The sequence below is a fragment of the Lepidochelys kempii genome, chromosome 9 (genome assembly GCF_965140265.1).
Source record: "Lepidochelys kempii isolate rLepKem1 chromosome 9, rLepKem1.hap2, whole genome shotgun sequence".
NCBI classification, from domain to species: domain Eukaryota; kingdom Metazoa; phylum Chordata; order Testudines; family Cheloniidae; genus Lepidochelys; species Lepidochelys kempii.
Window position 1 is genome coordinate 10,816,024 of NC_133264.1, and position 144,179 is coordinate 10,960,202.

Sequence of the window (144,179 nt, forward strand, 5' to 3'; positions counted from 1 at the left end):
TGTGGCTACGGGGCCACAGCAGGGAGTGAGAGCTCCTCTAGCCCCGGGGCCGTGGAGGGGGGAGATTTTTCTGGGGGCCCCAAATCCGCATTGCCCATCCCCTCAGCCTCCATTATGCACTGCCTATGCACAGCTCATTGTGACCTCTTTGGCCTCAGAGTCCTTCAAGTGTGCTGGTCTTCAAACCAGTCTCCCACTTCTTGGCTGTGTTATTGCTGTTGGAGGAGGATTTGCTTCCACTCTGTTGCTGCCTTCATTCTCTTAACGGCATCCTGATGGCCCCCTGTGTTGCTCATATATCTAGTTTCTTCTGACTCTCCTACATCAGGCCAGCTGACACTCTTTCTAACTCCTCCTGGTCCTGACCTTAGCCCCATCAGTCCAACTGTGATGGCTGTCTGCCACTACTCTGCAGTTGTCTTCAGTTTCATCTCCACTGCTGTCCTGAGTCTGTAGCTACCTCATATAACCTGGGTCCCACTGCAGCTGTGACTGTGGCCTTTTGCCATTGTTTTGTGTGGTTATTTGATGGTTGGACCCAGACCTGCTCACCTATATGTAGTGAGTTTAAGTCTTTAGCTCCTTTCTTGTACCAGGCGGCCTGCTCAGCGTAGTGTTTTCTTAACTACTTCTGTTTTGTCTATCAATCCTCCCCTGGACTGCAGCAAACTATTCCTCATGGGAAGCAGAGTTCCTGGGCTGGGCTACAGATTAGTCCTTGGGATATGTTGCAATGGTCCAACATTGCCAGGCAGGGATCCCTCCTGTCTGTTTTGACTTTGCCATCAGTTTCTTGGATGTCCTTACCTCCAACTCTGCCTTCCCCAGTGAGTACCCAGGGGAAAGTGTATTGTGCTCAAATTCCCATTGCCTGTTATATTGTTTGAATTCTGCTACAGTGTACTGTGGTCCATTTTTTGACCAGCGCATGGCCAGTATGCCATACCTTGCAGAATGCACCTTCAGTTTCCTGATCACAGTTCTTTCCTGAGTGTCCTCCAGATAGTCCATTTCCCATAAACTGGAAAAGTAATTTACTGCAACCATGAAGTTCCTATCACTACAAGTAAGCAGGTCTTGTTCCAACCTTTTCCCAGGGTTGGGTTGGGATTTCAATAGGCTGTAGAGTCTCCTTCTGTTGTCAGCTACTATACTCTCTGCCAACCTTGCGTGTATGTTTTCAATGGGGCATTCATGCCTGGCCATTAGATACACTCCCTGACTTATCTCAGGTGTGCCTGTATCCTCAGATGTGAAGCGTGTATCCATTTCAAGATGTCAATTCTGAAATCTGCTAGGATTATTGCTCACAAGGGAGGAGGGTCCCAGAGACCACACTCCAGCCCAAGCCCAAACATCTAAACTGCAATTTTATAGCCCCACAGACCAGGCTCCAGGAGCCTGAGTCGCTGACATCGGCCAGTCACAGGTGTTTTGTTGCAGTGTAGATGTACCCTAAGTCCCCATCTCCTTGAAGTATGTCTTTATACTCTATTATAATGCTGGAGGTGACCCGTGTTGACTGCCCTTCTCTCACACTAAGAACATCTGATGTTGTGCTGCAATTAAATACACCGCTTGCACTGCCCTGCTACAGCTGGTACTCCTGTGTGTTGACTACTATAAACACTAAGCAATAACATCTTTTGTTTTGTGGGTTTCTTATCAACAGTCTGCATTTGCCCATTGGCCTCAGAATTCTTTTAATGTACATTACCAGCTCTTGGTTAAATTTCTCCAGTCTAGCATTGCTGCTTAGCAGCATTGCTAGGATTACATTGCAGCTGGCTTTGTATTCCAGCTGGAGTTGAACTGGTCATTTGTCTAATAGCATAGTTTCACATGTGGCAGACGAATGGCTGGGAGCCTTCTTCTGCACTGTGTATGTATTGAGAGTCTTTGTATTTTGCTACAGCATAAATCATGGTTTTTTTCTTCCTGGAGTAGCCACAGCATTGAGACATAAAGTGGTTCTGTTTCTCACACTCTTTGCACCATTGGTCATAGGTTGGTCATTTTTCTTTCTGCTTTTTGTGATGCTTTCCACAGTACATACCGTGGACCATGATGCCTGCATTTTTGATCTGTCTTTGTACAGCCTCCTGGGTTCCTTTAGATTGTGTCTGTGTACTTGTTTTGCACAAGTGGCTGTTAGTGTTCTGATCCTTTCCCTGGACAGCTTAGCTGCCCTTGCTATTTGGAGGCATTTCTCTAGGGTTAGTTCTGTTCTCTCAACATAAACTGGAATCATATGTCCCATAAAAAATCCTATCTTTAATTAGGCCATCTTTAATGTCTCCAAAGTTACATGTAGATGCCATGATTTTCATCTGTGTAACATAAGCATCTATCCCCTCTTTTGTGTCTTGGTTTCAGGTACAACCCCTCCCCCCCGGCACACACACTTCTCCGTACTGTCTCATTCTGTCTGAAGTCACAGTGTTCACCAAACACTTTATCAGCTATTCCAGTGTTTTGGACATTATTCCTGCAACAGTGTTTCACTCACTTTTTGCCCTTTTTTCCTCAATTAGATAGGAAGAAAACTTTACCTTCACTTTCTCATCTTCATCCCCCATGGTCAGCTCTTGTAAACAGACTCAATTTTTGCTTCCATGCTTGTGAAAGTTTTGTTGGTCTGGAAATCCAGCATTTCTGGTGGTCTGAGTCCCACTGTGATACCGTTTTTTCTGTTTTTACGTGTTGTTTTGTTTTGTTTGCCTGTTAATCACATTCTCTTCCAAGCTCTGTGTCTTATTGACCCACAAGGTTTCATATACAATGAGCAAAGTAATAATATAAGAGGACTTCATGTTTCAGACAAGCTTTTCATTAAGACAACACTTTACAGAGGTTCTGTAAATGCAGCTACCACTCTAGCCATGTGTACACAGACTGATTTCCTGGTGCTCATCCAAACTCTTCCCTCCTGCAACCTGTGCTTCTCCTTCCAAGCTGCACATAGACTACAGACCACAATTTTAACTCTGCCTCTCTCTCTTATAGCCTTCCAGAACCTCCTTTACCAAACTATCCCCTCCACACACCAGACTACCCCAACCTTCCCTTCTGCACACCCCCTTACACATACTACCCCCTGCCAACACTATTGTGGTGTTTGGTATGGTAGATTACTGTTTAGAGGTCCCTTGCCCCCTGTAGCTTTTAGGGGTTGAAACTTGGGAGAAAAGTGGGCAAGGAGAGAGGGAACCTTGTCTATTCTGATTTTTAAGCCTTTTGGATGAAGCCATCCATCAATTTGTGTATCTTCATTTCATCTCAAAATGTAGCCTTAAATTCACTAACAAAAATATGAGTCTCCCCATCTGCGGCTTGGAGGAGGACTTCACTTATCATTACCTAACCCTGAGGAGAGATAGGGAGAGGAGTTGCCTTTTCAACCTTCTCCTAACCCATAGTTACCCCTGTGATGATCCTGCCTCCTCCTTTCTCCTCCCCCTTCCACCCAGTTTTCTGCCCCACTCACACTTTCCTTCCTGGCTAACAATATTGACACTCAAATTGTCATCCTGTCATCTTTAGGGGCAGATACCATAGCAAATCTGAAGCTACAGCATACACAGGACACTGCACCTACCTGTTGGAAAACTGATTTAGGACTCAGTCCTGCAATAATCTACATGAAGGAGGACCTTAAGGATTAAGACCTTAGTTTGAAGAACCATTGCTCACTACAATATATTGTCACTTCAAATAAAGGTCTGATTCTTTCAAATTTCTTTGAAAACACTGGCACAAACTTGTTTTCCTAATTGTTAAGCACATTTCACAATACAATCAGAAAAATGAAGCCATAGGAGTAATCACAGTCAAGATGAAATCTTTCAGAGGAACAGCCGTGTTAGTCTGTATTCGCAAAAAGAAAAGGAGTACTTGTGGCACCTTAGAGACTAACCAATTTATTTGAGCATGAGCTTTCGTGAGCTACAGCTCACTTCATCAGATGTTTACCGTGGAAACTGCAGCAGACTTTATATACACACAGAAATCATGAAACAATACCTCCTCCCACCCCACTGTCCTGCTGGTAATAGCTTATCTAAAGTGATCAACAGGTGGGCCATTTCCAGCACAAATCCAGGTTTTCTCACCCTCCACCCCCCCCCCACAAATTTACTCTCCTGCTGGTGCTAGCCCATCCAAAGTGACAACTCTTTACATAATCAAGTCGGGCTATTTCCTGCATAGATCAAGGTTTTCTCACATCCCCCCCACCCCCATACACACACAAACTCACTCTCCTGCTGGTAATAGCTCATCTAAACTGACCATTCTCCAGGTTTAAATCCAAGTTAAACCAGAACATCTGGGGGGGGGGGTAGGAAAAAACAAGAGGAAACAGGCTACCTTGCATAATGACTTAGCCACTCCCAGTCTCTATTTAAGCCTAAATTAATAGTATCCAATTTGCAAATGAATTCCAATTCAGCAGTTTCTCGCTGGAGTCTGGATTTGAAGTTTTTTTGTTTTAAGATAGCGACCTTCATGTCTGTGATTGCGTGACCAGAGAGATTGAAGTGTTCTCCGACTGGTTTATGAATGTTATAATTCTTGACATCTGATTTGTGTCCATTTATTCTTTTACGTAGAGACTGTCCAGTTTGACCAATGTACATGGCAGAGGGGCATTGCTGGCACATGATGGCATAGATCACATTGGTGATGTCAGATTGGTGAAATCTGATATTACATAATACTAATAGCCATGGTATAACAGAAGTCACTGTTATTTTCATAAGCTTTTGTGAGCTACAGCTCTCTTCAAGTGAGCTGTAGCTCATGAAAGCTTATGCTCTAAAAAATTTGTTAGTCTCTAAGGTGCCACAAGTACTCCTCCTTTCTTTGTTGTTCTATCACTGTAGTCCCCATTTCCCTATTGTTTGTCTGTATAATCTCTGTCTGGTTCTGTGATTGTTTCTGTCTGCTGTATAATTAATTTTGCTGGGTGTAAACTAATTAAGGTGGTGGGATATAATTGGTTAAATAACCATGTTACAATATGTTAGGATTGGTTAGTTAAATTTCAGTAAAATGATAGTTAAGGTATAGCTAAGCAGAACTCAAGTTTTACTATATAGTCTGCAGTCAATCAGGAAGTAAGGGCGGGAATGGGAACAGGGAATGGGGGTGGGGAAATTGGAATCATGTTTTGCTAAGGGGGGGAATGGGAACAGGGACACAGGTAAGGCTCTGTAGTGTCAGAGCTGGGAAGGGGGACACTAAGGAAGAAAACTGGAATCATGCTTGCTGGAAGTTCACCCCAATAAACACCGAATTGTTTGCACCTTTTGGACTTTGGGTATTGTTGCTCTCTGTTCATGCGAGAAGGACCGGGGAAGTAAGTGGGTGAAGCACCCTAACGCTATTCATCATAATGTCAGCTAACCATGAAGGTTTTAATTATGATTAACCAACATGATACTGAGCAAGATTTGCCCTCATCTTTTCTGACCAGAAAATCACTGTCAGCTAACTTGTTTTTCCACATGTTCAAAAAGGGTAATATTTTGTAGTGAAGATAAACTTTTTATCACTCTCTTTCTACCTGTGTGTAAATATAGTGCCTCTCTAGACAATACAATATAGGGCCTGATTCCCATTGATGTCAATATCAAAACTTGCCATGACTTCAGTAGTCACACAATAGGGCCAATATATTGTAATTTCTGTAGGTTTAACAGTACATACACCTATTTCCAGAGGCTTGTAATTCTGTTGTAAAAATTCCTAAAGCCTGACCCAGATGGGAGCTTTTACACATATTTGGGCCCTGAATGGGACTATTCAACATGTGTGAAGTTTAAGCACTTGGGTGTTTGTAGAATATGGGTCTCATCTTGAAATTATTTTTTTTTTGGGAGGAGGGTAAGGGGGGAAACTTCAGCCTACTTTAGATGAAGGTTTAAACAAATGTATTTGCCTGCCTTCACTAAATATTCTTTTAATAAACAAATATGATTCAAAACCAACTTCTCTTGACATGTAAATTCAGGGCATTAATTTCTAATACAGATTAATTGTTTTATATATTTCTGGAAAGCAATTTTCTTTAAAATAACAAAGACACTTATTTAAAACACGTATTTTTCTCAAAAAATGAGGGAAGGGAGATGGAAAGGAGCAGCCCAGAGAGCACCAAGGGAGAAAGGGTGAGCTTCCTGCTCCCCAACCTCACTAGTCAGGGGCACTGCCTCATCCAGTGCTACCCCTCCTCAGTCTGTACCCTCTCTGACCAGCATTACTGTGACTCCCCTCTGCAGATTGGCTCCTTACCTCCAGCATGAGCCCCCCTAGTGTGTGGCCCCCATCTCTAGCCTACTTCCACAGTCTGTGCCCTCCTTCCCCACCTGTCAACCCCTAGTCTCAGTACCACCCCCATCTCCAGCCTGGCACCACCCAGTCTGTACTCCCTTTCCCCCCCGCCCCTAACTCCAGCCTGGGGGCCCCTGTCTACATTCCTTTGCCCCCACTCGCATCTCCTGCCTGGTGCCCACAAGTCTACGTCCCCTTCCCTCCGACCCCGTCTCCAGCCTGGCACCCCCCAGTCTGTGTCCCCTTCCCCATCTCCAGCCTGGTGCCCTCCAGTCTGTGTCCCCTTCCCCCGCCCCCATCTCCAGCCTGGCACCCCCCAGTCTGCATCCCCTTCCGCTCCCCCCCGCGCTCTCCAGCCTGGCACCCCCTAGTCTGCACCCCCCAGCTCCAGCCTGGCACGCCCCCTAGTCTGCATCCCCCCCCATCTTCAGCCTGGTGCCCCCCAGTCTGCATCCCCTTCCGCTCCCCCCCGCTCTCCAGCCTGGCGCCCCCTAGTCTGCATCCCCCCCAGTCTGCACCGCCCCATCTCCAGCCTGGCACCCCCTCATCTGCATCCCCCCCATCTTCATCTTGGTGCCCCCCAGTCTGCATCCCCTTCCACTCCCCCCCACCAGCTCCAGCCTGGCACGTCCCCTAGGCTGCATTCCCCCCTCCATCCAGCTTGGCACGCCCCTTAGGCTGCATCCCCCCCTCCAGCTCCAGCCTGGCATGCCCCCCAACCTTCATTCCCCCCCCAGCTCCAGCCTGGCACGCCCCCCAGTCTGCATTCCCCCCCCATCCAGCTTGGCACGCCCCTTAGGCTGCATCCCCCCCTCCAGCTCCAGCTTGGCACGCCCCTTAGGCTGCATCCCCCCCTCCAGCTCCAGCCTGGCATGCCCCCCAACCTTCATTCCCCGCCCCCAGCTCCAGCTTGGCACGTCCCCTAGGCTGCATTCCCCCCCCCCCCCCATCCAGCTTGGCACGCCCCTTAGGCTGCATTCCCCCCTCCATCCAGCTTGGCACGCCCCTTAGGCTGCATCCCCCCCTCCAGCTCCAGCCTGGCATGCCCCCCAACCTTCATTCCCCGCCCCCAGCTCCAGCTTGGCACGCCCCCCAGTCTGCATTCCCCCCCCCATCCAGCCTGGCACGCCCCTTAGGCTGCATCCCCCCCTCCAGCTCCAGCCTGGCATGCCCCCCAACCTTCATTCCCCCCCCAGCTCCAGCCTGGCACGCCCCCCAACCTTCATTCCCCGCCCCCAGCTCCAGCTTGGCACGCCCCCCAGTCTGCATTCCCCCCCCCCAGCTCCAGCCTGGCACGCCCCCCAGTCTGCATCCCCCCCCCCAGCTCCAGCCTGGCACGCCCCCCAACCTTCATTCCCCGCCCCCAGCTCCAGCTTGGCACGCCCCCCAGTCTGCATTCCCCCCCCCCAGCTCCAGCCTGGCACGCCCCCCAGTCTGCATCCCCTTCCCCTCCGGGATCAGTGCCAGGAAGCTCCAGGCTAGGGTGACCAGACAGCAAGTGTGAAAAATCGGGACGAGGGGCCGGGGTAATATAGGAGCCTATATAAGAAAAAGACCCCAAAATCGGGACATCTGGTCACCCTGCTCCAAGCCCCCACCCGCCGGGGAAGACACTCTGCGTTTCCTCCCTCCCTCCGCAGCGCTTTACGACAGGCCCTCAGGCCCTTCGCGCGCTTTACGACAGAGCTCTGGTGCCGTACGGCGAGTCGGGGACGGCGCGGCCCCGAGCCGTGTCCGGTCCGGCCGCTTCCCGCCCGCAGCAGCGGGGCTCCGCCGGGTCAGTCATGGTGAGGGCGGCTCCGGATCCCTCCGTCCAGGCAGGCGGGGGCGAGCAGGTCCCCGAGGGGACGCGGCCCCGGGCGGGGGAGGCCGGGACGGCCGTTAGTCCCGCTCTGGGGCGGCCTCACCCCCGAAGCGCGGGCGCCCTGGAGGAGTTTGGCCTTGCCCTTACTCCCGCCAGTGGAGTAAACTCTCCAGGTGCGACCGCAGCCGCCCGAAGGGTTGTTGGAAGAGGGTAGCCAGGCTGGTGAAAAGTCACCCCGCCCCCAGCAGCACGGGCATAGCCGTGCCAAATCTGCCTGCCGACCAGGCTGAAAGATGTGCAGGCCTTCTTGGTCTTTAATTGTCCCATTGCCCTCAGGGGCCTTACTTGTCAGTTTAAAATTAAGCAGGGGAGCAAAGCAACGGCATGCTACAAACTTCTTCCAGCACAGCTGGGTCATGTAGGCTTGATTTAGGACAGACCTAGCTGTGCTGGCTGAAAAGCCTGTGCTGTAGATGCAGTTATACCAACAAAACCATGCTTTTGCTGGTGTAGCTTGTTTGGCTCCTGGGTGTGGGTGTGTGTGTGGAATAAGCTATTCCAGTAAAAGCACAGCTTGGAGCACTTTGCCAGTGTAATATACTGGTATACCTTATGTACACGGCTGTGCAGATAATACAGTTTGCCAACTGTTACACGATAATCACTTATCCAAAATAGCGTCCGCATATCTGTTGATTTTCAATAATTGACCAACGTAATTATAATTTTGAGCATTCAGACGTATTGGATGTCCTGAATGATGTTTGGATAATTGAAACGAAACTGTAATATTTGATATGGCTGAAGCATTTTTTTAATCTGTGGAACTCAAAGCATTTTATAAATGCCAGTTAAGCCAAAAAATGCACTTGTGATTAGTGGAACATAAGTTTCAGTAAATATATCCATATAGGACTAGTGAAGCTTTTCTATTCCCAAGAGTCACTGTCAACAGGTCCACCTGTAGTTTTGAAATACGGTAAGTAAGGCTTTAAAAGCTGCCAGCCAATGTGTGCAAGTTAACTGTATCTATCAATTATATTACAATTTACTGTTTTCTTGTCATATTTGAAGCCATTTTAGTTTTAATGTATATATGTAATTAACTTGGCTAAAGATTATTTTCATTTTTGTTAATTAATGTTACTTTTTCTCCCCCACACCCAGGCTAGTACTCTGATAGCGGTTGGTCTGACAATAGCTGCTGCTGGATTTGCAGGTTTGTATCTGGTGTGAGGAATCTCACACTGGATTCTACTTTTCATTACCGGTTTTAGTAATGGTGCAGTGTAAAATATACTATCAGTTCAGCACAATGCAGTACATTATCTTTTAAGGGACACATACAGAGGAGTGGACTGGCTGGTCTGATTGCAGCCAAAGAAAATATCTAAATTTTTTCTCTCTTCTTAATCAGGTCAAAAACATTTTTTTCCTGCATACTAATATGAAAGAAAATTATTATACTGAATTTCTAAATCATCATGAAATTATGCCTTTAGTTCTGTTAATGTTAGTCATTTTCTTTAAGGTCGTTATGCGTTACAAGCTATGAAGCAAATGGAACCACAAGTAAAACAAGCCCTTCAGAGTCTGCCAAAATCTGTAAGTTTTGTTTTATCCATAGTACTTTTTTCAATTGATGTTAAATATTTTTTTCTGTACATAAATAGCTTCACTCAGTGCCAGGCGAAAGGTTAAAGATGCTCGAATATAAATAGAGACAGACCAAACTGTCATCACAGCAGTAGTGTATTACTGATTGGTGCTATTAAATTCGGACAGAAGATCTCCAGATTGAGTGTATAAAACACTTTCACTCATCTCAACAATTCTGCTGTAGGTCAGTTCCAAATTATAGTGGTTGATTTGGCAACTCCACCAAACAGTTGAGTAAATAATGAAATTCAACTTTGATTGAATTTCATGATAACGGTTCATAAGACGCATCCTTGTACTCTTATAGGAATGCTCTGCAGCTACTAAAGAAGAAATGGTGGTCTCTTCTTCACCTCCAATATTGTTTAATTCATATTATTTTGCCTGTCAGTTTTCTTACTAATGCATCTTCCATTTCAGGCCTTCAGTGGTTATTACAGAGGTGGATTTGATCCCAAAATGACCAAACGAGAAGCAGCTTTAATATTAGGAGTGAGGTAAAAAATCATTTTAATTTAAAAATGTAGGATGCAGGAGAGAATACAGCACTAATGAGTTTAAGATCGGGGTCTGATTTTTTTCAGAGGTACTGAATCCTCAAAGCTCTCATTGACTTCAGCATCTGAAATTCAGTGCCAAGTTAAATTAAAAGGGATTATCATAATGCAGAGACTGCTTTTACTCAGCTCAGTTCGCAAGACTGGCTACCAGGTCTTTCTAAGGTTGCATATATTAGATTGTTGATTACAGTATGTTGTACAAAGAAACATTACTTTTTAAAAGCCATTTCCACTTGGGGATTCAGTATTCAACCACGGTGTGTGTTTTTGTTTTTTTTTTGTATTACATTTTTAATTTGCTTTAACACCCAACCTAACTTTTCTGGCAATAAAAAAATGTCACTGTGCCTTTATATCAAAGCATGGACTATGGTCTATTTAGTAGTTCAGTACAAAAAGAATTTTTGTTTTCAGTCACACATACTAATAAAGTTAATGACTGGTGGTTGTCTTCACCAAATTTTGGGAAGACTGACTTTGGTTTTGGCTGCAAAAGTTCCACAAGCTTTCTTAGCTTAGCAACTATGAAGGCACAGCCTTATTCGGAAAATTCTTTCATTTGAAATGTATTTGGATTTTAGGAACCCTTGCCCAGACTTCTGCAAAGCCTTAAGTTGTAGCTATCCTCATTCCTATATTTGGGAAATGGCTACTGTGATGACTTCAGTTGGCAGACTCTGACTGCATTATTAGCTAATGTACTTGGTGGCCCTCTCTTAAGCTGACTGCCATCTATTCTGTAACTGACTGACCATGGAGAGGCTGATAACTGCAATCATCACAGACATTTTAAAACAGTGACCCCCAAATTGTGGGGTGTGCCCCCCTAGGGGGTGTGGAGGAATGTTCGGGGGGGGGGGGGTGATGGGGCTGGGCCACCCCCCATGGGGGCAGGGAGGGAGACCCACTCAGCCCTGCTCTGCCCCCAGCTCCACCCCTGGCCTTGACCATGACTCCACTCCCAGCCTTGACCCCTGGCTCCTAGCCATGGCCCAGCTCTACTTCGGCTCTGGGCCGTGCCTCTGGGGAAAGGGGGGTGGGCAAATTACACTGGGCGGGGGGGTGACTTAAAAAGTTTGGGAGCCACTGCTTTAAGAAATGCCTCAGTGTGGTGATCAGAACTACTTGTATGAGATAAATTTGAGGTAAGATTTTCAAAAGTGCCAATGTCCCATTTTCAAAAATAACTTGGGCTCGTAAAAGCACAAATCCCATTGACTTTGTGAGATTTAGGTGCCCAAGTCAATGGGAGTTGGACTCCTACATACCTTTGAGAATCTGGACATAAGGTGCTTTTGAAAATTTTGCCCGTAGCCCTTATTCATTCTTTCACTGCTCCAGATTTGCATCTCATTGAGCTTCCCAGTAGCATAAGTCTGTGACATTATGCCTGATAAGAATACCTATTATTTGTATTGTGGTAGTATCTAGAGGCCCCATCAGGCAGTGGGGCTCCATTTGAAAAGACCCTCTCTCCCCCAAATTGCTTAAGTCTAAGTAAAAATACTAAGAATAAAAGTTTTAGTAAAGAAAAATCACACAAGCAGGCAGCCATAACTAACAGGTTAGGGATTCAAATAATTAAATAGTTACGTCTTAAATGGCTTGCTCTCAAGGACTGTACACATACACCCACAAATGTTTACAGGACTTTTTACAGTCCAGGGAAGGTATGTGTTTTCTCTTTCAAATATGACTGAATTTTCAAGAAATAAAAGACCATGAAAAGTAATGTCAAGCTCCTTTTGACAATTCTGCAGTAGAAACTGGTCAACATCTGTCAATGAAGCTGTAAACTACACACTAACTTTGGCATAATGGACTGAAGATGTTGAACAAAGCAGCAACAGAAAAAATATTCAGGGGGGAAAATGTCTTTTCAAATTTAACTTGTTGTGAACAATTTGAGTATGAGACAAATTATGCTTAGTAATTGCTAATTTTTTTCTAATTTTTCAGGTCTTCTAATTGTATAATATTTTTAATTCCTTTAAGTCAGGTTACCTAACTCTCTCTTCTTTTAAACTAGTCCTACAGCCAATAAAGGTAAAATTAGGGAAGCTCACAGACGGATCATGCTTTTGAATCACCCAGATAAAGGTATGTAAAATCAGTAGGGATAAGTCCCATTTGAAATAAATCAATTATTACTGTCAACCCAGTATATTTTTGGCCCAAATTAATGGAACCAAGATCATGAGATGTATAGGGCATATAGGTACATCATTCATACATTAACAAAAGAAAATAAAAAACCTGCCTGGGAGGAAATACATCTTAAGATGCTTGAATCCTTGTATATTCAGAGGTCCCCTGCCCAGACATTTGAACACTATTAAAACTAAGGTTTCAGAGTAGCAGCCGTGTTAGTCTGTATCCGCAAAAAGAAAAGGAGGACTTGTGGCACCTTAGAGGCTAACAGATTTATTTGAGCATAAGCTTTCGTGAGCTACAGCATCCGATGAGATGCATCCAATTAAATGAGCTGTAGCTCGCAAAAGCTTATGCTCAAATAAACGTTAGTCTCGAAGATGCCACAAGTTCTCCTTTTTTATTAAAACTAATAGATTCAACAAATTAGCTCCTCTCTCAGTACCCGATACATCATCTCTGCATTGACTTATCATATAAAGATGAAAAAAAAGGTCCTTTTCGGTGAAAGCCTACAGTGTGATCGTACAGCTGCTCCAACGTGTGGAACTCCTGTTTGGTTAGAATTGGGCCGTGAGTCTTCAGAAACAGCAACAAACTCAATATGTAGTATTGCTGCTTATGTGATGCTAATGCTGAGATTCAGTTAAGTACTTCAGCACATGCCTAACTTTAACCATATGAGTACTCCCATCTCTATTCATCATAGCACTTAAACCCCATTGACTTCAATTAATCTAAATCATGTCATTAAAAACGGCCATACTGGGTCAGACCAAAGGTCCATTTCGCCCAGTATCCTGTCTTCCAACAGTGGCCAATGCCGGGTGCCCCAGAGGGAATGCATAGAACAGGTAATCACCAAGTGATCCGTCGCCCATTCCCAGCTTCTGGCAAACAGAGGCAAGGGGCACCATTCCTCTCCAGCCTGGCTAATAGCCATTGATGGACCTATCCTCCATGAACTTATATAGTTCTTTTTTTTGAATCGTTAGACTTGGCCTTCACAACATCCTCTGGCAAGGAGTTCCACAGGTTGTCTGCATTGTGTGAATAAATACTTCCTTTTGTTTGTTTTAAACTTTTGTCTTTTGGTACCTGGCAAATTGGGACCTTTAATCTTGATTTAAAAGGTAAAATGGCCTCCTTGAAGTGACCACGAAACTTCCTATCTACTACTTTGCCTCTTTCCTCCTCCTCAAATAAATGGTCATCAGGACCTGCCTTCTTCAGAAATCTTCCAGCAGAGGCAACATCAAGTGAATTCTTAGGCATATACAGAGTTTACTAACATGGGAGTCTCATAATATTGCCAGTTTTTACCAGGAACTAAAGCAAAGAATACTGATGTTAGGAGACACTGCCCTTTGTACTCTAAAAGGGTCTGTGCATCTTTTGGTAGGTGATCAAATCTAATTTTGGTGCATTTACAGTATATCAGACTGGAGGGATTACTAACATTTAATCTGTTAATCACCTGTATTTTACATTTCACTCAAATTATTCCACTAGTACAGTAGCTTGGGTCAGGCCCTGCTGAATTAGAGACACTGGTTAATCTGTGGACTCATTAGCTTTATATAAAATATGCAGGGAACATCCAAAACACTTGGAAAATAGTTCTGCATACCCCTCTAAATCCTTGGTGACCCTATCATGAAATTCACCAAGTGACACAGGACTAGACTAGAGACCTAATAGAATTTAGGGTTTGTCTGCACATGAAATTATTCCAGAATAGCTGTTCTGGAATCACTATTCCTGAAATCTGAGTGGAGACATATTCCAGAATCAGTTTTCTTCCTGTCAAACTTAATCCACTTTGTTGGACTAGAAGCTATTCCTGAACTCCATGTTTAGACAAATCCTAAATATTCTGCAACTTGTCAGATGTCATTTGTCTATTAACTTATGAAATAGAGGCACTCATGTATTTCTTTGAACAGATGTGCTCACTTTTTCTCCCTACTGGTACCATTAAGCCAGAATTGGGCAATAATGTAATGAAATAGAAAAGATTGTCTCTTTTTGTGACAAGACTTTTTTTCTTCTAGGTGGTTCTCCCTATGTGGCAGCCAAAATCAATGAAGCTAAAGATTTACTGGAAGGCCAAGCTAAGAAGTGAATGTGGATATTTAGTTGTAAATTAATGGTTTAGTTTATGTATATTAATATCAGTTTTGATAACTGACCCAAGGGAAGTTGATACCAATCTTTTTGACTCGATCAATGATTAAACTAATGCAGGGAACCCTCCCCCCCCCCCATCTTGGTTGGATCATGTGTATCTTGTTTTGGGGAGTGTGGGGGCTTATAAATAGTGGCTTAGAATAATTTTTGAAGAAGTACTGTTTCTAGTAGTGGTACAGTTTACCTCTAATTCAAAGTATTTTTCCTAGGATGACATGGAAAATATTGTGATTTGGTCTGGCTAATGTATAGTCACACAAACAGCCTGAGTCTTGAGCACTCTGAAAATGCTGAATTTCTGTTTAACCAGGTACATCTGTTTGAAATTCATGCTGCTGTGGCTTAATATCCCAAAGTTAGCAAGATGATACTAATAAGAGAAAAGGCTGGGTTGAAACAACTTAAGGAAAATCATGGGGATTTATTTGCACAATAGGAATAAAGCATTTAGAAATTGTTACATTAATGCAACGTGGAAAATGGAGAAAGTGGAATGTACTGAATTCTCTTGTAAGATAACGTGTATTAACTTTCAAAAACAAGTTGGCCATAGTCAGTGCTATTGATTTGTCTCCATGTATTTACTTATTTCTACACTGATTTTCATTATTTTTACTGATTCCACAGCATTTAAATAAAATGACACTTATACTTGTATTAATAAGTAGTAAAATTTCATAATATACTAAAGCCTTACAGCATATGATGATTATCTTAAAAGAATAAGGTGTAAGTACTCTTAGGATAACACTGAAGTTTCTAGTAAGAGATGGAAAGTGGAAATTTTACTTGCATGAGCCTTTAAGATAGAGGCTTAAATTCAAAGTTACAAGGAGGACTTTTTTCTTTGTTTTGAATGAGAAATTGTAAAGGAGTTTTCCCTCCAAACTATCCATTCTCCCTTGATAGAGAACATTGCTTTACAGCATAGAAATTATATTATTTATACATGGACCAGAGTTCACACAACTTTTAGCTTTTCTAAATCTAATATGCTTGTATTGTGACCATACTGAGGTCTCTGCAACCTCTCCCTGGGTCACTCTGATCCCAGTATGCAAAAATGTATGTCTGTGTTTCACTATGTATGAGTGAATCACCACTGAAATTCTGTGCATTAAGAAATGAGCAAGACTAAATCAAAGATGAAAAACCAGAACTACTAAATTGTTTTTAAAGGAGTATAACAAAAAATATAGAAAAGGAGGAGCATGAAGATCTATATAATGATTCTGATTGTCCAGGCATTTCCCAAACTAAAAACACACAGATCTGTAGGTCCAGCTGTGATATATCTCAGGGTATTAAAAAATAAAAATTTTGTTAATGGCTCTCAAATCTACCTCTACACTTAATTCTTCTCCCCTATGTCCAGGATCACATTTTTCCAGGTGTCGTACACCAGACCCTCTCTAGAATGCGGGATCTGGGATCCATGCCAACTACTGCATTATAACGAGGACCGTGTTAAAATGAAATTACTGTATACAGTAAGTGTCACATCCATAAAGTATAGAAAACCTTAGAAAATAAACTACTTGAAGGAAACAAACGAGAAAAAAAGTGTTGCTTTATTAGAGATTTAAAGTACATTACAATAAACTAGTCTAGTTTTTCTTTAAAAAGTTGGTGAGTTGGTTTTGCTTCTTGCTGCTGTGCTGCTTCTGCTTAGCGAACTGCAAAAGACTGTGTAGCTGCATAATTTTTATAGGCTCAACATCTTGCGTCTCAAACCATCTCAAAGCAGTCTCTAAGCTGGCTATGGTCGCAGTTGACGTTGGAACGACATCCACTTCTTCTTCTACGGCGAAGGCCAATTCTTCAGCTTCTGGAATGTTTGGTCATACTGCCTGAAGAATTTGGTCAGCCGTTAGACTTTCAGCAATGGGACAATTCTTCTGCTTCATTGTCGCCTCTTATCCAGAACCCCGAGCCTGGACAGTTGCTGGCACAGCTCCTGCATCCACTCCATGTCTGTTCTTTCAACCTCCTCCTCTGTAAATTCCTCAAATTCCTCATCAGACTGCGATCTGCTTTCTTCATTTTCTTCCAGGAGCAGGTGGCCAAACAACTCTCTCAGTCCCATCATCCAACAGCGGTTTATTGTTTCAGTTTGTAATAAATTCCAGGAATCGCAGCCAATGTAAAAAGTCTTTTATAGTCAACTTCTTCAGAAAATCTGTGACAGACAACTTGCTTTCTATCATGTGTCATACCATGTTCCGTCGATTAGTGCTGCTTAAAAATGGCGATAACACCTTGATCAAGTGGCTGGATTTTGGAAGTCGTGTTTTTAGGTAAGTATTCAACTCGTATTTTACCATGATGGGTTCCAAGTCTTTCGGCCGGAGGATGCACTGGACAGTTGTTTAGCAAAAGAACGGCCTTTTTTTCTAAGCGTTTTTTCCGCAAATCCTTTCACACAGAAGGGACAAATTCGGTGAAGAACCACTGTTCAAAAATCTCTCTTGCCATCCAGGAATTTTTGGAGTTCTTGTATGAAAATGGTAAGCAATTCACATTTACGTGATGAAAGCACCGAGGCATGCGAGACTTTCCAATGCACAATGGTTTTAATTTATGCTTGCCTGTTGCATTCACACAAAACAATAAAGTAAGGCAATCTTTTGCCTGTTATATCCTTTTTTCTTATGTTCATCTGTTCTGACAGCCATGGTTTTATCAGGCAACATTTTATAATTCCTGTTTCATCTGCATTGTAAACCTGTTCCTCCGAGTAACCCTCTGCCTGTAAAATTTCCCTCCAATTCGCAGTGTACGGTTGCGCAGCAGCATTGTCAGCAGAGCGTTTTTCTCCCGAAACTGCAATCTGCGAGATTGTGTCTTTTCTGAAATCGCCATAGTCAACCTGAACTCACCTTAAAATTGCTGAATTCGCCATTAAGTTCCCGGTCGAATTTTTCCCCTTGCATGGCTATAAGCAGACCAGAGATTGGAATGTCTTTCTGCTGTTCTTGCACAAACCACATGTACATTGCAGAATCAAGATCGGCATCATTCACTAAACGGGCTCGTTTTCTTTGAAGGCCATGCTCTTCGTCCAGTTTATGAATGTAAGTTCCGAGCTTGTCAGCATTCTTTAGCCATCCAAGAAAGGTGGACTCGTTAACACCCATATTGCGGCTAATCTTTGCCTGGGTTTCGCCATTTCAAAGTCATTCGATAGTGTCCAATTTCTCCTGCACAGAGTAAGCTTTCTTTTTGCCCGATATTTTTGACATCTTTCTAAAGATAAATACTTTAGATAAAGATAAATACCTGTCCATTTTTATTACATTACATTTGTATGGCGTTCTAGGCCTCCAGCAATAGTCTTAGGTCTTGTCTACACTACCATGTGGGGTCGATCTAAGATATGCAGCTTCAGCTACGTGAATAGCTGATGCTCGACTGCGCTTGCGCTCCTCATTCTGGTCGAGTACTAGATTTGACAGGAGAGCGCTCAGCGGTTGATTTATCGCATCTATACTCAAATTGTACTGTACAGTACTTAAATTTGGGATCCATGGCCATGACCACGTTATACCTGAATTTGCGTTATACAGACACACGTTCTAGCGAGGGTCTGGTGTACCACATTCTTAAACACACATCAGATGAGCTCATCTTTTTCTTTTCAATAGTGCCATCGTGACCACCACCACCTTCACAATTACTCCAGTTGTTTACTTTAGAATTATTTTGACTGCATACTTTCTTCCCCAGACAACTATACTGTCATCAAATTCTGACACTTTTTTTCTCTAAAACATACTGAAAACAATCCATCCCTTCAGCTGAAATGCATACCTATGTCTTGGTTATCTCTTGCCTTGACTGCTGCAGCCTCTCCTTGTTTCCCATCTCAGCTCCTCTGGCTATATAAAATGCAGCAGTTAAAATAATGTCACCCACTGCTCAGAGCATGTCATTTCTCAAATCTTTCGCCTGGCTTGCATTCACGGAATCAGGTTTAAGACTGTCTTCTCTTTCAAGGCTTTGCACAACCCCACCCACACCTGCTGTGGTATCTTTCTGCATCCCTCTGGTCCAAATCACAAAATAAGTGACCTTGTTGCTTTGCATTTTCTAGTCCATATCAATATTACTTCCATGCCTGGAATGGCCTCTCCTATTCTTACTGTGCCAGGCTTTCATCCTCTAAGTCCGTCCCTCTTTAAAAGCCTGCAAATGTCAACATGTGTGAATGTGCCACTACCAGTACCCCCATCTATATATAAATTATCACCTCCTCTAAATCCCTTCTAGAGGAGAGGATAAAAAAGGTATTTTTGAAGTGTCTTAACTAATGTTTATAAACTCCTGTGTAGAGCGGTTAAGCTTAATGTGTTATCTAGGTCTTCCCTAGGAGAGAAGCTAGGGTTTATCTCAACCAGTTAATAAGTAAAGAGGTTAGTACTAAATTACAATGTCAGTCTGAAATATCTTGAGTTACTTTAATTAAGTCATCTTTCTGATTAAAGGACACTAAGTAACCAATGGAAGATCAAAGTTTATTTTTTTCTACCAGCATACAAAAACATATTGCACATCAAACAACCAAAATAAAAATACTCTACTAAGGACTAACATATGTAGTTTATACAGAATAAACTTTCTGGAAATTGATCTTTTCAGTAGTTCAGGTTATGTCTTAATGGACATGACTAATTCAGCTTAGTGTTTTAACTAAAGCTATGTTTGATTTTTAAATACTGTACAGTTTAATAAATAAACCAAACAAAGCCTCAAAGTAGAACAGTCACTGCCAATGCCACCCAATATCCCTGCAGATTATGAGAATTTAATAAATGTATTCCAGTGGTCTGCAGTTTTTTTCCTCTACATACAGCATTTAAAAAACATGTATTAAAACAGACCAGTTTCCAGACTAAACTAATGGAGAAATTACAATTCAGTGCAAAATATTTTAGACTGCATTTCTTTCTAGTTTTCCTCAGGTGAAGAAGTGGTTGCATATTATTAAAAATGTAACAAAAGCAGCTAATGCTTTCATAAAGAATATTACATTAGGGATTCCCCCCACATCTTTGCCATATTTTGAAAACAAAATAACATTTCCTATAGCCAGCAAGTTTTTGTTTATTTAAATGTTACATATACTATCTCAAGGCACATCTGATGATATATTTATAACACAGTAGGTGTCATAAGTATGTTTAACATATGATTTCTTCAGGATCCCTCCCCTTTCTGAATTCCAAAATGGAGGAACTGAAAGTGCGCTGTCAAGACTGGCGATCCATATTCTATCTTTGGCAAGCTTATACAAGCACTATTGTAAAATGTAATGTAAAAGAACTGTAAACTAGGAACTTCAGTTTATGAAACACCATTCAGCACTGCTTCTTCCTGATTATTTTCTTCTTCTTGTATAGTACTTGACTTCTCTTCTTCAGGACTATGCTGTGGCTTAGAAGGTTCATCCCCAGAAGCATTAGCAGGGCCATTTATTGCTTTTTCTGAAGGGCCATGTTCTTCAATCACATCTTTTGCCTTTAAAAGAAAAAAGATTTAAAAAAACTTACTAGATACAACATGGGAAAACCCAATCACGAGAGAGGGGGGCATAGTCCAGTTGTTTTAAACATCAGAAGGGGAGCCAAGGTCACTTGAGTTCTAATCTTGGCTCTGACACAAACTCCCTCACAGGAACTGCCATAGGGGATCAGTCCAGTGGTCCATCTGTTCCAGTATCCTGTCACCAACAGCGGCAACACCCTGCTTCAGAGAAAGGTGCAAGAAACCCTGCAGTAGGCAGTTATGGAATAGTCTATCCCCCAAGAAAGTTTCCTCCTAACCCCCCAGTAATGAGAGTCTGATTTAAATCGGATTAGGTTTTATCTTTTTCAAATCTCCCCTACTCATTTTTAGTATTTACTAGTATAATTGGCTGTTCTTGTTATCCAATAAATGAATAATACCTTTTCAAATCCTGCTAAGCTTGTCCTCTCAATAAATGGCAATATTCTGTGTGTGGGTGGAAACGTTTTTGCCCCCTTTAATGTTACTGAATGCTCCCTTGTTCTGATATTACGAGATGGGTAAATAGGTTCCCAGTTTACCACCTCCACACCATTCATTCTAGCCTCTGTAGCCTTATGCAAGTCACTGACTATCTCTGCCTTAGTTTCCCCTATTTGTAAAATATAAAAAATAATACCCATCACACAGGAGTCATGAGGATTAATATTTATAAAGTGCTTTCAAGATTAAAAGCTTTATAGGTGGCAAGTATCTAAGGAATTGGTGTAAGAACTTCTAATTTTAGAGTACTATGTTAGATGCAGTAAATTCAACTGAGAAAGTCTGCATTATAATTCAGCAAGAGATGAACATCAACTGCTGTGTACGCAGTCACTTTCTCTTGTGATGTTACAGTCATCTCAATCAGTTGCCTCTTTCCAAAAGATAAAGTGGTTTTAAAACACCAGAATCTTCAGAAAGGCCACCTGATTTCATAAATATTCTGCAAAATTAACTATTTCATAATTTGGCTTGAAGATGGAAACAAAGTACTTTTGAGACCTATTTCAAATATACATTCACAGGGTAAAAGTATATCTGCCTTGCTAGTTAGCATCAACTATATCATCAATAGGGTTTTTCATTCCCAAACTGTGAAAGACTATGAGCATTCCATCACTAAAGAAGAGAGAAAAAGCAGCATACATTTTTTAAAAATTTAGAGTTTTCTTCCTTTTTTCTTACCATTTCGTTCTTGTTTTTAGCCAATGTTTCCCTTGGGAGGTTTCTTTGTCTACTCTGAGATTCAGCTCGTGATATGTAATCAGCTACTGTGACTGTGTGAGGGAAGAAAAATTAAAGATGCTGAACCGTTACAAAATATTTTTCAGATTTCATGTTTAACAGTGAGCTAATTTGCTATTGTGCCATTGTTTAGGATTTTCTGCACTTTATGCATAAAATATAGATTTTATAGCCAATAAATAAATCTTATTTGTGAGTCACCTAGCAACTCTTTGGGTGATTAAAAATTATAATTAACTCAACATTTAATTTATAATAATTTCATAGTAAAGATCAAATTTTGTCCTTGGATAACCATGCAGGGCTTCCACTGAAAGCAGCACACATCTGCTTCTGCAGGCAGAATTTGGTTGTAAATTAGGGTAAAAAATAATTCTAGTTTGAGGTAGGTGTAGGTTAAGCAATCTGAAAGGAAGGACCATCACTGAGCTCTCATCATGACATAAAACACTTTAGATTAGAAGCACTTTGAGAAAGGGAATTTATTTATACTGGTACATTTTATTGACTGGAAAGTGAAGTGGACAGCTATGGTACCATATAAAAAGTAAGGAAATTTCACTCTAAGGTATCCCATAAATAGATTGAAGGGAGATTAGAAACATGGGAGGAATAGCTGGAATTAGGGGAAAACAAATTTTTAAAGTAAATAGTATTAATATATTTCTTTCTTGAAAAGTTCTTCATGAACTAAGCACACCCTCCTGCTATTTCCTGTCCACTCCTGCAATTCAAAAGGCAACTCTGTACTTCTAGAACACACACCTGTGATATACATTTTGAAGGGATAAACGAAGAGGTGATGAACCGAAAGAAATTACATAGTTTGTCAAATAATCTATTGTATAACAATTGATAATTATATTTAGCATTTGACAAACTCCAGCTAGCTATTTTTCTGGGTTTAATGGTGATAAAATGATAAGACCTATATCAGGGTCCAAAGCAAAATATATTAATTTGGTTTCTTTTCCATTACTATTAGACACTTCATAACTGGGTGCAACTGCTCAAGAGTTATCTAGTTTTGAGAACAATTCAGTTCTCACTATCAGGGAAGGTGCTCATTTAAAATACTACTTTACACCCAGATTCTGTAATGACTTACATACATGCAATAGAACTACTCACATGAATAGTTAGGCATGTACTTAAGTCTTGTGTGCACAAATATTCATCCAAACTGTGCAACAGTAAGAAACATTACAACTAAATGTCTCAAATGAAAACTAGTTTTGTATATTGATTTTTAAACATTTGATTATTCAGTGAGCTTTTCTCATGTTCTCATATTTAAACTAATGGAATTTAAAAAAATCACATTACAAAAGGAAAAAAAAAAGACTCAGTACCATCACTGCCGTAACAGTATCATTATAATCTCCTTCCATTTATTCCTATTATATATTTATAAAAACATTTAGCAGGAGAGCATTATCCATGAGGACATTATAAAACTACATATCTTTCACTATTACTCTCACAACCTAACATGCTATTGCTCTTTTATTTTATTTACGAATATTTACTAATATAATCAAAGTTTATGCTGAACAACAGTGGCAACAGAAAAGCACAGCCTTCATTCCACTTCTGAAATATGGGGAGAAACTAAATTGATTGAAAGCAAAATTGAGGGATAGTTTGGGGTTTTTTGGGGGGTGGGGTGGGTGTCTGAGTTTTTAATAAAGCATGTTTCACTTGAAGGGAAATGCTGTCATGGCATTTCAAATGCTGACTAATATCTTATATTTCTCATTTACAATAACCCCTTGTAAGGCTGAAGCTGATTTTCTTACCAATCTATTTCCTTCTTTGTAAGTACACATCTATTTATTATAGGACTGAAGAATGTTCATACGTACCGGACTGTTTGTATTTATTTTTTTTAAAAGAGCACTGAAGTTTCAGGAAAAACCTACACACATGAACGATTACATGTCCCTCAGCAAACAGATGCAAGTAAAACAGTCAAATTTCGAGCATAGCTGGCTGGAAAACATCTCTTTAAATGTACCAAAATGTCTTATGAATTTACAGTCACACATTTTCTAGAACAGGTAACACTTAAAATCAGAGAATTCACCTTTAAGATTTGAAGTGTTAGTACACAAAAGAAATGCCTCAAACCACAGTACCAAAAAACCAGAAACATGCAATTTCATTTAAAATGTCTTTTTTCAATTTATGGATGATTTACTACATCCATAAAAGTGAGGGACTGATAGAACTAGCTTAATAGACGCACAGGGCAGGCAGATGTCATGTAAATGCCCTCACATTGTTCTGTCAGTGCACCTCAGTACTAAGCTATGCCACCACTGCTGTTCCAAGCCATCTTCCTCTCACATGAAAAAAGCCAATAGTGAAAATTTTAAAAATATTTGGTCATGTCACTTTCAGGGGGTTGCACAGGTTTAAGTGCAGAACGTGTCCCAGTATTCTTACAGAGCTTGATTCTGAACCACTGAAATCAACGGGAGTTTAGCCATTGACTTCAATGGGAGCACAGCATCAGAAGCATAAACTGTATTTACAAATGAAAAATTAAATTTTAAAGGATAAAAAAAGTTAGTTTCATTAGACAGGTTATGAATTAAATATGTTCTGTTGTGAGAATTGTTTTTTTGTCTTGTACACAGTAGTCTTATTAGTTATTAAGTAATTTTTATTTACAGTAGTGCAGCTATATATATATATTTATAGATATACATAAACAGCAGACACGACATTCCTTCATGCTTGTGATCTGAGGTTACCCACAGTTCCACTCGAGTTACCTGGCTGTCTATCTTCTGCCTGACCCCTGAAGCGACGCCTGCGGCTACGATTGCGTCGCTGGGGTTTTTTGTCACTATCATCTGCAATTGCAAAGTTTACCATGAACTATTCTGACGATAAAGCTGTTTTTCTTCAGTAGTTTAAGGATGGGCACAGATTGCTTTTATTAACATGGAAGACAAAATAAGATACACTGAAAGAAAATGGAATTTTGAATTGGAAACATTCAAAATTGATTAGAAACTTGGATCTTTCACAGTTTGGTCCAGATTCAGTAAAACACTCAAGCACATGCTTCACTTTAAGCATACACTTAAGTTTACTTTGCTGAATCAATGCCTGCATGTGGTTTCTGAACAAATAATAAATCAAATATAAACTTGCTACTAGACTACTAACAAGCTGATCATCAGCCCCACATCACTGGAAAGTTAAGTTTTCCTTACGTTTGCAGTAAGATTTGTCTGACCTCAATGTCACCACAAAACAGATGATTCTTTTCAGTGGGCATCTTTATACTTTTGATATGTGGGAGACAATTATATTCTGGATACTAGCCCCATGTTCCTCAAGGCCCCCAGATCCAGGAAAGCACCCCATTCAGGAAAGCACTTATGCAAATACTGAAGTGAATGGGGCTTATTCAGGGAAAGCACTTAAGCATAGGCTGAATGGGGTCAGACAAACAGGTGTTTAAGTGGTTTCTTAAATTGAGGTTCAAGTTGCCAAGGGTTAAGGAAGTAGAATTCTGGCCCAAGGAGAACCAAAAGTGCCTTGTTTCTCTAATCAGCCTCAGAAAGCACTAACTTAAACAGCAATACTGACAGGAACCAAAGCAGACCCACGAAGGCTCTGTTAGCCAGAAGTATTATGGACATGGTATAGGATAGCAGTAGAGACCAGTAAGAGAAGGAAACCTCATGGTACTTCCATGGATGTGGAAGACTTTTCACCGAAAGAGAAAAAGTTAGATAATACATTAATAATTATTTTTTAATCAAAAATAGATTTTCCACTTTTCAGAACAATCTTTTGTGAGTTCACTCACTCTGTGGTTCTGTTTCCCAATTGATAACATACCTAAGCCATTCTCATTAACAGAAGCAGTGTCAGATTCTGTCATTCCATCCATCAGAACAGCATCTTCATCAGTCCTTCGCCTGCGTGACCGCCTACGACGGTTAGTACTGTGATGAGATTCACTGGCATCAGTGTCCACAGTCTGGTCTGACTCTGTGTTATCAAGTAAGCTGTAAGGGTTGCTGTCCGGATCTTTAAGCACTAAATATCATACGGAAAAGGTCCATCTAAGACAAACTTCAGTTACAAATAGTGGGTCATCCTGACGTCATTATACATTTTAAAATACAAAAATGTATAAAATCATGCAGCACATTGCCATACAAAACAGTTACGGTTTTATGCTAGTTACTTTGGGCTTTTTCACTAGTTCTGATAATCCAACAGGGTGTATTCTAGGGCACCATAGCACAGTAGAACATGTCAGCATATTATCAAGAGACCCTGAATGTAATATTTAAAAAACTTTTAGAACATTAGTTTTTAATCCATTTATTTGCTGAATGGCCCTCTACACCTAGTTAGCAGATACATACATGTGGGGCTTCCAATGTCACAGCCCTGCTCACTCGCTCACCAGACAGGAGAGTGGGAGCCACCAAGGGCAGGAACTGTTCAGCAGTGCCCTGCAGTCGGGGGCTTGTCCTATTTGCAGTCCTGGCAGGGGGTCTCTGCTCTACTGGGCCAGGACTGCAACCTCCCCTACACATTGTGCCCTGGTGTCTTGGGCCCTCTGGCCATGCAGGAAGCCCCCTGTAGGTCTGGTGTCAGTGCTGGGAGCCCCCTGCAGCCACACTGTCAGCACTGACCTTACCCTACCCCTATACCTACCCTCCTTAATTTCTAGCAACTGTAAAAATAAATACATAGTTAAATATAAAAATCAGTAACAGTCAAATTCTTCCACGTCTAATTATCTGTGTGGGTTGGTGAAGGGGTGAGGACTAGGAGTAAAGGTTTAGTGAGAGACGGGATGAAAAGCAAAGCCCTTAAACTTTCCACAACATGGTGCATAAAACAAGCAAATCCTGACATGACTGTACATGACTTACATGATCCAACTGTAAATATGTCAATTTTGATAGTTAGCTTGCAATATACAGCCTGCTATTTTTTTTAAAAGTTGCAATATTTCAAAAAAATATATACATACTTTAAAATAGTGATTTACTTAATTTAAGAAGAGAAAATACAGCCAGTTGTCTGCAATAAAAATTAAACCCAAAATATATTTCAACACACTACCAGAGCTAATGGATGACTTCCCACCACGTGGTCCACCACGTCCACGACCCCCAGAAACACTACGCCCTCTTCCTCCAGGACGTCTTCTGCTGTCCCGCTGATGTCGGCTCTCCCGGTCATCTTCTCCTGCCAGTGACCAATCGCTCAATTCATCTTTTCTCTCAGATTCAGTTTCAGAGGGATTTGACAGCTCAGAGTTTGTACCTTTAACAGTATAAAAAAGAAAAAGAGATAGACATGAAATTTGTGGTCACTTTCTGGCTTCAGATGCACATAGGAATCCCACTGACCACAGGGATCCATGTGTATCTGATATAAAAATAAGTTTCTTAGGTTTTAACTGATATTTAGCTACTCTCTAAAAAACTCTTAGTTTTGTTTTGGAATAACAAGAGAAACGTGCGGTCAGCGATTTATTATGCAATTTTAGTGATTGACAAGTGCAATTCATGCATAACATACATTATTTTGTCTTTCCATACATGGACACAAGCACTGAGAGATTAATTCCATCTATATGTACACATGTGGGCTATAGAATCCAGTTTCTAGGCAACTTCTCTGAAAATTCTCAGAGTTACCACCTTATAGAGTTGCTAAGCAACTACTCAATCATGCAACTACTGTAATGCTGGTTTGAACAACTTTACTACTATGTTAAATTATATCCATAAATCTCAATCTGATACCTCTGGGTAACAAACTCTCCGTAATTTTCTACTGGATTAAAAACACAGCTCCTGCCTTTTTAAGCACTCAGACACTGAAGTAATCAGGGATAAAAATATTTTGGCCACTTGTGATTATCTCATGAAGGTACACCTTGAAAACTGAACTCCCTGAGATAAAAGAGTTTGTTATGTAGTACATCAAGATACTGGCAACTGAACAGCACCCATTCCAGTTTAGTACACAATTCACCAAGAGTACAAAATAGTTTAACCTCTGGCACATGGAAGCAATATTTTTTGGTGTGGACAGTAGGCACAAATCATCAGTGCTTAGCACAGGGAACTCTGGACTTACTGGCATCAGGATTAAACAAAGATCATGCTAATTGCTGGTTCAATATTCCAAAAAGTAGTTGAAAAATTCTAAAATGACAACCTTAATCATAAGATTAAAATCATAGAATTGTAGGACTGGAAGGTTTTCTAATCCAGTCTCTTGCACTCAAGGCAGGACTAAGTATTATCTAGAGCATTCCTGGCAGGTGTTTGTCTAACCTGATTTTAAATATCTCCAATGACACAGATTCCACAACCTCCCGAAGCAATTTGTTCCAGTGCTTAACTACCCTGAGAGGAAGTTTTTCCTAATGTCCAACCTAAATCTCCCTTGCTGCAATTTAAGCCCATTGCTTCTTGGCCTATCCTCAGAGGTTAAGATAACAATTTTTCTCCCTCCTCCTTGTAACAACCTTCTATGTACTTGAAAACTGTTACTATGTCCCCCGTCAGTCTTCCTTCTCAGACTAAACAAACCCAATTTTTTCATTCTTCCCTCATAGGTCATGTTTTGTAGACCTTTAATCATTTTTGTTGGTCTTCTATGGAATCTCTCCAATTCGTCCACATCTTTCCCGAAATGTGGCATCCAGAACTGGACACAATACTCCAGCTGAGGCCTAATCAGCACAGAGTAGAACGGAAAAATTACTTCTCGTGTCTTGCTTACAATACTCCTGCTAATACATCCCAGAATGATGGTTGCTTTTTTTGCAACAGTGTTACACTGTTCACTTATATTTAGCTTGCAATCCACTAAGATCCCCAGACCCCTTTCCACAGTACTCCTTCCTAGGCAGTCATTTCCAATTTTGTATGTGCACAACTGATTGTTCCTTCCTAAGTGGAGTACTTTGAATTTCTCCTCATTGAATTTCATCCTATTTACTTCAGACCATTTCTCCAGTTTGTCCAGATCATTTTGAATTCTAATCCTATCCTCCGAAGTACTTGCAACCCCTCCCGGTTTGGTATTGTCCGCAAACTTTATAAATGTACTCTCTATGCCATTATCTAAATAATTGATGAAGATATTGAACAGAATGGGAGCCAGAATTGATCCCTGAGGGCCCCCATTTGATATGCCCTTCCAACTTGACTGAACCACTGATGAGTTCAGGATCCTGACACAGGGAAGAAAGGTAAGCAGCAGGATACGGACCCTGGACTTCAGGAAAGCAGACTTCGACTCCCTCAGGGAATGGATGGGTAGGATCCCCTGGGGGACTAACATGAAGGGGAAAGGAGTCCAGGAGAGCTGGCTGTATTTCAAGGAATCCCTGGTGAGGTTACAGGGACAAACCATCCCGATGTGTCGAAAGAATAGTAAATATGGCAGGCGACCAGCTTGGCTTAACGGTGAAATCCTAGCGGATCTTAAGCATAAAAAAGAAGCTTACAAGAAGTGGAAGGTTGAACATGTGACCAGGGAAGAGTATAAAAATATTGCTCGGGCATGTAGGAATGAAATTAGGAGGGCCAAATCGCACCTGGAGCTGCAGCTAGCGAGAGATGTTAAGAGTAACAAGAAGGGTTTCTTCAGGTATGTTGGCAACAAGAAGAAAGCCAAGGAAAGTGTGGGCCCCTTAATGAATGAGGGAGGCAACCTAGTGACAGAGGATGTGGAAAAAGCTAATGTACTCAATGCTTTTTTTGCCTCTGTCTTCACTAACAAGATCAGCTCCCAGACTGCTGCGCTGGGCATCACAACATGGGGAATAGATGGCCAGCCCTCTGTGGAGAAAGAGGTGGTTAGGGACTATTTAGAAAAGCTGGACGTGCACAAGTCCATGGGCCGGACGAGTTGCATCCGAGAGTGCTAAAGGAACTGGTGGCTGTGATTGCAGAGCCATTGGCCATTATCTTTGAAAACTTGTGGCGAACGGGGGAAGTCCCGGATGACTGGAAAAAGGCTAATGTAGTGCCAATCTTTAAAAAAGGGAAGAAGGAGGATCCTGGGAACTACAGGCCAGTGAGCCTCACTTCAGTCCCCGGAAAAATCATGGAGCAGGTCCTCAAAGAATCAATCCTGAAGCACTTACATGAGAGGAAAGTGATCAGGAACAGTCAGCATGGATTCACCAAGGGAAGGTCATGCCTGACTAATCTAATCGCCTTCTATGATGAGATTACTGGTTCCGTGGATGAAGGGAAAGCAGTGGATGTATTGTATCTTGACTTTAGCAAAGCTTTTGACATGGTCTCCCACAGTATTCTTGTCAGCAAGTTAAAGAAGTATGGGCTGGATGAATGCACTATAAGGTGGGTAGAAAGTTGGCTAGATTGTCGGGCTCAACGGGTACTGATCAATGGCTCCATGTCTAGTTGGCAGCTGGTGTCAAGTGGAGTGCCCCAGGGGTCGGTCCTGGGGCCGGTTTTGTTCAATATCTTCATAAATGATCTGGAGGATGGTGTGGATTGCACTCTCAGCAAATTTCCGGATGATACTAAACTGGGAGGAGTGGTAGATACGCTGGAGGGCAGGGATAGGATACAGAGGGACCTAGACAAATTGGAGGATTGGGCCAAAAGAAATCTGATGAGGTTCAATAAGGATAAGTGCAGGGTCCTGCACTTAGGACGGAAGAACCCAATGCACAGCTACAGACTAGGGACCGAATGGCTAGGCAGCAGTTCTGTGGAAAAGGACCTAGGGGTGACAGTGGACGAGAAGCTGGATATGAGTCAGCAGTGTGCCCTTGTTGCCAAGAAGGCCAATGGCATTTTGGGATGTATAAGTAGGGGCATAGCGAGCAGATCGAGGACGTGATCGTTCCCCTCTATTCGACATTGGTGAGGCCTCATCTGGAGTACTGTGTCCAGGTTTGGGCCCCACACTACAAGAAGGATGTGGATAAATTGGAGAGAGTCCAGCGAAGGGCAACAAAAATGATTAGGGGACTGGAACACATGACTTATGAGGAGAGGCTGAGGGAACTGGGATTGTTTAGTCTGCGGAAGAGAAGAATGAGGGGGGATTTGATAGCTGCTTTCAACTACCTGAGAGGTAGTTCCAGAGAGGATGGTTCTAGACTATTCTCAGTGGTGGAAGAGGACAGGACAAGGAGTAATGGTCTCAAGTTGCAGTGGGGGAGGTTTAGGTTGGATATTAGGAAAAACTTTTTCACTAGGAGGGTGGTGAAACACTGGAATGCGTTGCCTAGGAAGGTGGTGGAATCTCCTTCCTTAGAAGTTTTTAAGGTCAGGCCTGACAAAGCTCTGGCTGGGATGATTTAATTGGGGATGGGTCCTGCTTTTGAGCAGGGGGCTGGACTAGATGACCTCCTGAGGTCCCTTCCAACCCTGATATTCTATGATTCTATGATTACTCTCTGGGAACGGTTTTCCAACTAGTTTTGCACCCACCTTATAGTAGCTCCATCTAGGTTGTATTTCCCTAGTTTGTTTATGAGAAGGTCATGTGAGATAGTATCAAAAGTCTTACTAAGGTAAAGATATACCACAACTGCCACTTCCCCCCCATCCACAAGGCTTCATTACAAACTCTTTCCCAGTTTAGAAACAGAAAAGAGGCATACCTGAGCCCAATCATAAAATAATTTTTTTAATAATTACAGGCACTCTCTTTCCTGAATGTTATTTTTTTCCATATCACCTAGAATTACTCCACAAATTACTACAGAAACAAACGTGACGTATGTTTATGGTTTTGTAGCGTCTTTTGTTCTGAAGGATCAAAGTGCTCCATAAAACCATGTATATAAGGCATGTCTATCCAGCACTGAAATGCAGCCACTTCTTGGTTGGAAAAGGCAGTAAGTCTCAGTCAGCAGCACTTCACAATAGATTCTGTGTGATTTTTCTTTTTAAGTAAATGAGGGGAATTCAGTAAGATCTCTAATTAAAACTACATGGGAAATCTTAAAGAGCCCTGCTGAGCCAAAAGGAGGCGAGGAGACTTACAGGGAGTTAAAAACCAACCGGTGGTTCTGCACTAGATTTTCAGAGTTCTTAAGAATGCCACCCTGAGTTGGGGGAAACTGGGGAGAAACCTTAAGAGGTAAATCGGGCGTAGAGTAACTCAGTCTCAGAACCTTAAAAAAGAACACAGGAATTTTCTGACTAGTTTTAGTCAGGAAACTCTGAAGAGAGTGCTACCTGTTTATAATTATTTTTAGTCTTTAAAATCAATGCAGTGATATAAAAGAAGCACAGCCAGAGACTCCTCATTTGTTTTGGTTGCAACCGAAAACATGTATGTAAATCTGACACTCAATAGATGGTTTTCTTTGCTTAACTTGCGTCTTGTTCTGAGTTTTTGTACAGTTGCACAGACCATTTCCCTGACACACCTTAATATTATATAACTATACTATTGTCAAAGGGCATGTTCTCACCAAGTTCAGTGACTGGATTTTCATTTCATTTTAATTTTTCTTCAATTTAAAACATCTTTTCAATAGGAATGCAAACAAAAAGGATCTTCATAAGGCCTCATGGTCATTTGAGATGCTATGTTAATAATTAAGGTGCTCTACCTCCTATGTTAGCCAAGCTTTGCAGTCACTCAAGTGTGTTCCACGCTATAAGTAAGGCTACGTTTTAGTCACGGGTATTTTTAGTAAAAATGGACAAGTCATGCACAGTAAACAAAAATTTACGCCCCATGACCTGTTCATGACTTATACTATATACCCTTGACTAAAACTTGGCGGGGGGGGGGGGGGGGGGGAGAAGGCCAGGGGCACTGCATGTGTGTGGGGTGGGAGGCAGAGAGGAAGAGGGCTGCAGGGATGGTGCCTGCAGGCGGAGGCAGCACACAGAGCCGCCTGGCTGAGCCTCCGCGTAGGAGCTGAACATGCCAGTTGCTTCCAAGGAGCTCCCCCTGCAGGTAAGTGCCGCCCAGAGTCCTCACCCTCTCCTGCACCCCAACCCCCTGCCTCAGCCCTGAGCCCTCTCCCACACCCAAACTCCTGCTGCTGAGGGGCACGGGCGCAATGGCCCAAGACTGCCCCAGCAGCAGCCGGTGCAGCTGGCCTGGGGGCCGCCCGAGCTGCTCAGGCAGCCCCTGGCCTAGTCACACTGGCCACTGCAGAAGTCTCGGAAAGTCATGGAATTCATGACTTCCGTGACCTCTGTGACAGACTAATAGCATTAGCTGTAAGTAACTTATCTAAAAATGGAATATATATTTATAAATAAACCGCAGCATCATTTTCCTAGGCAGAAGTTTCCATATCTGTTCTGTAATTTAAAAATACTCACCATAACCAGATGTATAATTGGGGCCTCTGCGACCTCTCCCTCTTCCACTATATGACCTGGACCCTTGTACTGAGGAGAGTGTACTCTCATCAGTAGTGTAGCCCTTTTCCTTTTCAGGACCTCTGGTGGAAGAAGGTCTGAAACCCATACCAATCTGACGCAGTTGTTCATCAATCTGGAGCCTCTCCATCCTTAGCTGTTCTACTTCCTATTTTCACAGAGATAAAATCATAACCAGTTTTATAGCATTATGATATGTTGTTAGAAAGTGAACTCAACCCCAGGTGTCATTTTAGCAGAGTTTGTTTAACAGGTTTTCAGCTCTCCCATTACCAATCAATACAACGTCATCTATTTGATAGCTGTCTGAAGGCCAGAGAAAGCCTTACGTAGCAGTGTATTTACTTTGCTTATGCTTCATTAATGCTTAATTCCTTCTTTATACTTTGTGCTTAGTTAAGCTGGAGTCAGCACATCACATGCAAAAACAGTTGACTGACCCATAACTGTTGTTGTTCTTCACGACATGTTATGCGTATATATATTCCCCATCAGTACACTGGGCACGCACCACCTAGAGTTAGAGAATGTTAGCTAGAGTTAGCTGTCAGATTGGCACATGTGTGTTGCACTCGCTCAAGCCATGGACTAAAAGTATAAAGGGTGGAGCCACTTTGACCCCTACTCAGTTCTTTCTGACAGGAATCCTGATGTCTTCAGACTCTGATGTAGCAGGCAAGGAATGCGGGTTGTGGAATATATATGTTCACAACACATCTTGAAGAAAAACAGTTACTGTCCAGTTGGAGATCATCTGTGCAGAAGCCACCTAACTGATGTTATCACTACTAAGAACACTGTCTTTGCAAACAAGTAAGAAAGGGCTCCAGAGCCTATGAGCCAGGCACCATGGGGAGCTCCAATTAGTAGCCACATGCATTAAGAAGGAACCAAGAAGGGGTGAGGATGACTCTGCTCTTTTATATCCTTTGTCCACAGCACAAGGACAGGGTACGTGTGCTGCTCTGATGAGTAATGCTAGCTTGCAGTCTCCAATTTGAGGGCACTGGGAATGCACACATATATGGAATTATATTCATGCAGAATCACTCAAAGGAGAACCTATGTTAAAATATTAAAATTGAACTGTTAAGTTAGGACATGCAAAAAATGTAGGTTAAAACACATTATCTCTGCTCCCTTGCATGTCTGCAAGACAATATGGTGAATTTTGAGATCACACACTTTTTATCAAATATATATATATTTATCAAAAATGTTCTCCTGCAGCCTTATTTTATTAACCTTATTTGTATTTTAGATAATCTGTGATCACATAATTTAAGGCCAACGTAATGCATATGTGCAAGGGAACAAAGTTGAAGCCATACATGCAACCTTAGGGCTAATCTTGAGAGAAACTGAACTTCTACTACTCCCACTGACGTAAAGGTGTTGCTCAAGAATGTAAGTATAAATTGATAATTTCCTCTAATAAGCATTTCCAAAATACAAAGATAAAAACATACCTTCAGGTAGGCAATATGGTATTCTAAAAGAACTTGGACATTTCCAATGTTTTCTTTAGTGCCAACAAATACGAATGGGACCATTCCCTGTAGAAACAAAACTACATAATCATTCTCAAAAAGAGCAACATATTATCAAAATCCCCACAAAAACCAACAACAAATTATCTGCCTAAGTATTGGAAATAAATTACAAACACCACGCATAACAATGTAGCCTGGACCGTGGGCTGTATACACTAGATACAGTCGGGGAAGGAGGCAACAGTGACAGACATTTCTGCACTTCTCTGAATCTCAGGCTACTGTAAGTTAGAGAAGCTTCACGATTGTTATAATTTATGCTTGGCTGCCTATGGCCCCAACAGACCATTTCAGCAGCTGCAGACTGCTGGGGCATGGGGACGTTCAGTCCATACCACTTTCCAGCCATGCCCACTTCACTAGTTGCCTGCATAGGAGTAGCTGTGGCGGTTTTATGCCATTCCCAAATTTCCCCAAAAAGGGAGAATCCTTCACTAGCAAGTTAAACCATCTTTTCAGCACAGATGAACCTTAAAGGGATCAAAGTTCTAGCTCTATGTTTTCTAAATAAAAAACAAATAAGTATTGTCATGAATAAAGAGTGTAGCAACTACATGACAGTTGTGCACGGGATCAGGTGAGAGAAATGATACTTCAAATCAAAGAATTTGTTATTGAGAAATATATGTTTATTTAATCAACTTTCCTGAGTTGCTGAAGTTTAAATGTAAATTTATTGTTGGTGAAAGGTGCTGGTTTGACAGCCCTGATGAGTGAAGTCCTCTGTACATCCATGCAATAGGTACAGCACTGGCAGCTGCGGTGTTATCTTCCTCTACTCTGACCCACAAAGGTGCCTCAACCAAAACCTACAAGGATCATCCTTCAGGGTGAAAGGATAATTCAGTCTCCAGAGCCAGTTCTTTGACCTTTCTCCTGGGAATGCCAAGAAGAGTCCCTCCCATCTAGTGTCAATTCTAGTAGTTTTTGTGATATGGATACCAGCCGACCAGCAACTGAATTGAGACCAAAATAATGTCTCATAGGCAACCAAACAGCCATTAGATACTAACAACCTGGGCTATATATGAAATGGAGATCCCAAATTAACCCACTGAGTGATCCAGTACCCCACCCCTTCCCAGACTTGTCAACTTTCTACAAATACTTTGTTAATATTACACAGAAAGTAAACAGTATTGCCTTTGCTCCTTCCAAAACCATTTGTTAATAAATTGCATTAGCGTAATTTTCAAAAGTACAAGTTTAATAGTTGAAGGAAAGATTAAATAACTTACATCTTCTCTGGGCAGTTTGTTTTCATTGTCCCCTTCAATCCTGACCCGGACGACTCCAGACTTGTCTACAATCTCCTGAATCACTTTTCCATTTTTTCCAATAACTTTTCCTTGAGGGGAGGAAAATAGCTATATTTGAATCAATGCTTAAAAGTTTTCTTTAACATAGTTTCCTTGTCATTTCCAAGTTACATGTACTAAAACAGTAATAGTAATAAAATAAAAGTCATGCTTTATGAGCCCAATTATCCACTACCTTGGACTTTCTGTCACATTTTTCATCTATTTTACATAGGTACATATGACAACACAAGGTACAAATGGGAGAATCAATGCAGTGTACAAATCAGATATGTGCCATGGATGGTGGTGGCTGGATCCAGATTAGGTTCAAGTGTGAGGCTGAATCAGGGCTAAGATTCAATGGTACTATAATTTTACAAGCTCTTCTTGCTTTATTTCAATGTATCTGAACAAGAACCAGGAACTATTAGATTCCTATATAATGGAGGTTTCAGAGTAACAGCCGTGTTAGTCTGTATTCTCAAAAAGAAAAGGAGTACTTGTGGCACCTTAGAGACTAACCAATTTATTTGAGCATAAGCTTTCGTGAGCTACAGCGATGAAGTGAGCTGTAGCTAACGAAAGCTTATGCTCAAATAAATTGGTTAGTCTCTAAGGTGCCACAAGTACTCCTTTTCTTTATATAATGGAGCTAACCCAGAATTTTAAAAAGTTCTTCTGAAACAGAGATCTTTCAGACCTACAGTCATACCACCTTGCACAGTGATCTTGTCAAATCTCATGAGATAAACAGTGCTGAGACATACAGTAGTCATTCCTTTATAATTGACTTCCAAACTCAGGGGTGTTTCAGTAGCTGGATGATTCAGTAGATAGCATTCCTCTCCTAGCACCGAACCCATGACAAAGTATGATGTTAGAAGCACTCTGCTTAATGAGATGCCTTCTATCAGAGGATATATAAAACTGAAGTCCAGGAGTACACTGGGACAAGGAGCCTTAGGAAAATGTGTGTTTTATCTTGAAGAGGAAGTGGGAACCAACCTTTATTTTTCAACAGCTTAAGAGACAGGAATTATCCTAATCATAGAATCATAGAAATTTAGGGCTGGATGGGACCTCGAGAAGTCATGAAGCCCAGTCCCCTGCATTAAGGAAGAACCAAGTAAACTTAGACCATCCCTAACAAGTGTTTGTCCAACTTGTTTTTAAAAGCTTCCAAAGATGGGCACTCCATGACCACCCTTGGAAGCCCATTTCAAGGCTTAACTACCCTTACAGTTAAAAAGCTTTTCCTAATATCTAACCTAAATCTCCCTTGCTGCAGATTAAGACCATTACTTCTTGTCCTATCTTCACTGCACATGCAGAACAATTGATCCTCTTTATAACAGCCCTTAACATAGTTGAAGACTATTATCAGATCCTCCCTAAGTCTTCTTTTCTCAAGACTAAACATGACCAGTTTTTTTAAAGGTCATGGTTTTCAAAACTTTTTCTCATTTTTCTTGCTCTCCTCTGGAATCTTTCCCATTTGTCCACATCTTTCCTAAATTGTGGTGCTCAGAATCTGACACAGTGCTCCAGCGGGGGCCTCACAAGTGCTGAGTAGAGCAGGACAACTACCTCCTGTGTCTTACATACGACATCCTGTTAAAACACCCAGAATATTAGCCTTTTTTGCAGCTGCATTATATTGTTGACTCATATTCAGTCTGTAAACACCCAGATCCCTTTACCACCTCGACAGGTATTCCCCATTTTGCAGTTGTGCATTTGATTTTTCCTTCCTAAGTGAAGTACTTTGCACTTGTCTTTATTTAATTTCATCTTGCTGAATTCAAACCAATTCTCCAATTTGTCAAGGTCATTTTGAATTTTAAACCTGTCCTCCAAAATGCCTTCAAGTCCTTCCAGCTTGGTGTCATCTGAAAAATTTTTAAGCATACTCTCTACTCCATTATCCAAGTCATTAATGAAAATACTGAATGGTACTGGACCCAGGACTGACCCCTGCAGGACCCCACTAGATACGCCCTCCCAATTTGACAGCAAACCACTGATCACTACTCTTGGGCTATGGTCTTTCACCTAGTTATGCATCCATCTTATTGTAATTTCAATCACATTTCCCTAATATGCTTATAAGAATCACGCAGAACTGTGTCAAAAGCCTTACTAAAATCCAGGCATATCATGTCTATTGCTTTCCCCCATCTACTAGGTGAGCAATCCTATCAAAGAAGGAAATTAAATTGTTTGGGTATGATTTGTTCTTGACAAATCCATGCTGGCTATTCCTTATAACTAGGGCCAGCATTTTCCAGCAATGAAAAGAGAGTAATTTCAGATTTTCAAAGCCGTATATTTTGGAAATTCAGAATATGCATTACATTAATGCAAAAAATATTGTATTATATTGTAATACTGAGGGCTACTGCAAGCTGTGTGCTGAGGGGAGTGGGAAGGAGCCAGCTGTATTCAGGGGAGGTGAATGGGGGAGAGGTGTTGTGGACACTGCTGAGAGCAGGTGCAAGCATCGTCTGTTTTGCAGCATGGTGAAGGAGCCCTGCCTGCCCAGGGGAAGCTCCGCAGCGGTTTTGCTGAGCACAAGCCTGTGTGAAGCAAGGAGAAGTTGGCAGTGAGTCTCAACAGCAACCAGTCCCCAGCCTCTGCCCCGCACCCTGGGAATGAGTCAGGTGGGTTGCCAGATTTCTATTGCATTAATAGCCCAAGTCACTTAAAAATTAGCCCAGTCTGTTTACTGAAAGTGGGGGTTGCTCAAGGGGTGTGCCTGTACAAGGAGGAGGTACCGGGGGGGAGGTTTACTGGAGGAAGTATTTGGGGGGGATGCTGGAGGGAATGTTTGGGGGGGGGGGAGAGTGGCTGAAGGGAGCACCTGCGGCCTCACATTTGAAGTTGGGGGCAGTGTCACGATCCCTGTCATGGTGGCAGGGTGGCTGGTGCAGGCCTAGGATGCAGCGCCAGCCCATCAGTCAGTGCCTCCCTGCAAGCCTCTCCCCCCTCCCCAGGGCGGGGAGCCATGGCCTGGCCCTGTCACCCTTCCTGGGCAAAAATCTGGGGAGGGTCGTGAACCTTCGCTCCACCCACTTGTCATCTCTGCTCCAGCCTCTGCCCTGGGGATGAGTCATGTGTCTTCAGGTAGAAATCTGGGGGTGCATGACCTTGTGTGCCTTGCCCATCCTCTGATTGGGGAATCCCGAAAAAAAATGGCAATTTCCGGCCCAGCCCTATTTATAACTTTATCATCATCCAGGTGCTTACAAACTGATAGTTTAATAATTTGCTCCTGTATCTTTCCAAGTATTGAAGTCAGGCTGACTGGTCTATAATTCCCCAGGTCCTCCTTGTTCCCCTTTTTAAAGATAGGTAGTGCTATGTTTGCCCTTCTCCAGTCTTCTGAGACCTTTCCTGTCCTCAAAGATAATTGTGAGCAGCTCAGAGATTGCATAAGGGTATTTAAAGAACCAGCTGAAGCATACATTTTAATTGTTTTAGGAATTTCATCCATAAAAAAAGAAGTATTTCTGCCCCCAGATTGAAAAACTCAACTAAAAGGACACATGATACCTCAAGAATGATTAGCATACATGAAAGGATGTGACTATCATACTGTTGCTTGTGTATACTGCAGCACACTATTCAGAAGGCACAACCAGTCAAATAGGACCAAGCATTGGACAATGGTATCTTAGTTGAATAACCATGCCATTCTTAGGGTTCAAAGGAAATTATTTTCTTTTAAACTTAATTTTGAAAGATCATTTTCAACATTAATTTTTACAGAGGATTTTTTAGGCTCCATTCCTCATTTATCAATTTAAACTTTACACAAGCAGAAAATTTAAAAGCATATGACTGCACAAGTCTGAATCTGTTATGAATCTCAAAGCGCAACCATAATATCTAAGCATTCTATTTAATATTTTTTAAATTAATTACAAGATAGAATTGACAACAAGATGTCCACATGTGCAACACAGATGTTTTCAACACTCCTGTTATACCTATTGTTATTTTAAAAGGTTTTAGTTTCTGAGTGAAGGGAGAAACTGTCAAATACTGGCATCTAAGCCTTCTATGCATAGTCATACTGAACAGGCTTTCTTTCCCCAAATTTTCAAGTGTTTTAAACTTTTAGCAGTATTACATACCAACAAGATTTCTGGGCACCTGAATAAAATCTTCCACAAATTCCAAGTAACTTCTAGCCTTTTTTACTGCATCAGCACTCTAGAAATGAACACAATAGAAGTTTATTTTGAATGCAATATGGTAAAAATAAAGCCCTGTTACAACAGCTGGAAATCCTCCAGACAAGAGCAGGAACGAGATTAAATTCATCTAGTTTTGAACTAAATGTTGAAGCAATAACGGAGTTTTAAAAGCTCAGGAACAAAACAGGGGCAAGAGAGTGGCATAAATAGTGAAAAACAATGTTTTCACGCTACTTAAAACAAAGTTTTTATATTCTGCAATTTACCACAATTAAAACCAACTCTCAAAAATATCCCCTTTATGTTATCTTGCAACAGCTCACTGACTTTTAGAGAGATCATCAACTGGGAAGCCTATATATTCTTTTTTCCCCAAAATGGCGCACGCAATTTCTGAACCGATATGCTTGTACAGAAATATCTATATAACTAACATCACATCACAAAGAAAAAACAGTTTACCTACCCTTCTGTAATTATTGTTCTTTGAGGTGTGTTGCATATGTTCATTTCATCTTGTGCACAATTGTAGTTCAGGAAAGCTTATGCTCAAATACAGTTGTTAGTCTCTAAGGTGCCACAAGTATTCCTCTTCTTTTTCCCCTCAGTGATACCCGTTGGCACGGTTCGAGCACCTTCTGCCACTTCGCGCCACTGTGTGCGGGTAGAGGAGGGCAGAGCCATTCCCAACTCCCCTTAGTTCCATCATACTGAACAGACTCCGATAACGAGGGGAAGGCAGACAGGGGTCATGGAATGGACATATGCAACACAACTCAAAGAACAACAGGTACGGAATGGTAGGTACTGTTTTTTGTTCTTCAGTGCTTGCACATGTCCATTCCATTGTAGATGACTCACAAGGAGACAATCATGGAGGTAACTGTAAGACATCCAGTCTGAAACTGGCATGGTCTCTGGACTGATGGGAAATGGCATAACACAAAGCAAAAGCGTAGGCTGATGACAAAACGTCACCGCTTTACAAACGTCCATTATAGGTACTTTCACCAAGAAAGCCGTGTGCTGCGCCTGTGCTGCAGCAGAATGCACCAGTTTCCTAACTGGTGGGGTTAGATTAGCCAACTGGTAGCATAAATGAAACCATGAAGAGATCCAGGATGAAATCATCTGAGTAGTCACTGGACTGCCATTAGTTCGGTTTGTAACCACAACAAACAACTGAATAGAAGACCTAAAGGACTTAATATGCTCCAGATAGAAAACTAGAGCCCTTCTGGCATCCAACAAATGCACTCTCTCCTCATCTCTATGAGCGTGAAATTTTGGAAAGAAAGCTGGCAGAGAGACTGCCTGGATGACATAAAAATCGAAGACTACCTTAGTGAGAAATATTGGATGAGGGCGAAGATGAACCTTATCCCTAGGGAAAACGGTGTAGGGAAGAGGATGCTAGGGGCCACCCCTCTGGCCAAGAAAGGGGCCACTAGAAATGCTACCTTCATAGAGAGGTGCATCAGAGAGCAAGTTGCAAGGGGTTCAAAAGGTGGGCTCATCAATTCTACTAGGACCTAGACCTTAAGGAAGGATGGGATCTTGCACATGTGGATACAATATGACCAAACACAGGAGGATTTTTCTGAAGCAGGTTGCATGGTATTAAGACAGTTCAGACACGTCATACTGTCTCATTCCCCAGTATTCTGTACTATAAAGTAATGTTGAAAGTATGCAGCTCTGATAAATTTTGAGTTTTGTTTTGGTCTTGTGTTTTAATGATTTCCAGACTGTATTTAAGTTCCTGAAGGTGCTCCTGGCTTTTTGGATCTTGTTCCGGATGTCCTAGTTTGTTCCACTGTCCTAGCTGATGGTGTTGCCCAAGTATGTGAATTTTTCTACACTGGTGAGAACATAATCCTCTACCTGTACTGGTGATGGTGAAGCAATATTAAAGGTCATGATATCTGTCTTATTGCGGTTGATATTCAGTCCAATTTGCTGGCTGAATGAGTTTAGTCGAGTTTTTTTTTCCTTGTATATGGTGTTGGGTATGTGATAGGAGAGCGAGATCATATGCAAAGTCCAGGTCTTCAAGGGATGAGAAGGGTATCATGACCATGCATGGGGAATGAAAAAATCTGTAATTTCCTAACTTTTCAGTACTTGACTTTGCAACCTAAATAACTAACACAGTTTTTTGTATGTAATTTCCTAGGAATTCTTTTGTTTAAAGAGTAAAAACGAATTCTGTTCTGTGCAACTGTAACAACCCCCCATTATGCATTTATCGGCAGGGTTTGAACCCTGAACGTTCAGTGTAAGATGGACACCACTTGAGCTACAGAACTATCTCCATAAACTGGCAGTAAGAATAAAGACGACTCCCAAAGGAGGAAATGATTGGACACAGTCACTACATACTGGGTCCGAGGAGTGGTCGGAGTATGCCTAGTCTGGCTCTCTCCCACCTGGCATTGGGGGGGGCTCATACCTTCCTGGGTGGATGGGCACAGTGGGGCCATGTGGTAGGGGTTATCACAGAAACATAGGGCTAGTAGGAACCTCAAGAGGTCATCTAGTACAGCACCCTGCACTGAGGAAGGACTACATAAACCTAGACCATCCCTGACAAGTGTCTGTCTAGCCTGTTCTTAAAAATCTCCAATGACAGGGATTCCACAACCTTTTTTGGAAGCCTATTCCAATACTTAACTATTCTTATAGTTAGAAAGTTTTTCCTAATATCTAACCTAATCGCCAGTGATGCAGATGAAGATGACTGCTTCTTGTCCTACCTGATTGATTAGTTAGCAATGAATGAGTAGTGATCTGTAAATAACATTATATGTGAACTGTGCTCCAGGCTATTAAAGGAGAACATACTGTGCATACTATATCCTCTTAAATATCAGCTTTACTTCTTTCAGAGTAACAGCCGTGTTAGTCTGTATTCGCAAAAAGAAAAGGAGTACTTGTGGCACCTTAGAGACTAACCAATTTATTAGAGCATAAGCTTTCGTGAGCTACAGCTCACTTCCTCAGATGCATATCATGGAAACTGCAGCAGGCTTTATATATACACAGAGAATATGAAACAATACCTACTCCCACCCCACTGTCCTGCTGGTAATAGCTTATCTAAAGTGATCATCAGGTGGGCCATTTCCAGCACAAATCCAGGTTTTCTCACCCTCCACCCCCCCACAAATTCACTCTCCTGCTGGTGATAGCCCATCCAAAGTGACAACTCTTTACACAATGTGCATGACAATCAAGTTGGGCTATTTCCTGCACAAATCCAGGTTGTCTCACATCCCCCCACCCCCATACACACACAAACTCACTCTCCTGCTGGTAATAGCTCATCCAAACTGACCACTCTTCAAGTTTAAATCCAAGTTAAACCAGAACTACAGAAAGAGGGATTCTAGGTGGACTCCTCCTGAAGGTCGAAACAGCAGACTGGACTTCTACATAGAGTGCTTCCGCCGACGTGCACGGGCTGAAATTGTGGAAAAGCAGCATCACTTGCCCCATAACCTCAGCCATGCGGAACTCAATGCCATCCACAGCCTCAGAAACAACTCTGACATCATAATCAAAAAGGCTGATAAAGGAGGTGCTGTTGTCATCATGAATAGGTCGGAATATGAACAAGAGGCTGCTCGGCAGCTCTCCAACACGAGTTTCTACAAACCATTACCCTCTGATCCCACTGAGAGTTACCAAAAGCAACTACAGCATTTGCTCAAGAAACTTCCTGAAAAAGCACAAGATCAAATCCGCACAGACACACCCCTGGAACCCCGACCTGGGATATTCTATCTACTACCCAAGATCCATAAACCTGGAAATCCTGGGCGCCCCATCATCTCAGGCATTGGCACCCTGACAGCAGGATTGTCTGGCTATGTAGACTCCCTCCTCAGGCCCTACGCTACCAGCACTCCCAGCTACCTTCGAGACACCACTGACTTCCTGAGGAAACTTCAATCCATCGGTGATCTTCCTGATAACACCATCCTGGCCACTATGGATGTAGAAGCCCTCTACACCAACATTCCACACAAAGATGGACTACAAGCCGTCAAGAACACTATCCCCGATACTGTCACGGCTAACCTGGTAGCTGAACTTTGTGACTTTGTCCTTACCCATAACTACTTCACATTTGGGGACAATGTATACCTTCAGATCAGCGGCACTGCTATGGGTACCCGCATGGCCCCACAGTATGCCAACATTTTTATGGCTGATTTAGAACAACGCTTCCTCAGCTCTCGTCCCCTAAAGCCCCTACTCTACTTGCGCTATATTGATGACATCTTCATCATCTGGACCCATGGAAAAGAAGCCCTTGAGGAATTCCACCATGATTTCAACAATTTCCATCCCACCATCAACCTCAGCATGGTCCAGTCCACACAAGAGATCCACTTCCTGGACACTACAGTGCTAATAAACAATGGTCACATAAACACCACCCTATACCGGAAACCTACTGACCGCTATTCCTACCTGCATGCCTCCAGCTTTCACCCTGACCACACCACACGATCCATCGTCTACAGCCAAGCTCTGCGATACAACCGCATTTGCTCCAACCCCTCAGACAGAGACAAACACCTACAAGATCTCTGTCAAGCTTTCTTACAACTACAATACCCACCTGCAGAAGTAAAGAAACAGATTGATAGAGCCAGAAGAGTTCCCAGAAGTTACCTACTACAGGACAGGCCTAACAAAGAAAATAACAGAACGTCGCTAGCCGTCACCTTCAGCCCCCAAGTAAAACCCCTCCAACGCATTATTAAGGATCTACAACCTATCCTAAAGGATGACCCAACACTCTCACAAATCTTGGGAGACAGGCCAGTCCTTGCCTACACACAGCCCCGCAACCTGAAGCAAATACTCACCAACAACCACATACCACACAACAGAACCACTAACCCAGGAACCTACCCTTGCAACAAAGCCCGTTGCCAATTGTGCCCACATATCTATTCAGGGGACACCATCACAGGGCCTAATAACATCAGCCACACTATCAGAGGCTCGTTCACCTGCACATCCACCAATGTGATATATGCCATCATGTGCCAGCAATGCCCCTCTGCCATATACATTGGTCAAACTGGACAGTCTCTACGTAAAAGAATAAATGGACACAAATCAGATGTCAAGAATTATAACATTCATAAACCAGTCGGAGAACACTTCAATCTCTCTGGTCACGCAATCACAGACATGAAGGTCGCTATCTTAAAACAAAAAAACTTCAAATCCAGACTCCAGCAAGAAACTGCTGAATTGGAATTCATTTGCAAATTGGATACTATTAATTTAGGCTTAAATAGAGACTGGGAGTGGCTAAGTCATTATGCAAGGTAGCCTGTTTCCTCTTGTTTTTTCCTACCCCCCCCCCCCCAGATGTTCTGGTTTAACTTGGATTTAAACTTGAAGAGTGGTCAGTTTGGATGAGCTATTACCAGCAGGAGAGTGAGTTTGTGTGTGTATGGGGGTGGGGGGGATGTGAGAAAACCTGGATTTGTGCAGGAAATAGCCCAACTTGATTGTCATGCACATTGTGTAAAGAGTTGTCACTTTGGATGGGCTATCACCAGCAGGAGAGTGAATTTGTGGGGGGGGGTGGAGGGTGAGAAAACCTGGATTTGTGCTGGAAATGGCCCACCTGATGATCACTTTAGATAGGCTATTACCAGCAGGACAGTGGGGTGGGAGTAGGTATTGTTTCATATTCTCTGTGTATATATAAAGCCTGCTGCAGTTTCCATGATATGCATCTGAGGAAGTGAGCTGTAGCTCACGAAAGCTTATGCTCTAATAAATTGGTTAGTCTCTAAGGTGCCACAAGTACTCCTTTAGCTTTACTTCTGGAGCTTTCAATCACATTACAAAAACTCCATGGCCGGAATGAAGAAATCTAAACAGAATTACAAATCTCTAACTTGGTTGTCATTCAAGATGCTAGGGAGAGAAACACAGAAGACTGGAGTTGCAGAATGATGGAATAGGCAGTGCCCAAAAAGAAAAAGGAAAACAAGAAAAAGGTGTGTGGGGAGCAGGGGCTTTACTGGTAAAAAACTACATACACTCAAAACAAAAAAAGTAACAGCTAAAGTGACAAACATTTATTACATGATACTATAGTAATTCTCATCTTTAAAATGCTTTACAAATATGAGACAGTTAAATATACCACCTACAACACTCCCCCTGTGAAGTGTGTATTTTTATTCCCACTTCATATCTGAGGAAACACAGATGTTAAGGTGACTGGCCCCACAAACTGTGTCAGAGTTGGAATTAGAACTCAGCAGTCTCTGACTCTTGTTCCTGTGCTCAGATCTCATCTCTGTGCAGTAGTAATAAACACCAGAGTAAACCAACTATTAAATATAACGAACAAAAACATATTTTCCCCTTACCTCTCCATAGATCCTGAAAGTACCAGTATCTTCCTCAAGCTCAATTGCAGTTACTCCTGGAACTTTCCTCGCCTGCTGTATGTTACTACCATGTGTACCTATTGCAAGTCCCATTAAATCTTCTCTTACAACAAATTCCTCATGAAATGCTGCTGCAAGTTGTTTTGTGCACTAGGGAGAGGTGAAAGAATTTGTCCACCATAAGAAGGAACTCAAAACTGAACACAGTTAAATGATAACTTTAAACCAGAGGTGGGCAAACTACACCTGCGGGACCATCCTGCCCTCCCCCACAGCCATGCTACCGCGCGGCCGGCCAGGCTGCAAGCTCCTGCTGCTTGGAGCTGCATGGTAAGGGGGCAGGGAGCAGGGAGGTTGGCTAAGGGGCAGGGGGTTCCGGGGGGCAGTCAGGGGACAGGGAGCGGTTGGATGGGGTGGAGATTCTGGCAGGGGAAGAGGGGGCGGTTGGCTAGGTGTGGGAGTCCCGGAGGGCCTGTCAGGGGGCAGGGGTGTGGATAGGAGTTGGGGTGGTCAGGGGACAGGGGAGGGGGGGGGGGTGTTTGGATAAGGGGTGGGGTCCCGGGGGGGAAAGGGGCGGTCCCGTGGGAGGGGGCAGTCAGGGGACAAGGAGTGGGTCGGGGGTTCTGACGGGGGCAGTCAGGGGGTGGGAAGTGGGAGAGGGCAGATAGGGGGCGGGGGCCTGGCTGTTTGGGGAGGTACAGCTCTCCCTACCCAGCCCTCCATACAGTTTCACACTCCGATGTGGCCCTCGGGCCTAAAAGTTTGCCAGGGGGTGGGAAGTGGGAGAGGGCAGATAGGGGGCGGGGGCCTGGCTGTTTGGGGGGGTGTTTGGATAAGGGGTGGGGTCCCGGGGGGGAAAGGGGCGGTCCCGTGGGAGGGGGCAGTCAGGGGACAAGGAGTGGGTCGGGGGTTCTGACGGGGGCAGTCAGGGGGTGGGAAGTGGGAGAGGGCAGATAGGGGGCGGGGGCCTGGCTGTTTGGGGGGGTGTTTGGATAAGGGGTGGGGTCCCGGGGGCAGTCAGGGGGTGGGAAGTGGGAGAGGGCAGATAGGGGGCGGGGGCCTGGCTGTTTGGGGAGGTACAGCTCTCCCTACCCAGCCCTCCATACAGTTTCACACTCCGATGTGGCCCTCGGGCCTAAAAGTTTGCCAGGGGGTGGGAAGTGGGAGAGGGCAGATAGGGGGCGGGGGCCTGGCTGTTTGGGGGGGTGTTTGGATAAGGGGTGGGGTCCCGGGGGGGAAAGGGGCGGTCCCGTGGGAGGGGGCAGTCAGGGGACAAGGAGTGGGGAGGGGGTTCTGACGGGGGCAGTCAGGGGGTGGGAAGTGGGAGAGGGCAGATAGGGGGCGGGGGCCTGGCTGTTTGGGGGGGTGTTTGGATAAGGGGTGGGGTCCCGGGGGGGAAAGGGGCGGTCCCGTGGGAGGGGGCAGTCAGGGGACAAGGACTGGGGAGGGGGTTCTGACGGGGGCAGTCAGGGGGTGGGAAGTGGGAGAGGGCAGATAGGGGGCGGGGGCCTGGCTGTTTGGGGGGGTGTTTGGATAAGGGGTGGGGTCCCGGGGGCAGTCAGGGGGTGGGAAGTGGGAGAGGGCAGATAGGGGGCGGGGGCCTGGCTGTTTGGGGAGGTACAGCTCTCCCTACCCAGCCCTCCATACAGTTTCACACTCCGATGTGGCCCTCGGGCCTAAAAGTTTGCCCACCCTAGCTTTAAACAATTCCATTCTAAGACAGCTTACTTCTAAGTGTTTTGTAGCTTCTTCATTTCTTGACATGAGCATTAGCTTGGTACGAATGCTGCGCAAATGCATGTCACTCAATATATTTACTCTCTTCACTGTTGATTCACTGGCAGACTACAAAAAGAGAAGAGGTAAGATAAACAATATCCCCTTTTGATAAAGAAAATCCACACTCAGAGGGCAAATTACTGTTTAAATTAAACTGAATTGTAAATATAAACCCAATTTATAAAGTCACTTATTGATATTAGCCTTCCTCAAGGTCTCAAAACAAGACATACCAAGAAAAATTCAGCTTCCAAAACAAAACCCCACAAATCCATTACCATTGGCTCAGTGTGTTTACAGCCACAGTTTTTCTATTGGACCTATACAGCAAATGTTGCACTGAGATAATCCCACTATGGATTTATTATAAATTGCTAGATTATTTTATTTAATCTTTTTACCATATATGTGCAGGTCACCCACTTATTCACTGGAAAATCCAAAAAAGTAAGACGGGAAAACTGAATCTGAACAGGCAAACTTATATGGAAAATTTTGTCCCAAGGAAACAGAACTGCAAAGACGAATTATTGCTGAGGAAAATAGTATTTAACAGGAGCAGACACAGGACTCCCCAGGCCAAACCCAATTTCAGTCTCATTGCATTTGAACAAATTTGTGAGACTTGCCTTTATATTTTTCCTATGATATTTGGTGACTGAGTACTAGCTTTTCCCTGGCTTTGACTGACAGTTAAAAATAGATAAAAGATACGACTAACTACCCTTAACCTATCATTCTGTATATTACAAAATCTCCCTAAGGCTCCCAATTCCCTAAATGGCTATGGTTATGATTATGATCTCCCTTCTACATACAGTAAAGGGAATTTGTGCAAGAGTGCCTTTACCCTCAAAAGAGACTAAGCACGTTACTTCTGCAGAAAGCAGCATCGCAGCAAACATCAATCAGAGAGACCAAAGATCACTCCCAAACTCAGGCTGCCTTTGATGCAGTACTGACACCAATCCAATGAGCCTACTCCAAAATACATATTTTAAAATGATATTAAGAAGACACACATACATTAAACTGCTTGAAATGTGCATAGCCTTACAAATAAATCAGTTCACAGAGATCTGCAGGCAGCACACAACAATCTGTAGTAGGTAATATCCTGAATATTCATGCACTGTCTGCACAAAAAATAAACTGATTTCTTACCAGTATTATTAACTGTGTAGTTTCAGCATGGTAGAAAATTCGACAAGCTCCTACAGCTTTCTTAAAATCCTTATGTGCATTTTCATTAGCGCACCTAGAGAAATGAATGTTGCAAAGGTTACTTCAGCTGAAGAATCATATCAATAAGAACTGTGCAACCCTATTACTCAAAAATGAGAATGTGGCAGTAGTCTATAATAAGGAATGTTTCTCAGCCTGGAAAACGCTAGACTAATTCAAGGAGATGTGCTGGGGATCCACCTGATTTCACACTGCAAATGTGGAGGAGGTAAAGCTGTCTGCAGCTCCTTGAAAGTCTTCTTTTTCTACTTGTTACTCTATACTGCAGCTGGCTACAGTAGCAGCTCAGGTGTACAGGGTTGCAGGCTCAGGAAGCAGCCTGTTTGATCAAAGATTTCTTCTTCCACGGCATTCAGCTCAACCACAAAAGAGTATGTGGTTCAACTACCAGAAAAATCACCAAGCCTTCTGGTGGAGGGAAGAAGGAGGGGGCAGGTACAACTGTCCCAGAGTATGACATGAGGAACATTTCGGGGTGGGAGGTCATCACTCGGTGGTTCCAGCAAGGCTGATTGGAAACCGCATCACTTTCATATTTGATAGAAGTATCACAGTTAATGCCATTTAACTTTAAACTACAACAGGGGTATTCTCTCCAAAAAATAACCTAAGACAAGAATTTAAGATACATATATGAAGAAAGGAATATGCCATGTTGAAATGAATAATAGTGAAGTTACAGTATGTAGAGCTACTCACGCATCTCTCAGATCTTCAGGAACATCCACTGTGCACTTAAAGAACGTGTTCTTTTTGACAGTTTTATTTTGATTCACAGGTCGAAGTCGTTCAAATGTGACTATTTCATTGTACGTGGCATCACAAGCAGCATATTCAATGACATAAAACTAAGGGGGGAAGTTTAAAAAAATCATTAATTAAAAGTAACCATTTCATAAAGATAACAGCTACTATCTCCACCATCAAGGAAATATAAAATATGGGTTTACACATTAAAACATAGTTCTATTTTGACAAAGCTGTGCTCCTGCAATGTTATATGCTTGTGCAGACCTCCTCCCCCAGTGTCCCACTGAAGCCAATGGGTCTCTATATGGGTGGAAGGGTATGCAGATGCACATCGCATTGTACGACTGGAAACTAAGTTTGCTCAGTTTGTAAATCAAATACTGTTTTTTTTCTAACTGCCAATTCAATCCAGAACCTGAAATTTAAACTGTCTTCATTCTGCTTAGTACATTCCGTATACTACTAAAGGTAATGCAACAAGAAATTAGCCAACAATTTTTCCAAAAATGCTTGAGGGAGAACAGAATCCAGCTAATTTTACGCTCATGTATTGGGCTCTGAAGGAACAGCAGTAAAAGTTAAATCCACTGTGTAAATAGGCTGACCAGCAGATAACTATTGGACATAAAGGAGGAGGAGGTATACTTCCGTCTCAGGCTATGGTGCTACTCTGTATTTACATATATTTATTTCAGTTTCAGAAGACAAAAGGTCTGGAAGATGTAAAAGCTGCAACTATTCTGGCCCTACTGCCCAACCCTTCAGTACACAGGAAGGCCCACAAAGCTCAGCTTTGTGCCGGGATACACATTTTTTACATAGCCTTCGCAAATCAAATCCTCTTTTCCATCCCATGGGGCAACTGCGAAAGAGCAGGCAGAATCTTCCCCTGCTCCTACACAAAAACAGATACTTGTTTTTTGTCAACATAAGCAGACTTGACTGAAATACACACAAGGAACAGATATGTTTGGTAAGGCGGTGCCATAATTTCCATAGGGTCTTTTCTGACTATAACCACATTTTAAATTAAATTTGGTTCATGGAACGATTTTTTTATTCACAAATAAATGATTACATACAACTATTTGCCATATGTATTGTCTACATAAACTTTTGTTCTCTTCCAGTTTATCTTTAATAATGTTTAAAATGCATATACCTGCAACTACATTTTGAAGATAAAAAAAGTCCACATGCTCTTAGAGAAGTAATATTTCTTACCACATTTAGAAGCAGTTCAGTTTAGCAACATGCCATATAAACAGATTACCAAAAATAATCATATGGTTGTTCATCATCAGATACATCTTTTGTAAATTTCAGATTAGTCCCTTGTTTAGCAAACTTAAATCTGAGAATACCCAGCCAAAGCATCTATAATGAACTCAGAAGTGAATAAAAGCTCGAAGATTATATAATTTGTAACAGATGTAATTCTATCAGTACTTTGCAAGGACAAGTAAGGATACAGGAGATCAAAGCACGAAAACAACTTCTACTGTCAATAACTCCGAAAGGTTTGGGGAGTCAGAAGGCTAGGTAACTTCTCATTTGTGTATATAATTAAAAACATATTTGTTGAGTTACATTAAAAAAAAACCATAGATCGCACACCTATGGATATTTGTACTGTTTCTCACTATTTAAATCCAAGTCCTCTAACCAAAAACTTTAGTTAGCTGGTTGGTAGTAAAATCCCAAGCTGCTGTGACTTACAAAGAGAAATATATTAGGGCTTGTATTTAACTCCACTGCAGGGGAGTTGACAGATGTTCTAATAAGTATCTTTCAATGTCACAAGTTTAATGTGTCTTTTCTTGCCAGCTTGTTAATCCACACAGATCACAATAAGAGAGAAGACACGTAGATAGGTGACTGTCCTTGACAATGGTTTATTTCGAATGATGTGCTTTAAGTAACTCCTTGCCCCAATGGAGTTCAACAGAAGCAGCAGAAGTATTAACAAAAAGCTAAGCAAAGATCAAAGCTCATGAAATACGTAACAAATTTTTTATTCCCAACCTTCTTTCCTGACTGAGTTTCTGGAGACGTACTACTCACTAAAGACAAAAAAATACAGCTTTTCAGTTGGAAAGGGTCACTCCAACTAGTACCCATCATATCAATTCACAATACAGCAATAATATTTTAATGGGACAGCGTCAGATATGTAGCCATGATTCACTAAACCTAAATTAAGTGTCTGAGTGTGCAAATCATTTTTGTGCCTGCAACTGTAATGGCTATCTATATGAATAACACACATGGAAGACTAGTAGAATCAGGCTCCTATTTATTACAGGAGCGCTGCTGAGATAAACATCTTTCAAAAAGCATCTTTGTCCATATTAAAGATTATCACCTTCAATTATTACTGATTTACTGAAAACTTTAGAAATCTAACTTGCTGTTCTAGCTATTCTGGTTATTTCTAGGGCACTCACCACCACAGCCAACTTTCATTTTTTTTGTTGTTTGTATTTTATTCAGTTTCAAAATGAAATAAGACATTGAACAGTTTTACTTTCCAAATCTCTTGGTTGATGCATGATGCTGTTGTATTTGGGTTTCTGATTCAGCAGGGCAATATTTAAATGCAACTCCACGCCCAATCCCCACTCGGAAAAAAACCAACCCCCAAACTTTTAACTGAAATATGTAATTAAATTAATGAAATGTCATCATGTTAGGATTTATAGTTTAAGCCCAAAATTCAGTGTATTTTTAACTATTCATGGAAATATATATTTAAAAAAAAAAAAAAAACCATGTCCTTGCTGCATTTTAATCAAAACATGGTTGCATTTTCCTAGTGCATAGAAAGAGAAAACAGAAGAGCATTGAAAAATGTTTTGAATAGAAACAACAGATTAGTCTCCTTTCACTAAGATGAGTGAAATGTAAAGAGAAAAATATAGTAGCACCTCAAAAGTTACAAACACCTCAGGAATGGAGGCTGTTCGTAACTCTGAAACATTCATAACTCTGAACAAAACATTATGGTTGTTCTTTCAAAAGTTTACAACTGAACATTGACTTAATATAGCTTTGAAACTTTACTACACGGAAGAAAAATGCTGCTCTCTCTTTTTTTTTTTTTTTTTAGTAGTTTACATTTGAACACAATACTGTACTGTATTTGCTTTTTTGGAGGGAGGTCTCTGCTGCTGCCTGATTGCGTACTTCTGGTTCCAAATGAGGTGTGTGGCTGACTGGTCAGTTTGTAAGTCTGGTGTTCATAACTCTGAGGTTCTATTGTCCATACAAATGATGTGAAGTAACTTAATTATTAGAACTGAATCAAATTTAAAATCTTATCAGGATGTTTTGCTTTACATATTTTTTTAACCTCACCAATTCTGTTTGCAAAATAGATTGATTTGTTTCAATTATGTCAGAAACTAAGCATACAGATATACAAGGTACCACACGTAGTCCAGAAATGGTTCATCCAATATATGGACACATAACTCAGAGTTAGGCATGCAATGTAGTTCTTACAGAACCTAAACAACCAGATCCAAGGTATACTGACTCAAGGTGTGTCGAACACACAAAATGGCAAGTATCCAGGAGCCATCCCCATTTACCGAGCAATTTACAAGAAAAAATATTTATTGTTATTCCCACCTGTGCACAGTCAGCTAGCTACAAGTTACCATCGCCAAGAGCAGCCTTAATTTATGACCTAACCTGCTATCATGGTTTTGTGTTGGTAATACTTAACTTTGAGTTCCTTTTTCTTTTTTCAAGCTATGCTTTGTTTCTGTATTAGCAACAACCCACTCTCACCTGCTCTGTTTTTCATGTCCTTATATCACAGTGTCATTTCTCCATCACAAGATACTGCACACAGATTTAATGAGTCTTGCAATATTTACCTTCCATACTTGCTGCACTTCAAATGGGAGCAGATAGTCCTAAGTTTTAAAGTAACTTACCTCTCCTTTCATCATTCGAACTTTTGCCAGCCACCAGCCACAAGGTTCTTGGTCATTTGCTCTTGAGTAAACCTGAAAGGAAAAAAATACAAGAGGAGCATATTTAAAATATATACAATTAAAAAACCTAACAGGTTAAACTAGCAATGAAGCAGAAATTAATCTTTTTCAAGTAACACAGCTAATCACCAAGATAAAAGCCACCAGTAGCATAAGATACTGCAATTTAAAACTATTTTTGTATAAAATTCCAGTTAGCCAGTCATATGTGCATCTCATCATATAAATTTTCATAACATTGCACTACACAGATTAGGTGTGCAGATTCTGTTAATAATGCACAAGGCAGCTTTTTGAGGGGTTTAAAACTAGAGCATAAAAATTTACTCAATAGCATGTGAAGACACAGGATTCTTGCAATTCCACAATAAATTCAAACACTTTTCTATGAGGCTAAAGTGCACAAGAACCAAGAAATTCACAGTTAAGGATGCCATTTTGTCTATAGTTTACCCAGTGACCTGGACTCAGGTCAGCTCATGATAGTGCCACTATACGTACTCCAGTACCTACTTAACATCAGGCAAGTGATGAATTGGGGGACATTCACAACTTTGAATTGCTCCACATGTTTAGTATACATTAATGTAGTACACTAAAGCCATCAGAAAGAAATTTATAAGTAGCCAGGGCAAAACAGACAAAAATATACCCTGCACTGGCCACACTGACTATGCCAAATAGGTTTTTTCCTTGATACTACAAATGGAAAAATGTGCACATGCTATGGCAATTCTTAAGACTACATGTCTAAGATCCATCACTCACAATGCTGCTGTCAATACCACCTTCCTTACTGGGTGTTTTAACTTGAAAAAAACCCACCATCTTCCCCTCCACCCCCCAAAGCTTGTCCTGTACATATATGTACCACCCTTTAATAGTAGGAATTTCATGAAGAGATACACTACCCTTCTCCGAGTATCATAATCAATAAGGCAAGTCTAGTTCAGTCACCTCAAGAACATTTATGTTCAAAAAATCTTGATGGAAAATGTAAGAGTCAGCCAGTAAAAACAGAGAACTAAATCACCATCAATAATAAAGGATCAATCAAGATGAAAAAAGGCAGTTTCATACTGGATGGAGTGGTACACATATTATCCCTAAAACACAAATATACTTTTTCAAGTTTTTTTTCCCCCTCACACCACCATTTACAACCAAGCACTCTCTGGAGAAAAAGATCTGCACCTTCCTGGCCCATCTTTCCCTATCTGATCCTACTCTGAGGTCAGAAGGCTGAACTTGTGACATCATATTCATTCCCACGGCAAAACCAGTGCTATAAACAGATTGTGATTTTACTGCAGAATGAAACAGATGGAAAAAGCAGGTTTGTGATAGAGAATGAAAATATTCAAGCCAAAAAAAAAAAAAAAAAAAAGTAAGTGCAGAGAACAGAGTAAACCACTGACCAAACAACATTGGAGTTTAGCACACATTCTCTTTTTCATGTTTAATTCTTAGCAAAAATCCCTCTTAAAAAAAAAAAAACCAAAAACCAAAAACCCAAAACATAACTGTTCCATTCACATTTAGGAGTGAGGTCTAGCCCTCCTTTGCTCAATGGAATGTAAAATGACACCAGGCCCAAGGGAGGAAAAGACCATGGGAAGAGAGATTGCCAAATATTTCTACTCTGATAAACAAAAAGGAAAGCAGCAGCTTAACAGATCTTTTAATATAATGATGGATACTTGGGCACTCAGCAGACACACAAAATATCTATCCAGAAAGGGTCACAGCAGAGCAATGAAAAGCAATCTCTCTTCTCTAAGGATCAGAATATTTCCAGCACAGCCTTCTCAGTGTTTGTTAGTCATTGGAGAAAGGAACCAGGCTTTCGGCTAGAACTCTGATCTAGCACATTTTGTTGACAATAGGTCATCAGGTTGATCTTGCTTTCCATTCTTGATTTACTGCATATTCCCATAGAATTTTATTAGAATGCGGCTAACAGTAACTGCCATAATCAGACATACCACTGTAACTAATAATTCATACTCCAATAGCACCTTTCGTGCAAGGAACTCAGTTCTGTACTCTTAATGTTGCTGGGAAGTAGATAAGAATTTCCATTTTAAAGATGGATAAACTGATGCACTAAGCTAATGGAATTGGTGAAGGTAATACAGTGAGTCAGAAGCTGAACTGGATACAGAATTTGCTTTTCCTCAGACCAGTGTGCTAACTACTAGACTACACTGCTTCTCTGCAAAGCTGTATCTTATAATACATGGGCACAGACCTTTCCTACCCCTAATTTTAGCACCCATTAAAAGAAGTGCGTAACTTATTCAGAGATACATTTGCCTTTTCTAATAGTGACATTGTTACACTAATGCTTACTTTACCATTACCAGTTTATAAAACTTAGTTTGCTTCTTCATTGGTATACCGTGCATTTCTGATAAAGATGTTGAGAGATTCTTGCTGTGTAACTTTGCAGAGCAAATTCCAGGTCACACTGTCTAAGCCTGTGAATGTTCTTCGAACAGTGTTCAGTCAGGATGAAATTTTCCATTGCATTGAGTCTAGATCAATTTACTGTATCAACTCTGCTATGCTATTGCGCTTCCCACATGACATTCTCATAAGCAAGTAGGGAAACGTGGACTAGATTAATTTACTGTAAGGTAGGTGTATATCTGGTTGAAACACCATACTCAACAAGTAGTTATCAATAGCTATCAGTTATCCCATTAGCTGAAGTGGTAGAGATCTGTGATATGGACCTAAATGTCCAAACCCCATTTCTGACCCAAATTGGGGGTTCTTATGCACAGGCACTGGCTTCCTCTGAGCCCTCCCCCAACCCTGCCCCGCCCCCACCCACCTCCTTCCCCCAAGCCTCTCCCACCTCTTCCCACCCCAGGCCTTGCCCCCATCTCTGCCCTGCCTCTTTCCACCCAGTTCCTCCCACTCGCACCCTCCATCCCCGCTCCTCCCCCACACCGTTTCCTGCACACCACGGAATGGCTGATCGCGGTGGGTGTTTTGCTTTATTTTTACTGCTACTACAGCCAACATGGCAAGCAATTTTTAGTTCCATTTATGCACCAGCATAATCTTTTATATTAGCTGTACAGGAGGAGAGAGAGGGATTTCACTCTCTTTTGGTGTATCAGGATAAAAACCTGGCATGTGTTTCATTTTTCTATTAATTTAATTTTTGTGTGAATATATTGCTCTGGAAAAGATGGAACAAGCAGAATAAGCAGCAGCAGTTACACTACCCCAGCAACATGCTTACTCCCTGATCTGAAGTTGCCATCATTGGGAATATGAGGGTAGGTGAGTTTTTATGGTTCAGTCAACCACTAGCCTTCAGCTGAGGCTGTTGCTAAGGGCACCAATTAGTTTTAACAGGTATTTTTATTGATGGTCACTCTTACTCATTATTAAATAAACTCTGAATCTTGCCAAATTCATTTCCCATAGGCCACTGAAGCTTTTAGTCATTCTTGTTTTAAAAGGTTTACTTGAACTGGCAAGTCAGAAATGAACGACTCCATATCTTACTATTACGTGCCCTTTTAATCATTCATCTTGGTTTGGTTTAATACACACTGGCTGTGCTCTTTTAAAAAATAAAGATTAAAGAGAAACAGAATATCACAACTGTCTGAATGTACTGTGCTGAGAACACAGGATATAGCATAACTCAAAATGGAATGCCACACTGTTATACATGACCTCTTCAGTTTCCTACCTACTATATACAAAGACAGTTTTATTTATTTGCAGCAAAACTCACTAGGTAAGCCGCATAATTAGGGGGTCTGTCAACATCTCAGGTTTTCCTGCAAATTAAAACCCAAATAGTATAAATTTATTATGGTTTAAGAACATTTAAAACTATGGTTCCCCAGGTAATTGCAACTTAAATCCAAGTCCTCTCTTGGCACTATACAATCTATTCCAGAATATTAGCAGATAAAATATGACTTCCACTGTAATTTTTGATCTATAGTAGAGTTTATTATGCTGTTACCATATGTTTTTACATGTGTACAAAGAAATGTGATTATCCAACTATTCTACAGTCATATTAAAGGTTTGCTCTACAAGAAGTGCATATTATAGGGCAACTCCTGCCTTCGGTGTGATCCTGTGGCACAACGGATGCACCAGCCTCAGTTTCCCTTTCAGAGTCCCCAGTAACCCCATGAGAGGTTATCTTGCTTAAATAATACTCTTTCTTGGGGCCAGTTATTACCAAAACATAGTTCAAATAATCCCCAATAAAAGTCCCAAACCTAGCCAACTTCTTACACCCAGCATATACAGTGCTTAAAACCCCATTCTTCCTCTCTGCTGAGAGTCCTTCCATAGCATACTCCAGTGTCTTCCACCTAGGCACTTCATCGCTCTTCTCCTGTCCTTTTACCAGGACAACCACCCCAGCCCTTCCAGCTAGAGTGCACCCATGCTCATCCCAGTGGGAACCCATCCCCAGCCTCTCTGCTGGGGGTCTTTCAACCCTCTGGCGCCAGCTCTTGGCCCATGGAGAAGTCAGAGGGTAAGTCCCTCTGCTGCTTCCCTGCCTTCGGCTTGCTCCAGCTCTTGACTTTCGCTCTCCAGATTGAAAGCCCCCGCATGTTGTTCTCCTGCAGCCCTCTCCAGCCCCGGCTCTTTGGCTTAGGGAGGTCAGATACCAAACCCCTCTTGCTGCTCTCCACCCTTCAGCCTTCCCTCAGGAACCATCTACGGCTTTCTGCTCTCACCTACCCTTTCCTGACTTGCTCAGGCAGAGCTCTTAGGCAGCTGACTCACCAGGTCTCTCTCCCTCTCTAGAGCCCAGGTACCCTCTTTTAAGACCCTGATAGGGTCAACTGATGAATCACAAGTACACAGGCCTCTTCCTTCTTCTTAAAGGACCAATGCCACTCTGTGCTTGCATGCAATACAGATAAAAAATGCATTTCTTTAAATCTTTGAATTACACAATTCCATGCATACAAAAAAATTAGTCACTTGGACTTTCTGCAGGGAAAGTCCAAGAAATCAAGCACTCGCACATCATGAAACTTCAAAAAGTTTGAATGCTCTAGCTCAACCCTTATTGTACATTATTTTATATATAGGCATTAAAATATCTCTGTTACTATAATTTATAACAAAAATGAAAATTTCTTATTCTTAAACACAGCATATAATACCATGCTATATTACTAGGTTACCACTTATCAAAGAACAATACTTTTCATTAACATAGACTCCGCTCCTCCATGTGGAGCTCCAAGATCCATACAGGTACAAGTCTCTGAATACCCACATCTCATTGCAAAATGAAATGGTTACTTACAGCAATTGTGGTTCTTTGAGGGGTCATGCAGACGTGTATTCCACCTAAGTGTGTGCACACCCAGGGCACCAGAGCTGGAGAACTTTGCCTAGCAATACCTGGTACTAGCACCTCAGGCTCACAGCCCCTGCCCTGGCTATATGAGGCTGCACCGCTTTGATCCCCCTCAGTTCCTTTGCACTGAATGCCCAGAGACCAGACTCTGCTGAAAAGGGGATGGAGTGTAGGTCGTTGAATACACATCTGCATCACACCCCGAACAACCACAGTTACAGTAACTGTTTCTTCTTCTTCAAGTAGATGCAGCTGTGTAGTCTACTTAAGATGACTCATGAGCAGTACCCACCCCAGGAGATGGGGCTTGCAGACTGCAGTCCTGCCCTACCAAAACTTGCATCCGCTCTGGATGATGTAGTAATAGCATAATGGTTTGTGAATGTATGTATCAATGACCACGTAGCAGCCTTGACAATGTCCCATATCAAGACGTCACTGAGGAAAGCTACTGATGTTGCTTGCACTCTCATAGAATAAGCTCTCACCCACTGAGGAGGTGTAGCTGAAGCTATTTCATATGCAGTCCTGATACGGGATGTCTTCCAATTAGAGATCATCTGGAAAGAGATAGCTTGCCCCTTCATGTGATTTACATATGACACAAACAGACAAGGCAAAACATGAAACAGTTTACTACTATCCAGGTACAAGGCTAGACATGGCCTGACATCTAATATATGGAGACGCTACTCCTCTGTAGATGAATGTGGTTTTGAAAAGAACACAGGTAAATATACCATCTGGTTCAAATGAAACTGAGAAACCCCCTTTGAAAAAATTTTTGGGTGTGGTTATAAAGTCACTTTGTCCCTTGAGAATGGTGTATAAGGAGACCTCTGCCATCAGAGCCTTCAACTCAGACTCTCCTTGCAGATGTTATTGTTATCAGGAACCCAGTCTCCTGACAAAAGCAGAAAGGGACAAGATGCATGGGACTTGAACAGAGGTCCCATCAAACCACTAGCACCATGTTAAGGTCCCACAGGAGAATCAGCTCCCAGACCAGAGAAGGATGGAGACAAAGAAGCCCTTTTAAGAATCTTGTTCCCATGGCATTGGAGAAGACTGATCCTCCCTGAATGAGAGAGGATGAAATGCTGATATTAACTGCCAGATGCACTCTCAATAAGCTAAGCACAAGCTCCAGCGACTGAAGGTGCAGCAAGTACTCCAAGATGTCCTGGATAGAAACCTGCATAGGCTGAATTCCATGGGCCAATGGGCACATCAAAAACTGCTTCTATTTCACCAAATAAGCCATTCTGGTAGAAGGCTTTCTACTGTTGAGTAGGAACTTCTGAATAGCTGCTGAACACTGCTCCTTCTCCTCATTCAACCATGAAACAGCTATGCCATGAGAGGAAGGAGCAAGGGAGGCTGAACTGACAGTGTGAGAAGGTCAGAGAACCAGCACTGCCTCAGCTATGCTGGGGCAATGAGAACGAGCTTGGCCCAATCCACCTTCAGCTTGAGGATGACTTGTGGGATGATTAAGATCAGAAGAAAAGCATACAGGAGAGCCGAATGCCAGCTGAGGTGAAAAGTGTCAGTTAGGGAGCCCGGAATGAGGCCCCCTCAAAAGCAGAACAGACATTTCCTACTGTCTCTCATAGAAAACAGGTCAATCATCAAAATGCCCCAAGCTGCGAAGGTGACCCGGAGGACACCTGGCTTCAGGGACCACTTGTGACTCACAAAAACTTTCCTGCTGAGATGGTCTGAAAGATGATTCTGGACCCCGGGCAAGTGGTCGGCTATCAGAGTGATACTCTCCTGAATGCAAAACTGCCACAACCCGATTGTCTCTTGGCAGACTATCCTTGAGAGTGCTCCCCCTTGCCTGTTCACATAATAAATCACAGAGGTATTGTTGGTAAGTATGTGAATCACTGAGCCCATGATATGGTCCAGAAAAGTGACAGGCATTGTAGATGGCAAGAAGCTCCAGCAATTTGATACGCTGTGAGGCTTCCTGCTCTAACCACAGACACTTAACTTTCAGCAACCCCAGATGTGCTCCCCAGCCCATCAGGGAGGCATAAGTGACAACAGACCTGGTTGTTAAGGATTGGATGAAGGGATGACAAACATTCTCCAGAAATGTCCACCACCAATCATCCTACAAGTTATCCTCAAGGAGTCCAGGACCAGTGGAGGGAGATGGACCAATTTGTACAAGGGGTGAAGAGTTAAGAAAGTAAATTGTCCTGAGTCACATTTGAAGGGGGAGAAAACACAATCTTGCAAACTGGACCACCTGCATGCGAACAGACATGTGGTTCAAGAGCCCCAGGTTCATCTGAACTGTCCTGGAAGCTGAGACCGCAGACTGAGGCAAAGGTGGCGAATTGCCTTAAAACGGTTGGTGGGCAAAAATGCTCTTGAACACATAGTCTTTTAGGGCCACAATGAACTTGATTTTCTGAGTGTGAAGTAAAGTTCACTTCCCATTACTTAGGATGAGACCCAGACAGTCAAGCAAAAGAGCCAGGAGAAAGAGGACCTACTTAAGGAATAGTATCTCGTGAGAGGGGGCCCTGAAAAGGGACTGAAATGAACCATGTGGCATAGCCCAATCTGACGGTGCTTAGGACCCAGCTGTCAGTGATGATTGAGCCCCAAGCATTATGAAAGTGAGCCAGCCCGTCCCCAAACAGAGGGGACGGGGGGAAAGGTGCAATGACTAGATCACTGTTCTGGAGTCAAAATGGATGCTAGGGGGGCACCTGGGGAAAGCATGTCTATTGGCCAACCCCAGGCTTGAACGCCTCCTCCTCTGGAACCTATGCCCCTTTCTGGGATAGTCCTGTTATCTCAGGGGAGGGAAAGCTGCCCAAATGTGCACTGCCTATGATGCTGCTGTTGATCACCACAGTGGTGGTCTCTGCACTGCCAATGTGTACACCCCCAAGAGCCTAAGATAGTTCTACGGTCCTTGAAGGAGTTAAGAGTTCATCCATCTTGTCCAAAAAAAAGCACTCGGCCATCAAAGTGCAAATCCTCTATAGTCCGCTGCACATCAGGACCAAGCGCCATATTCTGCATCCAGGACACACTTCTCATGGTCACTATCGAGGCCATCACTCTGGCCCAACTATCCATGACGTCCAGTGCAGACTGCAATTAAGTCTCAGCCACCCAGCAGCTTTCGGCGATAGATGCCCAGAATACTTCCCTGGAAGCTTCGGTCAGCTGGTCTGCAAACTTTAGACATAGCCATCCAGTTCACAAAGTCGTATTTCAACAGCAATGCCTACTGGTTAGCAATCCACATATGCAAGGAAGAGGAGGTGTAAATATTCCTATCCATCAGGTCCATCTGTTTAACATGCTTAACCTTGGAAGTGGACTTAAATCTGCCTTGCCAGGCTCTATCATTCACTGTGTTTACAACCAGGGAATTTGGGGCCAGCTGCGTATAAAAACCTCAAATCCCTGCACTGAAACAAAACAGCGTTTCTCCAAACGCTGTGAAGCCGGCATGCTCCAGATAACCGTAGCAGGCTCTAGGAGCACATCATTAATAGGGAGAGCAACTCTCTGAGAGGAACTGGAGTCAACAGTACAGATCTCTGACCTCCCTGTGTGGTACTGGAGAGTGGTTAATGGGACCCACTCCATCCCATACACCAGCATTCACACCGTGGTAGTCTGCGCTCCTTCTGCAGGAGACAGATGAGTCCCCATGCGAACTAGAGAGGCCTCGATCAGTCTTATATAACCTTTTTATCAGTGCGCTCAACAGGGAGCGACTCCTGTGTCTCTTCAGAGAGGTGCTGAATCCAGAGCATGGAATGATAACACTCTTGGAAGCCGAGGGCAACCTCCGATCCGATTTAAATCTCGGTGCTGAAGCAGGCCGCGTGGCGTGTCCAAGTAGGCTGCTTTACACAAAGATCCACCTGAGTCCATTTTGTGAACAATTTGCAAATCAAACACCATTCGTGTGGCTTAGCCTAAGCACAGAAAGCACCATGTGTGAGGATCAATTGCCGGGGATCGCTCCCCCACATAATGGGCAAAGTTTAAACTCTGATGAGGATATCACCAGGGGAATATTTAAATGAAAGTTAACTAACACTAAATCTAATTAACACCATACTAAGAGTACTAATTAATTATATACAACTAGAAAAAAGTCACTAAGGAATATAGAGATTGTGAGGTTAAGAACCACACAGAGCTCCAACTCCAGCTACTGGCAGTAAGAAGGAACTGGAGTGTGGGGAGGGGGAGGAGAGGGAGTCGTCAAGGCAGTGCTGCCTCATTTAGCCAGGGTAGGGGCTATGAGCAGGAGGCACAAGTGTTGCCTCCTACGGGTACTGATAGGCAAAATACTCTGGCTCTGGTGCACTGGGCGCGCGCACACACACACACACACCCCTCCCTAAGTGGAACACAAGGCTGGATCTACTCAAAGAAGAGAACCTTAGTCAAATATGTTTAATACAAAGACAACTTTAAAAAAAGGAACCCTAACTTGGACAAACAATCACGTTTCACAGTACATTTTCTCTCGTAAATATTTTACATATTTATTCAAAGAGCAAAATAAAACATTATAAAATTAACTTGAATTTGAAACATTTTCACAACTTTCTAGGATGCACAAAGCTTGTTTACACAGCGAATTACTGTGCAGCAACACAGTGTGTGAATCTACAGCACACAAGCTTGTTGTGCACTAGATCACTGTGTGGAAACTACTACAGCAGAGTGAAAGTCCGGGGGGGGAGGGGGAGATTTGGGAGAGAGTGTGTGTGTGGTGGGTTTTTTGTCACACCTCACAACACGCAGACTCCATGAACATTTAAAAAAAAAAATCAAACTATAAAACACACAAACAAAAGTCATCAACCAATTTCAAATGTTCTTAACTTTAAATTTACTCAACACGAGCTTCCTTCAAACTTGGCTTTATCCTTGAATCTACCATAAATGAGTTCAGTCATCCAAGTGCAAAATTTCAGATTCAAACTTATGGGAAAACTTTTTTCTTCTCCCATATTTACATAACTCAAGCACAGATGAGCTGGGGTTGTTCAAACTTTCAAAAAACAAAATCACCCCTTGGCTGAGATAAAACATGGAAAAATTCAGCTCCAAAATAATTTATTTGAGGTCATAACCAACTGAAAAAGCAGAATTAGAATGGAAGCTGGAATTCAATTTTTAACTATGTGAGCTAATCAAGCACAATATAGTCATATAAAGCACTAATATACAGTTTCAGATTTTCAAAACACACACATTAACCTCAATACTACCTAAGTGAACTAGTAAACAGTACGCACTTTTTACAGGTGAGGAAACAGAGGGTTAAGGACCTGATCCTATACCACTGAATTCAATTGGAATTTTGTTATCAACCTCAATAGGCACAGGTTCAAACCTAAGGGCAAGTCAGAGGTGCAGTCAGGATCAGAAATCAAGTTCCTAACACAGCTGGTTCTTTTTGACCAAAAATGGCTTTTTAATTAAATGGAAATTTTCAGTAGGAAATTTCTGTTTTATTGAATTTTTATGGGGATTGTGGGATCATCATTTTTGATTGTCAGCAGTCTTTGAGAAAACGTGAAAAGCTCCATTAAAATTTTTAATGAAAAAGGTTTATTTCCTATAATTATTTTCAGTTTAAAAAAATCTTTTCAACCAATTTCTTCTATATTGTAACTTCTAGTTCGTAATAACCATATTCCATCTACTCAACCATTCTATCTTTCAAAAAGTACAACCATTACTAGTGACAGACACTACGTATATTAGATGTTCACTTTTAAAGCTTAACTCTACTTTTTCTTGTGACTATAATCAGTATTAACATTATCCTGTCTGAACAGTCACTTCCACAGGAGGGCAAGCTCGGAAGGAAACATGACAAATCAACTCACCTCCACTTCATCTCCTTCTCCTATTTCTTTCTTGATATCAGGTGGAGGTGGTAATCTGACTTCGTTAAAAGGAACCTGGCGCTCTGGTTGCCAACTGAAAGTTGAACAGATATTCCATTGATTATTTCAAGAACTAATTCTGGTCTGGCAAGCCTTAAAAATATTCATTGACACAATTCATTCTTAAAATATGTTCACTGTTTAAAATTCAGTTCTGTATTTCTTATTAATTGGCAGTGCCTACAAGCCCTCACCATGAACCAGGATTCCACTGTGGTAGGCAGTATATAAACACAGAACAAAAGATTATAAACTCTTTGGAGCAGGAACAATCAACGAAAGTTTAATTTCTAAGAATTTTAGAAATAAAATTACTATCTGAATTGACAATCTACTTGGAAAAAAATAGTTCTGTATGAAACTTTTATATGTAACTATAGTAAATACAACACAGGAGGAATTAGAGAAAAATATTTCTTCATTTTTTTTCTGTTTACTTTTGTGCATTTTATATCACTTTGCATATAATCACTCTTCCCACATGTAGTCAAGTCAGTTTTTCCCTTGCTGAAAAACTTCTTACAAACATCAGAGGAGCAGAAAAAGCCTTATGATTTTTTAAAATTCAGGATATTATATTTAAAAGGCTGTTACATCAAAAGCTGATGCTGCTCAAACAGTTCCAGGAACCGGTCCTTTCCGGGTAAAATACCTGATGTCCAATGTGTGTAAGATGGTCTCTGCTGGAGTCTCATGAGGCTTGGGATAGAACACAAGAAGATGGATTGGCTGGTTCATATGAAAGGATGATGTTACCTTCAGTAGAAATTTTGGGTGCAAGCACAGCGTGACCTTATCTTTGAAGAATACTGTGGAAGGAGGATCGGCCATGAGTGCCCCGCTCTCATTCACCTGTATGGCGGAAGTAATGGTGACCAGAAAGGCCACTTTCACGGATAAATGCAGCAGGGAACAGGTGGCTAAGGGTTCAAATGGCAGTCTGGTGAGGCATTTTAACACCAGATTGGGGTCCCAGGCCGGGGTAGGCAAGCGAACTTCTGAGTAAATGTTCTGGAGTCCTGTGAGGAAGCGTTTAGTAATTGGGAGCGCGAAGATCAAATTCCCATCAATCTCATGATGGAATGCAGTAATGGCCGCAAGATGGACTTTGATTAAGCATTTCAGCTCCAGTAGGTATTCCAACATGAATGGTAGCAGTGCTGTGAAGGCTGTTGAGTATTTTTCTTGACACCAGGAGGAGAATAGTTTCCATTTTTGAAGGTAAGTGTTGTGTGTGGCCACTTTCCTGCTGTTTAGTAACACCTGTTTAACTTCTTCCAAGCAGGCTAGTTTGCCATGATGGAACCATGTAGGAGCCACGCTTGTAGGTGGAGTTTCTCCGGATTCGGGTGAAGAGTGTGACCGTTGTTCTGAGACAGCATGTCCAGACAACCATGGAGAGCTTGAGAAGTGCATATCGCCATGCTCATCAGGTAAGGTTGTACCATGCTTGTCTGGGCCATATTGGGACTATGAGGAAAACCTTGGCCTTGTCTGTTCATATCTTGCGTATCACGCGCGATATCACTGGAATCGGTGGGAAAGCATACATGAGGTGTGCATATCATGTGATGAGAAAGGCATCCCCCATTGACCAGTGTCCCATCCCCACTCTCAAGCAGAACATTGAGCATTTGCTCTTCACTGGGGATGTGAACAAGTCAATGAGGGGAGTGCCCCACTGGTGGAAAATGGAGAGCAAAACTCTCCTATTCATTTCCCATTCATGGTCTTGAGAAAAGTACCTACTTAGCATGTCTGCCGTTGCATTCTGACAGCTGGGAAGGTAGGAGGCTGAAATGTTTATTTTGTGGTGTATGTACCGGTTCCACAGTTTCATGACTTCGGTGCACAGCAAGTGAGATTGAGAGCCCCTTGTCAATTGACCTGCGGCAAAACACGCAGGCAAAGTTGTCAGTCATGATGCAAATGGATTCGTTCTTTATGTGCAGTAGGCACTGTGCAGTATACAGGCACTGTGGACTAGGCGCAATTCTAGTAGATTGATATGTAACAGTCTCCACAGGAGATCATTTGCCTTGAACTGTGCGCAGGTGCATATGAGCAAGGCGTCATGATTACTATTGAAGGGGGCTCCTGTTGGAACGGGATGCCCATGTATACATTTTCTGGTCTTGTCCACCAGTGCAGATAGTCCAGGACACTGGGTGGTATTGGAAGTCGTTTGTGCAGGCTGTGCTTGAGTATGTATACCGAGCTCAGCCAGCCCTGAATGCAGCGCATATGTAATCTTGCATGTCGTACCACAAATGTTGTGACTGCCATGTGTCCTAGCAGTTGCAGGACAGTACGAGCCAGTATTTGGGGACTGAATCTCACCTCTGAGATAAGGTTTGTCAGAGTTGTGAATCTGTTCAGGGGCAGGGATGCTTTGGCTTCTGTAGTATCAAGATGTGCCCCAATGAAGTCCAGTTGTTGGACAGAGACTAGAATGGATTTTCGTTTGTTCATCTGTAGTCCAAGATCCCTGAATAGTGTGATCATCATCTGGACTGAGTCCAGTGCATCTTGTTGAGCTGGGCCTTCGAGAAGGTAATCTTCCAGGTAAGGGAAAATCGTTATTCCCTGTTTGCGCAGATGTGCCACTAATACACCTAGGGTTTTGGAGAAAACTCTTGGTGTGGTGGATAGGCCGAAAGTTAGTACTCTGTTCTGGAAATGAGTGTCCTACTGTGAAACGCAGGAATTTCCTGTGAGCAGGGTGTATAACAACATGAAAATAAGCATCTTGGAGGTCAAGGGCTGAAAACCAGTCCCCCTTTTGCAGCGCTGGAAGTATCATGCCCAGTGTCACAATTTTGAACTTTTGAGCGTGTACGAATTTGTTGAGTTTCTGGAGATTCGAGATAGGTCTCCATTCCCCATTCTTCTTCTGGCTCAAGTAGTAGAACCCTTCCCCATGTATTGCAAAAATACTCATTCCATGGCACCTAGTTGTAGAAGATGATCAACTTCTTGTCATAACAAATGCTAATGAGAAGGGTCCCTGCAGAGGGATAGAGGTAGGGTAGGTGGTTGGGAGTTAAAGGGGAGGGTACATCCCTATTGTACAATCTCTAACACCCATTGGTCCATTATTATTGGCACCCAGATGCGGTAGAATGGGCAAAGACCATGCCCAAAGGATGAGGACGGATCGGGTGAAAGCACTGCCTGATGAGGGAGGTCATCCAGACCCTCAACAAAAACTTCAAAATCGTGGCTTGGGCAGAGCCGATTGAGAAGTCAATGGTTGAGCTTGAGGTGCTCTCCGTCGCTGTGACCGTTGGTGATGCCTTTGGTTCTCGTACTGTCACTGTTATTGCTTTTGGTTGGAAGAGGAATCCCTGTTCCTTTGCAGATGGAGTGTAGTTCCCCAAAGTGTGAAGGGTGGCTTGAGAATCCTTCATTGCGTGGAGCACTTCAGCTTTCTTCTTCTAAAAGAGCTTCTCTTGGTCGAAAGGTAGATCCTTGAACTTGGTTTGGAGCTCTCTAGGTATGCCACAGGATTGTAACCAGGATGTCTGTCACATAACCACGGCCATAGCCATGGTTCTGGTTGCCATGTCCACGACGTGCAAAGAAGCTTGGAGAGCTGCTTTAGCTGTGAGTTGACTCTTGTTTACAATGACCTGGAATTGTGATTGTTTCTCCTTGGGGAGCTCTGCTGTGAACGAGCTGAGTTTCCCATAATTATCATATTTAGCCAGCGAGGCTGAATAGTTTGCAACTCGGAATTGTAATGTTGCAGAGGAGTAAATTTTTCATCCAAAAAGAGGTCGAGCCTCTTGTGTTCTTTATCTTGTGGGGTTAATCTAAACTGTTGTTGTTCACTGATTAGTGGCATCAATCACCGAGGAGTTAGAGGGCGGGTGCAAGAAGAGGAAGTCCACCCCTTTGGTGGGGACATATTACTTTCTATCCGCCCTTTTGCTCATCAGCGGAATTGAGCCCAGTCTCTGACTGACTGTCTCTGCTCGTTCTAAGATCACATCATTGATGGGCAGAGCGATTCTGGAAGTAGATGCAAGTTGTAAAATTTGTACCAGCTTGTGTTGGTTTGTCTGCACTTCCTCCAACGGGATGTCCTGGCTTTGAGCAATCCGCTTAAACTGTTCCTGAAACTGTTTGAAGTCATCCACTGAGGAAGGTGGCGGTGGCATGATTGCCTCATCTGGGGAGAAGAAAGAATTGTGAGCAGGAGATGTTGCTTCCTGATCAGTGGCTGTTTCTGTGTTGTCCCCAACATTCTGAGCCTCCGTTGGCTGCAGGGTGGGAGACGTGAGATTAGACCTCAGCTCACCTCTATGAGCCGTGGGTGGCCTGGATTGGAGGTCCCGGAAAGTTGTCCAGGGTTCCCAACGTGCCCATTGCTTTGGGAAGGCCATGGGTCGATACATCCATGGTGGCCCGTAAAAAAGCTGGTTATGAGGGTATTTAGGACCCATTTGGCTTCAGGTTGGTCGTGGGTCTTTTGGTGATGAGTGGTGCGGCAAGAAAGTGCATGGTTCCTGCACATTATCGTCATTACTGGATCAGTGTACCATGCCATGAGAAGTATGGGGATCTCTTCCATAACTTACAGGAGAGCCCTCAGTACTGAGCAGTGGGGACTGCAGTGCCGATGATACAGCCAAGTCTCTTTGTTGCAGTAAATTCTGTGGCAGTTCTGATGTTGGTGCCATCAGTGCCAATTGGGGCGCTCTCGTCAGTGCCCTCAGATGTAGTGTTGATTTAGCTGGCGCGGTCAGTGCCAACTTGGTTTTTTCAGCCAGTGCTGACTGCAATGTCAGAGCCAGGAGTGGAGGCATGGTGCCTGAGGAGACACTTGGCACCAGGTCCATTACGGGTGAATTTGGTGCGATGGAGGAGGCATGTTGCTGTCTGTGCCTCAACCCAGTCTCCTTTGCTGGGGACTCAGCGGTGCTGGAGGTCATCCAAGCATGTGTTGGCATTGGGGCTACCGACTTGGCAGGAGACCACAGAGAGCAACGCGGAAAAATAGCCGGAGATGTCTGTGCCCTCTTCCTTCATCTTTTAGAGAAAGGCATGTCTCCTATCCCTGCAGAGAGGAGGTCTGTTGATCTGGCTCTGGTTGGAGAGATTTCTCCATCAGTATCATTTTTAAGGGGACATCTCGGTCATGCCGAGCTCTCACTTTCAGATTACTGCAGCAGCCGAATTTTTGCGGGACATGCATCTCCCCAAGACATTGGGCACACAAAGAGTATCCATCTGAAATGGGTACTGGTACGTGACAAGGACCGCATCACTTAAAGCCTGGGGAGCCAGGCATCTCTGATAGTTAACCGACCCCCGTGCGGGGAGGTAAGTTGGGAAAGTAAACTTTTTTTTTCTCTTAAATCTATCACTAAGACTAACTAACACTAACTATAACTTACAAAAGACTAACTAACCATATAAACTGCTATCTTCTAAAAGGTTTGGCAAGAGTAACAAACACTGCCCCTGAGCTCCGTCTTCAGCCGAGGACGGTTGAGAAGGACCTGGAGCGCTCGGGTCGTGCGCGCACTAGATGCAACACCAATGGCATCGCAAGACACCTCCTGCGCACACACGACACGCGCAGCCACTGCTACCATAAATCGCCGATTGATGGTTCCAGGACGCATTGACACCTGAAGTTGAGCACCCACAAGGACAGCACTCTAAGAAGAAAGGAAGATACCTTGTAACATGTCAGGACTTCATACTCTGCAAATGACACTCTGCAATTCACTATATGTAACTATATGTAAGGAAGAAAAGAGAAAACGCTTTCCTCTCCAAGAAATCAAGCCTTTTGAAATCCTTATCCTTGAGAGTCACTCTCACTGGGCTCAGTTACCTAGCTTTCTCTCAGGCTGCAGAGACTACTAGTATCCCTGGTATTCGAAGACTATAAAATTGTTAGAAGCCTCTTTATGGCACCTTGTATTGTTTTTGCTCCTCCATTTTCTGTAAGGGCAATGGTAGCAGTGGCCTACCATAGAACTGTAACTGGCTCTAGGAGGCCCTCATTTATGGGCAATGCTATGCTGCCAAGAGAAAGGAGTACAAAATATTGAATATCTAACAGGCCTCTTCTCTGATTACTGATGCCTCAGTTTCTTACATACTAGCCGAGAGTAATTCCTGAAAGGCCTGAAGGTCATCAGGTGCTGGAATTGGCACGGAGATCTTCTCATCGGGGACATAGATGACTGGTCTTTGGGAGAGGCTGCAGAACATTGGTTCAGTTGTTCCAGACCTATTTTTTCCTCTTGTTCTTCTTTGTCTCCATCCAGGATGGCAGCAGGTATGGCTTGTATAAATGGTCTTGAAGTCAGTGTTGCAGAAAAACAAAGTCTGTGTTTATGTGAGACATCTGGTCCAAAGATTCTAGACAGAAGCCCTAGTATGCCCAACACAACCAAGGTAGTACATAGTTGATTAGGCTTACAATGGGCAAGTCAGCACGCTGAAATTCATGTCTCTGGTTTGGAGGGATGAACCATCTTCAGATCCAGGGGAGAGAGGAGGTGAAGGTTTCCATCTGGAAGGTGCAGAAATGGTATGCTTGGAAGAGGAAGAAAACATCTCCTCAATTGGTGCTGATCTTTGGGAAGATGTTAGAACTAGGAATGCTGTTGATGCAGAGGTAGATTTTGGAAGCAGAGGCTCTTGCCAATCCCTTACTGGTACCAATCTTGGATGTCATTTCCCTGGTGAAAGGAGCACTGATAGACTGGGTGGGTCTTTGTGGACAGTCCTGTCCTGGAGCTCTAACTTTGATCTTCAGGATCTGAGGTGCTCTTCAATGATAGCTCTAGAAGATTTCAGACAGATACCCCTAGATTTTCTTATCCTTTTGGAAAACAATCACCAGACTGAGCAACAACCAAGTACAAGGCAGGACAGACAGCAGCTGTGGCCATCTGTGAGGGGAATCACACAGTCAGAAGATGGGCAGAGCTTAAAGCCTGATGACTTTGGATCTGTCATTACAGGCAGCAGTGGAAAGAGGCACTAAACAGAATTCATAAAGAAACAGATTTTTGGAAATAAAACAACAAGAGGAGAAAATTTTAGTACGGAATCAATTCTGACTGACCTAAGCTAAACTAAGGAAATTCTACAAGGAAGTGAGAGACATAAGAACATAAGAATGGCCACAGTGGGTCAGACAAATGGTTCATCTAGCCTAGTATCCTGTCTTGTGACATGATCAATGTCAAATGCTTCCAAGGGAATTAAAAGAACAGGGTAATTATCAAGTGATCGATCCTTTTGTCCAGTCCCAGCATCTGGCAGTCAGAGGCTTAGGGACACCCAGAGCACGGGGTTGTATTCCTGACCATCGTAGCGAATACCCATTGATGGACCTATCCCCCCTGAACTTATCTATTTCTTTTTTGAACACTGTTGTACTTTTAGCCTTCACAACATCCCCGGGCAACGAGGTCCACAGATTGACTGCGTATTGTTTGAAGAACTACTTCCTTATGTTGGTTTTAAATCTGTTGTCCATCAATGAAACTATAAGTGACCCTTGGTCCTTGTGTAATGCAAAGAGGATAACAACATTTCCTTATTCACTTTCTCCACACTAGTCATGATTTTATAAACTTCTATCGTACCTTCCCCCACCTCATCATCTCTTTTCCAAGCTGAACAGTCCCTGTATTTTTAATATCTCATCATATTGAAGCTGTTATATACTCCTAATCATTTTTGTTGCCCTTCTCTGTACCTTTTCCAAATCTAATAAATATTTTTTGAGATGAGGCAACCAGAACTGCACACAACATTCAAGGTATGGGCATACTATGGCTTTATATAATGTCATTATGATATTTTCTGTCTTATTATCTAATCCTTTCCTAATGGTTCCTAACATTCTGTTAGCTTTTTTGACTGATGCTACATACTGAGCAGATGTTTTCAGGAAACTATCCACAATGACTCCAAGATCTCTTTCTTGACTGGTAACAGCTAATTCACACCCCATCATTTTGAATGTGTACTTGGGATTATGTTTTCCAATGTGCATTACTTTGCATTGATCAACATAATTTCATATTCCATTTTGTTGCCCACCCAATTTTGTGAGATCCCGTTGTAATTCTTTGCAGTCTCCTTTGGATTTTCACTATCTTCAGTAATTTTGTACCATCTGCAAATTTTGCCACCTCACTATTTACCACTTTTTCCAGACTATTTTAAATAAGTTGAACAACATCGGTCCAGTACAGATCCCTGGGGACCCTGCTATTTACCTCTCTTCACTGGGAAAACGGACTGTGTATTCCTACCCTTTGTTAGAAGTATTTTAACCAGTTGCTGATCCATGAGATGACCTTTCCTCTTATCCCATCACTGGCTCTGTCCTACTTTCAGAGATGGTAAGAGGAAACTGAGGGATGGTTGTGCCCTTAGGTGGCACGAGGAAGGAACAAGGCTATGCAAGGCACAGGCATGGTCCCAACAGACACTGCTGTAAAAAGATTCCAATTCTGCATGCAAGAGGCACAGATGCACCTGAAGCAGGGATCAACCCAGGCAAATACTCGAAGCAGTAATATATAAAATCCTTTCAAAATTTACAATATGAACGTACAATATGGTACTAATACACTTCAAAAATCTCCAATCTGTACATGGAAACTGTAGTTGAACCAGCTGAAAGATGAACACATGGGTTCTGGGTGACAAAAATACTGCTAAAATGTCAGGGAGTAGCTAAGTCATATAGGGAAAATGAAGCCTTCCTAAAGATAACCCCGGTAAGAGTCCCAAGAAAGTAAAAGTTAATTATCAGAATGAACTTGGTATACTAAATCTTCTAGTGTTGGGAAGGCAGTTAAACTAAGGGGAAAATCTGAGACTACGCTAATAACTGTAGAAGGAGCCTTAAATATCAGGTATTCTAGAAATTGATCTTTCCAGTATAAGCCAATTACTCACAATCTCAATGGTGAAGGGAAGAATAAAATCAATACAGTTTTTTAAACCATGGGGTTGTTTTCCTACAGAATACTTACTTGTTTTCAAATACAACTGTGAGTGAATCCTCATGGACATCTTTGATAAATCCCTGCAATAAGAAGAAAGCAGTAGATGTGATATCTTTATTTTAGTTTGGCTTTTGACACAGTTCTACACAACATTCTCATAAGCAAACTAGAGAAATGTGGTCCTGATGAAACTACTATAAGGTGGGTGCATAACTGGTTGAACTACCGCATTCAAAGAGTAGTTAATGGTTCACTATCAAACTGGAAGGGCATATTTAGTGGGATCCCGAAGGAGTCTGTCCTGGGTCTGGTACAATTCAATATTTTCATTAATGACTTAAATAATGGATTGGAGAGTATGCTTATAAAATTTGCAGATGACACCAAGCACTTTGGAAGGGAGGATCAGAATTCAAAGAACACCAACAAACTAGAGAATTGGTCTGAATTCAACAAGATGAAATTCAACGAAGACAAGTGAAAAGTACTTCACTTAGGAAGGAAAAATCAAATGCACAACTGTAAAATGGGAGAAAACTGTGTAGGGGGTAGTACTGCTGAAAAGGTTCTGGGAGTTACAGTGGATCACAAACTGGATATGAGTCAACAATACGATGCAGCTGCAAAAAAAGATTAATATCATTCTGCGGTGTATTAACAGGAGTATTGTATGTAAGACATTGGCTCTAGTTGTCCTGCCGTATTCAGCACTGGTGAGGCCTCAGCTGGAGGACTGTGTCCAGTTCTGGGCACCACACTTTAGGAAAGATGTGAACAAATTTGAAAGAGTCCAGAGGAGAGCAACAATCTGACCTACAAGGACAGGTTTAAAAAAACAAAATTATATATATGTTTAGTCTAGAGAAAAGGCGACTATGGGGGAACCTGACAACAATCTTCAAATATGTTAAGGGCTGTTATAAAAAGGATGGCGATCAATCGTTTCCCACATCCACTGAAGGTAGGACAAGAAGTAAAGGGCTTAACCTGCAGTAACACAGATTCAGGTTAGATACTAGGAAAAACTAACTATAAGTATAGTTAAGCTATTCCAAGAGAGTTTGTGGAATCCCCATCACTGGAGGTTTTTAAGAAGTGGATGGACAAACACGTGTCAGGGATGGTCTAGGTTAACTTAGTCCTGCCATAGTACAGGGGGCTGGACTTCATGATCTCTCAGTGTCCCTTCCAGTCCTATATTTCTATGATTCTAAGTGTTTTAAAAGAGGTTGCTGGATCATTAATGTAGATTTTCAATAAGTCTTGGTACACAGGGGACGTTCCAGAAGACACGAAGAAAGCTAAAGTTGTGCCAATGTTTAAAATTGGTAAACAGTATGCAGGAGTCAGGGCAGAGGGCTGGGGGCATGTGAGGGGGGTGTATGAGTCAGGGTATCGGGTGTGCAGGGTGCTGGAGTCAGGGCTGGGGTCATGTGGGGGGTCAGGGCAGAGGGCTGGGAGTGTGTGGGGGGGTGCGGGGGGTCACGGCAGGGGGCTGAGGGGTGTGGGGGTCAAGGCTGAGGGCTGGGGGTGTGGGCGAGAGGGGTGCAGGGGCCTGGAGGGGCTGTGGGGGGGATGCAGGGGTCAGGGCAGAGGGCTGGGGGTGTGGGCTAGGGTCATGGGGGTGCTTCCAGCCCCCTGCCCAGAGCAGCTCATGGCACGGAGCTGGAGGGGATATGCCCTGATTCCACCCCCCTTCCCCAAGGCCCCGTCCCCACGGCTTCTCCGCCTCCTCCCCAGAGCAGCAAGTGTGCTGCGGCTCTGCTTCTCCCCCTCCCGCACAAGGGCCATCAGCTGATCGGCGGCAGGGATGGAGAGGCGGAGAGGCAGGAACCCAGCACGCTGGGGGAAGAGGCGGGGTTGGGGGGAGCTTGCCTGCCCTGCAGCAGCCACCGGCAGGACCAAGCTTCTTCACCCTGCCCCCGCAGGCAGAGAAGAGTGAGCTGGGGCGGGCAGGATTTTTAATGGCACGCTGCTGCCAGCCTGGGTTTGGCAGCGAGCTGAGCGGGGCTGGAGGCTAGGACCGGGCAGGCAGCAGCGTGCCATTAAAAATCGGCAAGCATGCCGTCCTTGGCACGCATGCCATAGGTTGCTGACCACTCGAGTGCACCATGACATGGGGATTGCTGACTACAGGCTGATTTGGCTGGAGTGAAGTGACCTGCAATGGCATCACGTTTTGCACACTCTGCAACGTCTAACCAGTTATTTAAGACGTTGTGATCTAGTGAAAATTCTAGTGGTGAGTCACTCAGTCAGAACGATCTATGCCTTATTCCAGGTGTACACCTCATCCAATCTATGAGACCAGATTTGGTCATCAGAGACTTGTGTCCAGGAGCTGTTACAGTTTTCTCTGCTTTGGCAGAGCATTTGAATTGCTATAGTGACAATATAAAAACTATTAATAAGTATTCGAAAAACATCAATTGGGAAACTGCAGAGTTCACGACTGACCGAAAAACGTGTGCTGTAAGGCATAGAAACACGACAAGCTCTGACACCTCACTGCTTTTCAGAGATGAGTTTCCACCCTCCCATTCAGGACAAAGAACCAGTATGCAGTACTGGCAAAAGGAGGCGAGAGCAGACCCCAATGGCTGAGGACGAGCTACCACCTGCTCCCAAGGCCACTGTACACAAGAAACAGCGGCTCAGTGGTCAGGGCCATTCTGTAACCACTTGAATCTTATACTGCCAAGAGCCATCATGGTATGTGCAATATTGGGGTATTGGTCAAAGAGGATAGAGGGAAAGTGCTCTGGGCAACCTCCCCCACCCCCATGCCCTTTTTGTGCTTTAACATGTTGTAGATGGAAGCCTGGGGGTGACAGTGAATGGGCTGTAAACAGAGGGAAATGGTTTGTACATTTCAGCAACTCCGGGGTTGGCAGAGTAAAGGTATGCATATTAATGGGGTTTATTGAGGCACTGCTGCATTTCCTGATTTTCACAAGTATGAATAAGCTTGGCTCAATTCAACATTCTGTAAGGAGACAACACATCACCAAGCAACCTTAACTCTGTATGAATGTAGGTTTCTCCCCTACCCCCATTGCATGTACTTTGATTTATGTAAGGTGTTTGACTTGGTACCACATGACATGACATCTTAATTAAAAAAAAAAAAAAAAACGACAATATAAACTTAACATGGCACACATGAAATGGATTAAAAGCTGGCTAACCAACGGGTCTCAAAATGTAACTATAAACAGGAAGTGAGCACTGAGCAGGTGCAGCTCCACAAGGATCATTTTTAGCAATAACTTAGAGGAGAACATAAAATCACCACTGATAAAGTTTGCAAATGACACAAAAAATAGTTTGCAAATGACACAAAAAATAGGGGAGTAGTAGACAATGAACAGGAAAGGCTGACAGAGCTATCTGGATCACCTGGTAAGCTAGGTGCAAGCACACAATATGTGTTTTAATACAGTTAAATGTGAACATCTAGGAACAAAGAAAGTAGGCCATACTTTTAGGATGGGGGACTCCTTTGTGAAGCAGTGACTCTGAAAAGATTTGGAGGTCATGGTTAATCGCTGCACAAGAGCGCCGAGTGTGACGTTGTGGCCAAAAGGGCTCATGTGATCCCTAGATGCATAAACAGGGGAATCCTGAGTAAGAGTACAGGATATATTTCACCTCTGTATTCGGCACTGTGTGATCACGGCTGGAATACTACATCCAGTGCTGGTGTCCACAATTAAAACAGGATATTGATAAATTGGAAAGGGTTCAGATAAGAGCCATGAGAATGAATAAATGATTAGAAAACCTGTCTTATAGCGATAGATGCAAGGAGCTCAATCTACTTAGCTTAACAAAGAGAAGGTTAAGGGATTATTTGATTACAGTTTATAAATATCTACATGGGGAGCAAATATTTGATAATAGGCTCTTCAGTCTAACAAAGAAAGGTATAACATGATCCAATGGCTGAAAGTTGAAGATAAAGAAATTCAGACCAGTTTTTGACCAGTCCTGAGAGTTTTCTAAGTGCTCTGATTCAAACCATCTTGAAAGCAACCAGTCTTTATATTACTGATAAAGACAGATGATTATAGGGGGCTGCGAGCAACCAGAAGAAACAGAGATTACATTGAGGGCCCATTTGTCAGGTTAAATCTATTCGTTACACAGACTTGAAATCCATGTGTATCTTCTGAACTTGGCAAAAAGGCTAGGGCCTTTTCTTTAGAATATCAATACTTCCATAGTTATCCATGGATGTGTCACCTTAAATTGGAACACTGCATTGTAATCTACATATATCTATGCCTTAAGACCACAGGGAAACTGCAGATAGTTAAACTGCAAAGTTAAGAGGGACTTCTCATACAGCTATGCTCCAAAATCTGATTCTAGATGAAATATAAGACTCATTTTGACCCATTAAGTCCTAATTTGTACCTTACCTATCTTTGACACCACCTATTTCCTTGTGTGAATCTGCAGCAAACGCAATTGTCTGAAGCACCTAAAGTAGCAGTCTTCTGATTTAAATGAAGTTAGCAGCAAGACATTCTCACTGAGGAATCCTCAGCTCCACAACTCCCTTTTATCATTTATTATTTGTATTGTGGTAACATCTAGGAGCCACAGACATAGACCAAGGTTCCATTGTGCTAGGCACTAGACACAAACATAACAAAAAGTCAGTCACTGCCCTAAAGAGCTCCTTGGTCTGCAAGAGCATTAATTTTTCAACCTTCACAGAACACTGCAAGACACATCTGTTCCTCAATAAGTAACATTTTTAGAGCAGATGGAAAGTTTTTTGGTGGCACTGAGGCAATATGTAATTTTTAAAATATAATTTACAGATTTGTCCAAGTGCTGAGGTAATATTAGTACTAACACATTTCATAAATCTAACAAATAAAGAGAACAGTAGTCTACATCATAGTTGTTTAGTTAAACATGAGATATTAATTCCTGTAATGTGTTGTAACCTTAGTTTGAAAAATGCAAGGAAGTGGAGAATCAGGTCTTAAACCTTGATTTCAGAGGAATTCTACACCAGTGTAGTAATGTATGCTTTAATAAATTAGAATGATTAAAGGACTGGAAATACACCTTTAAGGAGAATTTGTGAACTTGATTACAATCTATAAATACCTACATGGGAAACAAATATTTGACAATGTGATCTTCAGTCTAGCAGATAAAGTTATAACAAGGTCCAATGGTTAGACACTGAAGCCAGACTAATTCACAGTGGAGATCAGGTACACAATTTTAACAGTAAGTAAAAGAACAACACTGGAACAACTTACCAAGGGTTGTGATGGATTCTGCAGCACTGGCAATTTTAAAATCAGAACTGGATGGTTTTCTAGAAACTATGCTCTAGTTCAAACAGGAATTATTTCAGGGAAGTTCTATGGTCTGTGCTATACAGGAGATCAGACTACATGATCACAGTGATCCTTGCTGGCCTTGGAATATATGAATAGATTTGTTTTGTTACTATGAGCCATCGCTTTGCGTTTACAGTAGCCACTTTGGATGTTTTGACAGAAAGTGAGAGTTTTCCCTAAATTAATAGGTAATGAAAAAAATTAACATGTTTTTTCTCAGAGTAACTGGGAAAAGTACTCTGTCACAATGACTTTTATTTAACCATTGGTGACTGTGAAGATAATTATGCCAAACCACCACTTTGGAAATAAACAAAAGAAACTGTCACAGAAAAAGGGAGCAATAGGACGGAGCAAATAAAACAATATGGTGAAAAAGGCGAACAGGTGAGCTTTAAATAAGTGAATGGTGATAATTAAGTAACTTCAGCAAGAGGACTATCCAATATAGGGCAAACCCAGAGGTATCTTATACACTCACAACATATCAGGGGGGACAGGGACGGACAGAGAGGAGATGCTTGTGCGCAAGCAAGGTTTCTTCTGTGCTAGACTGGGAACCAGAGTCTCAAAATAAAGGTTTCAGAGTAGCAGCCACGTTAGTCTGTATCCACAAAAAGAACAGGAGTACTTGTGGCACCTTAGAGACTAACAAATTTATTTGAGCATAAGCCCACGGAAGCTCATACTCAAATAAATTGGTTAGTCTCTAAGGTGCCACAAGTACTCCTGTTCTTTTTTCAAAATAAAGGGTCTGCGCACACCATGGAGATCTCTGTATCAAACCCCACAAAAGAGCTACTGATGTATTGGGGGAAATCAAGGGGTGCAGGAAAAGGCTCTACTATAGCTCAGGTGTGGCCACAAACTCACATGGTGAGGAGTGCAAGGAGTGTATATCTGTCAATCTTCCCTACATCCGAGAGCAGGTTTGATTCAGCCCGGTTGCGCGGAGCCCCATAGGTGATACTTCCAAACTGATGTTAAGTGTTCCCAAAAAACAGAAGTTCCCTTACCTGAGGCTTTGCTTATGGGTTTAGGATTAGGCCCACCTGAAGCGAATCATGAGTAATTTATGACATCAGTCTTCTGATACAGAATGGCAGTTCTACAGCTTTTAAAAATGTAAGTGAATTTAGTGGTGGGGACAGATGCCAGCCTCCTATGATTCCAGGGTAGGAAGGGGAGCCTTTATCCACAAAAGAGGCACAGCAGACAGTAGTGCAAGTTTCCTCCCAGATGTATCTCAACCACAAGTAGGAGGAACAAACTCTAGAAATGAGTTCAGTCTCATTCAGTCATTTGTCTGTTTGCTGATATTGCTAACAAGGAACGGTGGCAATTTCTGTGTCATGAAAACCTGGCACATTACAAACTTGACTACGTGCACCTTATTCATTGAAAGAACCTCACATCATAAAGGTTTCGATAACTAGTGTTGTGGGCTGTGTCTGAAGCTCTGATGTTGAGGTCAAAAGATCTGAATACTATTACCAAATCCTTAAGCCTTTTAATGCCTAAGCACTGTATTTTTATAACGATCACATATGTGAATTATTTCATTTAATACATAAATAAAAAAACCCTCCTCAAGGTGGATAAAAATGGATGATTTTTTTTAATATAAAAATCAGATTTTTTTATTTAAATCAGACTTTTATTGTTATTTAAATTCTAAGTTTTTCCCTTCAATAATAAACCTGTTTAAATTGAAATCCAAACTTAATACAAAATATGTTAAGGCCTAACCTTATTATAATATCTTAAAACATTTAAATAAAAAAAATTATAATGCTGAATCTATGAGCCTCTATCAAACACTCTGAATTGAAAGCTGCTTTTCTATATAAACAAAGTAATGAGAAAAACTTTTGAGGTCAAGCTTTATAAATATGGCACAATAGATCATGTACTGTTTTAAGGCCTTGTTTTGTTTAATAAAAATACATTTTATGTGCTGTAATGTCTCAAATTAAATTCCAGCTACCATCCTAATGCAGCTTGACACAAATCATGAGCAAAAAGTTAATCATTCACCATTTTCTAACATATTAAAAGTGTACAATTAATAAGAATCTGAAAATATTAAGCTACATCATTGCTTAAACAAATGTATATAGTTATAGTGTACCCTCCTATGTAGAAAAAAGATGTACCAAACCTAGCGTACACATTCTAATTAATTGTAAAATCAGCATGTTTTAATGGTTATATCAACCAATGTGAATAAATCTCTCTTTAGAGAAGAACTGAAGCACAAATGGAAAAGTTGATTAAAACTGGATATTTAAATCAAGGCTTTTACTTGGTATTTAAATCAACCTACCCTGGCCCCACTTGGTAGTTTACTATTAATGGTCACTTCTTAAGACAGAATTTCTGGGGAATCAGAATGACATCTGGTACATACACAACTTTCCTATGATTACCTGAAGCATTAGTCAATACTGGCTCAAATTTAGCCTGGGCATAAGTGTATATTATTTCCACTGGTAACAAACAGGGAGTTGCACCTGCTTATGCTAGGGATATTTTTGGTTCATTGTGTGTTATTTTTCAGCATGAAAGTCTAGTTATTACAAATGTGTGCTGGATAAAAATAATCCTTCAAAAATATGTTAACTTTATTTTACCAACAAAATGTACTTTGACCCTACGGTTAAATAATAACTGAGAATACAAATGCACATAAATCAGGAAATTCAAAGGTATAGTGTCTGCAGTAACTACAATGTGGCGCCCTAGTACGTAAGTAGTATTCTGCATTGCTGTATATGCCATAAATGCACACAAGCAATATAGCAATATACAATTGCAACAGTATTGTACCACTTAGTTTCTTTATTTTTGACCACACTATTAAAACCTGGGTTTTTTTTAAGATGCTCATCTGAAGGATCCTGCAAAGATTAATTTACCTGGTGTTCAACTTATCTGCCTTGGCCTCATCATACCTTAGGCCCCAATCCTACAAGTTGTTCCATGCAGGCAGATCTCAGTCCACATGAAACAACTTGAGGGACGAGGGCTTTAATTTGTGAACCTTCTAAGAGGAGTAAGATGAGAAGAGTACTCTCTGTCCATTGGATAAAGTAAAAATGTTTAACAGAAGCTTGTCAGATAATGTTTATTTAAAAAAATATTTAAAATTGGTTTGGAGGTTAATGGTTTAGAGCAGTGGTTTTCAAACTAGGGCCGCGGCTTGTTCAGGGAAAGCCCCTGGCGGGCCTGGCCGGTTTGGTTACCTGCCATGTCCGCAAGTTCGGCCGATCGCGGCTCCCACTGGCAGCGGTTCGCCGCTCCAGTCCAATGGGGCCTGCAGGAAGGGCGGCCAGCACATCCCTCGGCCCGCGCCGCTTCCCACAGCCCCCATTGCCCTAGAGCAGCGAACTGCAGCCAGTGGGAGCAGCGATCGGCCGACCTGCGGCTGCGGCACATAAACAAACCAGCCCGGCCCGCCAGGGGCTTTCCCTGAACTAGCAGCAGCCCTCATTTGAAAATCACTGGTTTAGAGTTAAATCAGATTATATTACAAGAGCTAACCATCAAGAAATCCCTCTTGTAGCATACACCATAACCAGTTACGCTTTTAATTAAATTGATTTATATTGTGGAAAAATAGATTTTGATCTTTTCTATTTTTAGAAAAGTACATTAACCATTTTCCTTACTAAATTGTGTCATTTATAATACACACATAAAAAACTCTATAATTCTAGCAAATGAAGTGCAATTAGTGAGGGACAAGAGAAGCTATTATTGATGCCATGTTCATAGTTCTAAAGAACTAAATACAGTAAAACATATGGCAACTTTGAATTAATATTAAAGATTTTTGTAAGCACATGATTATAGCTTAGCTGCAGTTAAGTCATTTATACAAGAATTATTTTACACAATTAGCAGCTTGGCTTTGTATCTGTTGGCATGGTGGGTAAGTTTCACATCTCATGACATGATTGAGGTATACCGCAATAGAGAGTCTGAATCCAGGACAGAGCGCAGCCCTCAGGTTTCATCCTGTCATGCTAATATGTTTTTTTTCCCCTTCAGAAGAACAAGGTAATGCCTTCCATACACTGACCTGAGAATACACAAATCTTACCTGAGATAGTGATCCCCTTGTAAGTCTTGCTATTCTATCACTACCCAGGGATGCTGAAAGCATCAATCTGATTCCTCCCTCCCTCCCACCCAAACCCTAGACAGAAAAATTAAGCAATTTAGATCCTAGACACACATGCAACCTTTATTTGTTTAACATGCAACAGCTTTTTAGGTCAACCAGACCTGACCATCAGTAGATGTTATTTCACCGTATTTATCTACCAAAACAAAACAGGATCTTCTGAAAGGGTGTGTGGGTATGGATCACAAGGCGACCAATAGTCTTAACTCAATACATTTCAACCCCAGAAAGAAATTGGAATACAAACCTAACTCTTAATAACTGGACTACTTCAGTATTAAATGTCATTCTTACTCCAGACCTCAGTTAATAGAGCTGACCGCCAAACTAGTCATTTCTAAGTAAAACCCACTTAGGGTCATCTCCCTATGGCCCATTACTTCCATTAACCACCCTTTATAGTGCTAAATACACAATAGTACAGATCCAGCCCTTCCAATTCTCACTTACTTGGAGGGACACTTCATCATTCCAGATTATAAAGCAGGCTTTTTATGATGATAATTTTGAATGTACACATATCCTTTCATCCAAAGAGTCTAAAGTACTTCATAACACTCTTGTAAACCCTTGTATTCTTCAACAGATGAGGAAACTGTAGCATAGTTAAGTAAATTGTCCAAGGTCACAAAGCAAGGCAATGGCAGAGCCAGGAATAGTATCTAGATAAAATTCCTGACTACTCTAACCAGCAGAAAAGACTCCCTTCTCTTTTTTAAAAGCATCTTTCTCTTACGATGAAGGATTTTAATCTGTGTTCTGATGAGACTTTCAAAATCTCAATAAGACTTTTAAAATTTCTTTGTCAAAGTCAAACATCACTCTTGATCTGAATAAAAAATGCAACACTACATATTAAGAGTGGAAATACAATTTTCCCTAGTAAGTTCTTTCCATCAGAGTCCTTCTTAATAGTTTATCAACCAGCTACCTATTAAAAGTCAAAAACTTGTAAAATCAGCTGGTTATGATCCTTAAAACACCAACTGGGTTTACATACTATAAAAATTACCATATGATATCCAATGTAAATCCACAGACATAACCAACAGGAAACTCATGCAAAGGGCAAATAAATCACTGTCTGACATAGTGGGCTATTACAAATCTATGATTAGATGTAAGTGATTAAGAGAGTCCTGAAATTAAGTGCACAGGGAGCAGAGCATAAAGTGAGTGCTCACAATGATGGCTGCAATCAGCCCTCCTGTGAAGGAACACAGAGGGCTCTCTCTATAAAAAGAGCTGGGATTCTCAAACATCTCAGGCCTGGCTTAGGGAAAAAGACTGACAGGCAACAGCTGAGAGTATTTTGTATTGATTCTGTAACATCCTGGCATACCAGGGAGGGTGGTGGTGAAGGAAGCTTTCTGATGACATAAATAAACTCCAGGTCCCTAAGCATTATATTATATGGGCTTTTATTTTCAGCAATTTAATCCACCCCCCCCCCCCCAGGCTCCTACAAAACGCTTCTAGTCTTCAAATAATAATCCAAACCCTCACCCCCAAAAAGGAAGAAATCTTTCTCCATTTGTCAGCTGACAACCTGCCTCAGACCCAATGAAAGCAGACTCCCCCTTCCACTTTACATGGGACTAGCCCCATCAATTGAGACTAAACCTCATCTAGGCGCCCCCAAACTCCTGCTCAAACCCTACCACGCACGCAGATGTCTCCTCCCAGCCCAGCCACCTTCCCCAGGCAGCCCCTCCCCCAGCCCACTCCACAACCCAACCCCCTTCTCCCAGCGCCCCCAAGCACTCGCACTCCCTCCAGCCCACCCTTCCCCACCACACCCAGGCAAACCTCCCCCCCGCCCGCGAACACCCTTGCCCCGTAGGCCCCGCCTCGCTATCACCTGCCCGCCCCGGGCCCGAAACTACCCTAACGGTTTCTTTGGGTGAGAGGGACAGGCCGAGCCCGGGACACGGAAACCGTTACCCGCCCCGCTCCCGCTGCTCGCCGCGGGCCGATACCTTGTAGAAGGCCCCGTTGGAGCCGCGCACTTCCACGGTCAGCTCCTCCATGTTGAGACCGCAAAGGACGCCGGGACAGGCTTCTAGAAACTGTCACCACTGGGGGGGAGGGGGCGCTCTCCGCGCTCCCTCTCCGAGTCCTCACACGCCGCGGGGCGGCGCTGGCTCGCCTCCCTCTCCCCTCGCATGGGAGGGGCGGGGGTGTTCCCGCTCGGCTCCCCGGCCCCTCCCCACACACTGCAGCGGCTAATTCCCTCTCACGCCGGGCGGGGCGTCTGTCCCCTCCCCGAGCTCCCTCTTCCTGCTCGGGTCGCCTCCGGCCTTCCCCTCGTCCCGCTCGCGCCCTGGGCCCCTCTCGCCCGCCCCGGGGCGGAGCAGAACCGGCTCCCCCAGGGCGCGGGCTGGCTCCGAACGCGCAAAAGGGCGGGCTGCCGCCTGTCCCCAGCGCTCCCTCACAGAGCGCGGCGCTGGCTAGTGCCCAGCAGCGGCCTCGTTACCCCGCCAACCCAGGCCTAACGCTAGCCCCCGCCTAGCCCATTCCCCGGGCGAACTCCCTCAGGGCGCCAGACGCGGGAGCGGGGTGGCTAGTCCCCAGGAGAAGGCTCTCTTCCTTCCCACACGCTCACACAGCCTGGGCGGGAGCTGGCTCATCCCAGGGGATGTTTCAGAGTAGCAGCGGTGTTTGTCTGTATCCGCAAAAAGAAAAGGAGGACTTGTGGCACTATGGGGGGCTCACTCCCCTCCTCCGTTTACAGCTGCTAAGCCTCCCAGGACTGAGTGTCTGGTGACTACACCTTACCCCTGGGAGGGGCTCTTCACCATCAGACCCAGGAAACCTGTTTCCTTTCCCCACCCTGGAGAGGGGAGGGGGCCTTCCATAGGCACAGGACAGCAGGCTACATTGTTCATCCCTTCCTTACCACCTCCCACACTAGGGTGACCAGACAGCAAGTGTGAAAAATCGGGAGGGGGGTGGGAGGTAATAAGCCTCTATACAAGAAAAAGCCCCAAATATCAGGACTGTCCCTGTAAAATCAGAACATCTGGTCACTCTATTCCACACACAGTTCTTCCACCACTCCCACAACCCTGTATTGTTTACTCACTGATTGTTTGTGCCCTGCCAAAGAGTTGGATCAAATGTTTTTTGTCCAGTTTTGGGCCCCACACTACAAGAAGGATGTGGATAAATTGGAGAGAGTCCAGCGAAGGGCAACAAAAATGATTAGGGGTCTGGAACACATGACTTATGAGGAGAGGCTGAGGGAGCTGGGATTGTTTAGTCTGCAGAAGAGAAGAATGAGGGGGGATTTGATAGCTGCTTTCAACTACCTGAGAGGTGGTTCCAGAGAGGATGGCTCTAGACTATTCTCAGTGGTAGAAGAGGACAGGACAAGGAGTAATGGTCTCAAGTTGCAGTGGGGGAGGTTTAGGTTGGATATTAGGAAAAATATTTTCACTAGGAGGGTGGTGAAACACTGGAATGCGTTACCTAGGGAGGTGGTAGAATCTCCTTCCTTAGAAGTTTTTAAGGTCAGGCTTGACAAAGCCCTGGCTGGGATGATTTAATTGGGGATTGGTCCTGCTTTGAGCAGGGGGTTGGACTAGATGACCTCCTGAGGTCCCTTCCAACCCTGATATTCTATGATTCTGTGTTGTGAAGGGGGAGGCATAACACTGGAAGCGGAGTTGTGGGTGGCTGGAAGGGAAAGAGGAGGGTGGTGAATGATGGAGGAAAGATGTACGGAGCCAAATCCAGTATGTTTAAATCACTCGAAGTTTGATAAGCCTTACGCCTGTTATCAGCCAATTCACTGTGTATGTTATATTCCCTTCTTTCTCAACCATTTGTCTGTCTTTGTCCTTTTGGATTACATGTACTTTGGGGTAAGGGCTGTGTCTTCAGTGTTCGGAAAGCACCTAGCACGTTGTGGACACTAATATAAACAAGAATCCGCAGGAGAGGGAGAATCTCTAAACACACAGGAGGGCCTGACTCCCCAAGAAAAAAGGCTTGCCTGTATATACACAGACACAGGGGGCAGGACTTTCCCACACATACAATGGGGCCCTGGCCTCTGCAAACTGCCACGGACTTTTCCCAAATAGTCACATAAGGGGCTGAAGGGGTGGCTCTCCAAATTCGCACAGAAAATCCTTAGTCTGGGAAATAATGCATATGACTCTGTATACTACACAATATGGAATCAGGGCCTAAATGCGTACTTCTCCCAACCTCTAAAACAAAACAAACTCCTTGCAATTATAAAATGTCAAATGAATGGGAAAGGTTTGATGTTATTCTTTCTTTTTTAAATGTGTAAACATATTCTGTGAGATGAAAGGTTAAAATTTTAGAAACTGCCTGCTAATCTGACAACTATCTAAACTCCTAGTTAAACATATAAAAATTAGTTTTTCATAGCCACTGATGGTTACAACACTTCATATTAATCATGTTCTCTCATTCATATATTAGGAAACTAATTGGAATATACACAATCTCTGTAGGCAATTTATTCCAGTGCTTGACTACCCTGACAGGAAGGTTTTCCTAATGACCAACCTAAACTGCCATTGTTGCAATTTAAGCCCATTGCTTCTTGCCCTATATTCAGAGGTTAAAGAGAACAATTTTCTCCCTCCTCCTTGTAACAACCTTTTATGTACTTAAAAACTGTTATCATGTTCCCTCTCAGTATTCTCTTCTCCAGACTAAACAAACCCAATTTTTTCAATCTTCCCTCATTGATCATGTTTTCTAGACCTTTAATCATTTTTGTTGCTCTTCTCTGAACTTTCTCCAATTTGTCCACATTTCCTGAAATATGGTGCCCAGAGCTGAACACAACACTCCAAAGGGCTTCTTTGTTCTATTTGCAACTTTGAATAAGACACAATTATTGCCCCCAACATCTGGCGTTTTGCTGACCAGGCATATTTTAGCAAAAGCAAGGTTATTTTTGGTTATTCTGCTTTCTCTTAGCTATTGCTAGGCCTCTGACCTCTTGATCAAACTCTGGACTTCGGGCCTGTACACAAATCCATATACCAGGTTATTACATCAGCAATGGATTTTTAACCCTTCACCATGGAAATCATCGATAAAGATTTTGAACAGAACCAGACCCAGAACTGATCCCTCTGGGATCCCACTTGATATCCCTTCCAGCTTCACTGTGAACTACTGATAACTACTCTCTGCGAACGGTTTTCCAACCAGTTATGCACCCACCTAATAGTAGCTCCATCTAGGTGGTATTTCCCAAAATTTATTTATGAGGTCATGCAAGACAGTATCAAAAGCCTTACTAAAGGCAAGATATACCACATCTATAGCTTCCCCCATCCACAAGGCTTGTTACTCTGTTAAAGAACGCTATTATGTTGGTTTGACATGATTTGTTCTTGACAAATCCATGCTGTTACTTATCACCTTATTATCTTCTAGGTGTTTGCAAATTGATTGCTTAATTATTTACTCCATTATCTTTCTGAGTACTGAAGTTAAACTGACTGGTCTGTAATTCCCTGGATTGTCTTTATTTCCCTTTTTATAGATTGGCACTCTATTTGCCCTTTTCCAGTCCTCTGGAATCTCTCCTGTCTTCCATGTCTTTAATGGCTCAGATATCTCTTCAGTCAGCTCCTTGAGTATTCTAGGATGTATTTCATCAGGGCCTGGTGACTTGAGGACATCTAACTAGTCTAAGTAATTTTTAACTTGTTCTTTCCCTATTTTAGCCTCTGATCCTACCTCATTTTCACTGGCTTTCACTATGATAGACGTCCAATCGCTACTAACCTTTTTGGTGAAAACTGAAACAAAAAATCATTTAGCACTTCTGCCATTGCCACATATTCTGTTATTGTTCCCCCCCGCACCCCATTAAGTAATTGGCCTATCCTGTCCTAGGTCTTCCTCTTGCTTGTAATGTATTTGTAGAAAGTTTTATTGCTACCCTTTATGTCTCTACCTAATTTAATCTCCTTTTGTGCCTTGGCCTTTCTAATTTTGTCCCCACATACTTGTGTTCATAGAATCATAGAATATCAGGGTTGGAAGGGACCTCAGGAGGTCATCTAGTCCAACCCCCTGCTCAAAAGCGGGACCCATCCCCAATTAAATCATCCCAGCCAGGGCTTTTTCAAGCCTGACCTTAAAAACTTCTAAGGAAGGAGATTCCACCACCTCCCTAGGCAACGCATTCCAGTGTTTCACCACCCTCCTAGTGAAAAAGTTTTTCCTAATATCCAACCTAAACCTCCCCCACTGCAACTTGAGACCATTACTCCTTGTCCTGTCCTCTTCCACCACTGAGAATAGTCTAGAACCATCCTCTCTAGAACCACCTCTCAGGTAGTTGAAAGCAGCTATCAAATCCCCCCTCATTCTTCTCTTCCGCAGACTAAACAATCCCAGTTCCCTCAGCCTCTCCTCATAAGTCATGTGTTCCAGACCCCTAATCATTTTTGTTGCCCTTCGCTGGACTCTCTCCAATTTATCCACATCCTTCTTGTAGTGTGGGGCCCAAAACTGGACACAGTACTCCAGATGAGGCCTCACCAATGTCGAATAGAGGGGGACGATCACATACCTCAATCTGCTCGCTATGCCCCTACTTATACATCCCAAAATGCCATTGGCCTTCTTGGCAACAAGGGCACACTGCTGACTCATATCCAGCTTCTCGTCCACTGTCACCCCTAGGTCCTTTTCCGCAGAACTGCTGCCTAGCCATTCGGTCCCTAGTCTGTAGCTGTACATTGGGTTCTTCCATCCTAAGTGCAGGACCCTGCACTTATCCTTAATGAACCTCATCAGATTTCTGTTATTTGTTATTTGTTTATATTCATCCTTTGTAATTTGACCTAGTTTCCACTTTTTGTAGGACTGTTTTTTGAGGGTCAGATCATTGAAGATCTTCTGGTTAAGCCAGCGTGGTCTTTTGCCATACTTCCTATCTTTCCTACACTGTGGGATAGTTTGCTCTTTTGCCCTTAATAATGTTTCTTTGAAAAACTGCCAACTCTCTTGAGCTGTTTTTTCCCTTAGACTTGCTTACCTACCAACTCCCCAAGTTTGCTAAAGTCTGTCTTCTTGAAATCCATTATCTTTATTGTGCTATTTTCCCACCTACCATTCCTTAGAGTCATGAACTCTACCATTTCATGATCACTTTCACCCAAGCTGACTTCCATTTTCAAATTCTCAATCAGTTCTTCCCTATTTGTCATTTTCACTGGCATTCACAACATAACAGTTCTTCAGCACTATGGTGGATGGGTTGGGAGTAAGGCTGGAGCACTGCCAACTGTGGTGCTGCCAGAAGTAGCCAGCAGCCAGTGTCCTCCCTGTGACAGAGCCACATCCTCTTACCTGGCATGACAACAGTCTTCTCCAGCTAGATAGCTAGATAGCTTCCTCAGCCTTGGATATCTCCATATGAATACTCTCAATGAATTCCTCATGGGCACGGATGCGCCCCAGCCTAGGTACCTCTCCCTGCAGCTCTCCCACCTGCTTTCTGAGAAATTCCACCAGCAGACACCTTTTACACTTTTTCTTTCCCTATTTTAGCCTATGAGCCTAGATAATTTTCACTGGCATTCACTATGTTTGACGTCCAATCACTACTAACCATTTTGGTGAAAACTAAAAAAAGTCAGTTAGCACTTCTGCCATTTCCACATTTTCTGTTATTGTTCCCCCCCCCCCCCGCCCTCACTGAGTAACGTGTCTACCTTGTCCTTGGTCTTCCTGGTGCTTCTAATGTATTTGTAGATTGTTTTCTTGTTACCCTTGATGTATCTAGCTATCATGTGAGCATCATTTTTTTTCAGCAGGTTAGAAAAAAGTTTTCTTTTTTTTCTCCCACTCAGATATTTCACATTTTTGTTTGGGGATCTGGTAGTACTAGGGATACAATGGCTGTTTGATTTGCATCCTCCTTAGTCCTCTCACATGCATAAATATTTTCTCTTTACTGGGTTACATTAATTTCATATCAACCTTTAACTACAACAAATATTGGATACATCTTTATAGGACAAATCTCAGCTGGTTGTTAAATGATTTTGTGTCATAAAAAGAGGCAATAAGGGCCCAGTTATGCACGGTGCTGAGTACCCTTCATTCCCATTAGTTGAGAGCACTCAGCACCTTGGAGGATCAAGCTATGAGAGGTTCAAAAGGAATATTATGTAACAAACAGTTATGCAACCAAAAAGCCAATGACAAAAAATTGAATTGCTTAAAGACTTTCTGTGGTAAGTCTAAAAATATTTCTGAAGCTATTCATTGTTTCAGTGTTAAATATTTGGAAAAAACTGTGTCATGGGTTAAAAATTAAACCTTAAATATTAGGTATCATCCTCAGCAGTAAAAATTGCAAACAAAATTCCATTGTGTATTAAAAAAGGTATGTAATAGGTATCAAATGAAGTTATTTTAGAACTGTAAGAAGCACCCCATGACCATATTTGGATTATTGTGCACAGTTCTGGTCAATAATGATAACAAGAATTGGGTTGAGCAAATGTAATCTGCATGTGACTTTGATTAAAATAGTTTTGCTGAAAATATGCACTTGATGGTGTTTAAAAGGACAAGCTTGTTTACAGACTATTTGTGCGGCAGGTTGCTGCAGCTGGGTAAAAATGGGGCACAGGGCAGCTGTTTTCAGGAGGTTGGACAGCCATTCGGAAGCAATCAGACTGAGGAAGATGACTGCACCAAATTCCGCTTTTATTTAGATTACTGTAAATCAGGAGTGACTACTGGAGCTGAGGGGTTCAGAGTATGGGAGGGGCTCTGGGCTGAGGCAGGGGGTTGTGGTGTGGGAGGCAGTACAGGCTCTGGGGTGGGGGTGCGGGTTCTGGGATGGGGCCAGAAATGAGGGGTTCAGGGTGCAGGAGGGGGCTCTGGGTTGGGCAAGGGATTGGGTGTGGGGGATGGTGGCTCTGGGCTAGGGTTGAGGGGTTCAGAGTGCGGGAGGGGGCTCTGGACTGGGGCAGCAGGTTGGGGTTGGGGGTGTGAGGGCTCTGGCTGGGGGTGCAGACTCTGGGGTGGGGCTGTGGATGAGGAGTTTGGGGTGTAGGAGGGTGCTCCAGACTGGGATTGAGGGGCTTGGAGAGTGGGAGGGATACCAGGGCAAGGGGTTGGGATGCGGGGGGAGAGTCAGGGGCGCAGGCTCCGGGAGGCAGTTACCTCAAGCAGCTCCAGGAAGCAGCGGTATGTACCCCCACTCCGGCTCCTATGCAGAGGCACAGCCAGGTGGCTCTGTGCGCTGCCCTGTCCGCAGGCACCGCCCCACAGCTTCCATGGATTCCCGGCCACTGGGAGCTGCGGGGGTGGCGCTTGGGGCGGGGGCAGTGTGCAGAGATCCCTGGCTGCCCCTTTGCATAGGAGCCAGAGGGGGGACATGCCGGCTGCTTCCCGGGAGCCATGTGGTGCGGAGGCTAGCAGGGAGCCTGCCAGCCCTACTGTGTGGCGCTGCCAACTGGATAGTCAATGGCCCAGTCAACAGCACTGACCGGAGCCGCCAGGATCCCTTTTCAACCGGCTGTTCCAGTCAAAAACTGGACACCTGGTCACCCTACTTATTCTGCTGCTTTGGCAGACTGCTGATATCCCTAGACTCTCAATTCCAGATCCTTCCATCCACAGCAGGAGCTTGGGCAACTGCAGCAAGTAGAATCTGATTCTGTAACATGCTGAACATACTCAGCTCCCAGTTTAATCAGTGTGAACAGCTGAGGATGTTTTGGATTTCTCAGGAAAAGGCCACTTAAGCTGCTAGTAGATGGCAATAGTACGTTACTTCACCATTTTCTACCAATGGCCTCACAGAGTTTGCTATGGAAAGATAATACAATCCTGGGTGTATGAAACTGGAGACAAGCCTGTTGAAAGTCTTTGGGTTAAATTTAGAGGTGAGAGCAACAAGGGTGATGTCTTGGTGGGTGTCTGCTATAGACCACCAGACCAGGAGGATGAGGTAGACGAGGCTTTCTTCGGACAACTAACAGAAGTTTCCAGATCACAAGCCCTGGTTCTTATGGGGGACTTCAATCACCTTGACATCTGCTGGGAAAGCAATACAGCAATGCACAGACGATCCAGGAAGTTTTTGGAGTGTGTTTGGGACAACTTCCTGGTGCAAGTGCTGGAGGAACCAACTAGGGGCCATGCTCCTTTTGACCTGCTGCTCACAAACAGGGAAGAATTGGTAGGGGAAGTAGAAGTGGGTGGCAACCTGGGCAGCAGTGACCATGAGATGGTCGAGTTCAGGATCCTGACAAAAGGAAGAAAGGAGAGCAGCAGAATATGGACCCTGGACTTCAGAAAAGCAGACTTTGACACCCTCAGGGAACTAATGGGCAGGATGCCCCAGGAGACTAATATAAGGGGGAAAGGAGTCCAGGAGAGCTGGCTGTATTTTAAAGAAGCCTTATTGAGGGTGCAGGAACAAACCATCCCGATGTGCAGAAAGAATAGCAAATATGGCAGGCGACCAGCTTGGCTTAACAGAGAAATCTTCTACAAGCTTAAACACAAAAAGGAAGCTTACAAGAAGTGGAAACTTGGACAGATGACTAGGGAGGAGTATAAAAATATTGCTTGAGCATGCAGGGGTGTAATCAGGAAGGCCAAAGTACAATTGGAGTTGCAGCTAGCAAGGGATGTGAAAGGTAAACTTGTGGCAATCGGGGGAGGTCCCAGACAATTGGAAAAAGGCAAATATAGTGCCCATCTTTAAAAAAGGGAAGAAGGAAAATCCAGGAACTACAGGCCAGTCAGCCTCACCTCAGTCCCTGGAAAAATCATGGAGCAGGTCCTCAAGGAATCCATTTTGAAGCACTTGGAGGAAAGGAAGGTGATCAGGAACAGTCACCATGGATTCACCAAGGGCAAGTCATGCCTGACCAACCTGATTGCCTTCTATGATGAGATAACTAGCTCTGTGGATATGGGGAAAGTGGTGGACGTGATATATCTTGACTTTAGCAAAGCTTTTGATACACTCTTCCACAGTATTCTTGCCAGTAAGTTAAAAAAGTATGGATTGGATGAATGGACTATAAGGTGGATAGAAAGCTGGCTAGATTGTCAGGCTCAACAGGTAGTGATCAACAGCTCGATGTCTAGTTGGCAGCCTGTATCAAGCGGAGTGACCCAGGGGTCAGTCCTGGGGCCGGTTTTGTTCAACATCTTCATTAATGATCTGGATGATGGGATGGATTGCACCCTCAGCAAGTTTGCAGATGACACTAAGCTGCAGGGAGAGGTAGATACACTGGAGGGTAGGGATAGGGTCCAGAGGGACCTAAACAAATTGGAGGATTGGGCCAAAAGAAATCTGATGAGGTTCAACAAGGACAAGTGCAGAGTCTGCACTTAGGACGGAAGAATCCCATGCACTGCTACAGGCTGGGGATGGACTGGCTAAGTGGCAGTTCTGCAGAAAAAGACCTGGGGATTACAGTGAACGAAAAGCTGGATATGAGTCAACAGTGTGCCCTTCTTGCCAAGAAGGCTAACAGCATATTGGGCTGCATTAGTAGGAGCACTGCCAGCAGATTGAGGGAAGTGATTATTCCCCTCTATTCGGCACTGTTGAGGCCACATCTGGAGTATTGTGTCCAGTTTTGGGCCCCCCACTACAGAAAGGATGTGGACAAATAGGAGAGAGTCCAGTGGAGGGCAATGAAAATGATGAGGAGGCTGGGGCACGTGACTTATGAGGAGAGGCTGAGGGAACTGGGCTTATTTAGTCTGCAGAAGAGAAGCGTGAGGGGGGATTTGATAGCAGCCTTCAAATACCTGAAGGGAGGTTCCAAAGAGGATGGAGCTAGGCTGTTCTCAGTGGTGGCAGATGACAGAACAAGGAGCAATGGTCTCAAGTTGCAGTGGGGGAGGTCTAGGTTAGATATTAGGGAAAACTATTTCACTAGGAGGGTGGAGAAGCACTGGAATGCTTTACCTAGGGAGGTGGTGGAATCACCATCCTTAGAGGTTTTTAAGACCTGGCTTGACAAAGCCCTGGCTGGGATGATATAGTTGGGGTTGGTCCTGCTTTGAGCAGGGGGTTGGACTACATGACCTCCTGACGTCTCTTCCAACCCTAATCTTCTATGATTACCTTTATACATCCCCTGCATGGTGAGTTCTGGAGGCAGCTGTCAGCAGTGGGAGTCCCATCAAAGCAGTTCCATTAGAACTGTGCTGTCAGGATGATCACTGAGGCACAAAACTAGTGTGGAAGTACAAAGTCTCTATATGGATGGTTCAGGCCTCACACTGATTCCTACAGGATCTGTAGAGTTTGGGGGAAGGCCTTGTGGCCTGTCCTGCAGAGGGCAAGCCCTGTTCCCTAACAGAAAAAATTAGGAGAAAACTCCAGGAGGAAAGCCTTGTGGAGGTTTGCTCCCATTTTATCCTCACCTACGGTTTTGCACTATTTATCCTGATTATGAGCTAATAAGAAAATATTTACAGCCAAATTTTGAGCAGCCATCCACAAATGCACTCTACATTAGCAAGTGAATAAGCTTCTGTCTGTAGATGGGATAAACAAAAGATTTGTATTCACTGGAGCTTTAGATGTAATTTTCTCCTCGGGCTGGCATACCTGTGCTAGCTCTGATCAGACTACTAGTGCATTAATCACAGCAGGGTAGATATGGCAGCTTGAGCTGTGGGATGGGCTAGCCACCCCAAGTACAATCACATCTGAAACTTTAAGTTCATACTCAGGGCGGCTAGCCTGTTCCGCCATGCTAGCTCAATCAGAGCTAACACCAGTATGTCTACCCAAGCTGGAAATTGCAGCTGCAGTGCAGACATATATTGAGTATGCAAACCTCAAATACAATTGCAGATATTGTGAACAAAGTTTTACAGACAGAGGGCCATATTTGAAAAAGTGCACAAAAAGGTCCACATGCAATTTCAAAAAGAAAAGAAGGACTTGTGGCACCTTAGAGACTAACAAATTTATTTGAGCATAAGCTTTCGTGAGCTACAGCTCTGATCAAGTGAGCTGTAGCTCACGAAAGCTTATGTTCAAATAAATTTGTTAGTCTCTAAGGTGCCACAAGTACTCCTTTTCTTTTTGCAGCTACAGACTAACATGGCTGCTACTCTGAAACATGCAATTTCAAAGATCACTTTTGAAATCAGGGTTCACAAAGGGTGCTGTTAAGCTATTTAATGGATGTATTTCTAAACAATTTTTATGGAATGCAGTTTCAAACCATTTTGTTTACTAATGCACTGAAGAAAAAGTACTTGTCTGCTACTGAAATGAGTGAAGGAAGTAATAATAATTGCCAAGCCATTATCCTTTGCATCTGTCTTGGGATGGACAATATAAAAATTGAGATTGTAATGCTAAGTTATTTTGTGTGTATTAATAGAGATATTGTGACGGGATCCCCCCGGGGTGCAGCCTGGGACTGTGGGACCACTGTGTCCCCTTAACTCTCTCCAGCCTGGGTTGTCTCTCACAATGCCTTGCTAGTGACCAGCAGCAAGCCCCTCCAGATGCTGTCATCACTCAGAACACCAGCATGTGGAGCTCCACTCCCAGCTAGATTGCATGAATGCTCCCAGAGCCACTCATGAATCACACCGAGAAAGGCACCAGAGCCAAATCCCCCCAGCTCCCAGCACTGTACCTCAGGAATATACCATCTTGCACTGCTCAAGATGGGTAGTGCAGATTTATTAATCGGTTCACCACTTCAGCAATGGAAAGTGGATGTATACTAGCCTTTGTGAAACCTGAGCAGATTTGCAACACACTTCATACAAACTCACTGGTAAAGATAAACAGTTAAACAAATTTATTGATGATAAAAGATAGATTTTAAGTGATATTAAGTGATAGGCAAAAAATCAGAGTTAGTTATCAAAAGAAATAAAATATAAGCATGCAGTCTAAACTCTCAACCCTATTAGACTGGACAACATCTGGATTAAGCAGTTTTTCTCACCCCACTGGATATTGCAGTCCTTAATATACAGGTTTGTTTCTTAAACCTGGGCCAATCTCCTCTGTTAGAGTCTTGTCTTCTTCTCAAAACTTGTCTACACTGGCAAGTTTCTGTGCAGGCAAGCAGCCTTTTGCACTCAAACTGCAGATGTGTACACACTGCCAAGCCTCTTGGTGCACAGAAACTCCTCAGTTGCAGCGCTGCAATAAAACCATCTTGACAAGCGTCATAAGGCTATTTGCGCAGAGGCTCCAGCACTCTATTGCCAGTGTAGACACTTGATTGCTTTCTGCACTGTAATTGGTCTCCAGAGCTGTCCCATAATGCCTCAAGTGATGGCTCCACTCATTATTTTGAACTCGGCTGCCCTGGAGACATGCAGCCCTCCCCTTTCAAAGCACCGTTTCTGACAGCCGTTGTGTGCTGTGCTGATCTGCTCTGGGACACAAAGCAAACCATTAATGTGGAATGCTCGTGCTGCTGAACACAGAGGCAGCTATCTGTGTGTGTGTGAGAGAGAGAAAGAGAGATTGCTGTGCAGAGAGCCCAGGGAGGGAGGGAGGGACGGGCTGATGGGGTTTCCCCCTCCCCGTGCCTCAGGACTGGTTGCTTCCTGTTGCTGTCTGAACTTACAAGACAGCATGCTGACACACTCTCTGTCCCACAAAACACACTGTCTCTCTCCCACCCTCCATACGCACACAAACTCCCTTCACACACTCTTCCCCCCCCCTCACTTCAGTTGAAAAGTAGCTGGCAATGTATTAGGATACCCATGGAACAATGGGATTGGAAAACTTGCATCATGTGACGCTGTGCCTGCCCCATGAGGCATTGCAAACCCTTCTTAAAGCACCCTGTGGCCAGTTGCACAGTGGGATGGCTACCACAGTGCGCTGCTGTCTTTGCCGTTGCAAGAGCTGCTAATGTGGATGCGCTCCAGTATCACAAGGAGCACAGTGTGGACACGCAACAGTGGTTTAATTCCAGTGTTTTAATAAAAGTGGTATAACTTGTGGCACAGAAACTTCCCAGTGTAGACATACCCTCAGTGACTTAGTTTCTTGCAGCATAGGTGGAGGCAGGAGAAGGGCCCAGTCTGTGTCCACTCTATTTTATACCCTCAGTCCATGTACTTGGAAAACACAAGTCCAGGCATGTCTGGAGGCATTGCTAAGTTTCCAGCAAGGTTGAACAATTCTCCTGGTGTGGTCTCATGCAGGTGAATCACTGCAGTGTAGCTCCCTTGCTGGACAATGGCTATTGATGGGTGGATTGATACCCCACCTGGCTGTTGGTTACTTTCCTTGGTGTTGCCTCTGGCTGATTCCCCAACTTACAGCATGGTTTAGTGACAACCATACCACACAATTCTCATAACTTCATATGCTATAATGCTATATGTATATGGATAGAGAAATGACTTTCAGCAAATCATAACCTTTTCCGTGTTATCTTACAAGGCATGCTTTATATATAAGATTACAATTATATAAAAATGAGGAATATGAGGGTTCCAGGATGCTCCCCCAAGGTATAGAATGTCAGAGATATTATAAGGCATTTATTTTCCTAGTGTCTGGACACACATAAATTCACCCACATTAAATATTTCACAGATATAGGGTTCAAATTCACTCTATTTAGAAAATGAAGAGGGTATGAATAACTCACAAAATACAATAGGTGGCATATTATTAGATGCTGGCTGCTGTTGCTGGAATCTAAAAAGAGAAAGTGATTGAGTCAATTCATTGTCAACCATGTAATGAAGGCCTGAAGTACCAACATTAAAAGAAAATATTTCTTGACTGTGCTCCACATCTACACTGAAATAGCTCAGATGTGTAAGAATTTCAAGAGTTTCAACTTTTCACCCATTTGCTCAGGAGCCACTCAGCGACATGCGTGCTCACCAAAATAAAAGACTTATTCCAGGCAACAAAGTACTCGGTGTTGTGTGAAAAGTAGTTTTAATGATCAGTGAAACAAACTTCTGGCCTGCTTTTGCCACATGGGTGAGCTTCAGCTTTGCCACTGTGTAGCTGGACCTCATATGCTGTGAAAACAGAAATGGCAGCTGTCATTCAAAAAGCAACCATCATATGAAAGCTGCTCTTGGCCATGGTGACAAGAATCCTGGTACGAGAAACTCATACTATACCAGATAACAAAGTCAGGAAACAACACTAATCTTTAAACCCTTATCCTATTTATGAAAGCTTCAAGAAGCTATTGTTATTGGGTGAAATTAACCCAGTATAGAGGGGCTGTAAAATGCCTCCATTGCCACTTAAATCCAGCTTTATTTTAAATGGTATAGATAGCCTTTTGTAGGCCCTGTGCACTGGAGTGAATTTCACCCATTCGCAGAAGCTGTCTTGCATACAGTTGGCAAGGAACTTTGTTGTTTTGGAAATTTCCATTCCCAGGGTAGTGCTGGGACCTCTGTACATCCCTAGGGATCTAACTCATCATAAATACAAAAGCTCTGCCCCCCTTTGTACCAACATATGAAGATGACTTGGGATATTGAGAAGTAGGCTGATAGCGAAGGAACGCTGAAGTTTGCTCAATCCCCCAGCTTCCCATAGTTCTGCAGCATCCCCCAATACAAGGCACTGCCTAAAATTTTATCCCTTTATATTTGTTCTTTCTTGGTTTATTTCTTTCTTTAACCTAAAAGAAAAACACATAGACTAAAAAAAAAAAAGTGTTTTGCTTTTTGTGCATGGAAAATATGACACCTATAGAACATCACTGACTCTTAAATTAAAATATCAGGTCTGCACTAGACTTTTAGGTTACAACCCTGCAGCCCTTTCTTATGTAGATAATCCTCATTAATGTTTCCTTACCTATGTTTCCTTGAGCAGTGTGGAGCACCTAGTTGAACTGCCAGTGGGAGGTCTGGGTGCTCATCCCCACTAAAGATAAAGTCCTTAATGAATTAGGAATAAATAAAAATACACAGGAATGTGCATATGTTGTAATTTGAATGTGGGCAAGCCTCTTTTTAATCTTTGTATACTTTTGGTTCTGTCCACATGGAGCTTTAAGCAGAGTTTAGGAATCATATTTAAATCCAGATTAAATACAATTCTGGCTAAACCAGTTTCTAACAAGTTTAGCCAGTAAATGTGATGGGACAAATCATGTTAGAACTACGCTTGAAAATATACTGTAGATTAGACATGTCTTTTTAAATATGACTGCAGTGTGTCCCTATCCATAATGATCCCCAAGATGTGTTAGGAACTGGATTAGCTAGAATCACCTTTAAACAGAGTTTAATCACAGTTCCTTAAGTCATTTCCCAGCCTGTGAGCAGGGCCTTGATGGAGTGGTAGCAGTAATGTCTTGAGGCATAGCTTAGAGGTGGATGCTAACTAAACAGAGAACTTCCTAGTTTTTCTGAATTTGTTTGTCACTCTTAACAAGGCTTTCCTTAAGAGAGAGAGAGAGAGAGAGAGAGAGAGTTGGGGGGGGGCCGGGAATTTAACCTTTTACGGTTAAAAATAAGATAGCAATAATTATATTAAATTATGCTAGGGATGAATGTAATTTATTCCTTTTGTGCCCCACAGGCTTTCCCCACCCTTCTGTCGAAAAGATCTTTAGAAAGCAACGTAACATAATTTCGAATCTAACATAGTGAGCATGCTGATGCAGGCTCCAACTATTCTGTTAATCCTTTAGGCTGGCTTTCTTGAAATTTCTATCTATTAGAACATGCAACATGTATATTACATTTTAACATTTATATTATTACAATATATTGTTCTATTCTTAAGCCTTTTGAAGCTATGTGTATCAGTGAACGGGAATAGCTCTGATTCCATTTCCAATACTATGTTATTTTAAAGTAAAATAATAAAGATCATAATTATTAATAACTAAAGTATACAAGCATTGAAATCTAATTAGAACCAGCCTCAGGGATACTGCAATAATAATTGCTAACAAGTGTGTACAACACCATTCTTCTTTTTTTAACTTCCTCTTTGTGTCACAATCTTCAGTTGAAAATCTTCTGCAGAAGGCAGGCCCTTGGTGTATTGTGTAGTAAGTATGGCCCCAAAGTTGTAACTTTTTATTATTTAAGAATTGCCCAGGCATCAAGGCCTTTTAGAAAAGACAGAATAGAGGGCTGACAGAATAAAAACCCACGATCTAATGGCTAGATTTCTTCAACAGTCTGAAGAAATTCACAGTTGCTGCAGTCTTTTGCAAGAAGGTACCGCTGGTGCAGCTAGAAGAGACTTCTCCTTTTTCCCCTGTCTGTGAATGAATGAATTTAAAAAATCAAACATTAAGATATACTATGATGTGCTAGATACAGTAGTGAAAACAGGGGACTTGATGGAATCTAATATTGCAATTAAATAAAGTTATAAGTATAAAATGGGTGTCAACTATTTGTGATACAGCTTAGGGCAAAATATTGTAAACTTTAATGACAAGGTTTAACTCATAAGCAATCCTGTTTGGGAAAGAAAGGGGTTGTGTTCATATTGATTTATTTAGTTTAAGTAATAAAGTGAAGAAGTAAGGCTAATATTCGCAATCAAGCATGCTTATGCTATCAAGTTAATGAAATGTACCTGTGATGAAAGAAGCAGTAAATAAAAAGAACTGAAATCAAATATTGTGTTTATAAGGGCACCTGGTCTCAGAGTGAAAGAATCAGAAATGTAACTGTTTGGTTAATAATTCACAGATTCAACTCAGCCATTCATACCAAGGTCCCACCAATGTTATTAAAACAAAGAGAACAGAAATGGAAGATTTATACAGCTTTCTAATCTGCTGGAGAACAAGAGTGCTTGAAGTGTCTTTGCATTGTATAATGGACTATTAAACAAGTTTAAAGACCATCAAAGAATATAGAGAGATATTGTATGAAATTTAAACTGGACATTTCAGCAACTGGCGAAGGTTGATGGAGAAACTGAAACTTGAACAAGCATAATTGCAAAGTTAGCCATGGGATGCACCACAAAAGGGTGGAAAGTGACTTGCAGAAGTAATGATCAGGTTTCAGAGTAGCAGCCGTGTTAGTCTGTATCCGCAAAAAGAAAAGGAGTACTTGTGGCACCTTAGAGACTAACCAATTTATTTGAGCATAAGCTTTCGTGAGCTACAGCTCACTTCATCCGATGCAGAAGTAAGTTCCTGACTGGAGCAAACCAGCCAGTGTTCAAAGTATGTCCCAAGATGGCTCTACCAACATTTACATCCTAATTTGTCTTACACAGGCTGGTGTGACAAAATGTGTTGTGTAAAGAAACAGGAAAATTCCAGTGCAAGTTGCAAGAACTGGAAAGCTGATGTCTTGTTCCCTGATTGGATGGTGAAAGAGGACAACTCTAATTTTGGTTGGACATTTCAAATCTTCGATAGAAGTATGGGTCATGTTGTACAGATATTGATTTTAAAGACATAAACAGTTAAGGATGTTTATAATTTTTTAATTGTTTAATATTAAATAGATAGGTTTGAGGTTAATTTTAAATAGAGCTTTTGCTTTTATTTGGTGAATACTTAAAAGCATTTATTTAAATTAAAAGTTTATTGGTTAAACATAAGAAAGAACAATTAAGATGAGCATTTATACTGAAATTGTGGTTGAGTGATTATGCAAAACAAACAGTTCAATTTTATTTTTTTAAGTTAAAATATTAGTGTTTATTTTTAGAGCAACTTTTCTGATGAAAAACGGTTACTTTTACTTTTAGTTTTGATGTTAAATGCATTTACTTATTCTGTTTGTAACGAACAGACACAAGGTGGAGGAGAGTCAGAATAGAAAAGATGGATGAAATATGGCTTTTGTTGATGTTTTTGGAACACTGGATAGTTATGAGTAGATGCTTTGGCTGGCAAGTCAATCACAAAACCTCCTGATTGGACTTTGGGTAGTTGTGACTTGGTTAGGGCAGTTATTTTGTTGGATTTTTTTAAGACAAGGCAGGTTTGGATGGATGCAGTATGATTGATTTCAGGATCTCATGAAACGTCAAGAGAATGAGATAGGAATAGTATAGGAAGAAAGAAAGAAATTGTGGGGCAGAAAATAACACATGAGAAGGGAATGCCATATACAATATAGGATTTTATGTGCCTTTGTAGTGCTGCCAGTTAAATATCTTCACTTGTGGGCTGAGGCCTGGATGTCATGATAATGTGAGAATTTTTAGCACTCACCAGTGAAAACAGTTTCTTAAACAAGAACAAGGCCAGCTGGTCTTCCTCTCAGAAAGAAAGCCCTTTAGATGAATCAGTCAGGGAATGAACTAGGATGGAGGAGATGAAGATGTGGTAAGACAAGCTGGGATGGAAGGTGCTGGGATGGTGATGAGACAGAGAGCTGAACTAATAATGTGTTTTTGGAAAAAGGTTTGAATTTTTTGTTTTTAAGAAACCAAGAGAGCGAAAAAGTGGGCAGCAAAGTATATTCTCCTCATTATTTTTATTTACTAATTAGGCTGTTACACTAATTTTAGTCTATTAACTTTTAGTTCTACATTTTTTGTTTTTATTAAGCATAATTTTAATAGTCCTTGGATTATAGTAACATAGCTTTTGGGGTTTAATTTAGCTTTTTTGTTTGCACTTTTTACAATGTAGTAAACAACTTGACTTATTTCTCCTGGTTATTGAAACATTTTATGAACTTTTACATACTTTTAACATCTTAGCTTACAATAGGGGTCACATTTTGTAGGCCCAACAGTCACAACAGTCACAATCTGATTGGTCCATGTCACCACCTCCAAGAAGAGGAACCATGTTGGACCACCCAGCAGAAATTGGATAAAAGGGCTGTGTCTCCTTCATCACATTGCTTCCCAAAAGCTGACACCACTTGGAAGAGAGAAGACTGAGGTCTTGGGCCAGCCACCTGGGAGTACTCCTGGTGATATCAAGTGTCCACCTCTGATAAGCACCTTTAACTGTATCTATTTTCCAACTATTCAGGTTGCCTGCTAGCATGCCAGGTGACAGTCATGTGAGTGCTTCACTCCACCTGTGTTTGCAATGTCAACTCCTGCTTTGAATAGTAACTGATAGCTGAGCAAAAATCTGATGATAAGCAACACACTGGCTTCCCCTTGGGTGACTACCCAAATCAGTCAGTTGACCAATGCCTGAAACTGAGTACCTAATGAGTAAGAACGTGTACGTTGTTATATATGTGCTTTAAAGATTGACACAGGGTTACAGTGTGGGTCCTTGTTTTGTAACAAGCTCCAATCAAGATTGTTGTAAAGTAGCTTTGAAACTGAACAAGTTACTGTTGTTAACTAAGATTGTAGAACATTGTATGTGTGTCTACCACATGTACCAATGGTTTCATAGTGCCGTTCAAGTTCTAGGTTCATACGGCACTAAACCAAACCAACTGTACAAGCCTCTTGAACTGCACTGAGTATATACCAGGGGTTCTCAAACAGGGGGTCATGAGGTTATTACATGGGGGGTCATGAACTGTCAGCCTCCACCCCCAAGCCCTGCATCGCTTCCAGCATTTATAATAGTATTAAATAGTAAAAAATGTGTTTTTAATTTATGAGGGGGTCGCGCTCAGAGGCTTGCTGTGTGAAAGGGGTCACTAATACAAAAGTTTGAGAACCACTGGTATATACAGTCTGTCAAATGTAGGAGTTTCTTAGATAGTGTCAGATCCTGGGGCTAATATATTTTGAGGAGAATTAGCTTAAAAATGGTTGACTACTTTAGATCCATTGGGAAGGAGATCTTGGTGAATTGGCATAGAAGTAATTGACCAACTTGTCTTGTGATCTAAGTCGGACTGGTTTTCCTTTCTTGCATTAGCAACACCAGAATTGATAACCAACGGGCACAAGTGAAGCCCTGTGCTGAGGGACCCTTAATCACCAATCTAAATAGTCAACTTCCCAAGCTTGTGATTGAGTACGTGTTATTTTCTGTTGTAGTTGTGTGATTTAATTCTGAAAACTTGAACAGTTATATTGACCAATTTTCTAGTTTGTTAAGCAAATCATAGTCCAATACTGTTTTTGCCTTCTTATATCCTATACTATTAGTTGCTTTTTTAAAGATAGTTATTAAAACTAAAATCAACCTCTTCTTTAGGTAAGCAATCAAAATTAAGAGAACCCAAAAAAGGTGGTATGGGTAATCAGTTAAGCAGTTGCTTAACTAAGGTTTGTTTTATAACCTATCTTTCCTACAATTATTATGGTAAAGGAATGTTTTCAATACTGTGCCTCCAATTCAGCAGAATAAGTTCTTCTCTCTCATCTATCTTCTCCATCTCTAGGGCCTAGATTCAAGCAAAGCACTTAACTCATGTTAAACTTGAACTTGGTGGGTCTTGTTTGTCTTTAAGCATTTTCTCAGCAAACATCAAAGTGTGGAGTTTTTGTTCATCTTTATGAGCATGTGGCTTTGGAAAGACGACTGATAAATATACTGATTGTGGAAAAGGAAATCAGATATTACTCTGGAAAGAAAATTAGGGTGTAGCTTAAGCTGTACCTTCTCCTTTTAAAAAAACAGCGTGTGGAGGATCTGTAACCAGGGCCTACACCTCCCCTACTCTCCTTGCTGAGGTGACGGCTATTAGAAAGTCCACCTTCACTGAGAGATGTAACAATGAACAGTAGGCTAATGGTTTGAAAGGGTGATCCATGAGAGTTGATAACACTAAGTTCAAGTCCCACAGTGGAATAGGGTGTCTGATGGGGGAAACAAGCTTTCTAGGCCTATTAAAAACCTAGTGCCATAGGGTTAAAGAACAGTCCTACCCATAATGTGGGGGTTTGTCAGAGAAAAGACCTATTTGGGGTGCTCCCTAGGGCAAGCTACAGTACAACATGCACTCTGCCTCAGTTTCCCCTATCAGATAACCAACTAACTTCACTTCAGGCACTTCTCTCTCAATAATATCTCTCCTTAGGGCTGATTTACTATTACAATCTCATGCAAAATAGTTCATAATAAAAGTCTCAACATAACATCCATTCATCACCCTCACGTAAATAGCCATTAAGATCACCTAATGTAGTGTAGCTCATCCCACAAGACCCCACATACCACATTCTGATGCCTTCGACCGTGCCCAGACTCTCAGTCCTCTTTTGTCGTGCTGGACAGCCACCCCAGCCCTTCCAACTGGAGTGAAACCGTGCTCTTCCCAACAGGAACCCCCACAGCCTCCCTTCTGGGAGCATCGTTGCCAAGGGAGCATCCCTCACTCCCCCTGGCTCTCAGAATTCCTCTGGCTCCAGCTCCCTGGCCCTGGAGATGTCAGTGGATAAGCTCCTCCACTGTTCCCCTGCCTTTAGCCCTCTCCAGCCCTTGGCTCCAACTCCCTCTGCTGCACCCTGTCCTTCAGCCCTTTCTCATCCTGGTTCTTTGCCTTGTGGTTGCCAGGCAGCAACCCCTCTCCTGCCTTGAGCCTTCTCTCAGGAACCACAGTCAGTCTCCTTGCTTTGGCAGCTCTCATGTCTGGCCATGCTCCTGAATGACCCAGGCCATAACTTACCAGGTCTCTCTTCTCTTAAGGCCCAGGTGCCCTGTTTTAAGTGTAATTAAATGGCCAATTTGGAATGTACTGATAAGGCACAGGTGCATTGACCCTGCTCACTCTTAAAGGGCCAGGGTCACCCTGTGTCAGGGCGAAATGCTGAAATTGCCACCAGGTGCACTTTGATGGAGCTGACCACCAACCCTGACTTTTTTAAGTTTAACAAATAATCCAAAGTTTTTTGAATCATAGATTGTGTAGAAGATACACCATAGCTAGCCTCCCAGAAATGCTTCCACTTACTAAGGTAAGTAGCCCTTGTAGATGGTTTGCTACTATTAAGTAGGACTGCTTCTGAAAAGTCCTATTCTGGGTTTAAGCCACTGAGGAACCAGGTCATGAGGCATAGCAACTCAAAGTCTGGCTGCAACACCTGCCCGTGAATCCGGGATATCAAGTCCTTGACTAAACGAAGGAGTAAGGGTTTCCTGACGGACAACTTGTGCAGATCCCAGAAACATGGCTGCCTTGCCCCAGCTGGTGCAGCAAGTATCATTTTGCCTTGCTCTTGCTTCAGCTTCAAAATGATCTTGGGAATCAGTAGCACATCTGAGATGCACCCAGGGCTGTGACTTGCCGTGGAACAGAAAAGGGAACACTTCCTATTCTGATGAGCTGCAAATAAGTCCATGTGGCTTGTCTTGCACTATCGATGCAGGAGGCCTGTCCGAAGCATGTAACAAGTGGTGCTGATCCTCAGTGCTCTGCAGAAGCTTGATACTAACATTGAGCAAGTCGATCAGTGCCATGTAAAGAAACTTCCTCCCATCAGGGATATGTTTCCCTAATGTAGTGGTTGCCCGGTACTGACTTCAGACAGGCTTTTGGTACCAAGAAGCGGGACTTCCCTTCTTCAGGAGCAGTTTCTGTAGGGCAGTGGAGATGAGGATCGAGATGCTGGAGACACTGCCTATAGCCTCCAGTCCAGTGATGGGCAGGTACGATACCAAAGACCAATTTTGTCTAGATCAGGCACTGCATTCTCTCAATCTGCTCTTGTAAGGGTGACTCCTATGGGAATGGGGACAATCCTTGGAGGAAGTCCTGGAGTCCCTCAAGTGGGAGATGTAGGAACCCTCTTCAGGCTCTCAGGAGGAGTGTGAATACTCCAGAGGCCGGGATGAAGAGGAACCGGGCATTGTTGCTGGAGAGTGTTATCATTATCTATGACAGGTCTGTATCGGCAACAACTTTGGGGGCTTCCTGGCTGCCAGTACATGTGCTGAGGCAGTGGTCTCAGAGCTGGCATCGAGATTGCTGAAAGTGGACCAGACCTGAAGTCACAGACACCATAGCAGATCCCAGCATGGAAGCCAATGTGTGCACTATGTGTGACGGATCTGAGAACTCAGCAGATTCTTTGCAGCTGCACAGGTTTCCAAAGTGGTTAGTACCAAAAGGGCCTTTACCCCTCTGTGAGTAGAGGCTGGGCTGAGGAAGCAACCAGCCACAATGGTCCCAGAACAGGAACCAGAATCAACTCTGGCCTGGTTGAGCCACCAGGATGTGGTACCAGGGAGCGGTGGGCCAAAGGGTGCACTCTACCTTTGGTACAAGAGTGACTAGCCTCTATGGTTGAGGAGTCCCACACAGAGAACTCTGACTATGTGGAAGTCATCCTTTTCTTTGGTTTCAGAGGCCAAGAGTGCCCCAAGAGCTTGTGCCTCTTTGAGGACTGCTCCAGTGAAGGGGATCTCCTCCTGTCTCTATCCATAGCTAAGGCCAGGAGGGCCCTCAGGGATGGAAAGGAATTCCCTTTAGCTGACCGAGGTGGTACTGATGCCAGGCAAAGAGTGGCTTTCACAAGGATGTACCTGAGGTGTTCTCTCTGCATCCTACTTCTTGTCTTGAAGCATCAGCAAATCACACACCTACTCCTGACACAACGCTTATTCAAGCACTTCAGACAGCAAGAGTGAGGGCTGCTCATGGGTGTTGATTTGTGACACCCAGAGCAGGGCTTGAAGCTAGAGGACCCTGGCACACGCTTTCCTGGTACCAGGCAGAGCCCACAGTCCAGTAACTACTAACAGTGGAGAATATGTTAAATGAGAGGGTGGGGGAAGAAAGAAGGTCCAAGGACTCAAAATAAGTGCCACTAACTAACAAGAAGAATTAACTATAAAGGCTTGTTTGCAGAACGAATGAGCTAACAGCACACACTGACCACCAATGGTAAGAAGAAACTGAAGGTTTGGCAGGGCGGCTCTGCCCTTATGCCTTTGGCTCAAAGCATGGGGGATACCAGATCACAGGTGTAGTCACCACTATGAGTACTACTAGGGAAAACTCTCTGGCACTGGTGCACAAGACACACACAGACATAGTCCTAATGTAATGGACATATGCAATCATTCAAAGAAGAATTTCAGTATCAGTTGTTCTGCCAATATTAGCCTTATTTAATTCCCATTAAAGTCAGGAGGACTCTTTTCATTACTTTAATGGATGTTGGATTGGCGCTATTTGATGTTACCTTTGCCTGCTGAACTTTTTCAGTGATATCTGGGGGAGAAGAGTTACCATTAATAGTCAAAGGCTACAGATAACACTTTTATATTCAAGGTGTTTCAAAAATACAATAGGCAATTGCCTTGACACGGATATACACTGCAACTCACCCAGTACCACTGCTAGATACAAAAGTGCATAGTATACATAATCCTTCAGTGAAATTAGCAGTCAAGAGGTTAAAATACGGCTTCAGTGGCTTTAGTATTTGCTGTCTTAGCTTAGACAATCTTGTTCTGAATAATCATTTGGGTGCATGAATTGCAGAGGTATCAGATTAACTGTAATCAAGCTGAAGATGATGAGGTAGAATCTGACCACTTTCTTGTCTTTTCTCCGTCTTCCTCATCATATTGTAAGATTAGCAGAATGGTGTTTTCTGCTGTGTATCTATTGGATAAGATTAAAAAGAGGATTAATGAAGCAAGCTACTTCAGTTATAAGAAGGCAATTCTGATGAAAACTGCAAAATTGACCTAATTTTTTTGCTTGGTCTCTTGCTTCCCTTTACATTATTACACAAGTACTAATAACCTTATGTCTTCAGAATACAACCACTCCTTTTATTACTACTTTTTTGTACTGGTACCAACTGCTCTAGGTCATCAGTCTGGCATGTTAAAAACTGTATTTTCTGATTCCACAAGCACCTCATTGCTCCAAGACACATTATTTTAGCCCTAAAAATTGCTGGTGCTCTAAACTAAAATTTGCACTATGGTCCATAATTTTCCATACCTACTGGTTCTAGCCTATCTTAATGGAATAATACCTCTAGCACTGGGATTTCCCCTGCTGTGCTGAATGGGTACTTCTGAAAGGAGCTCCTGTGCTCAGCATGTGAAACGTTAGTTAAAACAGTGAGGGAGAAAAGTCTAGTGTCAGAGACCGAATACATTAAGATACTATCAAAAAGTGAGACTAGAAGGGATTAGTGGGAAGAGCTGAAACATGGGAGAAGAGAAATGGAAAGGCAGAGAGGAGGTAGCAGATGAAAGGGGGCAAAGATGAGAACAAAGAGAGGATGGGGAACAGCAGATGAAAATAGAAGTGGAAAGGGAAGAAACAGAATAGCAGAGAAAGGAATGGAAACTTTGATGAGGAAAGAAGGGAATATGTGAGTGGGAAAGAATGAGAAAGGGGGAAAGACAGGAAGATAAAAAAGATAGATGGCAGGTAGGGAAAGAAGACACAGATAAGTAATGTATGGTGAATGGAGGGAAAGCAAGTGATGGGACCAGAGTAAAAAGGACAGGGAAAATGGAGGTGATAAGGGGACGTGAGAGACTGCTAATGGGACAAAGAGAGAAGCTTCTAGGAATAGATGGGTATTTGTGTGGATGGCCATGACCTAGCGACATTTTTGTTCTGTCATTGTCTATTGCAGGGCCTGCTCCTGGAAACACTTAGGGTATGTCTACACAGCGTATTGGAGCCCACAGGGGTGAGCCTCCCAGCCTGGGTCAACAGAGTTGGATAGTGGGGCTAGTACTAGTGCTCTGAAAATACTTTGTACACAGCGCTCAGAAGTTGGGGCACATGCTGAAGCATGGGCTCTGAAGCCTAGGAACGGTAGTGGGTACAGTAAAGAATTAAACACTAAGATAAAGTCTCAAACCTTCAAAGAAACTCAGGCCCCTTCTTTGTTGCCTTGGTAAGGTCCCTATCACCAGGCCTCAAGCAGCAGCTCCTATGGTGCTCCTTCTCCGGAGCTCTGAGAGTAGGTCAGTTTATCTCCACTGCCTGCCTGCCACTGAGCTACTTTTTTAAGCTCCTCCTCCAACCTGTGCAAGCTTTGCAGGTGCAGTGGGATGGGAATGCCTGGGTCCAGAGTATCTCTTTAACCCCTTCCCTTCCAGTGCATGGTTTGTAGACCCCATCACCGGACATAAGGGTGTGCCTGCATGAATCAGATTGCAAGGATCTGGGCCTTTAAAAGGATGTGCACATGCCCATTTGATGGTACCATTTAAACTGTATACCAAATATTTTGAAAATTATTAGTAGTAGTATTACTGTAGTGCCTAGGAGCCCTAGTCATGGCCCAGGACTGCACTGCGTTAGGCACTGTACAAACATAGAACAAAAGATGGTCCCTGCCCCTAGAACCTTACAGTCTTAAGTAAGACAAAAGACAAGAAATAAGCAGTTTTATCATTAAATGTTCTTTTATTTCCAGTTAAAATAAGGACATTGCTGAAAAAAATTTATCCAGTTTCATAATGATGAAGTCTGTAATTTTAGCTACCTATAAGAATTCCTCAGGGTCAAAAAGCCCTAAAGCCCCCCAAACCCCTACACAGAAGCAATTTAGGTCTCTGCAGATATAACAATTTGAATTAAAAGTGCAATAAGGGCTGCATCCTGCTGTAAATGAAACATTTCCCAAGTCCATCTCTGCTTTTCAATCTCTGTAATTTTTTTGTTAGATCAAGAGTTACTCATTTTTGTTGGCAGTAAAGAAATTCCAATTTGAACTGCCTTGTGTCTTCAATAGGAATTTTCCCAAAGTGCAGAAATAAAAATGTAAAACTTTGCTGTGTTTCATTACTTTTATTCTTTTGAACATTGCTTCTCTGAAAGCTCTGTGTGAAATTATTAGAAGACAGGTTTTGAAATGCTTGTGAAAGTAGATGCATATATGGGGTTCAAAGGGCCTTATTTAAAAAAGAAATTTGTCAGTTACCCAGATCTCTGGTTGGTTATGCCCATTCAAGGATACAGAATCCATCATTTGTATGATTATTTTTACATCTGAACTTTTTTTTATACTAGATAGACTTGAAACTTTCAGGGTCATTTGCCCAGCATGTAGTGGAATGTCCTGTGCTATAGATTCCAATTAGCAAGACCATGTTCAATGGTCTTGTACCACCAATGCTGTCTAACTGCTTTCCACTTGGCTTTATATGTTTCTTCTTTGTTGCAGCTGCAACCAGGTCTATCCACTCTTTGATGGAAAAATTTCAATTACCCCAGGGAGAAGCTTTTAGCTTTATTAAGCATTGAAGTCTATACATTTGTTCTTTAGTTGAAGAGCAGTTCAAAGGAAGACTTTCTGAGGAAGTAATCTGATAAATTAGGATAAATCTTGTGGACTTTCACGGCTAATGTTTTTCTGTAATCTGAGCCTAAGAATCTGCCAACTCAATATACTGTTAAGCATTTCTTTAACACTTTTAGCCCCGGAGAGATGTTTTTTACACTTCTTTACAAGTAAATGGCTCTTTAGTGGTTGTGAGACTGCTGTGCTCTTGGCATAAAACTGATGTCACAGAAAACTGGATAGCTCAGGCACTATGTGACAGGATACAGAGCAGTTCATTAATTATGATCTAGCTTAAGTGGACACTGAGAGAAAATTGTCTCTATTGTTGGCCATGTGAATAAACGGGTGGTTTCAGTTCTTCGCTGACATGTGTCCATGTCACTGCAACTAATTTTGGTAATCTCAGAAGAGAAACAAAGGATTGGATACACATGGTGGCTGAACTACCTTCACATTGCGGAGGTGGGCCTGCTAGGACAGTGTGGTGGCAAAGTGACATGGAGGAAAGCTTGTACTACTGCTATGTAAACTATATCTCTTCTACAGAGACAAAGAGAGCTTCCCTTTCTAATGCTGTCAATCTTGTACCTTCCCTCATCAGTGGGTTCATTTATATAAATAAATGAGGCTGTCACTTACATTTTTTAGTGTTTGAAAATTCCACAAAAGTTGCACGTCAGTGATTTGAAATGGAATCCTTCATTATTGCCTCTATCTTGCAAATTAATTTATTACTGCATTTGAAGTCCTAAATGCCTCTTGAGAAAGCTGAACATATGCTCTAACAATCTACCCATAAAGAGCAAACATGAGAGTCAGAAATTTAAAGAAGATAATCTTTTAGTTGTACGAAAATCCTGTCATTCTTGCTTTACTGTTTTTAAGCTTCACATAATGCTGTCTTTCCCACCCCCGCTTACTTCCGTAGAGCTTCAGTTCTTCCTAACTCATCCTGTTCTGAGTGATGAGGGAAAACAGACTCATTCTGATGTGCTGAGTAAAGGGCACAAGAACTAAGTTTATTGTTAACAACATCAAATTAATCAGAACAATGTGTTCTTTAATGGAACATATTCTGGAAGGGGTTCTCAGGAAAGAGTACGGAGGAGAGACATATATAGCAGAGGAAAGAATTTTCAAAACTTGGCATCCCTCGTGTGTGGATTTCTGAAGCACTCATTTTTGTATATAGAGGTGATAACAGCTACCAATTTCAAGCACAGGTGATAGAATTTACACAACCAAATACCATTTTGCCAGAAACAATACCCTTTTTAATTGGTCTGGTAACACACAGTGCTATATCCTAGATCATTACCCAGACTGTCCCAAGACTACTAGCACAAAAAAAAAAGGACTTTGGTGAAGTTCTCTGCTGTGCAGTGATCCAGCACAAGGCCTAATACCACTTAAGAGATATGTAGGCCCTTGCGCTGTCGCTCTGATAGGTAAGAATTTCACCCTTTATTAGTAATTAACCCCCCTCCAAAACAATAAATAAATGTACAGTAAGAAAAGAAACCTAGAAGCTGTTTGATCTCTTTATCATCTACTTACAAATAAAGAAAAGGAGGACTTGTGGCACCTTAGAGACTAACCAATTTATTTGAGCATGAGCTTTCGTGAGCTACAGCTCACTTCATCGGATGCATACCATGGAAACTGCAGCAGACATTATATACACACAGAGATCATAAAACAATACCTCCTCCCACCCCACTGTCCTGCTGGTAATAGCTTATCTAAAGTGATCATCAAGTTGGGCCATTTCCAGCACAAATCCAGGTTTTCTTACCCTCCACCCCCCCCCCCCACACAAACTCACTCTCCTGCTGGTAACAGCCCATCCAAAGTGACAACTCTCTACACAATGTGCATGATAATCAAGGTGGGCCATTTCCTGCACAAATCCAGGTTCTCTCACCCCCTCACCCCCCTCCAAAAAACACACACACAAACTCACTATCCTGCTGGTAATAGCTCATCCAAAGTGACCACTCTCCCTACAATGTGCATGGTAATCAAGGTGGGCCATGTCCAGCACAAATCCAGGCTTTCTCACCCCACCCCCACCCCCTTTTTTTTTTTCCCGGGGACACACACACACACACGAACTCACTCTCCTGCTGGCAATAGCTCATCCAAACTGACCACTCTCCAAGTTTAAATCCAAGTTTAACCAGAACGTCTGGGGGGGGGGGTAGGAAAAAACAAGGGGAAATAGGCTACCTTGCATAATGACTTAGCCACTCCCAGTCTCTATTTAAGCCTAAATTAATAGTATCCAATTTGCAAATAGAAAAGGAGTACTTGTGGCACCTTAGAGACTAACCAATTTATTAGAGCATAAGCTTTCGTGAGCTACAGCTCACTTCCTCAGATGCATATCGTGGCAATTTGCAAATGAATTCCAATTCAGCAGTTTCTCGCTGGAGTCTGGATTTGAAGTTTTTTTGTTTTAAGATAGCGACCTTCATGTCTGTGATTGCGTGACCAGAGAGATTGCAGGAAATGGCCCAGCTTGATTATCATGCACATTGTGTAGAGAGTTGTCACTTTGGATGGGCTATTACCAGCAGGAGAGTGAGTTTGTGTGTGGGGGGGTGGAGGGTGAGAAAACTGGATTTGTGCTGGAAATGGCCCAACTTGATGATCACTTTAGATAAGCTATTACCAGCAGGACAGTGGGGTGGGAGGAGGTATTGTTTCATATTCTCTGTGTGTATATAAAGTCTGCTGCAGTTTCCACGGTATGCATCTGATGAAGTGAGCTGTAGCTCACGAAAGCTCATGCTCAAATAAATTGGTTAGTCTCTAAGGTGCCACAAGTACTCCTTTTCTTTTTGCGAATACAGACTAACACGGCTGTTACTCTGAAACCTGTAACTTACAAATAAACTAATTCATGAAACCTAAAACAGAGGAGAAAGAATTAACAATATACAAATTATTTCTACATCTAAGTCCCTCCAAGGATGCCTAGTGGTATCAAAGCTTTGCCTTCTCTTTAACAAACTGTAAGTCACCTGACATGAACTATTAAAGAATGATTCTGCTCTGCACAGTGATCTGTAAAACCTGGCACTATGGCTCCATTTTTATTGTCTCAATGCTTTCTATACAAAATCTGATTGGTTGACAGGTACAAAGATTTCTTTTTCTAACTGATGGCTGTGCAAACTCAAGGGATCTGCAACTCCTTCTTTCCTTCAGATGTCCTTCTGATGCAGCATCACCAGCAACAGAGGTTCTGCATGTCATTTTAGGCCCACAGTTCCATTTGTGCAACACCCATTCAAATATCACTTTCAGGACTACATAAGCAATGGCCTTTCCCCTCAGTGCATTTGGGCAGGAGTAACTGACTGAAAAACAGTAGTGAAAAATTCTGATGATGAGGCAAAAAAAGGCATAGACTCCAACTCATTCCCTCTGAGTTGTATTGGCCCCTGCAAGGCTAACTGGTGGAAAAAGCAGTAAAAACATACTTTTGTCAGAAAAGTCAGCAGGTAAGACTCTGAACACACAGAGAGCGGCATAGGTGCTCAAACTAGGCGTGCTGGGGGTGCTTCAGCACTCCCTGGCTTGAAGAAGTAATAACAACCCAAATATGTAGTTTCTGCCTACAGGACCCCCCACTATAAAAATTGTTCCAGCACCAGTGGAGCGCAGAGCTGTTGAGGAAGAAGGTGCTGTTTTTCCCTTTTCAGAACAAGTCTGCATTTTAAGGTCTATGCTAAGAATTATTTTATTATTCTGCATTGTTTTAAAAATAGCCTTTTAGAAACTTAAAAATAAAATTCTTTTGCCAATTTTGTTTAACTGTGATATTTTCTCTAGGGTTTCCTATGAACACAAGACACTGAGGATGAGCGTCATTTTCTTTTTTATATATCAGCACCATCAGTGATGGCAACCCAACTCTAGGAATAAGATTTATTAGCTAGCTTGTGCCCCCTCTGATGGCTGAACAGCTGATGCTGCAACAACAAAGCATAAAGGTTTTAAGGTGCTTCAAAAATAATGTCTATTTTGGTTTGGTTTCAGAGTGGTAGTCTGTATCAGCAAAACCAATGAGGAGTCCTTGTGGCACCTTAGGGACTAACAAATTTATTTGGGCATAAGCTTTCGTGGGCTAAAACCTACTTCATCAGATGCATGGAGTGAAAAATACAGAATGCATCTGATGAAGTGGGTTTTAGCCCACAAAAGCTTATGCCCAAATAAATCTGTTAGTCTCTAAGGTGCCACAAGGACTCCTCGTTGTTTTTATTTTGGTTTGGTTTGAGTTTACAAGCAACAAATTGGTAGATAAAAATATAATTCAAATTTAGAATTATTAGAAAAGTCCCATCCCCACTGGATTTATAACAATATTAAACTACCATGAATAACAATTTTGGAAAGAACTACCTGATAATATCCCTTCTGTAACAGGGTGGCTGACCCTAAGAATATGCGTAGGAATGTACAGTTCTTTTGTTGAGTCACACTAGGCTCAGATGCTAAAACCCTGTGTTATGGTACAAGGTAATTACTGCTGAATCATGCTGGTAGATGCAGTTTTGGGAGCTTGGACAGAGGAGATACTGTGGAGAATCCTAAAAGAGCCAAGCCTGGGGAGGAAGCTTATGCTAAGGTTTATGCTGTGTTGCTTTTTGAATGTTTGAGGATGGGTTACGAATGCAGCCTATTAACAAGTCAAAGATAAAAGTTGCCCTCAGTACAAGACATAGAAAACGTTGATTTGTTTCTTTTTCTAACTTGGGCATCTAAAGTTAGGCAGCTCAGTTCACAGTGCTCAATGCAGCCTCCTAAATAAACAACCTAATTTTTGAAGGGGCCCTTCACCTGCAGCACCGATTGAAATTAGCAGAAATCTGAAAAAATTGACCATGGTCCCTGCAATCTAAATAGACAGCACAAATCAGACATGAAAAGCATTGGATGGGTTACTCTTAGAGGGGCTATGTTTTGTGTGCGATAATGGAGAAGTGACAGCATTTTTCTGACACAGCTTAGCATTTGTATGTTTCACAGAATTTGAAAGAAGAGGACTTTGGAATGGAGAGGATGTTCCAGTCATAGGAAGCAGGGTGGAAGAAGGCATGAGAATGAAAGGAGATGAAGGGAGAGGTAAGAGTAATTGGCAATGTGGGAAGCGGTAGGAAATAGGATCAGCGATGCAGTGTGCAGAGCCTTGCAGAAGAGGGGCTCTCTCCTTCACAAAAACTAAAGCCACAAGACTTATCTTGGGGGAGGCAAGTGTCTAGGGAGTATCCACAGGTAAATTAAATACTCAGCTTAAAATTAAGCTAAGTAAGGTGTGCACTAAATTCCATGAGACTGATTATAGCTGAGTCTATAAGCTGCCCTGTGGGTAAAACAAGGACTCCAGAAAGATCACCTTCTTAGGTCAGAAAGATCACTGTCGCAGACATGATGCCCCAGGTCAAGGTGGTAGTAGCCCTTGCCTCGGTGCCTGCCCCTGAATGCTATAGGAGCTCTGCAGCTGGAAAAGGCATTTATCTTCACTCCCTTGAGAGGCTGCATTACACTTAGTTTTTAAATTACATGATCACAGGCGCCATCAGATTAAGATGTCAAGCTGGCAGAGATATTAACCTTCACTAGAGCAAATCTTTACTCTGATGGAGCATAGATGCTATACCAGAAATTTTGCTCTAGCATAGTGTGACGTTGCACTCCAGATGTTTTATGGAAATATGCTTATGAGCGTGAATACGATGTAACTGGAATATGCTTTATGCAAAAGGTCTCTTGTAAGGTATCATAACAAAGGTTATAACCTACTGAATATATTCCTATTAGTATGCATGTACCATTCTTGTATCTGAAGCTAGAAATATGAAGTATAACTCTGAGGTCCTATTGTAATTATGCAAAGTGTGGGCCATTAATGGTGGTTTAGAATCTTGATGACTCCCATTGACTAGGGCAATTGGTTGTAAATGGTTTATACACCTGCAAGCCTTCCTGTGTATGTGTGGGCCAACCCAGGAAGAATGGAGACTAGGGGTCTTACAGTGACATATGACCATGTCACCTGATAATGAAATCCATCTTAAATCTGGTACTTTTCCATTTAGAAGGAAGGGTGGGGACCCAGAGAGACAAAAGAGTCCCTCCTTGTGTCAAAGCTATAAAAGGGGGAGGATCAGGATAAAAAGGGTGGCCAGCCATGAGAAAACCTCTGCTTACCACCTGAGATGTCTGCTGGAACTAACAAGGACTGTACCAGGGGAAAGGATTGGGCCCAGACTAAGAAGGAGTCTAGTCTGTGAAAGAAGCTTATTGGAACATCGTTGAGGGTGAGATATTACTTGTAATCAGTTTCTTAATGCTTTTACATGGGTATCTGCTCCTGTCAAAGTGACTTCACTTGCTCGTAGTGATGGTTTTGGGGCCAGTCAATGACCATCTTCACAGAGGAGGACTTCAAGGAGCTGATGAACTGCCTTCTTCAGGGGCTAGTCTGGCAACCTGGTATGGGGGTTGCCGGAAGGACAGACTATGAATGGGAGTGCCCAATGCTGTGGGAGGCTACAGGAGAGATCTGAAAGTCTTTAAAAAAAAAAAAAGCAGAAGGCACTGCAAAGACGTCAAGAGGGTGGCACCAACTAGGCAGCGGCAGGAAAGAGGAGTTTTGGTCAGAGCTGGGAGAGGGGACACATTTCCTGTTGCACTATGAGTATTGTGGTTCTCTAGTCTACCCTATGGAAGGCAATCCATTGCATTAGAAAGATGAACACGACTCTCCTGAGCTTGCAGACCTCAAGGGTGTGCGCAAGAAATGTTCGTGTCTTAACGCATATTTATAACCCAGGCAAAATGTAAACTGCGTAACTTCTTCCCACTGCTTTTCCTCCTGCACCCCACCTCCCCACACTGTATTTCCTCTTTCCAGATCATGTCTTGAGTTCTGCCCCCATGGAGCTATACATGAGCTCACCAGAATCCAAATTCACTGGAATGTGAGGGGAGACAGTCAGATAATGAGCACTGTTAGTGATACTCTTGCAGCATACAGCTACTGTTCATCGGAGTAGTTAGATGGTTTGGGAGAATAAAACCTTTAACAAGAGGACCACCAAGCCAGCAGCAGTCCCTCAAGGTAGCATTGGCTGGCACCAGCTAATATCTCTAGTGGCAAGAGCTGCCAAGCCCCGGAGGGGATGTATTCGAGGCAGAGAAGGAGGAGGGATATGATACCTGGGTGAAGGATGCGACAACACTGCCCTCATTTTGTTCCTTCATCACTCCGCAACAAGGGCGGTTGATAAGGGCACCAGGGCCCTCCCTCTCCACTGGGCTCTGGCCCAGGACCCTGTGAGAGGTAGTGATATCAAACATCCTGGAGTGCTTCAACTCTGCCCTCCTGGGCCATTTCCTACCATTCACTTCCCCACATAGCCTTAAAGTCCTTCATGTTGAAGTCCAACAGAAGATAGTCCAAAACAACTGAATCTTCAGCCCAGCTGGTAGCCCTTTTCCTTGCAGGCTAGAACCATCTTCAAATTGGCCCAAGTTCCTGGATTTCACTCCCACTGCCTGGGGGCTGTCACACATTCCCTCCACCCAGGACTTTAGGCAGGCAGCAGTCCTTGATAAGCCCCTCTCTCCAGCCAGGCTCCCATTGCAGCGCTCAGCCTTCAGGCTTCTCTCAGTCCTCAGACCAAGGGAGGAAGATCCCAGTTACCTCTCACTTGGGTCGCCTCCCTAATCCCTCCTCTAGGGGCTGGGATAGCTGATAGCTGTCACTTACAGACTTCTCTTCTGCAGTAAGGACTTCTGCTGTGCCATTACTCAGGAGCTCCCACAATAGCTCTGTCTTGCTATCCTGTTTGCTCCACTTCTGAGCTGCCTGCCTCCCTTTTGAGCTTCTCCTCCAGCTGGACCAGCTCTGCAGGTGTGGTAGGGCAGTGTCATCTGATCCTAGAACTGCTCTTTAACTCCTTCTGTCCCAGTGTGGGGTTTTTACACCCCATCACAGGAACCTGGGTGGGTATTAGGGTGGGGGGGGTCGCCTTCCTCTGCAGCACAGGTCACTGACAGGTTTAAACTAGTGTAAATGGTGGATTCTCTATGACGTGAAGTCTTTAAATCATGATTTGAGGGCTTCAGTAACACAGCCAGAGGTTATGGGTCTATTACAGGAGTGGGTGGTGAAGTTCTGTGGCCTGCGATATGCAGGAGATCAGACTAGATAATTATGATGGTCCCTTCTGACCTTACAGTCTATGAGTCTAAAATCTGGAACAGCGCCCCTCATTAGGCTGATTTTCACAAAGAACATAGACTCAGACAGTCAGCTGCTCAGTCAGCACACAAATTTCCATGGTGGCAAGGCACCTCCAAGAGTCCTGTGAGTCCACCATGTGTACCAGTGGTGGCAGGGCACCCCCAATATAGCAGGCCCCACTGATCTGTCATTTCACAAGAATTGCTCTTACCGCCAGCAGTACTGCGCCACCCACTCATCTCCACAAGGTAGTGAAACATGTAAGTATTCAGCTGCTGAGGGCCACAGGCCAAGTAACTGAGGAAGAGAATGGGGGCACATCCCATCCCCTTCATGTCTGTGTTCCATCTTGATAGTCAACCCCATCTTTTTTTTTTCCCCATACCAAGGAGAACCTGGGCATGCCCTGGACAAGCCTAACTCTTTAGTGCCTACATTTGGCTTTGCCTCATGTGAAAATCCTTGTTGGATGCCTAACAATAAAGCAAAAATATTGAGTACACATCCCCAACAGTACGCACAGCCGGCTTGCATACACTTAAATCACTGTTGATTGGGACTGTGTGCAGACAGTGAAATTCCCTACATGGGACACTGTGCCCTTAGCTGGCAGGAAGTGCTGTCTATACTTACTGGAAGGGTGTGTTCTGAAAATGCCAACCCTATGTCCTCCAATCAGTACATATCCTCTAACATTATAGGGAAACCACGTGAGCTGACATCACTTGACCTTTATCTCCAACTCTCAAATTCAGAGCTCAGCAGCCTTGTCACTGAGGTGGCAGCTGGAATGATTTTTATACATAATTTTTTTTTAAATTATTTTAAATCTAAAGCTAATATCTTCTCTTCATTGACCCGGGACTATTCAGTCCAGAAAAAAAGAGCACGAGAGCCCTTACTGGATGGGAAACATGCAATAATTTTTAAATACATTATTTTCACAAATCAGTACATACTCTAATTACTCTTATTTCCGTCACTTGTACAACCTCAATTTATCTTTGAGACAGGGAGCAGCATGGCCCACAATGGGTAGGGCACAATTACGGGTGTCTAGGATACAGCTCTCCTGTTCCCAGCTGTAGGGCATTTATATTCTCCATGCCTCGGTTTCCCTATCAATAAAACATGGATAATACTTAATCATCTTCGTCCAGTGCTTTCAGATATTCTGATGAAGAGCAGCCCTGTAAGCGTTAAGATTTATCTGAAGTGACTTGCCTCTAATTTTACATTGGTATTTAACAATTCAATCTCTTTTGCCTACTGTTTTATTGGCAGTTGAAGATTTTGAAAAGTGAGTTGATGCATAAAATCCTCAGGTTTACTGTAAATATCCATTGTTTACAAGGGGCCAGGTTACGACTGGTCCTTTCATGGGTGTTTTTGACAGTAGGAGCAAAAAGCTTCCAACCTCTTTGTTGATCTTATACAAGAACCAGTCAAAACTGCAGTCTCTTCACTCAGAAGAACACAGGCACTGCTCCTTCTGTGCCACGCACGTGGCATTTCAAAAGGAAAGAGAAGGAGGCAGAGTCTCTCCCCCACCATGGCAGTCCACACATCAGGTTGAATGCACTGGGATGGGGCAAGTGCACCATGCTGTGTACACGGGAAGCTTGGGGTGGGCACAATCCCCGCCCCAAGCTTCAGCTAGGACAAAGCAGCTTTGCTCCCCTTCTTGGGATTGTGCCTTAAAAGGACAAGCTAGCCAATTCTGTGCATCTTCAGCATTAAGTATGTGAAAAATAAACTAACAGCCAAGATCACCTTTTCCTTTACATTTCCAGGAGGGCCTGATCCAATGCCCACTGATGTCAATGTGAGTCTTGCCATTGAAAGCAAAGGGCTTTGGATCAGCCCCCAAATGAATATCTCACTCTTATCCATCTGATGGATCTAGATCCTGAGCTATAAATCTTTGGGGAGGGGGAAAGCAGGAAGAGTTTACAATGGGAAAACAATGACCAATTCCTAACAATACCAATGCTAATGGACATTAGGATTTCCATCATTATAGCAAATGAATGATATGATGCACCAAACTCCACTGTTCACTCAGTATCAGCAAATATGAACCATGCAAATATTGTTTGTTTAGTAATTCTGCCTTTACATTTCTGCAATTCTTCTCTATAATTTAAACTTGCTGAAAATGTGAATACAGCACGAGCACGGATGAAGAAATATCATCATGAGTTGTTCTATATATTGTTCCACTGCTGCCATCTAGAGTATAAAAGTAGTACAGTACCAAGAAACTGTCAAATACATTTAATTAATGCCTGTTTGTATTAAACAGTGAACACATATAATAATATTCATTACTTTTTAAATATTTTATTCCACTGCTGCCACCTAGAGATATAGAAGTCGTACAGTATTCATCCAACTATACATATTTAATTAACGGTTATTTGTATGAACTGTGGGTGATAGCTTACCTTTCTAATGTTTTTACCTGTGGCACTGTTTCTTTGTCCTCAGTAGCAGTTTTACCTGAGTAAGAAGAGCAGAATTTGACTTTAAAAGAATGTAACAAATCAGTTAAGTCAAATATTTAATTTGCCTTTTTTATTTAAAAAATAAGACTAGACTTATAGAAAAACATGACTTTGCAAAATGCTTTTATGGCACACACAATTGTATGTCAGGTTTCAGAGTAACAGCCGTGTTAGTCTGTATTCGCAAAAAGAAAAGGAGGACTTGTGGCACCTTAGAGACTAACCAATTTATTAGAGCATAAGCTTTCGTGAGCTACAGCTCACTTCTTCAGATGCATATCGTGGAAACTGCAGCAGGCTTTATATATACACAGAGAATATGAAACAATACCTATTCCCACCCCACTGTCCTGCTGGTAATAGCTTATCTAAAGTGATTTCCAGCACAAATCCAGGTTTTCTCACCCTCCACCCCCCCACACAAATTCACTCTCCTGCTGGTGATAGCCCATCCAAAGTGATAACTCTTTACACAATGTGCATGACAATTAAGCTGGGCTATTTCCTGCATAAATCCAGGTTCTCACATCCCCCCCACCCCCATACACACACAAACTCACTCTCCTGCTGGTAATAGCTCATCCAAACTGACCACTCTTCAAGTTAAAATCCAAGTTAAACCAGAACATCTGGGGGGGGGGGGGGTAGGAAAAAACAAGAGGAAACAGGCTACCTTGCATAATGACTTAGCCACTCCAAGTCTCTATTTAAGCCTAAATTAATAGTATCCAATTTGCAAATGAATTCCAATTCAGCAGTTTCTCGCTGGAGTCTGGATTTGAAGTTTTTTTGTTTTAAGATAGCGACCTTCATGTCTGTGATCGCGTGACCAGAGAGATTGAAGTGTTCTCCGACTGGTTTATGAATGTTATAATTCTTGACATCTGATTTGTGTCCATTTATTCTTTTACGTAGAGACTGTCCAGTTTGACCAATGTACATGGCAGAGGGGCATTGCTGGCACATGATGGCATATATCACATTGGTGGATGTGCAGGTGAACGAGCCTCTGATAGTGTGGCTGATGTTATTAGGCCCTGTGATGGTGTCCCCTGAATAGATATGTGGGCACAGTTGGCAACGGGCTTTGTTGCAAGGATAAGTTCCTGGGTTAGTGGTTCTGTTGTGTGGTATGTGGTTGTTGGTGAGTATTTGCTTCAGGTTGCGGGGCTGTCTGTAGGCAAGGACTGGCCTGTCTCCCAAGATTTGTGAGAGTGTTGGGTCATCCTTTAGGATAGGTTGTAGATCCTTAATAATGCGTTGGAGGGGTTTTAGTTGGGGGCTGAAGGTGACGGCTAGTGGCGTTCTGTTATTTTCTTGTATGTCTTGTATGTATGTCTAAGGGACTGTAAAGAGATTAATGAATACAATTAGAACAAGAAAAGAAGTACATCAGTATTAAATGAGAGTGATAATTAAAAGAATCTTCAACAACTAATGTATGTGACTTACTGCTGTATTTGAAAGTGTAAAGGAGTTCTCCTTTGATGCCTTGAGGATAGCTGGGTGACCATAAGAAGTAATTTTAGCTATCCTTGTTCTTTTGGCATATTTGATTTCTAAGAAACTTTGAATGACTGAGCTAGAAGGCCTCAAATATCAAAGAGCAGCCACCAGTTTACTACCTGCATTGTTCCTTCCTCCTTTGGAGCCAGTGCCTTTTGCTGACTTAATCACTATAATAATCACTTTTCTTGTGACCCTCTGCAACTTTACTGCGATTCCTCATCTTGTCATGTCCACTGTGAAGGTTAGCACATTCCATACCCTTGCCTGACAATTCTGTTGCAATGCCTCACATCTCAGGAATTTCATGCAAGGATCTTCTTGATTCCTTCCTCTAATGGTAGGTTTGATTGAAAAAACAAACAAACCCAATCCTTTACCTGAATTTTGACCACAGGATGTTCTCAAGGAGACTATCACTGGCTTCTGGAAATCAACAAGAATCCACCCACAGGTCTCTGTTGTTCATATCACATAATCTGATGTACCTACCCACCGCCTTCCTATAAAATAAGACTGACATATCTGCAAAGTAATGTTATTTTCAAAACTCCTCTCCAGCTTCTCCATACTCAGACATAGCTGTTATCACAATGGCCTTGGATGAATAACATTAATTGGACAATAAAATGCGTCTTCCTATCGTTTCCAAATACTTCACAGTAGGAAGACTATTGTGGGCAGCATTTAGTATAAGGAAGATAATGATTTTGTTCTAAGAGACTATATGGAAAAACCCACTCCTGTTTGATTTAGAAGTCTATAAACAACCATGGTAATAAAGGTTTGACACACAGAAATTTTAGTAACAGATTGTTGCTCAAATTCCAGTCCCTGTCACACATGGATAGGGCTAAAAAAGTTGTACCCCACTCACTTGAAAGGGGTTAATATCCACTTACTTGAAGACTTACTGTAACATCTTCCCTTTTACTGTCAGTAGCATCTTGGATATCTTTGTAAGTTTTATTTATGTGTCATCTGTCCTTCCTGTACAACCGTTGAATGACTTTGGTGAAGACAGAATAGCTTTTTTTTTTTTAAACTAACCTTTTTGACTATGAGACTAAGGGCTTGTTATGCCATGCTTGAATTGATATTTCAAAGAGAATTAAAAAAATGAGGCAGTTGTGACTGGTGAGCCATTATTGGAATCTGATCTGGAATCTCTCACCATGGGCAAACTGTGATTCGATAACAGTTCAGGTTTTAAACACGCACTACTCAATAATACTGGACAAAATTTTTGTGATGAAAAAGATGTTTTTCATCAAAAATAAGGGTTATTGAAAAAGAAGGATTTTGCATAAAATCATTTTTGGTGAAATTTTGTTTTCTATAATATTTTCAAAACAAAATGTAAGGGGGAAAATGCTCAATTGATTCACATTTTTCATTTCGAAATTGCGCATGTTGTCTCTGCTTAGCCTGTTTTCCAACTATTAAAAGTTAGAATACCATGAGGAAAAACCCACTATCCCTGACCTTTACAGTTGGAAAACAGGAACAAAGTGTAGAGTGTTAGTTCTCAGAGTGAGAACAACACTGCCACTTATAAATGAAATCTCTCTCTCTCTCTCTCTCTCTCTCTCTCTCATAAGAACAGGTATACTGGGTCAAACTAATGGTCCATCTAGCCCAGTATCCTGTCTTCTGACAGTGGCCAATGCCAGGTGAATCAGAGGGAATGAACGGAATAGGAAATCAATAATCAAGTGATCCATCCCTTGTCATCCACTTCCAGCTTTGGAAGAAAGAGGCTAGGGCCACCCAGAGAATGAGGTTACATCACTGACCATCTTGGCTAATATCCATTGATGGACCTATCCTCCATTAACTTCCATGATTCTTTTTTTGAATCCCATTATAGTTTTGACCTTCACAACATCCCCTGGCAACAAATTCCAAAGGTTGATGAGTGTTGTGTGAAGAAGTACTTCCTTTTGTTTGTTTTAAATCTGCTGCCTATCAATTTTATTGGGTGACCCCTTGTTCTTGTGCTATGAGAAAGAGTAAATAACACTTCCTCATTCACTGTCTCCATGCCATTCATGATTTTGCAGACCTCTATCATATCCTCTCTTAGTCGTCTCTTTCCCAAGCTGAAAAGTCCTAGTCTTTTTAGTCTCTCTTCATATGCAAGCTGTTCCAGACCCCTAATCATTTTTGTTGCCCTTCTCTGTACCTTTTCCAATTCTAGTCTCTCTCTCTCTCTCTCTCTCTCTCTCCTCTCTCTCTCTCTCTCTCACACTCACACACACACACACACACACTCTTTCTTACTGTTTCCCAATGTTTTCCAGTTTGCGAAATAGTAACAAATTGTGAAAAGACAGGAAGAAAGCCACATTCCCACACTTAACATTTCCCAAAGGAACATTTCCTAATAGGAAAATTTCTAAAGTAGATTTTTCTTATAGAATTTTTGTCTAAAAAGAAATCTATGTTTTCCAGACAAGTTCGATCAGTAATCCAATGACAAGGGGTAAGTAATCTGTCAGGTTATTTAAATATATTTGCATCAATCCTGGACCTAGCTCAATCATGAATCTTAGTTGGTTTCAGTGGTTCTTTTACATTGTTTTCTGATTTTAATGATTTAACACTTAGATACCTTCCGCCCCACCCCTCTCCAAATGGCAACGTAAGGGCTGGCCAGAATAGAACATCTGGGGCTCTCTTCTTACAGTTTTCATTACTCATATGTATGCTGTGTATTACGCTTAGTATCTCTGACTCAAGCTGTGTTCTATTCTGACAATGTTGTTTGCACAGAATCCCATCATATGTAACAATCTTATCCCTGGAGTCAACATAAGTTTTATGATTTGAGATACCTGGGTTTTTTTTATGCGGATCATCTATCAAGAATTACTCTCTCAAGACATTTCTGGAGAGGTTGGGTCATTTAGTATCTGAATTTGTCAAATTTTGTCTCAGAAATGGATAGTATTTGAATCTTATTTACTTCATGTCCTTCTTTCTCCAGCTCTTTCCTTTCAGAATGTATAGGTACGCTACAAGGTATATCTGCTATAAAATGTTCCTTACCAGTTCTGTTTTTTCACAAGTAATGAGTACTTTTAAAGTTTCATGATTTTTTTAAATTTGATGTAGTGCCTTGCACAATTGTTTCTGTACCAAGCGTTCCATGGGTTTATGTATTCCTGTCCATAAATACAATAAAACTGATCACAAACACACCAACAGGAAGCATTTCTGTTTCAATCTCAGCATAGTTCTGTTGTGTTTTAGTCGGTGCTTTGGAAGCATATGCCACTGGGTGATCATCTAGCCAAAAACAAAAAGAATGAGGAGTACAAAAAATAAATGTGTTAGTCTCCAAGGTGCCACAAGGACTCCTCGTTCTTTTTGCTGTTACAGACTAACACAGCTACCACTCTGAAACCTGTAGCCAAAAACAGTATGCATCCCACACGAGCTTGCATCATCTGTTATTTTGTTCTTTATTAATCTCAAAATATTTCAGGGGAGATGTTTCTGTCTCAATTTTTTCTTCAATTTCTAAAAATTACTATTTTGCCAGCCTTCCCAGTGTCATGCCATACTGTCATCAAGCTGTATTCTGAGTGGAACATTTAAGTGTGACAAATTAGGGATGAATTTGCTTAAATATGTTAACATGCCCATGTATTTCTCTAAGGCTTACCTGTTACAGGGTCTCTTCATTTTGTACAATTGTCTTCACCTTTTTGGGTGGAACTGAACTTCTTTGTCACTGAATATATATCCTGTCCTGTATAACTAGCCTCATTTGGCCTGATCTGGTGTTTGGTTCCTGTTAAGTTTAAAGTTCTGTTTCTTTGCATGCTACAAAACATTACTCAATCTCTTAATGCATCACCAATCATTTTCATTACAAATCAGCAACAATTACTTATACCTCTTCCAGAATCTCAAAGATTGAACCTGATGCTTTCATGCAACTTAGTTACTGAGTCAGTTCTGAAGAGAAAACTTTTAAAGGGTACTTGCCAACTGCAAAGGAGGATGGTACAGAGTTTTTCACTTCCTTTATCAAGTTGGACCTACCAGAACTCCTGGCTTGCACGCAAAATGGAAATCCTTGTGCATTTCCAAGTTCAGACATGATCTCTTCCACTATTTTTTGGATCTATAACTTGCAGCCTTATCTTACTTGGTTTTGTTACAGTGACCTTGCTGTTAATTCAGTACATGTCAGAACTCACTCAATAAAAATTAATTTAACCATTGAGGCAAGTCGAACTGTAATTCTCTATTGGTGCTAATGGAACTTTGTATGGTTCATGTATTGTGTCAGCACACTAGGATCTATATTAATTTAATACATTATCCTTAAAGCATACTATTCTGTTAAACATTCCATTAAATTCCTGAAGAGTATCTTTTGCATCTTGTTCAGTTAACAAGTTATATACTCAGTTGATCATCTGCATTTGCAAACTGCTCTTCACCCAAACCACATGTTCCTGTTGTACTGTTTCAAACTCTACTGAGTGGTATCTTTTCTTGACAGACATGCCAGAGTGGCTCATTTTGTGCCTGCTATATTAAACAAGCATAGTTTTTGCTTTTTAACATTAGATGATCATTCATCTTTTTGTATATACTTACAGTAATTAAGTTGCACTCAGTGCCAATATCAATTTTGAGATTCACTTTCTGTTTATTTCCAATATCATAAACCGATTGTAAAATCTTGCCTTTTAAATTTATCAAGAGGCTCCGAAAGAACACTGCTTTTGTATCATCAGAGCTTTGTCCTTAAGCTGTATATTTATAAATGTTTTGCTTTTGTATTTCTTTGCAATTTTTCCTGAGAGTGTCTCACTTTTTGCAAAATATTTGCTTTTATTGCATACATCCCCTTCCCCCCACATCCCACACACACACACTTTGTGTGCGGATAATTTTGAATCATGTTGCATTTGCCTCCACACTTATATAAAACAAATCTGGCTTCTGCCATTTGTTTACTTTTTATTCAGCCTTTATGCCATAGTATGGATTTTCAATTAGATGTGATTCAGGTATTTCACTGCTTGCTAACACTTTCATTTGGGAAGAACAGTTTTTCACTAGCTCTGCAAATATCCAATGTCATTTACATTTTCTTTGACAACCAGGCCAATGCAAGGTTATCAGTTATACCACAGATAATTCAGCCTCACTGTTGAAGTTCACATGATTTAGCTTTATTAGGTAGATCTGTAACATAATGGTGAGGGGTCTCATCTGGCAGTCAATTTCTTGTAAAGAAAATGTGACTTTTCTAAGTGACATTCATATGTGGATTATTGTGAATGACTTGTATAGCATCTTGCGGTCCTTTTTATGCTCGGACTGAAATATACTGTAGATCTTCCAGTGCCTCTGGATCTGGCATGGGTAGCAAGGTATGGAGGATTTCACTTTCCAGTTTTTCTACAGTATCACTTTCTGCCAAGAAAACATGGAAGTGCTGCAACCACCTTCTCTAGTTCTCTGGTAGATTTCCTTCCAGCCTGAAGGAGTCATGTCACTTCATGTGCTCCATTTTCCCACAGTTTACTTTACTTCTGACACAGTTAATAGAGGTGCAACACAGTCAGAGGACATGGGTCAAGGTTTCAAGAAGCTGCACCCCTCTCACAAGACAGGGGCCAACACAACCACTAACTCCAGTGGCTCTCACTGCTCTAACATAGTAGACGCTTTCAAGACACAACTGCGCCTCTTCCTATAGTTTGGCTTTTTTGGTAACTTAAATAACAGCAAACACAAATTTCAGCCTAAGCTTTCTCCCCAGATTTGGCTGTTCCTACCACAGGGACTTTCCCAAGGACCCTTCTATCCCAGCCCCTTCTACACCACAGAGGCATTTCAATCCCCTTTATATCCTGAAGCTAACATGCTACACCTGCTAGCATGAGTCAGCAGTAAGTACTCTGTATCTTTATGCAAAGTTCTTGCTCTTAAGCTTAGGGTGACTTTACAGAGTCCCATATATCAGTGCAGGGATCTAGAAACTGTCTGCCAGCCTTGTCACAGAGCCTTATTTTCCCCAAACGGATATCCACAATTTACTTTAATCGCTTCTTTGTCATCCTCAATTTTTTCAGACAGCACTTTTCTCTTCTTAGTTGGAATGACCTTATCTCAGAAGGGTTCTCCCAGATGTAGCCCATCCCTCTGTGTCACAGATCACAAAATACGTCTGCTAGAACTATCACATTGTCCTGGTTAGCATCCCACTTCATTCTGCTTCTCAAATTTGGGTTTATGTTTTCACAGTGCAGTCCTTGGCTCCTTGTATACAGCTCTAGAGAGCCACATTCTTTCAATAATAAATTGGTTAGTCTCTAAGGTGCCACAAGTCCTCCTTTCCTCTGTCAGAGTTGCCTGTGTAACCTAAGTGCTGTTTTCAACTGCTCCCACAATTAATACCCAACCTCTTTTGTAATTTCCAGTTCAAAAAACACTGGACCAAATTCAGAGCTGGCAAAAGCAAGTGTAGCTCTGATTGAAGTCCTTTAGAATTGTGGTTGTCTATATCACAACTGAAATCTGACCCACTGCACCTATTCCATTGCATTTGTCTATGCCTGTATCATTTCTGTATCTGACGTTAGGAATATTGACTACTTTGGGTGATGCCCACCGCTAACACTTCAGGTACAACAATGGAAAAGCCAGACAGGATTGATGACCCAACAGTGAGGAAAATGGACTGTGAAAAGGCTTGGCCTTCCTGAGGATGCTCCATACTGTCACTGACTCATGGACACTGTGATACTACAGAGTCAGGTGGTCTTGTCACCTAATACTAAACATTATCTGGGACTTCTTGTAACTTTCCACTGGACGGGAAGAGCGGGGTCTAGTTTGGGAAACAAAGGATTCCTGCCTCATGTAAATCCTATTTAAAGGTGGTGAGGAAGGCAAATGGGACTTCTCCTGTCCATGGCCAGTCTGCCCAAGAAGAAAGACTGCTAAAGCTACCTGAAGGGAAGACAGAGGGTGAGTCCAGGCTGAGATGGGTGCAGTCTGAAAAGAAATATAACTGGAACTCTGAACCACAGAAACTTTGCAACCTGCCTAAAATAACATTTAGGGTAAGAAATTACATTTTGTAACCTGTTTCTTAAGTATATTGAGCTTAGCTTGCGTATTTTTCCTTATTTGGTCAGTAATCTGCTTTATTCTGCCTGTTATCTCTTATTTTCACTTAAACTCACCTTTTGTAGTTAATAAACTTATTGCTTATTTACAATATAACCCAATTTATGTAATTTCTAAAGGGGGGGCAAGAAGTTGTGCATATCTCCCTCCACATTGAGGGAGGGGGTGAATTTCATAAAACATTTGGGTTTGTACCCCTTAAAGGGAATGGGCACCAGAGTGTTGGGGCAAGCCCCTAAGGCTGAATCTTTCCAGAGTGGATGTCTGTCTCTGTACAGCTGGGTGTGGCCCTGCCTGTGAGCTTGGCTGGAAGAGGTTTGTGAGCCTAACCCAGCAAGGCCAGGTAAAGAGGACCCAGGCTGGAAGAATAGGCTGACTCAGTGGCACCCTAGCACATCCAGGAGATTCAGGGGGCCTGGGGTCTTCAGAGGCGGGGGTCCTTCTGCTCCAGTTCTTCGGGGCACTTTGCCGAAGACATGGAGCAGAAGGACCCCACACCGCCGAATTGCCACTGAAGACCAGGAGCGGAAGAAGCGGCAATGGGTCCTTCACTCTGGGTGTATTCGGCGGCACTGAAGGACTCCCCGCCACCGAAGTGCCGCCAAAAACTCTCGTGGGGGCCCCTGAAAACTCTCGTGGAGGTCCCTGTGGGGCCCAGGGCCTGGGGCAAATTGCCCCACTTGCCCCCCCTTTGGACAGCCCTGAGCACATCAGGTGATACCCCAAAGGGCCCAAACCCATCACAGTGGCAACCACATCTGCACGCAGTATCCAAGATGTGGGCGTACTATGGATTTATATACAGGCAATACGATATTTTCAAACAACTGCAAACCCCTCTATGGCCACTCTTAGGGTATGTCTGCACTGGAGCTAGAAGTGTAATTGACTGAAAGAGTGTAATACAAAGAGTAGCTGTGGCGGCGTAAGCATTGATACAGGCTAGCCACTCAAGTGCATACGTAGAGTCTTGGACGGGATCGTAGTCAGGGTAGCTAGCCGCTCATGCCATTGGCACTTCTTCGCCAACACGTCCGTTTTTGATCAGAGTTAGTATGGGTATGTCTGCGCAAGCTGGAAATTATTCCTTCTAGCTCCAGTTGAGGTCCCCGAGCTTAGCAAGGGATGTGTTTTGGTGTCTCCCCTGATGGGACAAGGCAAAAGGACAGCACAGGCTAGGTCCCATGAGATTTTTCAGCCCCCACAGGGTAGGCTTGCTCTGAGGGCTACTTCCTGCTTTCTGGTTTCCAGCAGGCAACCTCTTCCCTCTTCTACCTGCCCAGGTGGGCCACAGCAGGGCAGTCTTCCTAAGCTCTGCCTTCTGCTGCTGCTGCAAGCTGGCCAGCAGCTGTGCAATCCATACCAGGATGGCTTAACTTCAGAGCAATTCACTTCCATGGTGCCCCAGGTGGAGCTGCTCAGGGGCCAGGTTTTGGCCTAAGACAGGAGCTGCCTCCCTTCCCCCATTGGCTATGCAGGACTTGGGGTGCTATGGTGGTGGAGGTTAGGAATCCCCAATGAGGCCAGGCCTGAGCCCCATGGTCCAGGTAGAGCGTTAGCAGGGAATCCTGACTGCCTCAGGATGTGGGCCATGCCCATGAGGAATTGCTTGCCCTGTGGGACTTGAATTGGTAGCAGTAGTAGCTATTGGATGTGCACTTAGCTGGCTTCACCCCAGCCAAATGCTCCTCCAGGAGTGCACCCAGTCTGCTTCCCTGCCTGCAGGGCAGAATTTCCCTGGTAAGTCTGCCTTGCTGTGGTAATCTAGTTGGTCCTTACCCTGGGCCCATCACTACTCCAGCAGGGCAATATAGTGGCTCGGTTGATCTCCGTGATCTGGGACGAGGTCTGATGCTCCCTAGAGTGGTTCTTATTCCTGGTACAGATACCCTTTCTATTGGAGCATTCCCCTATGCTTGTGGTCTCTCCTTAGTTGCCTGTGGAGCACTAGCCATGCCTGCAGCCTAACCCTAGAAACAACTGTCATGGGATGCTCTACTCGCTCCTGGATGGCACCTCCTTCTGGCAATTCTGGGGATTAGCACTCCTTTCTTCTATTCCACTGTTGTAGCACTCTTCCCACTCACTGAGTCTCACTACAGCTGCTTCATAACTCAGCCCTCCAGCCAGGTCACACTGATTTCTCATCCAGAAGATGGCAGCAGCCCTATGGAATCTTCGTTGCTAAAGGCAGTATCTGTGGCCAAGGGAGCACTTGCACCCCACACCTTTTTATCTTACACTACACTGTTTGAGGAGTTTCAGGGGGGCTGAAGGACTATGCAGGGCCTGGCATATAACAGAACTCCAACTTTGGCAGTTCTTGGTCTTGCTATAGCTATCTGGTTATATGGAGTGGCCTTTTACTTCTAGTCTGAGGGTTAGCCCGATCTCTATTGGGTATTCATGATCCACATGCATCCACCCTGGCTGCCAGGACGTGGAGCAGTGTCAGGAAGCCACTGACCTTACAGGTCCTTAGGTAAGTAGTTGAGGTTCTTCCTGGGGGTCTACCATTTGGGTGGGTGGGTGGGGCGATATTCTTCAAGGCAGCCGTTCTGTTGGATTTCTTTGGGGTCTTGCGGGTCAGTGAGTTGTTCTCTTCAGCCAAGGAAGACTCTTTGGGGCAGGCTTTCAAACTACAGGACATGCAGTAGGAAGGTGATTCTCTCCAGCTCAATATCAAAAACCACTCAAACTGGAGTTGGCATGGCTGTTGCTCTGCATCTCTCTGGTGAGGGGGGACCTGTGTCCTGTACTGGGCACTGCAGACATATGTGGCTCAATGGCCACCCGGTGAGGGTCCCCTGTTCCTGTATGCAACAAATTCTAGTTTTTGGGCATGTTTAGGAAGGGACTGTCATTCTTGGGCTTGCCACCAACAGAGCAAGGCTCCCACTCATTCCACATAGGGGCTGTAACAGCGGCTAACCAGTTGGGTCTGAGGGTGTCAGAGGTCCAAGATGTAGGGCATGAATGATCGAAGGCCTCTAAGTTCTACGTGCAGCTGCCTGAGGGGAGGCCAACACAGGTGGTGAACAGTAAGCACCACCTGTTTTAACCATGCCTGCTTCCTTCCCCATGTCTATTATCTAGAATGCATTGGAGTATGCCTATGGCTGGGGATATGGATTTATGGGCACAGCACTGTGCACTGGGCTTACAAGAGAATGTGTAATTCATCTTGAGGCTCACAGCTGGTTCTTGGGCCAGATGCAATTTTGTCTTGACACGGCAGATGGGGCATGTGCTTGGACCAGCTCATGCATCTTTAGCATGGGCTGGTGACTCACAAGGAGAAACCAGACATCACTGTTGTTCACTTTGGGGATAATGACCTGGGAATGTGCTCTCGACTCCAACTACTTTAGAAGGCTAAGTGGGATACTGGACTGCTGGTAAACATGTTTCCTGGCATGAGATAGCATGATGCGAGCCTGCAGGGTTTGGCAAATTGCAGTCCACCCATGAAAAAGGTGGAGCAAGCCCAGTGGAAAGCATTGACATGGCTGGAGTCCCGAGGTGGCTCGGTTATCAGGCCAGAGTGTGACTGAGTTTTATTAAGAGGATGGAGTGCATCTCTCTGCTATAGGTGCTGACTTGTTCCTGAATGATCTTGGTATTGGGTTGGCCAAACTTCTAGGTAGCCCATGCAGTGTGTGTGGCGGGGAGGAGGGGGGAGGCAGCCAAGTTGATGCTGGTGCCTCCTTGTGGCAAGTGCCTGGTATAGGCACTTGCTGACTTAGGCTCCACATCCAAAAAGATAACATAGTGAGCATCTCCTTCCAAGATGGGGGCATCCTGTCTAACCCCTGGGGAGCAAATGCAAACCAGGGACCAGAGCACTACCCCAGGGAGATCACCCCCCAATGCACTTGACAGTGGTGATGGTTGGGGATCGAGGTCTCCTCTTGTTTCAACCCCTGAAAGAGGGAGGGATGCTAGCGGGTGAGTGGAGGCACCCAGAGACTCTTCTGGTATGATGACAGGCTCTCCATATGGTGCAAGTGACTGCACTAGGCTGTTCCCCAGTAGGAACCTTGGATGTAATATGGCTAATGAAGTGGCAGCCTGGTTAAAACCCATACCATGTGTCCTTACCTTTTTCCACACAGTGAGCACACCAATAGACATACCCTTACATTTATTTAAACTTGACTTATAGCAGTTTAGCCTGACCTAGAATTTACAGATTCTTTATAAATAACTGATATAAATCAGGTTTAAACTGAAATAAACATTTCCATGATTAAGGGCTTGTCTTTACTAAACATTACCACTTTTGGCAACTCGAGGTACTTAATGCATTTGTAAAGGCTAATGTGGACTCTCCCCACACATTTAATCAAGGCTACAAATCTTTGTTTTCTACCCTAGGAATCAGGTCAGTGAAAAGGACAAACCTTTATACAGTGGAAGACCTGACATGAATATCTCCATGAGCCTCCTCCGTTAAGCACCTCAAGTTAATTGCCAGTCAATTAACTTGAGGTAAAAAATGTCTAGTGTAGATATACCCAAGTCCCATAGGTTTAACGGCAAACTTTTAACTTGTTTTCATTGCAGAGCTAACTCAAATGTTCCCTTTAACTCAAGTCCTGTCCACACAGAAGACCTCTTAGGCTCAAATACAATGATGCTTTTAAACTGAACTGGCTGGCCCATCAGGGAGTATAGGCTCCAGCTCCAGTTAGGAAAACTCATTAGCTGCTAACACACAATCTTTTTAGCTCAAATGTTAAAAGTGTGGCTGTGATCACTGGAGCTAGGTTAACTCAAGAGGAGTTAACTGAAGTGTAGATAATTTTAGTTAACTCTGCAGTGAAGAAATACCCTTAGTGAAACGAAACTGATGCAACTTTTGCATAGACCAAGCCTTAAATCTGGTTTATATCAATTAAGATAATCTCCAAGGAATTGATTTATCTACACATCCAGAATAAAAATTATTTTATGATGGAATAAGTACTCTACTTCCAAAACAGAGTAATTATTCCAGAATATAGTCACTTTTATTTTGGAATACAGTGTCCATATGGGGAATTATTCCAGAATAGCTACAGGAGAACACTTATTCTGGAATAGGTATGCTGGTTAATTTCCCTGTGTAGACAAGCCATGAATCAACAGAACATGTCCAAGACACAGGATCTCAGATTGAAGGATTGGGACACAGCTTGCTTAAAGACAAGTACGTTGCTGGGTCCACCAGAGCACAGAAAAAGCACAAAACACAGAAAGTATTATACAGTGCCAGCAAAAATCCCCCAAGTATGGATGTTCTAAGATATTCAAAGGCCATTTGCTGCGTCTGCAATATCACAGTGAAGGAGCAAATTAAGAACCTTTATTTACTTTTACTATATTATGGTAACATCCAGAGGACTAAATCAGGCATTATGTTAGGTGCTGTTCAAACAGATATAAAGGGAAATTCTACCCCCAAACAGTTTACAATCTAACTAGCAAAACTAACACACAATAGTAGATTATGAGCATAATGGCAAAGGTTTGTGTTTTGTGAGTGACTCCACTCAAGTCAGTGAAGTTACTCCAGGTTTGAGGCCTGAATCTGGCACTGAAGTTGGTACTTTATCCTTAAACAAGGTCTTCTCCCTATAGTCCACCTCTGCTTTCTGTCTGATCTTACTCTGAAGGCATAAAGTTGAATTTGCACATCACAGTGTTTCCCATGGAAACAGATTGTGATGTTATGATGACTACTACAGGAGCAAACAAAACAACACCACCACCTGAACTGTTGGAGGGAAAAAACCCTACTAAACACAAATATACATATGTCACATTATTAATTAATATACGTATTTCTAATACCTCCAATACCACCTTCTACCTGAAAGCATGACTCTGCTGTACAAAATTAAGGATTGTAAATTAAAGGGCTGAACCAGCATACATTAGAGTAAATGGAAAGACTCTCATTGGCACCAATGAGAATAAGATCAGGCCCTAGAGCATCACAACACCCTGTGAGATAAGTAAGTATTATTATCCTCCTTAGGCAGAGGGAGGAAATGAGGCAGTGTGACTGACTGGTCATGTGACTCACCCAAGGTCACCTAGTAAGTCTATGAAAGAGCCAGGAGGAGAAAGAATTCTAATTACTGAACTCCAGTCCTGTCCCTTAATAATAAAGGTGTTCTTTCCCTGTATTGGAGGCCTAGGTGGGTTATACCTATATGTTAGTAACAATCCAGCAGACTTAAAATTCCACCTGCCCTGCAGGTTTGTTCTGACCCAATGGCAGCAGCACTGAGAACCTGTTGCCAAAAAAAAAGACAATCCCTTTCTGCAGGACAAGAAAGGACTGATCATAAAATACAGAGGGAAATGCAAAAATGCAAAGTGGGTAAATATGAATATTTTAAGACACTGTTTGCAAACTGTATAAAAATACTAAACTATAGAGCCCAGTTTTGCTCCCACTGAAACCATTACCAGTTTTGTATCCAGCCCAACAGGCCCATTGTTAGGTTTGTGTTTTTTAAAATACTTTTTATTATAAAGAAATATATTTAAAAGAGCCCCTGCGATAAATGGCAGCGGCAGAATGGAATGTCTGAATAAGCCCTTTGAAGCTTGCAGCTTTATGAGCTCAGTGCCTTCTGAAGTAGTTAGAGACAAATGGAGACAGCTAAGGCTTTGCACACTTACTTCAAACATAAGTGAGTGACTATCAGAAAATTGGCGTGGCCATTAAAACTTCAAAGGAGAAGTGTGACCTGAATTTTACTTGCCATAGTCCATAATTTGTTACTGGAAGATCTCATCAACTTTTTCTAATTATATTGTCTCAGTCTGATTTTGAGGTCATGACTCACGTAAACATTTCTGTCCCAGGTGGAATTTTATTGTTAATATGTTATTGCTCACATCATCCAAGGCAGCAGTTCATAAACTGTGGCCACAGACTACTGCTGGTCTAAAGAGCACTTGCTGGCAGTATGTAGGGAGCTGGCTGGTCACATGGTGTTGGCTGCTCGTCCTTGTTTCTAATAGCTAAATCACATTAATAGAAGCTAAAAAGACATCAAATAATTTCCTAATGGTGATTCTCCAAATAGGCCATTACTGTAGTTACCACAGGGATGTTATGTGACTGCGAATCAGAGGTGAGGTGGTCTACTTAGTCATGGAGGAGAGAGAAGGTGGCTTATGTATTCATGAATGGGAGGGAAGGGGTACATGAGACAATCTCTCTATGAATCTCTCTACACTATGTAAAAAATTTGAAAACTGCTGCTCTAAGGCTAACTTGGAATGTCATCTTGTCCTCATCTAAGAGGTTCTGCACACACTTCTGCTTACACCTCTTCTCATATCTCCCCCCACCCTACCATTCTGCTAATTCCGCTTCCCTTCATATCTCATTTTATCTTTTTCTTGCAAGCACCTTTTGTGCCTTCTTCCATTATGTCCCCTCTGCCTAAAAAGCTTTCATTTATCCTGCGTAACATACAATCTCCCTCTCCTCCTGCATATCACTCCTCAAAACCCAGTTCTTTCCATAGTCTTTCTAACAATGACCAAACTCTCAAGCTAGCCTAATACAAACTAAAAGCTATATTTCTGATACCCATACCTGAGCAGTACCTTGCACTATGAGTAGTCCTATTGAAGTCAATGAGACTACTCCTGAAGAACTGTACCACTTAATGTCAGAAAAGGCATCAGAATATGGCCTAGAAATAGGAGCGAATACCTGCAAAAACAAGTAACTGAATAGCCTTAATTTGTGGAAGGTCTCCTTCCTCCCCCTTGCCTGATGTCATCTGTTTTTGTGTCATATCAGGTTGTATCCAACCTAAACTGTAAGCTCCTCAGGACAGGGACCATGTCCTGATTCCCTCTATAAAACACCATACACACCTATCACCCCATGTACAAATGTTAATATATATAAATAATATCTTTATGCTACATTCTGTTGAAACATAATCAGAGAAACCAATAGAATTTGGGATGACCGCCCTTAAGATATTTAGTTTAAGAATCCAGTCGTACGGGTCTATAATGGTCTGTTTCCATTTCTGTTAGGTCTCACAAATAAATTTAACCTGTCAGGGCTTGCCTACATGGTGTGTTACTCTGCACCAGTGGGGTGTAAATTCTAGTCGATACTAGCATATCATGCACTAAAAGGTCCCCAGGGCATGTTAACATAGTACTGTTTGAAATGGGACTACGTTAATGTGTGCTGGGGAACCATTACTGCACACCAGCAAGGTCCACATAGGCCAGTTAGTGTGTGATATACGGGTGTGGACTAGAATTTCACTACATTGGTACAAACTAACACACCAGGTACACAAGCCCTCAGTCACATAACTGTGGACAAAATCATGACCTAGATCCTGCATTTGCAGGGTTTGGGACCATTGCCAGGGAAGTCAATGAGACAAGTCATATGAATAAGGACTAGAGCTGTGTAAATATGGTTCAATGACTGAAAAAGTTTCATCTGAAAAATGTCAACCAGCTCTAATAAAGATTACTCCAGTTCAGGAAGTTGCATGATTGAGCCCAAAAGGTATAGTTACTTCACTTACAGAGGGACAGGCAAATATGGCAATGCTTGATACTTATCACTTAAAAAGTTATTATACATCTGAGATCCCTGCCTGGACATCTCCCATCTTCTAAAAAATGGCTCAGTGAGAATTAAATAGAAAAAGATGTCAATCCACCCCCTTGTTGCCCCAAAAATTAGTTAGATTTGCACTCCACAGAAAAATAACTATTCAGCAGCACAACAGCCAAAATAAATGAAGTTAATGTAACCAACCAGTAATTTAAAGCAGCAAGATATATGCTGCCTTCAGGTTTCCCTTAGAGGCCCTCACAGATAGACGATGGTCTTTGCAAAGTACCTTTACAGTCAACAATTTCAGGCTACTTCAGACAAAGGATTTTGGTTCCATTATATCAGTCATATAAGTTTCAAATCACTGTACAGAAGGCCCTATATATTCCGTGATCCTGCAGCCACAGTATTTGTATGGAATTTGCCCCTCTCCACAGAATTATGCTCCAAACTCTCCTCCTTCACTTTAATATATATTTGCAGATTATAATAGCTATAGTTGTGTGTAATTTTGTAGGGAAGGGTGGTGTGGAGCATGGGAATGAAGGGTATTTCACGGGGCATAAATTAATATTGCAACAAAATTTAGGAGGTTTTGCAGCAGAATTTAGTGATTGTTGCAGCAGAATTTAAGGAATTTGGTTCCGTTGTGCCTCAGCATATATGGGGCCCTGATTATATATGTGAGGGGCCTGTTGCCCCCTTACTAACATTCAGTGGGGGTGTTTTAGTTGCTAGCTCCCAGTACTAAAAAGGGGGAAGGGTCGATGGAGAATCAGGACCCTGAGACTGACAGCCCCCCAGGAACAATGGGGAGAGGCCAGTGCTCCAGGTCAGCCTGAATGACAGGGTGGGCAGGCTAATCAGGGAGTCAGGAGGCCAGGGCGGTCCCGTCCTCCGTGTGAGCTGGATTTGCCTGGGTCAGACAGAGTGGGGCTGAGCTAAGGAGAAAGCAGGGGCCCAAGCTAAGCTGGGGAGCAGAGCTGTGCCAGATCCAGAGGGACCGGACCAGACCCTGTCCTGGGAGCAGAGCTGCAGCCCCAAAGCCAGAGGCACAGCCCAAAGAGAGCAGACTTGGCCTGGGAGGAGAGCTGCAGCAACCAGAGCCAGAGGGGCCAGAAAAGCAGCTGAGGAATCAGGTCAGTGCTGGGAGCAGGGTCACAGAAGCAGCCTGCAGAGCAGACCTGTTCTGGGAGCAGAGCTGTAGCAACCAGAGCCAGAGGGGCCAAAGAAGCAGCCCAGGGAGCTGGAGGCACAGCAGCAGCAGTGCTGAGACAGAGTGGTGGAGCTGGGGCTGGAGCAGCTCAGGAGACCGAGGGGGACCCTGGGCAGCGGGCCCAGCACAGGGAGACGCCTCAGCCAAGAGGCTTTGCAGACCAGGCTTGGACTGTAACCCCGACAGGGCGGGGGCAACACTGGGAAGAAGGGTCCTACCACTTAGAGCCTGAGAGCTTGTGGCCACCACCAGAGCAAGTGTCCAACTCACAGCATCCCTGCAGCACAGCCAGAGCCTGAGAAGAAGGCCTGGGACTTACAAGGAATAGACTTTGAACTGCCTGGACATTCCAGAGACACAGTTTGTGATGTTCCCTCCCACAGAGCAGGTTGATGTGTTTCCTTTAACCTTTCCCATTTTTCCTTATTCTTTTTAAATTTAATTGTTGATTAAATAACTTGCATTTGCTTTAACTTGTATGTAATGGTCAGTGGGTCAGAGAAGTGCCCAGTGCAGACAGAGTACCCCGGAGTGGGGACACCCTAGCCTCTGTCGTAGGTGACCACAGCAGGGTTGGGGGTCGAGCCCCCCAGGAATCCTGGGCCCAGCCTTGTTGGGATTATGAGGACTCTGCCAGACAGGAGAGTGGAAGGGGAGTCCTCAAGGGCAGGGAGGCCACTGTGTAAAGGAAGTGGGAGTGAGGATTCAGATCCTTTCGCTAGCCCACTTCACCAGGGTAGTGCAGAAGCCAGAAAAGTTCCCCACAAGAGCGGGACTATTCCCCCGCTTACATATAGCAGTCAATTAAAGAAAGTTCTGACATTGGTAGTTTTAGGTTTTAGAAAATGTAAACACTATATGTATGGTAAACTATAATTCTACTTTCCCCAAATGAATACTTACCTTTTCTATTGGTTCATAAGAGACACTTCAGATTGCCAAAGTAACTGCAGGAGCTTCAGCTTCCCAGTTGAGGGTGACGTATCTCTTAGCTACAGGCAGTGACCAATGGATACATTTCTTCTTTTATTTATTGGCAGACAAGTCCCCCTATTACTAGGAGAACACAAAATTCTGGAAATCAAGGGAGCCTGAGGTGAGTCACTGCAAATGAGAAACCCCAAAGTAAATTATTGAAGATGATGGGGATTTGGCATGTAGCAGGAACTGACTGAAATTTTTCAAATGACAATTTCTTTGAGCGTGAAAATGCCCTTTTTCAAAATGAAAAATGTTGACAATCATTTTGGGTTATTCTGTAGCATTCCCACAAACCCTGTGTATGGGATGGCATGCTGGGAGCAGCACATGATGTTTCAGGAGGAAGTAATGTGCTATGGGCGTATGCCAGCAGCAGATTACTCCCCTCTCTGCTTCGGCTCAGGAGCACTGGGGCTGGGAGGCAGACCCCATTCCTCATACACCTGCTTGTGGGGAGGGGAGTAGTAGGCACACCATGCCTGTTTTCTCTTAATTACCCGTACCCAAGATCCGGGTATTTGGAATCCAATGGGACTGCTCATGGTAGTAAACTCTATGCCCACTAGTAGTATGTGTTTGCAGGGTTGGACCCTTTGCTTTGTAAGTTCTTCTAGGTAAAGACCTTGTCTGTCTCCTTGTCTGCAACCTTCCTGGCATATTTTTAGTGCTATGTATATAAATAAGGGTCAGATGCCTTCACACAGCTTCTCCCCAACTATTCTATTGCGGATAGGAGTTGGGGGAAAGGGAGTATCCCAACCTTGCAGAATGAGCCGCTGGCCCATTCCCAAACTC

General features: G+C 42.7%; 2 protein-coding genes across 6 annotated transcripts; one reads left to right on the forward strand and one right to left on the reverse strand.

Moving 5' to 3' along the window:
• The first annotated feature begins 8,002 nt into the window (after positions 1–8,002).
• Positions 8,003–16,249, forward strand: DNAJC19 (DnaJ heat shock protein family (Hsp40) member C19). 3 transcript variants are annotated; one of them, XM_073359294.1, is made up of 6 exons: positions 8,003–8,110; positions 9,305–9,356; positions 9,669–9,742; positions 10,217–10,293; positions 12,386–12,456; positions 14,562–16,249. In XM_073359294.1, the coding sequence occupies exons 3-6, from the start codon at positions 9,689–9,691 to the stop codon at positions 14,630–14,632; spliced, it is 273 nt and encodes a 90-aa protein (XP_073215395.1). In that variant the 5' UTR covers positions 8,003–8,110; positions 9,305–9,356; positions 9,669–9,688; the 3' UTR covers positions 14,633–16,249. The 3 variants fall into 3 exon arrangements, with proteins under 3 accessions (XP_073215395.1, XP_073215392.1, XP_073215394.1); XM_073359291.1 differs by having other exon boundaries at positions 8,019–8,120; XM_073359293.1 differs by lacking the exon at positions 8,003–8,110 and adding an exon at positions 8,177–9,116.
• A 1,887-nt stretch (positions 16,250–18,136) lies between these two features.
• On the reverse strand, positions 18,137–86,142 carry FXR1 (FMR1 autosomal homolog 1). Of its 3 annotated transcripts, XM_073359290.1 has the most exons (17): positions 86,006–86,142; positions 74,496–74,548; positions 65,413–65,506; positions 54,094–54,165; positions 50,099–50,247; positions 49,319–49,412; positions 48,104–48,220; positions 46,355–46,525; positions 39,879–39,957; positions 35,680–35,789; positions 34,358–34,444; positions 32,829–33,036; positions 26,596–26,799; positions 25,351–25,551; positions 24,270–24,350; positions 21,430–21,521; positions 18,137–20,214 (listed from the first exon to the last, which is right to left on the reverse strand). In XM_073359290.1, exons 1-17 carry the CDS (start codon positions 86,054–86,056, stop codon positions 20,041–20,043), a joined length of 2,037 nt encoding a protein of 678 aa, XP_073215391.1. In that variant the 5' UTR covers positions 86,057–86,142; the 3' UTR covers positions 18,137–20,040. The 3 variants fall into 3 exon arrangements, with proteins under 3 accessions (XP_073215391.1, XP_073215389.1, XP_073215390.1); XM_073359288.1 differs by lacking the exon at positions 24,270–24,350 and having other exon boundaries at positions 86,006–86,108; XM_073359289.1 differs by lacking the exons at positions 24,270–24,350; positions 65,413–65,506; positions 74,496–74,548 and having other exon boundaries at positions 86,006–86,104.
• Between the last annotated feature and the right edge of the window lie 58,037 nt (positions 86,143–144,179).

Excerpts from the sequence above, each read along its gene's own strand:
- DNAJC19 (XM_073359291.1), top strand. Across the intron at positions 10,294-12,385 it reads GCTTTAATATTAGGAGTGAG|TCCTACAGCCAATAAAGGTA; the intron begins GTAAAAAATCAT and ends CTTTTAAACTAG. Across the intron at positions 12,457-14,561 it reads TTTGAATCACCCAGATAAAG|GTGGTTCTCCCTATGTGGCA; the intron begins GTATGTAAAATC and ends TTTTTCTTCTAG.
- FXR1 (XM_073359290.1), bottom strand. The coding sequence starts at position 86,056 with ATGGAGGAGCTGACCGTGGAAGTGCGCGGCTCCAACGGGGCCTTCTAC. Across the intron at positions 65,507-74,495 it reads ACAGTTGTATTTGAAAACAA|TTGGCAACCAGAGCGCCAGG; the intron begins GTAAGTATTCTG and ends TTCAACTTTCAG. Across the intron at positions 34,445-35,679 it reads ACAAACTGCCCAGAGAAGAT|GGAATGGTCCCATTCGTATT; the intron begins GTAAGTTATTTA and ends TTGTTTCTACAG.